Below are 144,179 nucleotides of genomic sequence, written 5' to 3' on the forward strand. Positions count from 1 at the left end.
CAGCATGGTGTGACCATCAGCAAGGATGTCTTTCTCCCTGCACCTTATCCTACCTTCAATGTTTTGGAGGTCCATGTTTGTCTTCTTCTGTATTTCATAGTTCTAATGGGGACTCTCCAGCTCTAAATACTGTTCTTTATCTCCAAAATTATATTTTTTTGGATGAAGATCAACAAATCAATTATGATGATGCATGTTAAACAACATGAAAAATATCTTAAGTCCAGGTTAAAAGAAGAGGCAGCAAAGTTCTATTTCAGGTAAAAGACCTTGCTATTGTCACAGAACCCAATATTCTTGTTACTATGCAGTGTACATAATGGAGAGAAAACCTGTGGGTTCTGATGATGACATTTTTTGCCAAGAAGAGAAATATATCCAAAGTGTAGAGCATGCTCTTGCGTATCGAATCAAGTGAGATATATAAACTCCGTATGCAGTTGATGAAGGTACATTGCTTTATAAGGGAAGTTGACGATAGAAAAGTTAAAGTCATCACGTTTATCATAGAGCTTGGTTATTACCATTAACGTCTTTTTAACGTAAAATATCCAAATATGAAACGGTTGTGTCAGTCTCTGTGATGTCAAATTTTCAAACAAGAAAAAAAAACTTGGAATATTTAAGAATTATCATATGATTTACAATTTCGATTGGTCCAATACTCAAGAGCATGTTCTATGTACGAACACTATCTAAAACGAGATAGGTTTTTGACGACAAACAAGTTGATAAACAAGAATATGAACATCCTCGTTTAAATTCATAATTTTTTTAATGTTCTATACTCAATTCAATGACCTTGTCAATGAAAACAGTCTATCAAATCAAATGCCAAGTGACGTTTTTCATACTCATTGTTATGCCATTATTTACAAACCGAAGGTGCTTGTTAGCTCTGCTCCAGACTATTGAAAACTGACTTCATGGAATTTTGTTTAATTTCAGATTACTAGATTTGATATTCATGAAGTCAGTTTCAATAGTCAATAGTTTGTTATGTCATGCCATGCATGTAACGATGGTATGTTGCTACATTGAATTATGTTTGTCATGGCAATTTTCATCTTGTTGGTTTGTTACACTTGGCATATTAGCTTAGTTTAAAAGTAACCGTTCAAGATAAATGAAATAAAATTCATATACTGGTGCATTTGGAGAGAGCTATTCAACTGTCCTTAATTTCTTTCTTGAACTCTTCGGTGGCCTTGACCTATCCATTTTCTGTTTTGTGTTAAGTGCAGTTCAGGAAATTTTTAAACAAAACTAAAAAAAACAAAAAAAAAACAACAACAACAACAACAAAAAAACAAAAAAAAAAAACAAAACAAATACATATTACAGAAAACTTTCAACTGTGTCTTAATCATTTTTTTTTTTCTGACATTGACACTCTGACCTTGAACTTAATATTCTTTGTTATATGTTAAGCCAGTTTAAAAGTTACTATTCCAGATATTTTTATCAAAGCTGAAAAAACACATTTGTTGAAAAAAAAACATTCCTACTTTCATTATATGTTATGGCTCCCCATTCTCCGTGTTATATTATAGTCCAGGCTTTTGATATCATTGACAGCAGCTTTTTCAATAAAAATGGAACTCAAAAATTTACTTACCTGGTCATTGGTCATGTGCAAAATTATTTTGTTAAAACACATTCTGATTGCACACACAAGGACTCTGAAGTTGACATCAAAAAGCTTCTTGAGTTTCTGATTAACAATATCTATGTGGTTTTTGGAGACCAGGTCTTCCAACACTCTATTGGAATTCCCATGGGTACCAATTGTGCTCCGTTATTAGCAGACTTATTTTGTATTCATATGAAGCAGAATTAGTGCAAAATTGTATTCATGAAAAGAAAGAAAAAACACAATCTGTGGCCTTCAACGCGAAATTTAGATATATCAATGATATTGTCAATTAACAATGGTAATTTCCATTCCTTTATCGATACCATGTATCCTGGTGAGCTTGAGATAAAATAAACCACAGAGTCTGACACATCTGTTTCATATTTGAATATTTTACTTGAAAAAGATGTTAATGGTAATCTAACAACCAAGCTCTTTAATAAACTTTAACTTTTCTATTGTCAACTTCCCTTACTTATGCAGCAGTATACCTTCATCACCTGCATAAGGAGTTTATATATCTCAGTCGATTCGATACACAAGAGCATGCTCTACATATGAATAATTTCCAAAAAGAGGTAAATTATTGACACACAAGTTGATGAAACAAAAATACCAACAGTCTTGTTTAAAGTCGTCATTTCTCAAATTCTATGGTCGATACAATGGCCTTGTCTGCAAATGCAATTTATCATTGAGTCAAATGTTGACTAAAGTTTTTCATACTAATTGTTAGTCCATTATTCTTACACTTAATTGACGAAGATTTTTCTGTTATTACCCAATCATGACGAGCACACGGCGGATGTGACCGATCGGCAGGGATGCTCACTCTTCCATGGCACCTGATCCCACATCCCACACCTAATTTGTATTGTTTTTTGGACTTTGATAATGAATACTGTTCATCATCTCCATATCCTTCATGGTATTTATATATCTTACCAAAGAAGTAAGATACTTTTCTTTTTCAATGCAATACCAATAAACCTTAAACAGAGTATTAATGTTCTTTGGATATATTTCTCTTCTTGGCAAAAAATGTCATCATCAGAACCCACAGGTTTTCTCTCCATTATGTACACTGCATAGTAACAGAGAAAACTGTGGGTTCTGACGATGGCAAAGTCTGCCTGAAATAGAACTTTGCTGCCTCTTCTTTAACCTGGACTTAAGATATTTTTCATGTTGTTTAACATGCATCATCATAATTGATTTGTTGATCTTCATCCAAAAAAATATAATTTTGGAGATAAAGAACAGTATTAGAGCTGAAGAGTCCATTAAACAATATAAAATAGGAGGAGAGCAAACATGGACCTCCAAAACATTGAAGGTAGGATAAGGTGCCAGGGAGAAAAGAGCATCCCTGCTGATCGGTCACACATGCTGTGTACTTAATTAACATTTAACATCAAAATAAAGCTATTTGTTTCACTCTATAACTGACAAGAGGGATTTTTTCTGAAAACTTTTGAACCTAGTACTATGATTTCTGGCTTTTGTGTGGTCATCATGGGTAGCAATATGATATTGCTACCCAAGATTTATTATGTACCATCATTAGCACTACATGTATATACATATTATATCTTTATGCCTCTTATGAGAAATATCACCTTAATATTAAGTAAAATGTATAACAAATCATTAAGGGGATCACCTAATATTAAACAATTTCAATACAGGATACATGTCCATAGGTACAAGTGTTATCCCCCTGAGACTGACTAGAAATTTGCATGCAGTGAATATATCAGAGTACATGTAAATATGTATAAATGAGTAAATCCTTGGAGGCGTCCAAACAATTGCGCCAATCCAATTAAGAAATGTATGAAAAGTTAGAAAAATACAAATTTTGACTAAAAATAGAATACAAAATAATACAAAACCAAAACCCCCAAAAAGGGTGGGTGGTGGGTTTTTAGCTCTACTGGTCAGAGACCAGAAGAGCTTATGCGATAGTAATGCGTCCGGCGTCCGTCCGTCTGTCCGTCTGTCTGTCTGTCTGTCTGTCTGTCCGTCTGTCTGTAAACAATTTTTCAAAATGCTACTCCTCCTACAGTTTTGGTCTAATTTCAATATAACTTGGCACACAAGTAGACTACACTAAGATACATAATTCTGTGTATCGGTTTTTGATTTCGATGAACGGTGTTGCCGTGGTTACTAAAAATAGAAATTTCTGTGAAATTCTTTCAAAATGCTACTCCTCCTACAGTTTTGGTCTGATTTCAGTATAACTTGGCACACAAGTGGACTACACTAAGATACATAATTCTGTTTATCGGTTTTTGATTTCGATGAACGATGTTGCCGTAGTTACTAAAAATAGAAATTTCTGTGAAATTCTTTCAAAATGCTACTCCTCCTACAGTTTTGGTCTGATTTCAGTATAATTTGGCACACAAGTAGAATACACTAAGATACATAATTCTGTGTATCGGTTTTTGATTTCGATGAACGGTGTTGCCGTGGTTACTAAAAATAGAAATTTCTGTGAAATTCTTTCAAAATGCTACTCCTCCTACAGTTTTGGTCTGATTTCAGTATAATTTGGCACACAAGTAGAATACACTAAGATACATAATTCTGTGTATCAAATTTTAATTTTGATGAACTGTGTTGCCGTGGTTACTAAAAATTGAAATGTCTGTAAAATTATTTCAAAATGCTACTCCTCCTACAGTTTTGGTCTGATTTCAATATAACTTGGCACACAAGTAGACTACACTAAGAATATAAAGAGACTTTATCAACGATCATTATTCTAGATATTGCTGTTTTAAAGTTTCAAATCCCAGCTGCTTAAGTACTCTTCTCTTCCTTTGCTATAAGTTCAAACCAGTAGAGCTTCAGTCTCGACAGAGACTTCTGGTTTTTTCCACTGCACTAACAGGCTGACAAAAATGGTGCAACGAAAAAAGATTTTGATTGGGTTAAAAATCTGTAATGATCTGACGGTGTAAAATTTAACAGATTTCTCATAGCGGCATAAATTGAATTATCTGTGACAATATTGTTTTAAATTTTTCATAGGAGATAAACATTTTGATTTACTTAAATAACATGTACACCCTCCCCCCAATCTCCTGGTTACATTGTTATTATTCTTCATTGTTGTATAATTCAGGTAAAAAGGGTTGAGCAATTCCCAGAAAAGGAGTCACCTGAGCTAAGAAAAACAAATGCAACAGGTGAAAGTTCATCAGATTCTGATCAGATTTCTGGAAAATTCATACTCAACATACTAAGCAGCAATGTTTTAGGACAGCATGGCAGAGAGTTGCTTTCAGAGCTGCGATCGTCTGCTTTTGCTCCAGCAATGGTTGTTGGGTGTATTTGTAAGGGCACAGAGGTATGTAACAAATAAACAAATTGCAATACATGCATTCATAGGCATTTTAAAATCACCTAGACAAAGTCCACTTACCAAATTAACATGGATGCATGATGGACATTTCAGACTTTCTATGGATTCTAAATCTGACCTATATTTTCCAAATGAGTGACCAGGGTAATGTCTTTTGAGTTATATATAATTTTCTGGCCTGTAATGGTTAAAGTAGTATTTAAGATGCATCTATTGTCATGGAAAATAATTACAAAAACATACAAATAAAATAGTCAGAATGCATGTATAACTTAAATCAGAGTTTGAGAAATTCGGTGGAATACGAAGAACCTGACAATTGAAATTATAAAGGTAATAAAAATCAACACACACACACACACACACACAAAATAGAGATCAAAACTGAAATAATAGCAAACCATTGGAACAGAAATATTGTATGTAGGAAAAAAATCAAACTTAAATTATTTAAAATGTCATTTTTAGTGAAGTTTTAGAGAGTTAAATGAAGATATCCTCATGATGAGGCAAACATTACTTGATATGAGATCATGTATTTTAAGAGTCAAAGTCAAAGTAAAATTGTACTGACAAAATCATAGCATAACATGCATAGAAATATCTGGAAATTACAAACCAAAATATAATACATTTGTTAACATTTCTTTTGGAATTTTATTAAGAAATATTCGATCATATCATCTCTTACATATTGAATTTTTAAATTGTAGATCATCTTTACGTTTATGGAAATGATGCAAAATCATTTGAACAAAATAGTTTACGATGGAAAATGTGAGGGTGAATCCAGTATAATTCGGTATACAAACCCTCTGAATTACTTACTGGTAGAAGATCGTAACAAATGCCTAGATCTCCTGCTCCTGCTTGGTTTTATACAGACGTCTGGGTATGAAGATCTATACCCAAAATAAAATTAAAAAAAAACGGCTTCATCTTGATACGAGGAGGTAATGCTTATTTTAGATTTAGTGGAGGTAATAACTAATAATCTAGATTCAGGGAAATACAATCCCTAGAAAGGAAGTAATACCTAATCTAGATTCAGGGAAATACAATCCTTAGAAAGGAAGTAATACCTAATCTAGATTCAGGGAAATACAATCCTTAGAACAAAGGAACTAATACCAAATCTAGATGAAGGGGAATACAATCCCTAGAACAAAAGAAGTAATACCTAATCTAGATGAAGGGAAGTGATACTTAATATAGATCAAGGGGCATAATACCTAATAGAGATGAAGGATATGAGACCTAATACAGAACAAGGGAAGTGATACTTAATGTAAATGAAGGGACATAATACCTAATACAGAACAAAGGAAGTAATGCCTAATCTAGATAAAGGGAAGTACAATCTTATCTAGAACAAAGGAAGTAATACCTGTTCTAGAACAAGGGAAGTAATATCTTACCTAGAACAAGGGAAGTAACACTTAATATTATAATTTCATGTAAATTAGTTGAATCTGATTGGTTTAGAAACATTTGTTAAAAAACACTATTACTTGCTGAATAATGAAGCCATGTCCTCCAGCGTAGCAACAGTCAACATTGCTTGACGACGGGTGATATTCCAAAAAATAGCGACTGCGCAGAATTTATGCATGCACGGTTCACTGTTATATGTATTTGTATAAAACATTCAGTATAATATAATGAATATTGCATGTAGTTGAGTGTAACATTGAAAATTTTCATCCCTCGAAAACCATTATCAACTGCTCCTCGGTTGACAATGGTTTTCTTGGGGTGAAAATTTTCAATGTTACACTCAACTACATGCAATATTTATATAATATTGATCAAGGGAAGTAATACCTAATCTAGAACAAGGGAAATAATATTTATTTTAGAACAAGGGAAATAATGCTTAATCAAGAACAAGGGCATGCTCCAGACAGCTCAGTATTACGTCGTTAAGCTACAACTCCATATCATTATTCGTAGGGACTGAAAGTAGTCCCGGAGAATTGACACTGTATGGAGTTTGGAATAAGGGAAGTAATACTTAATTTAGAACAAGGGAAGTAATACCTGTCTTAGATCAAGGGAAGTAATACCTTACCTAGATCAAATTGAAATAATGCCTGATCTAGATTATCAGCAGATGGCCTATCAAGATTAAGGAAAGTTATGCGTAATCTAGAAGGAAAGTAATCCCTATATTTATTAAAAGAAAGGAATCCCTAGTATAGTGTCTACATCAAAGGCAAATGATGTCAAATCTGAATTTAGGGAGTTAATGCCTAGTATAGATTAAATGCAACTGGTGTCTAATCTAGATCTAGGGAGTTAATGCCTAGTATAGATTAAAGGCAACTAATGACTTTTCTAGTTTTAAGGCCTTTGTTCTTTTAAGGGCAGCAATACTACCTTCTTCATTTACAATTTAAAGTGATTTCTTACCTATTTAATTATCATATAATTATCACATGTACACCTTTCAAAAATTACCAGACGAGTGTTTTTCTTTTATAATTGCTATTACCAATTTGTCTAAAATGATGATTTTCTTTTTTCTTTTTTTACATTGTTTTTTCTAAACTTTAAGATACGATATTTTTATACTGATTTGTCCATTGCCAACTGATTTGTTTTCATTTACCCAATCATACAATTGTGTACTTTTGTATTAATTAAATTTTGATCTTATTCAGTGTTCGTTACTTTCCAATCAGCAATTGTAAGATATCATATTGTTATTAAACTGTATTAACTATGTGAAACACATTTGTTGACCTTTTCGTCGCTTCATGTCACGTGTTGTCGTGTAGAACTTGTCATTTTTGTTACCCGATCATTTACCTTAACGTCCATATAATAAAAGCATGATATTTCGATTTATTTGGTTTCATAACGTCAACGAACTTTTTGGGGAAAAAAATCTTGTGTTTATGAAAGACATTGATTTGAGGTTAACCAGATTTCATCAACTTATCTGTTGTGTTTTTTAAAAATATTTTAATTTTTTCTTATCAACTTTGTATTAGTATTTGCTACTACTGTACCGCTTCTGTTTTTATTCTTTATTATATTTTTTTTAAATTGAATTCAATAATATTCTGTTGTTTTTCTCTCTGTCTGACTCCCTTACTTACATTTTGTACAAATCCATTAGATTTCTTTTGTATGATTAGAACCTCATTTATATGTGATTTGACATGATTTCTGAGTGTCAATTCCAAACGTTATTTTTTAGCATCTTCATACCGCGTTTTATTGCTGTCTAAAACTCTAAATAGGATTTGTCATCTTAATCATGAATAATAAGGAAACGGATTAGCATAAGTTTTTAAAATTTTGTACCAATTTTTTGTGTTTGTACTCCTTGCCTGTTTTTTCTGCTCGTCATTTTGAAATAAAATATGGTTTGAACTACAGGTAACTTATCTGTTCACGGTTTGTACCATCTGCGCTAGCCAAAGTTTTGATCCGAAATCTACTCTACATCTTGGATAGGAAATCCTTGGCTAGCAATGATGAGTATATACTCGGAAAGGAAGATGATATCTGGAAATGCTATATTTTCTTCAGAAACTAAGTACCTATACTTATATTGATTTTGTTATAAAATGATATGAAATCGTTTTTTTAAAATGATTTTTTCTTTATGTGAATAGGATTCATTCGAGTTAAATATTTTTAAACACTTTTCTTGATATGACAAGCATTCAACAAAACTCAAAGACAGAAAGATATTATGTTGCAAAATGATATAAGAATTTTTAAAAAATATTTAAAAAAACAACCTTGAAAGTGTTTTTAAAAAAAAATAAAATAATAACAGCAGTCTCGTGATCAAATCTATTAACACCCAAGCTAATATATTTTGTTCTCACACCTAGACACGTGTTTTGATTATCAGCAGACTTGTAATGCACAATCACGTGCGTTATTCCTGATGGTAGTCCCTGTTTATACTTTGGAATGGCTATTCCATGTTTTCTTAAAAAGGCCATACAATTTAATATGCTATTTGAATACATATATTTGAATATTTTTTTTATTTGTTACTGAATGTCCACAGAAAATTTTGCTCACCGTCCGAGTGAGTAATGCTGCGCCGTAATTTTATTACGACATAGTTAACTTGAGTTCAGTGAACTCTCTTTGTGGTTGTGGCCATTTTCAGACTATATCGATCTCCTTAGGTGTTAAAGGATTGGATATTTAAAAATTCCAAAGAAACATTTGGAGATAACGAACTCAAGATCAATAGTCCATTAAACAATACAAAGTAGGAGCAGAGCAAACACGGACCTCAAAAACATCAAAAAACTGATTCGATCAGGTGCCATGGAGAAATGAGCATCCCATGCCACCCGGTCCCACCCACCGCGTGCTCTTTGTCATGATCAGGAAATAACGTGAAATCTATCGTCGATTCAATGTATAAATAATGGCCTAACAATGAGTATATATGAAAAAGGTCTGTCATCATTTGACATAATTAAATATTTGCATTTCCAATAAATTTCCTCTATGATTCTTTACAAAATAAAATGCAGATTATTTTATCATGAACTACATTACATATGTACCACGAATACATCAATATCTCCATTGTTACGTCATAATACCGCACTTGAGGTAAAGAAAATATAGTGCACACTGCGTTGCTTTAAAATGACAGTTGAATGGCGTAAATTTATGGCAAGTCAACGAAAAATAACGCGCTTCATGAAATATGCCTGCGTGAAGCGTCATAGTTCATAACCTCATGAGTTTGTCAATTGAACAGTACGAGTGGAGAATAGTGCTCTAGTTAGCACAGAACATGCTGCTTTACAAGTCACGTGACGTAATTTATTATGAGGTAAGAAATATATGGTGAATTACAATACATGTATTCAGCATATCACAGCCCTTGGTTTCAACAGAGAGAGCGAGTGTAAGAACGAGCATTTTTCCTTCTTAAACCATGAACGCATGTTTGTCTATCAATCATGTAATACAAAATTTTAATGCCAATATACAAAAGACAAACGTGCTGACTATGTATAAAGGCAGTAAAAAAAAGGGGGCATCCGAATCATAGGCGTCGGCAAACCGGGGGGGGGGGGGGGAGCCCCCCCCCCCCATTTTTTTTTCCAAATATATACTTAGTATAGACATTGAACATATCTTCGGAGGTTTAGCCCCCCCCCCCCACACTTTCCACAGATATGTCTTAGTATAAGTTAAAAATGGGGAAAGTGGTCAATGTTTGGAAAAAAATTTTGGTACTGAAGTTTGAACCTACCTTACCCCCTCCCCATCCTTTGAAATAGGATTTTTATGTTTGGGAAATGGACATTTCCCTCCCCCCCCCTCCACGAAATAGGATTTTCATGTTTGGGAAATGGACATTTCCCCCGTTTTTTTTTTCTTTTTTTTTTTTGCTTGTCAGGTTTTTTTTAGGTACAACATTTTTTTTTTACATATAGCCCCCCTCCCCACTTTCAATTTGCTTCCGACGCCAATGCTAATTATCGTACAAAGATTGAATACATTGTGATGACGACCCCGCCTTAGAAAACGGATTGGCATTTCATAAATACATACGTATAGTATTTTCATTACATAAAGTTGTTGATAAGATGTTGATCAAAGCTGCCGTAGGAAGAAAAATCTCAGTTTTGAAAGTTTATTTTGACGCAAATTTGGCATGTCCTTAAGATCAGTCATCCTTTAATTTTGATTTGGGAAATGAAAGACTGACAATTACGTCATTGTTATCTAATTGCAAGGTGAAGTTGATATTTCTCTCAATTTTCTAATCTATGTCCCAGACATTGTTTACTCTCCTAAATACCAAATTTGGTGCGTATACATGAATGCAAACTGACGTATATACACTACAATTAAAAGTCGTTGTTTCCTTAATTATCAAATAAAAAAAAAAAATTCTTATCACGCAAATTAATATTTCTGATTTGAAGTCTAAAAATAAGAATGTTTTGCGATACTTTTTTAATATAAAAGTAAAAAAGACAACAAATTAGACAGTTTTGGTCAGTCTTTTTGGTTAATAAAACTAATGAAAATAAAAGCTAAGGATAATAACTCGACTCCAGTTGAAAATGAGATGGAACTTGAAGCACTGAGTTGATAGGGATGCAATTTCAGTTTAATGCTAGGTTAACTTTAAAACAACTTCATAAATTCTAGTTGCAGTAAACTATAGAATAGGACTATGATGAACAAATTTGCATGAGTGTTACATCTAAAGATGCACACTACCAGGTCTGCTTTGGAAGGGGCATGACCTACATTTTTCGGATGAGTAAACAGGTTAAAGTTTTGGTGCAGGTCTCATTTCCAAGTAACTGTGAGTCCTATAATGACCAAACCTGCATGGAAGATAAATCTAAGAATGCACACTTCCAGGCTTGCTTCGGATGCTGAGATCTGATTTACATTTTATGGATTAGTGAAAAGGTAAGTTTTTACCTCTACTGGTCGAAGAACAGAATAGCTTATGAGGAATTAAGGTGAAAGTTTATTTTGACGCAAATTTTGCATGTCCTTAAGAGCAGTCATCCTTTAATTTTGATTTGGGAAATGAAAGAAAGACTGACAATTACGTCATTGTTATCTAATTGTAAGGTGAAGTTGATATTTCTCTGTCAATTTTCTAATTTATGTCTCAGACATTGTTTATTCTCTTAAATACCAAATTTGTTGCGTATACTGTACATCTATATAAACTGACGTAATACAGATAAACTAAAAGTCGTCGTTTCCTTAATTATCAAAGAAAAAATATACTATTCTTAACACGCAATTTAATATTACTAATTTGAAGTCGAAAAATAAGAATGTTTTGCAATACTTTTTTTAAATTTAAAAGTAAAAAAAGACAACAAAACAAACAGTTTTGGTCAGTCTTTTTGGTTAATAAAACTAATGAAAATAACAGCTAAGGATAATAACTCGACTCCAGTTGAAAATGAATGGAACTTGAAGCACTGAGTTGATAGGGATGCAATATCAGTTTAATGCTAGGTTAACTTTGCAAACAACTTCATAAATTCTAGTTGCAGTAAACTATAGAATTGTTGCTAGGGCTATGATGATGACCAAACTTGCATGGGCGATACATACAAGACTTCCAGTAGAGAGAAAAAAAAGGTTCTTAATTATGATATTAAAAATATAAAATTTAATATAGGAAATACTAAAGCATCTTCGTTGACAAGGGATGTTTCTTCCTCTATAGCACCTGATCCAAGCAGTGGTGTTTTCGAGCTTATTTGCTCTGCTTCTGATTTATGTCTATGTTACATGTAGGAAGAAAAGGTAAAAATGTGCGATATGTACACATGTATATCAGCTGAGATAGAGGTCGAATTTTATTTTGTATTAAAATGTCATCAATATCAAGAACTATGAATTATCAAGAGTTATTATTTTAAAAAGATATCCGTGTTTTAATAATTACAGTTACTGAGTTCCACAAAAACTATCATGTTATCTCGATAATTTTCTGTATTTTTCTTATCAATTTAGAAATTATGTTTTAAAAAGTAAACAATATATTTGTTTGTTTGTACATGTATGTTGTTTAACATTCAAAAAATTTCAATCATATGTAAACGTCACCACTTAGAGAGCTGCAATATTTGTCCTCTTTTGTACTTGGCACTTAGGGCCATTGAGCAGTAAAGCATATTTTTCGTGTCAGCACCTACTGCGACAAAGGACCTCGATTGATTTTTCATCCGAATGACCGGTCTCCACTCCCCACAGTGAGATTCGAACCCACGACGTAACCACCTTGGGTTAACTTCTTACTTTTAAATTTCAAAGCTCTAACCATTGCTCCACGCGGGCGAAGTGTACAATAATCAAAGTACTCAGAAGTACAGAGAGCCGGGCTCATTTACAGAGTAGAATCATTATGAATTTCTTACATGAATCATATGTTTATATTGTATTAACAGATAAAAAAAAAAGAATATCAGATTTAAAATTCTTATGAAAAAAATCATTTTAAATCTATCAATATAAATGATAAGACACTGACAATGAGTTTCAGAATCAGAATTAATCTGGTACCGCAACTGAAAATAAACAAACAGGCCAGTCTGGTTCCCTCTCCTGCTTTTCTTCGTATGTGTAGAGAACTAAGACACATGTAACACTGATTATCTCCTTACACCAATGAACAATGTTCTTTGACTTAAGACTGAAGTTTTCAAAGGTACTAAATATGTTTATTTATTTAGATAAAACTTCGTTTATTTTTGTTGCTTTATTTAGCGTTTGTATTATCTCAAAAGCGGTTGAGAGTAAGAACTATATTTTTTACACGTAACTTTGAAATGGCGACTATGGGGTTAACATCCTGTCTTGAACAGGATCACATAAGCCGGTGTAAAGACGAATAATGACCCCCATCGAATAATGACCGGGGGTCATTTTTCGACAGCGAAAAATGACCCCCAGTCATTATTCGACGTAGAAAAATGACCCTTTTGCCCGTAGAAAAAGTGTCACTTCCCTAAAAATTTGCAGAAAACGTGAAGAAAAATGACCCCCGTAGAAAAATGACCCCCTGTAGATTAAAGGTAAAATTTTTAGGGGGCAAAAAAAAATTGGATAAAGCGCATATTGGCCAAAATGCTCACCTGAGCTTATTGGGAATAAACTGATGATATGTTGATCTCAAAACATTATACAATTATAGCTATATTTTAAGGTAAATGCAATGATTCAGAATCTAAAGGAGTAAAAGATTTATCAAGCCTTAAGGGTTAGGTAAACATTGTTCTTTGATGGTGGAAATCATCGAACTGACAGAAAAAATCAGCAGTATTATATATTATCATATCCTCCGCTTGAAAAGCGGGAGGGTATATAGTGATCGGGATGTCCGTCCGTCCGTCTGTTACGCTTTGAGGTATCCATCTCTTATCCGCAAATCCTCATATATAAAAAGATGTGTTTGTGACACACCTATGCCCCTGTATGGCAACATAGCGAAGATTAAACTTTTCTTAAATGCAATTTAAATATATTGTTACCCAAAGTGGGGTCTTCTCACAAGAAATACAACTGCAAAATAGGAAAGCCCTAGTACCACTTGTTCAAAAGTAATGGCTAAGGATAAGTTTTTGAAAGGTAGGTCAAACTCAAAGGTCAAAGTTGATGATTTCTTAAGAAAATGTTTAATGTAACAAGGATTATATATGTGAAGTATGAATACCCTAGCCCTTACCGTTCAAAAGTTATGGCCAAGGTAAAAAAAAAATCATAAGTACGGAAAACTCCAAGGTCAAGGTCAAAAGGTCAAAATTTTTAGTATCCAATGAAAGATAATGCCAAAAAACTACATATTTGAAGTATGAGAGTACTAGTATCTACCGTTTAAAAGTTATGGCAAAAGTAAAAATTTAGGTCTTGTCACAAGGAATATACATATTAAATATGAAAGTCATAGCTCCAATAAATGAAAAGTTATGGTAAAGGTTAAGGTTTTTGCGGACAAACAAACCGCCAGATAGACAGACGGACATACAGACGAACACGATAAAACTATATACCCCCGAATCTTCGATTACGGGGACATAAAAAGAAATGGTCTTCAATTGACTTTTCATATTAATAAACATTATAAAGAAGACGTTACAACAATGAACATGTTTGTTCTGATTTTCACATTAAATTCTCTGAAAAAATATACTCAGAACTGAGTAAAAGGGTAGAGTAAAACAAGAAATAAGGTAGAACCTATGTCGGAAAAGTCTTTGTCACAAGATTTTCAAACTTTTCAAAATGATAAATTAGTACTTGCTTATCAATCAGTTAAGATATCATGATATGTTCCCTTGTTTTTTAATCTAGAACAGGCTGTGAAACTTGGTATGGTATTAACATACTGCGACTTCACATTTTCAAATATTTTTAGGGGTACTTGTCATAAAGGGAATATGAAAAATCACAAAAATACTTCTTCAAACATCGTCGTTTATAAACTTTTTTAATTGAATAATATTAAACAATATTTTATCAAGAATAATTTCTTTTTTATTCAATTAACATAAAAGATAAGTCCACCATTAAAAAAATAGTCAAATGAACTCTATTATTTTTTAGTCAATTATTCACCCTATATATGTAAATAATTTTTAGAAGTCTTTATCACAATGTTTTCACTCTTCAGTATGATGAAGAACATAGCCAAATGATTACAAAAAATGATTAAAATATATACTTTTCCCCTCTAACTAATGAAAGATAGGCTATATACCGATACTCATATTCTTGACCTTTTTTGCACTTACACGTGATTTAATAATTAAATGACTGTTTGGGGTTACTTTCAGATTAAATAATTATCAGAAATTGTACTTTTACTTTAAAAAGATCATATTCAATAGAAAAATTGTAATCAAACACCAAGAATATGAATAGATAACAAATAATTGTTAAAAGGAATGCACATCATTTCATTATAGATATCACAAAAATGTACACACGATCAAACGATCTACAGCATCTTTGACTTAGACACATTTCATCAAGATGTTACACTATATAGCTGGCAACTAAAGATTTCTTACGATTTATGCATTCCTTCAAAATGGTTACATACCATTCAAATTATTACGATAGCTGTATGTACATTGTAATTTCATTACACTAGATAGTCTTGGGTTTGTCAACTTCAGGTCTAGATCTAGTAAATAAAAGGTGCCTACATATTTTCTCTTATTCCAGAAATATATTGCCATTAAGCATTATAAACCAAAAAATATATGAATTGAATTAAGATTATGTTGGCATGATTGAATTCTGTGAATTTCAAAATGCAGTATTTTCTACCATTTTTATTGAAGCTGTCAAGTACGGGAAAAAGTGGCATAGAATTAATTATGACGTCTTAATGGGTTAGCACAGGTTTAACACATTTACCAGTTATGATGTCATACGAAGTAGGTTCTACGTTAAAAGAAATGTAACATTTACATTTGCAAATGTTTTCCTTTATATAACACTACTGAAAGCAAGCGTTTTTATAACTGTATAAATACAGGTAGGGGGTCAAGAGGTCATAGATGTTCGTATGGATAAACGTTCGACGTAATTTCTCAGTGACGTCATAAAGGGTCGACGCGCGTTCAGTGGATTACATATACATGCCGTTGGGTTTGAAAAATAATGCATTTCACACGTTAAAAGTCACAATCAGGCAAATTTAAAATATGAATAAGTCACAAATGTAAATATAAGTAATAAGGTATCATTTTTTGAGTTTTACTGGGATGTAAAACGGGTTGGCACGTGAACAAATCTTTCATAAAGCCCTTCGGGCTTTATGGGATTTGATCACGTGACCAACCCGTTTTACATCTCAATAAAACTCAAAAAATGATACCTTATTTCTTAAATGAATACCGTGTGCTAAATCAAAAGTTTATGTCTACATGTATAGTTTTTGCATTAGAATGACTGTGTATTTTACACTAGCCCATAGCTTTACAGAGCATATTTTTAGGTCTTATACTTACCCCACCCCTTTTCTTATTTAGGAGAAAGTCGATATTGAACAAAAGCAAAAAAAAAACCACCCTACCTTTATTTTTCTATAAGAAGGAATTAAAAATAAGCTAAAAATAATATACAATTCTACTAATGTTTAACTGTTACTTTGCCACAATACTTTCAAGTATACCTCCACCAACATTTAAAGTATGCTTTAATCATGGCGAAGTAAATTATGATATGACAGTACTTGTGTGAAGGCTTAACTTCATTTCAATATTTTATCTATAGCCTCTTTCAGAATTATTGAAAGGTATAGTGTTTTATTTATATTTTTGTTTTTCATTTATTATTATTTTTTTTGGTGTGATTTAACGTAATGTTCTTTTTTTTTTTTTTGGGGGGGGGATAAAAATTTCCTCCTCTTCATTGTCAAATAGGATTTGCCAAACTTAAACAAACTGAAAGTTGAAATGACGGAAAATTTAATTTTTCCTATTTAAAAAGTATTTAAACCTGATTTTTGCATGGTTTTATTTCTAAAAACAAGCGGAATATCATTCTTTAAGCAAACATTATTAGGAGGAATATTAAAAAGAAATTTTATTTACTTGACAATTAAAGAATCTCTTTTCAAACACAATTTCAGCATTGAAAGACCACGTGAATCTCTTAATTATTTCATACGACTTTTTGTATTTTTCTGGCTACAGAAAATGGAAAAATTAGTTTCGCTGTAAAAAAGATATCAAAGAGTGTATATTTTGTATCACTTTAAAGGGGGTCATTTTTCAATGCGGGTCATTATTTTATAGGACTAACATATAAAATAATGACCCCCTAGGACCCTTTTTCTACAAAAAATGATTTTTTTCTACGGGAGGGGGTCATTTTTTGTCGTTGAAAAATGAGCCCCCGGTCATTATTTGATGGGGGTCATTCGTCTTTACACCGGCAATTGCTCTTTGAGCAATAAGCCCGGCTAAAAATGATGAAGCAGTATAAATGATATTGTTAGTATTTATAAAGAATTGGTAATGTATATTGTATAAATATATTTTACTTCTCCTATCATTTGAAAATCTTATGTTTACATATACATAGTTTGTTTACCTATGAGAAATAATATCTCTGGTTCAAAATGAGACAAACCCATCGTTATTTGTTTCGGAGTTATGTTGTTTTAATAAACTGATAAGATTGACTAGCTTCTCTTCTTTCAATGATGTAATTTGTACATATACGTACTTATTAAGAATGTTTGACTTTTGTGAAAATTCTTGAAACAATATTATACAAATAGATCTTCAAATTTTTCTTATTTTTGAGGTCACTAGTTATGAAGAAAATATGATCATGATCTCTTACACCTGTTGAATAACATAAACAACATGAATCGTAAACAGGGCAAGAACAAATACTCCAGTACTTCCGAAAAACAACAGAAGTGGGATCAAGTGCCTAAAAGGAGTAAGCACCCCCTGACGATCACACCCGATGTAAGCCCATTGTATTGATCAGGTAGATGTTAGTCCAATTTGTTGTAAAAGCAATTGCCTTACAAATGATATGAAAAAAAAGTAACATACGACAAAATTCTACACAATGGTGGGTTGTATTTACTAAAAGGATCATTATACTTAAAGAATAGTAGTATAAACGGGAATGTGACTTTAAACGCGGTTGTTAAAATCCTTGTTACATCAAATTTTTTTTAAAAATGTTTCAAACTTGAAGCATGCTCTAACCAATGAAATTAATTGGGGAACATCGCCATCAAATGCAAATGATATTGGTATTTCTATGTTGCCGATGGAAAAGTCATCCCGTCTGCAATGCAAGTTAGTTGGCAATTATCGTCTACAGTAAGCAAAAAACCAAACATGAAGTAGATGTGGCAGACACTGAAGTGTCTTGAATTAATCATAAATATTTAGTTGATATCTGGAAAAATATTGTTAATATTTGAAGAAAGATCAAAATTTCAAGGTAATGGGATTTCACTCACATTTTTCTTTGATTTAATATTGTTTTACATTCATAGGGGTTTTTCATTCTCATTTATTATATTATAAATTATACGCAATTTAACAAATCTGCTACTAGTATGTATTTTTAGGAAATGTAAATAAAAAACATCCATTATTTGTTTTTCTAATTGAAAATTTATCTGGGGATAAAAAGCTATAAATATCCAGAGTTCAGAAAAAAAGTATGTTTTCTATTCATATGTGAAAGATTATTTCTTCTATTTACGAATTTTTACATAATGCAAGAAGTGAAAATAGAATGTCGTACCTTTGCAAAATCTCACATATCACTTCTAATTTCTTAACATACTAACAATGAAATATATGGAACATTATTCAAGCTCAAAAGTCCATTAAACAATACAAAATTGGAGCAGAGAAAACAAAGACCTTCAAAACATCAGAGGTGGGATTAGGTGCCATGGAGGAGTGAACATCCCCGGTCACACATGCCTTTCTTGTCATGATCAGGGAAAAAAAAGAAATATCCTACGACAATTCAGTGTGTATGTAATGGTCTAACAATTAGTATGGAAAACGCCAGTCAGCATTTGACTTATATGATAAATGTATTTGCTGACAAGGTCATTGTATCAACCATAGAACTTACGAGATGATGACTTTAAACGAGACTGCTGAGATTCTTGTTTCAGCAACTTGTTTGTCAATAATTTACCTTGTTTTGGAAATTGTTCATAGCGTAGCACATGATCCGCATATCAAATCAACAGAGAGGTATGAACCCTGTATACAAGTGTGAAAAGTGAAACTCATCTCGTTTATCATAAAACTTTACTGTTAGATTACAATTACCGTCTTCTTCAAGAAAAATATCCGAATATGAAACGGATGTGTCAGACTCTGTGGTACTTTTTTTTTTTATTTCAAGCTAACCTGGATATATCGTATTGACATGAAAATGGAAATAATCATGTTAATTTAAAATACGTCGTCGATATATCTAAATACTAATATCGAGTTAAAGGCTAATATCGAGTTAAAGACCAAGTGCTTTTTTCTTTTCACGTACAAGATTTTGTACAAATTCTGCTTCACAAGAATATAAAAATAGGTCCGCAAATAATGGGGCGCAATTGATACCCTTGGGTACCAATGGATTTTTGGAAGACCTGGTCTGCAAAAACCGCATACATATTGTCAATCAGAAAGTCAAGCATCCTTTTAATATCATATTTTTGATGCCAACTTCAAAGTACTTTTGTGTACAATCAGAATGTTTTTTTAACAAAAAAATTTTGCAAATGACCAATGACAAGGTAATTTACGAGTTCCATATTTTTATTAACAAAGCATCTGTCAATGATATAAAAAAAAAACCATGACTTTAATTTATGTTGGGTAATGGATGTATATAAAATTGAAAAGTTGTAGGTTTTTAATATGATGTTGATTTTTTTGGTAAAATTTTGTTATTTAAAATTCACCAAAAGTTCCTTGGAATTTTTAGCATCCACGTCTGACTTACTAGTACATCACTTCTCGAATATGTTGTTGCTAACTGACAGTTCTCCCGAAGTTTCTCCTTCTTTTCTGTCAATATTTTAGTAAGGAGTAAAAAAGACTTAGTAGAACATTGGTATGAAAAGTTATAGGGGGTTCAATTCATCGTAAACTATTAATAGGTGTGCAAATGTTTTTTCTTTTTTAATTTATTTATTTCAATCAATCAATCTGTTTTAAGATTTCGGAGAACTTAAAATGCATTACAATTGATGAAAACGTTTTTAAAGCTTTATTTAACTGAAAACATTAAGCCGGTGTAAAGATTATTTTTACTTTACACTCATTTACGGTAGACTCCTAGAAATAAAATTATCCTTTGATTTCTTGTTTGCTATTCCCTGCTTTTAGGTGAAAACGTGGAATATATACCCGGTAAAGTATTCCATTGATTTTTTTATTGAATGCATTTCAAGTTTTTAGAAGCTTCGGTGCTCTGAATCAATTCATGAAAATAATATATAGAGAAGACAAAAAGTATTCAAGGTCAAAAGTCCATTCAGACAATACATATCAGGAGCAGAGCAAACACGGACCTCGGAAACATTAAAGGTGGGATAAGGCGTCATTGAGCATCCCCCGCCTGGTTTACCTTCACAATTCAATTTGTAAACAATGGCTTAACAACCAGTGTAAAAAAAACAGTCAGCCATCACCCGACCCAACGACTGACCGCATCCACCGACAAGTGCATAATATGTAATTTTTTGTTCAATTAAGTTTTAAATCATCTTTAATTGAAATGTTTGTTTAAAATACACCGTCACGCACGTTTGCTGAATGCCATCATCCTGCAAAAAAAAAAAATATCATTTCAAAAAAAGTAGGAGTAAAATGAAAACTACGTTAACTTATACGTCATGTATATGCATTTTAGCTTATCTTAACTGAAAGCTTAAGCTTTTCTGGACATCAATTGTTTGTTTAGTGATAAGAAATTTCAATTTGTTCAAAAAGGAATATTATTTTGCCTTTCATGTATAATGAACAGGAAAAGAAATAATGTTTTGTCCTGATAGTAATAAATACCACAATTTAGACCAACGGTCAACAGATATTGGTTTTAAAATATATCTATATAACAGATATATAAAATATATTGGTTATAATCTACCGGGGTATATCTAAAGAACACTCACTTTTAAGTGTGTAGTTGCAGAAACTGTAATGTCATGATTTTAAATTAGAGTCTAATACGTTAAACCATATAACATCTAATATTGAAAAGTAGAGAAATACACCCCAGTCATGCGCAGTTCAAATCTTGCGCCGTAAATAGCACAATATTTGCATTATATACAGGATTTGTAACGTTATGGTTTAACGTATTAGACTCTAATTTAAAATCATGACATTACAGTTTCTGCAACTACACACTTAGAAGTGACTGTTCTTTATTGTGGCAACTCCTGCCTTGACACGGAACTTCGGTTCTAAGATCTCATAAGAAAGACCCGCAAAATTCACTCCAATCGAGCGCTAGAATACAGAATAGCAATCGCGGCCAAGGTTCGAACACACGCCTTCGGCAATAAAATTTATCAATCAAACCAATCGTTTAATCATCAGCACAAAACAAAAACAAATAATTGACAGATATTCAATAATCGACAGTTATGCCTAATATTGACATGCTCTTGATTTCGTTAATGTATTTGCTACATTCTCTGCTTACTTCTGTCCCGCCCCGGAAATGATTTGTAAGATCACCTGAGTTGCTGTCGGTTTTCGTCCGTCGTTGTGCGTCGTGCGTGAACATTTGAACATTTTCAGCTTCTTCTCTGCAACCGTTCAACCAATTTCAACAAATTTTGGCATATAGCAAAAAAAATTGTGAATTTCATTGTCCCTGCCCCCTGGGACCTGACGGGTGGGACCAAAACGACTAATATTTATGCAATCTTTAAAAATCTTCTTGACTCCTGGACATCAAGAAGTCAAATTATTGGTATGAATGTAATAAGCATCGAGTCCTTTTGCCAAAATTGAGAAATTCATGGCCCCATGGTCAGGAGTTCTAATGCTAGGGCGGGGCTATATAGATTATAAAGTGAAAATGCATTAATTCTTTGAAAACAAACTAACTACATACATAGTTATAATGAGGAAGGTTGCCTTTTCTAAAATTGTGAATTTCATGGCCCCAGGGTTAGAGGTTCTGATGTTAGGGCGGGGCTCTATTGATATATTGTGAACATGCATTAAGGGCTATTCTTCAAGAATTGTGAATTTCAAGGCCCCTGGATCAGAGGTAGCCATAGAAGGCGTGGGTGAAAGTTTCTAATTATATACTGAATTAATTCTTTGAAAACTACTCCTTGATATTAATTAAACATGTATAATGAGAAAGGGTGCCTTTTCCTAAATAGTTAAATGTGTGGACCTAGGGTAAGGGGTTCTTGTGGGATAGGGCACTACTAATTATTGCTGAATATTACTGATTACTTAAAATGCATTTTTGTTCCCCTACTCTGCCTATGGGTATTAAGTAACTAAACCAAACTAAACATGCTAAATGTATAGTTATGATGAGCAATGGTGGCTCTTTCAAAATTGTGAATATCATGGCCTCTGATTTAAAACATGAACCAAATTCAATTATTGGAAAGATGTTGCATGATGCTCAGATGACCTACAATGTATAAGCCCCATGGCCCTCTTGTTTTCTTAAACCACGCTTATCGATGAACGTAGCGCTTTATGTAGAAAACAAGTATTTTTGCTATTTGTAGTTTAATCTCAGAGAAAGACATTAATAATGTAAATATAAGACAATAAAATATTCTTATGTATTTTATGGTATTATGAATCTGAGTAAAATATTTGAGCATGGTGCATCCGGTAACGTCACGCCTTTAAAGAGGATTACATGTACACCCATTCTCAATATAAGGGCACAAATGCCTCTCTGATTTTTTAAAAAATGAAGTTCAAGATAACAATTTTTCCATCAATTACCTTTGAAAGAAAGTATCCGAAGATTTTGTTTCCAGATTTTTTTCATCAAATATTAAAACATGGGTTAATGACAAGATGGTAAAGTACAGGGTGATTTTATTCAGAAATGTAGCTTGAAATGTACGTTACTCTTTCTTCAATGTCCAAAAAAATATGTAAAAAAAAATGTAGTCATTAAAATCACAATTGGAATATCTCATCTTAACACCAGCACATCCTACCAACTCTGTCAGCAACATATTTTCGCGGCATACGAACGTGCGTTTGATTTTTCCTTTCAAAAAACAAAGGTTACTTTTTGATCCAGATGTATAAAAACATTTTTTAAATATATGCTTTAAATTCTTCTCTCTGTTTAGTTAAGAGCGATCAGTTTGGAATCTTGTCATTTTTAATAGATACTGGAACCTAACATGTACATGTAGTAAAATTCTATTTTGTAGTTACTTCTTTTTTAACATATATCCATGCCGATTTAGAAAACTATGTAAATGTAACGTACATTTCAAGATATATTTCTGTTTAATAAAAAGCTTAAAATTCATCTAAAATTCATTTAAAAATTCATCGTTTTGTTTCAGTTTATTCCAAAAAAGATTCTCTATGTAATCACATTGCGTTATATGTCACAATCACCACTATAAAGACACGATTGCCTCAGAATATGAGTAGGTAACGTACATTTCAAGCTTGTAATAATATGTGAATTAGTAATAAGAAAATATTGAAAAAAGCAATTATTGACATAAAAATCATATCAATGAAGCGTTTTAAGGCAGTAATATAAGAAATCATAATGTAACAAACGAGGTTATTGTCATCAACTACATGACTGTCACGTCACTTCGGTAACGTTCATTTCATATATTATTGGGGAGTCCCCTCCACCTCAGTTCATTACCATTCTTTTGTGCTGTTTCGCTGAAATTGACACCGGTCGTAGCCTAGTTACTTCTAACTGTGTGCAAGGGTACAGACAAAAAAATATAAGAGTCAGATGTATTTTGCTATGATCTAACAAATGTTCGTGTTTTGTCATTGAAACTTAACATAAATCTATTCCGAATATATCCATCGACAGTCTTGTTAACAATTTCATTTAGTATGTTGCAACATCGTTTTTCAAAACACAAACATACGTGCTTTTCAGCAGATCTGGAAAAATATAACCCAAAATGCAATGATTCAAACAAAACTGAGTATACAGTATTTGAAATGTACGTGACCGTTTTGTGTTCTGGGTTTATTTGTTTTGTTTCTTTTTCTTTTTTTTTTTTTTTTTTTTTTTTTACCAATTATAAGCCTATGCATACCTTGTTTTAAATTATCAACAACAATTCAATTAATATTGACGAAAAGTCGCATATGAAAAGTAAACAAACTGCAAAAAGTTTGCCAAAGATGAATTTAAGACACTTAGAAATAAATTTTCTAGCATGTGGTAACAGTTAAAAACATTTACGAGGATTGGGGGTGCATTTAGATGGATTTATGTGGCCAGTTGTCAAATGGATTGTAACGATAATTTTGTTTCGCTCGTGTAAACGCAATTCATTGACTTAATTTAAAAAATTGTCAGTTAGAAATACATAAAATGTACGTTACCATACGTAACGTACATTTCAAATATAAAAATCAATTCTCTTCCACAAGCATATGTTAGACACGCAATATGTTGATACTATTTGAACCTGCATATCATAAGAAATGCATCATACAGGTTTCGTATTCAGAAATATATACCAGGTATCAAAATTATATTACATAATAATTGACCTTAATATATTTTTTTCCTCAGCAGAGACGTTTCTTTTCATTAATTTTGGGATTTAGCCGACCTCCAACCTTTGAAACTTTCCTTTGTGTACACATTCGAGTGTGTGAAAGTATCAGAATACATGAAAATTCGTGCGAGATTCACTTAATTCGAATTTCATGGTAACGTACATTTCAGTCACGTACATTTCAAATGATCACTTTTCATGTAAATAATAGTTTTTAATTGTGTTAAGCAAAACGTCTTTGCCAGTTTACAGGATACAAGGGGTTGCTTATTCAGAGTCGTCTCATATTTTCTACTTAATATGTATTCTTAATGGAAGAATATAGGTAACGTACATTTCTTTCTTATCTCTACGATTGAAAATGTCTTTGATTCCGTAAACATATTTATAAAAGTTGCTCAAGTTGTTTTATTTCATGTTACATTATCTAAGTAGGAGTAATTAATCCTTTGAAATTTCAAATTTAGCCCATCAATAAATAAAGGAGAACAAAACTATCAGGTGTATAATCTTTGTGTTTGTTTGTAATGTGGTTGAAATAGAATTAAGCGACAGGGACGTTGCACAATAAAAATTATTTATTATCACAAAGAAAATGTATTTATTGTTATGAAAAGAAATATATATGATACAAGGTTTAACTTATCAGAAAATTTTTACTTGAGAATCAAAACTATATATTACACAGAGGGGATTCAGAATAATATTTGCCTCGGCGACAGTAACGTACATTTCAAATAGGCTACTATATTTGAATTTGGAACTCCTTAAATACCCTTTCAGATCGATAATTATATGAATTCTTATTCATTGTTATATGACTATTTATAATGTTGATTTAAAAATTACATCAGTGGTATTTCTTTTAAATGAAAATGAGGCGACATTATTTGAGCCCTTATATTGAGAATGGGTGGTAGTATCGCTCGCGTGGCCTCTGCTTTAGAGTCGTGAAGTAAGGAGTTTATTCTCAAGTCTCGGGTTCGAATCCCACTGTAGGACGTGGAGACCGGTCCTTCGGACGAGACCGTATTCGATTTATCTCGTGTCGCAGTAGGTGTTGGCACGAAAAGATCCCCTACGCGCCGTGTATAGGAAAAAATTGCAGCTCTCCACTGGCGAATTGTGCTGTCTCAAGATGAGTGAAAAATTCTCGAGATGGACGCAAAACAACAAACAAACAAACAAATGAAGCGAATACTTGTTTAAAATATCTTTTTAGTTTACATTCAAATATAAAAATTTAGTAATTTAAGATCATACCCTTTACAAACAGAAGAGCAGCAGTAACGATTCCAAACAATAACAGTGTACTGCCATTGGTCAAGCGACATGAGGAAGCGCCATCTGACACGAGCACTCGATCAGTTTGCATGTACCACCCCGGATATGTTTGATCATCAGCGATCTCCGAATTGTCTCTAATCGAACCGGCATAGCTCTGGCTGAAGACCAGGCAAACCCCAAACAGCAAAAGCAGAACACGGCTGACCATCATCCTTTATAATTAATATATACAAATATTCACACATGTATTTTTTTAGTGAATGAAAAGAAGTAGTATTACCTTCATATTCAATTAAATACGACTGCTTGACGTCAGCAAATTCGAAATACAGTTTCCTTTTTGGACAAAAAAAAAAAAAAAAAATCAAAGATTTCATGGTTGTCACGGCGAGGAAAAACTTGTGACTTTCCTGAGAAGTTAGTTTTTTCTCATCAATCTGAAGTATAAAATTCCATACCTTGTCTTTTTTTCTTCGTCTTTTTATATGGTGAGTTTTATCTGTTATGCTCAAATACAAGAGATGACATGGATTTAAATTTGAAACATACTAGGTTTACTAATTTCATCATTATACATAATAATGGCTGAGCTTCCTAGCGATCGACCTACGACTTCATATCTAAATTCCAGAGAAAATGAATCCCTTAATGGGCCATCATTTCATTTATTGGATCCCATTTTGTATTCTCATCATAAAATTACCGAATTTGACATTTACGTAAATTTCAAATCTGTTTAGAGTTTAAAATCAAATGGCACTTAAAAGTTGTAATTACCGGTATATTTGATATTTTCCACTTTGGTGAATTGCATATACGAGTATATAGAATTATATTCCAGCTTGAAAAAGGCAGGGGTATATAGTGATGGGGGTGTTCGATCTTACGTCTTTCCATGCATTATATAATATACCTATGTCGTAAATCATGGGGCTACCCATCTTAACTAAACCTTAGAATCAAATTTTATGAGACTTTTATAGAATCTTTCTTACATATTTTCATTGTGCTCCTTCTATTTTACATTTCAATAGGAGAGATTTTTTGTGTTCAGTTACAACTGCAAATCATGGACTTGTTAAATTTACAATCACTCTGAAGTTGATATTAAAAAGATGCCAGAGTTTCTGATTGACAATATCTATGTAGTTTTTGGAGACAATGTCTGGGATTTATTGAAACTCTCATGGGTACCAATTGCGCGCCGTTATTGGCTGACCTGTTTTGTATTCACATGAAGCAGAATTTGTCCAAAATCTTATACGTGAAAAGAAGAAAACATTTGCGGTGACCTTCAACTCGACGACGTATTGTCAATTAACAATGGTCATTTCCATTCATTCATACGATATATCCCGATGAGCTTGTAATGAAAGATACCAAGTGCAAAGAGTCTAGCACATCTGTTTCACATATAGACATTTTACTTGAAAGGGGTGTTTATGGTTATCTGGCTGCCAAGCTTTGTGATTGAGTTTAACTTTTCAATCGTCAACTTCCCTTACTTATGCAACAATATACCTTCATCAACTTAATACGGGGTTTATATATCTCAGTTGGTTTGATTCGCAAGAGCACAATGAACATTTTTTAAAACGAGGTGAATTATGCTGAAACAAAAATATCAGCACTCTTGTCCATGGTCGACCTTGTTAGCAAATACAGTTGATCATTAAGTCAAACGTTGACTGACGATTTTCATACTAATTGTGAGGCCATTATATACAAACTGAATTGACGACGGAATTTCCCGTTATTTCCCGATCATGATATACTTGACGTTTTCAACTTTTTTCTTCATTCATATATAAATAAATATCCCATACTACAATGATAACATGTTATAATAATATGGTCATATATTTTTATAAACGAAAAGAAACAAAGAGAAAAGTATAAAAATGCTTGTGTATTAAATGTCGAACGGAACATCATAAAATTACAAATACGAGTGTCGGTCAAAAAGTAATGCAACATACATGTAGTTGATGATAATAAATGTAGAAGTGTCACTTATTGTTTCACAGTTCAAAAGTTTATTAAAGGGTTCCTAAACACAGAAAACCCCAGGATTTTTTTTTAATTGTTCCCGCAAAAGAAATTCACTTTTAAAGTAAGCATGGTCACTACACTGAGCTGAAAAGTTTATAAATGATCTCTGCCAAGAAAATGAAAATGAGAGTGTATGTGAAAAATGCGCTTTTTACACAAATCGCCGAAGAACTCGATAAAAATATGAATTTTATATGTGGTAAAAAAAAATCTGTAACGCTGTATAGTTTTCACAAAGATTCGATAATTAAAGAGGAAAAAAGGACAAACTGGTCGGTAAAAATTTGTGGAGACATAAGAAAAAATATTGATGCTGTTTTCCACATGATATATGAAAATGCTAGATTTGTACTTAAAGATATTGTTTAAACAAATTCGAAGATTTTGATAAACTTACATGATGGATGACAAAAGACATTTAGGTATATTGACGACGTATTGTCAATTAACAATGGTAATTTCCATTCTTATGTCGATACGATATATCCCGGTGAACTTGAAATAAAAGATACAACAGAGTCTGACTCATCTGTTTCATATTTGGATATTTTACTTGAAAAGACGTTAATGGTTATCTTACAACCAAGCTCCATGATTAATCTTGACTTTTATTTCATCGACTTCCCTTACCAATGCAGCAATATACCTTCATCACCTGCATATGGAGTTTATGTATCTCAGTTGATTCGATACGCAAGAGCATGCGCTACGTATGAACAGTTTCTAAAACGAGGTAAATTATTGACAAACAAATTGATGAAACAAGAATATCAGAAATCTCGTTTAAAATCATCATTTCGTAAGTTCTATGGTCGAAACAATGACCTTGTCAGCAAATACAATTTATCACTGAGTCAAATGCTGACTGACGTTTTTCGTACCAATTGTAAGTCCATTATTTATACACTGAATTGACGACGGATTTTTCCGTTATTTCCCGATCATGACAAGGAGCACACGGCGGGTGTGACTGGTCGACAGGGGATTCTCACTCCTCCATGGCACCTGATCCAAACTCTGATGTTTTGGAGGTCCGTGTCTGCTCTGCTCCTATTTTGTATTGTTTAATGGACTTTTGATCTTAAGGATTTTGAGATTTTGAGCGTAATTTGGTCAGGTCATTTATTTATAAAATTCTGCATCATTTTTAGTTCTAACATTAAATCTGAATTCTACAGTGCAAATTTAACTATAGTCAATGAAAAAACACCGATTGAATTCCATTCAAGTAGAATTAAGATAGGGACTATATTTTGTGGCGGAAGGTTTTTTAGACGAAAATGATCAGTCTTTCCATTTTGAACTACAACAGTACTGTTAAGTTTGGATTCCTATTTTTCCTTCCTGGTTGCACAAAAAGCTGTTTTTTGCAGTTAAATGTGTTATGCTGGTTCTGAAATATCTATTAAAATACTTCTTATGAATTCTATCAACAAAGTGTGACAAATATAGTAAATATATTCTGAAAATCCGGGAAAAAATTGAGCCAATTTTAACGTAAAATTGACACTTTTTTAATAATATCTAAAAATTTACATCATATACCCCCGCTTTTGATGTTCTTTTCTAAATATTCAAGATAAATATGGCCTATTTGCTTAAAATCAGAAAAAGTTTAAGACTTTAAAAAAAAAATTCTTGCTTATTAAATTTTCAAGCCAGAAAAATCACTTTTTATTAGTACAGAAAGGTCAAATAATTGATTATGCGAAGCAATTTAAAACTTTTTCTTAGTCACAATTTTTAAGTGTCTTTTTTAAAACAAACTTAGAGTTCATTTTGTTTCATGCTTAAATTGGATAAAAATATTGGAGGGAAAACGTCAAAAATATAATTTTTAATAAGATTTAAATTTTTAATTTTATTTATCAAATGTACTGTAGCGCCAAAAGAAGCGTATTGACCCCCATTTTTTGATTTTAATTTTAATTAAAAATATACTTGGCAAAAAAAGTTTAAGACTTTAAATATCAGGATCGAACGTCGTTAATACTGTTCGTTATCTCCATATGTTTCACAATATTAGATATAGCATGGGAAATTATATTCATCAGCGTCTTTGGGGCATCTGCTGAGGTTTTCTGTCCATTGGTAAAAAGACCTGAGGCATGTTTAACGGGTAAGGAATGCCTTGATGGATTGCAACTAGTAAGAATATGTATAACGTACTATTCTTACTATCAAATCACGTCTTGCAATATTTACTGAACGACCCTTGTAGCAGGAACCGTACTTTTTTAATTTCTACAGAAAATGAAATGATGATATTGGTATTTAAAATGATGCTATTCGAATCTTATTAAACTCTAGGAAAAACCTTTGCTTTATTTTACCGGATTAATATCTTAAATAAGGATTTGTTACCGAACACTCGTACATTGAAAAAAGGTGTACATTTATGATAATTTGTAATGATGAGCTTGGCGCATCCCTATATACATGCATTTATTGACAATGGAAAGTTTACACTTTCTTTAACAAATACTGTAATCACTGAAATGTTGAGCGTGGTCAGTGGACAATTCAGTATGTAAATGATGACAATAAGTATCAAAACCGTCAGTCGACATTTAACTTTATGACAGATTGATTTGCTGACGAAGTCATTGTATCGACCAAAGAACATGCAGTATGATTTGAAACGAAACTGTTTTATTAATGTTTAATCAACTTGTTTGTCAAGAGCTTGCATCGTTTTTGAAATTTCCTACGTAGATCATGATCTTGCAGGTCTTATACTGCTCACAATTTTTTTTTTCAACGACTTTTTTTAAAATGAGCGTTGTTAAAAATACTTCTGAACTTGCTATAAGATACTAGTATATAGAGAGTAAATAATTTATTCTTATAATTATTAACAAAGCTTCTCGAAATATTTACGATGTTTTCAATCTCACAATCGCTGGTCCAAATGGGGAACTAACTCGTGCAAACAGTCACGAGATGTCAGGGAAGGGGAGATCAACCTCACCGCTTTCTCTATCTAAAATTATATTTGTCATAATTCATTAGCAAACTCTCTTTAAAGGACAGTTGCCCTTCATTTTCTTTTTATTTCTTTTTGTCCTATTTTTCTATAATCGATTAATAAGTTCTGCAAGTTTAATTTTGGCATTTTTTTTCAATCATTTCTTTGTTTACTTTCTATATACTTATTAGTATTATTGGTTAAAAAAAAAATGTTACCCTTGATAAACAACAGAGCAAGAGTGATAGCTCTGAACATGTTGCTGTTCGAATTCGTGTTTGAGGAATATGCAGCGTTGCCTGACGACGCAACTCCAATGTCTTTGATTGTGTCTAAATTCCTTTCTGCGCGAATCGGGTCTTCATTATCATCCCTGGTCTCCTCCGCCTGGGTCTGAACGTAGACCACACAGAACAAAAACAGGAGGATCAAACCTTTAACGCCCACCATCCTAAAGTACATAAAGGTAAAGCACATATCATAGAAATAGTTTGAATTTCTTTTGAACATAATAGAAAAAAAGTAGTAGAAAAAAAGGGTTTTTTTTATTTTCTTAGAAAAACTGAGGATGATATCCACGGATGGATTCTAATGTATTTAGTATTAATTGGGATTTGGAAAAAAGTAACAAAACAAGATTGTTTTAGTAACAAGTTCAAAATAATTGAGTTTTACTGTAGTTACATGTATTATTCATCAGGATCCAATCTCATCTTTTTCGACTTGATTTAGACATTATAGATGTACACCTACTGCTGTGGGGCAACGAAAATCTTACAATTGAATTAAACACTGACATTTTTGCCGCTGTTCATAAATTTATAAATGAATCTTGTAGATTTAGCTAGATATATCATTGACTCTTATTTGTACACGTTTTTGCTATGATTTTCATGACAATTACTATGTGATTTTAAGGAGATGAACTAGTAAGTTGTTAGAACTTGTTTCTTATCCTTTTGCTGCTCAATAAAATATGTTCAAATCAATGCATTTAGTATTATTTGGGATTTGGAAAAAAAGTTACAAAACAAGATTATTTTACTAACCAGTTCGAAATAATTGAGTTTTACTGTAGTTACATGTATTATTCCTCAGGATCCAATCTCATCTAAAAAAAAATAAAAACACTCACTCTGTTATGTACGCTTGTCTGTATCCTATTTTATGACGACCTAGTTCATGAAAGATCCGTGTGTTGCATGAGAATCCCGTAACCTTTCGGACATTTTAGCAAAGAAATAAACAGGCAATTATCGATAAATACATGCATAATTACAAAATTTTAAAGGTCGCCCAGTTGCATTTCTGTAATGACCCATGGAGTTGGAGAACACATCTGTTTGATATACATAATTTATGTCTCTATCATATCTCCATCATTACAATATGTTAATGATAATATAATTACTGGAGACCAATAACTCTATTTAATGTGCTTTTATCCGGATGCCTATGTTACAGAATAAAGTCTAGTCTGGGTCTTCTGATGTCCTAAAAGGAAGATATATTGGTGAGAACACCAGTTTTATTTATGATTTAATGGTATACACAGAAGCTAAAAGTATACAAGGGTTGTTAATATTTTAGTTTTGGAATGAAACATATGGAGATAACAAACAGTGTTCAAGATCAAACGTCCATAAAACAATACAAAACAGGAGCAGAGCAAAGACGGACCTCCAAAACATCAGAGGTGGAATCGGGTACCATGGAGGGGTGAGCATCCCCTGCCGACTGATCACACCCGACGTGTGCTCCTTGTCATGATCGGGAAATAACGGAAAAATTCGTCGTCAATTCAGTGTATAAATAATAGACTAACAATAAGTATGGAAAACGTCAGTCAGCATTTGACTCAATGAATAAATTGTATTTGCTGACAAAGTCAATGTTAACCTCATACATTTTAATTTTATTGCGAGATAAAAAAAAAGTTGATATTTGTAATTACCATATCAAATTTTCTCTACATCATGATGAGACATAATATTCATTTCTGAAAAAGTAAGCAACGCTTCACACTTCAAACTATTTTACATCTGAATCTAATGCTTTTGTCATTGATGAAAATCAATATTTGGAATTTAAAAAAAAAAGTGGTGAAATTTGGAGCTGGGTGATATTCTCAACTTAAAGCAGATCTTTGATCAATACGCTCCAAAATATGATAGTTCGGAACGTAACAAGATCAGAAAAAAAATTAGTCATAATGAAAATGATATGGACCAGGCGTCATCCCCTGCAGGATAAACTCTGGATCCGCGCCTGAGGTAGACCATAACTTTAGACGGGCTGTGATTCAGGTTCAGTGGTGGTTTTAGTAATCAGTACTATCATTCACAAGTTAATACATTTTCTACACAAATAGATCTACACGATTTCAAAAATGAATTGGCGATGGAAAATATCTGCGAATCAAATAAATATAATAGTGTTGACAACTCAATCCGGAAATATTTTTTCTGTGTACCCGTCTCCTTGTTTCGCTAAAGAGTACTGACTTCCGATTAAAAAAACGTGGATTTGTCTCTAGAGACTGTCGGACTGACTCGACTGTCCAGTGTGACTGTGTCAGTGTGTGGGTGTCATGTCCTGTGTCCGAAGTTACTGACTAGACAAGAGGTTAAAATGAAAATTCAAGGTCCATTTTATTAATAACCATTACTAGTATGTCAAAATACCGCTTCTTACGTAATCTTTTATACAAAGTGAGAATATTAGATTCGATAACGTCAAAACTGAATGAGCCCAGGAGCTGTCAGCAAACTTTTTATCAAGGTACATGTGCGGTTGTGTTCCAGAAAAAAAAATAATAATCTCATGTTCTGCAGAACTGTAGCTCTCTGGTTCAGTGTTGTTAAATACTGTTAAAATACAGACAGACAAACCAGAGCAGGTCCAGTCCAAAGACTATTTCTACCTATGTAGCTATTAATAGCTACGTAGGTATGTAAACCTACCCAAAGTAGCTATTTTTACCTACTTTTGGTATTATCTACATTTTGTGGCCAAATGACTGAACGGCGCAACATGGTGAATGCCATAATTTTTGATACAGTCACACTAACGATGAATAAGACAATATTTTGACCAAAAAGTGATTATTTCCTGAATCAGAAATTTTACATTAGTTTCTATGCAAAATTGATAATATACGAAGTAATCATTTCTTGGCCAAATTTTTGTCATATCCATCATCAGTATGCCACTGTATCAAGAAATTCAGTGCTCACCATGTTGCGCCATTCCTGCGTTTGGCCACAAAATGCAAGTAAAGCAGAAAGTAGGTAAAAATAGCTACTTTGGGTAGGTTTATATAGCTACGTAGCTATTAATAGCTAGGTAGGTAGAAATAGTCTTTGGACTGGACCTGCAGAGAACTACATAAGTAACTGTAAACAATTAAAAGCCTCAGATTTATGGTACTGGTAAAATTTTGGTCACTTGCTTTTTATTATTTCTTGTATTATACTGTTTTGCATTCTGTTAATAATAATTAACAATTTTTAGTAAACTCCTTAATTTAGCTTAATTTTGTAACTGTGTATCATTCATACAAAGTTGTAAAAATCTCAAAACTACGAACTAACAAATCAAAGTACGCAGATGCCAGTACATTTATCTTAAAACTGTGAAATTTAATCACTGGTAAATGTATGTTGTACTTATAGATGTATTTATTGGGAAAAAACTCCTTTCACAAAAAATGCATCAGATGTTCAATATACATGTATTATAAGCCTATATTTAGACCTATAAAAGATAAAATAATCTGTGATGATGGAGATTGATGTTTATATCTTAAGAAAGGAGCTAAATTTATTATCTAAATCATTTCAGCGAAAATAGAATAAAATATGTTTATTCACCAATCAAGGGCCCTTAGGGGGGTATATACATGTACAATTGTTACAATGTGATTACAATTAGATAGTATGTATGAAGTATATATATTGTAATTATATGATAAATATTGATTTGAATTTACAGTTGGTTGTAGAAGACTTAGTACATTACCACAAGTAGGAGACACAATATTTTCTCTGTCATCTGGATATGGGAAGTGTGGTGTGGCAGTTATTAGAGTGTCAGGTCCGCAGGCCAAAGATTCCATCCATCAGATGTGCTCAGCGAGGAGTCTACCATCTCCCAGGAAAACTCAGCTCAGGAGGATAGTAGATCCAATGACGGGGGAACCAATCGACAGGGGACTAGTCATTTGGTTTCCTTGTAAGTTCAAACAGAATAATTGAGGTTATACATGTAGTAGCTAGATTACATTTTTGAAGGAGAAAGAAATCTAAAATGCACAAAAGTTAAGAAAAAATGATAAACAAGCAAGTAAAAAACAAATTAATACACTGTATAAAGCTTGAACTGCATTTTTCTTTATCATTTTTTTTTTATATAAAACAAGCATTCTATAAGTATTGCCCAATACTAATCCCCTACAGGTGATTGTAATTTGGTTCCCATTAAAAATTAAAATGCTGCCCATAATTCCGTCAAAATTCACTGAAGCGCAATGAAATGCAAACTCATTTAGGTAAAATCACATACCAAAAAATTCAGCTTAATATTAGCAAACGTCTAAAAAAAAATGTGGAAAAACCTTGAAAAGGAAAAGGTTGTAATTCTGTCAAAAGTTATTGAAGGGACAGATGACCAGCCAGACAGAGAAATGGGCAGACAGCTAGATACAAAACCTATAGTCCCCTCCAGTTTCACCAGAAAGGGACTATTATACAAAATGTTTTTCCGGTAGTAATGTAAGAGAGCACATTCTCTTTACAAATAATTTAGTCCCCTGTAGGTGAAAACGAAGGGGACTTTTAGTTTAATCTACATCTGTCCATCCATCTTTCTGTCTAGCTATCTGTCTGTTTCAGCACTTTAGTAATTTAAGATAGCACATTCTCTTGACAAAATGTTTAGTCCCCTACCAATGAAATCAGGGGGGACTAAAGGTTTCCTCTGCGATTGTCTGTCCTACTTGCTGTCTTTTTTTTTTGTCTGTTAATTCCCACTTGGTTTTCTGCATTTGTTTTTCTGAACACTTGCAGATATTGAGCTGATTTTTGGTTTGTGACTTTACTTTAATGTGTTAAAGATCAAGTTTGAATTCCATTCTGCTTGAATGATTTTTGATGGAAAAATGGCATTTTCAATTTTCAACGGAACCAGATTACACTTGCTGGTAGGGGACTAGTATTGCTATTGCATTACTCTCAGAAAATTTTTTTTTTGCTGTACATGGTTATGTCGTCATATCATATTTGGGTGCTGATTGAAAATAATTTTTTTTACTTTCAACCTTTATCATTATTAAATCATTTTAGCCCCAGAAAGTTTTACCGGAGAAGACTGTGTGGAGTTCCAAGTTCACGGAGGCTCAGCAGTCATTGCTGCTATGGTTACAAGTCTGGGGAATCTCTCAAAATACAGACCTGCAGAACCAGGAGAATTTACAAAAAGGTGAGTGATTGAGGAGAATGAGTGGACCTGTTACCAGTAGTTTTATTTTGCATTACAGTTAAAAAGAAAATACAGTTGAAATAAGCTATCGAACATACCGTATAAGTTGAAATTTTAGTGAGACACATATTTAGTGAGTTGTTCTTAAAGATTTGCATGGTGTTAAATTTTTAACAAGAAGTACTGTATACAGGGTTATTTTCGCTTTTTTGAACTTGTGAACAATTGCCCTGTTTTAAATTTGCCCAGTCATAGTTCTGTTTAAGAAATTATGAGGTGTAATTTGAATTCGCCCCGTTTAAAATTCGCCGATCAAGGAGAGGGGGAAAGGGACGAAAATAAAACGGGAGCGAAAATTTCCCTGTATACAAGTCAGTAATTTTAGCAATTTTAAAAGAAGCAATAAGAAACGAATTAACATTTGGTGATATTCAATTTTAGCGATCTCAGCACCCTCCTTAATAATGCCAAAATTAAAATTGCTTTAACATGATTTTAGGGCTTTTATGAATGGTAAGCTAGATCTTACTGAAGTGGAGGGTCTAGGGGATTTAATTCACGCTGAAACAGAGGCCCAAAGGAAGCAGGCTCTGAGACAGATGGAGGGGGACCTAGGAAAGCTGTACTCAGGATGGAGGGACAGGGTCATGAAAGTAGGCTGCCTGATTCTTAGTCACAGTCATTTACACAGATATTTCAGTTTTACATATCAATAGCTAGCCAAACATACAACATCGGCAGCCATTATGGGAACTAAATTATGGCCAACTACTGTAGATATTTTCTGTTAAATAATGGAATTTCAGTGTAAAGTTTCAATCAAGAATACATTAATACTGGGTTTGCTGCTTAAAAAATATTTTAGAATAGTCTTAATTGTTGCACCTTTAGAATGGAAAGTGAATAAAAAGTAACCTTGACCATACAATTGAAAATTCTCAAACCATGTGGTGATTTTGTAGGCTGCTGCCAATATTGAAGCCTTCATAGATTTTTCTGAGAGTGAGAGTCTGGAAGAGGATCTTCTTAGTGAGGGTAAGAGACATTAATCTCTGAAAAATCAGTATAACTTCTTGCAAAATACCATAAAACTAGTACAAAAATGTGCCAATCCTCTTAAAAGTACACAAGATATACACAAAAATATTACCTGATACACTTAATTGTATTGCGGTTAATCCTATTATATTAAGTATATTTTTTTTTCACAAAGAAAGTACAGAGTTGTGTAAAATTTAAAATCTAAGTTATAAGAATTTTTGTGAAAATGCCTAATTATTATTATTGCAGAAAAGATTCAGACAGTGATATAAAGTGTAACTTAGTACACAATGTACATGTTATTTATCATAGACTGCAGATAGTCACTGTTATCTATTTGATGAAGAGTGTTTTGTATATATACAGAATTTGATGTTAACATACAGTTTTTATATTTTGTACATGAAGTGACTGCTGAAGTAGACAGACTGAATGCTGAGATAAGTAATCATCTGAATGATCACCGCTGCGGGGAGAGACTCAGGAATGGGGTCCACGTCGTTATCGTGGGCAAACCTAATGTGGGCAAAAGCACTCTGCTCAACACCATCTGTAAGCTGACAGAAAATTTATAGTAATAGGGGGCTGTAAAGGTTTTGGTGAAGCTAAAAATAGGGGGAGCATCCCCTCTTTAACTATGAAATAAGATAAGTAACTTGCATTCAATGATTCACTCTCTCTTGAAATGAGTTAAAATTAGAAATCATAGCCACAAGTACCACATGAAGAATAAATAAGTGATGTACCAGTTCATGATTATTGATAAACTACATGTATGTGAAAATAAAACTCTTAGAATGAGGAATTTTTGCTGCAGCCATATACATGTGTACATGTATTTCATTTGATTTGTACTGGTATATCTCATGATACAATAATAGCTATTTTGTTATGTTTTTATCATGCCCCCCCCCCCCCCCCCCCCTCAAAGAAGGGAAGACATGTTGCTTTGCTGCTGTCTTTTGGTCGGTCGGACAGTCGGTTGGGATTGTCTGTTGGATTGTTTTGGGTACTATCAAGCAATTTTTGACAGAGTTATGCCCCTTCAACATAGAAAAATTCCAATTATTTGCAGTTTACGTTCATCTTCTTCGCAGAGGTTGGACATACTGAAATAAAATTTGGTATACAGATTTATCATAAAAATATCTAGGTCAGGTTTTGTTTTGGGTACAGTTGAGCAATTTTTAAGAGTAATGCCCCTTGGACTTAGAAAAAATCCAATTATTTGCACTTTAATACCATTTATTTTCTTCGCATGACTGTATGTCCAGGGGGAGGGGGCATAAGTGTTTCACAAACATCTCTTATCAACAATATAGTCATATACAAGTTTCAACAATCTGAAAACAACATTAAAAAGTTCTACTCTGATATACAAATATTTATTATAAATTGTATTTTAGGTCAGAGACCAGCTGCTATTGTGTCCCCTATCCCCGGGACAACTCGAGACGTGGTGGAGACCGCCCTTAATGTGGGGGGATACCCTGTCCTTCTGAGTGACACTGCGGGACTCCGAGACACGGAGGATGTTATAGAAAAGGAGGGGGTCAACAGAGCAATACAGAGGTACATGTATAGTGAGGATGTTATAGAAAAGGAGGGGGTCAACAGAGCAATACAGAGGTACATGTATAGTGAGGATGTTATTGAAAAGGAGGGGGTCAACAGAGCAATACAGAGGTACATGTATAGTGAGGATGTTATAGAAAAGGAGGGGGTCAACAGAGCAATACAGAGGTAGGAGGATGTTATAGAAAAGGAGGGGGTCAACAGAGCAATACAGAGGTACATGTATAGTGAGGATGTTATAGAAAAGGAGGGGGTCAACAGAGCAATACAGAGGTAGGAGGATGTTATAGAAAAGAAGGGTGTCAACAGAGCTGTACAGAGGTACATGTAGGAGGATGTTATAGGAAAGGAGGGGGTCAACAGAGCAATACAGAGGTACATGTATAGTGAGGATGTTATAGAAAAGGAGGGGGTCAACAGAGCAATACAGAGGTACAGGGAGGACTGGAGTAGGTCTATAGGCTTATTTCTATCTTAATACCTCACAGTATTATAAGTACCTACAGGAACAAATGTTTTGCATGAAACAACAGGTCCATGGACCATAATGTGCACCTGAGGTACTACATCCTTGCTGTTCTTTATCAGGAGATCCTCTCCCATATAATTTTATGTAAAACTTTGATCCCATATTGTGGCCCCACTGTTCTTGAGAAAAAGATTTCTTAAAGATTTTTTCTCGTTTACACTCCCAAATAAGGTCAAAGTTTCATTGACATTGTTTACACTTTTAGAAATGCCACTATAATAGAAGTACAGTCAATTCTCGAATTATCGCCATTCGATTCTTTGCCATTTTCGCAATACCGCCATGATTTCCCAAGAACGTTTTTCCTGCTATATAAAATTCTCTTTATAACGCCAAATTCGCATACCGCCATCCGCCACCCTGTTTTCACAACAAACGTCCATTTTTAAGTGTCAATTATCTCGATAATACCGCCACAGGTGTATGTGGTCAGTGAAGCGCGTCTAATTGGTTGACGCTATCCCTGTTGTAAAGCATGCAAAGCCAATCAAGGTACATGCAATTAAGTAAACAATGAATTTAACATGAACTGTTAGAATAATTTTGTTTTCTTTTTAATAAAATCATTTAGTCAAGGCTTCGCCACGAAAGCGGTCGTTGTAAAGTACGCCGATAACGATATTATTTTGATGATCTCTGTTTTTAAAAACAATGCAAGGTTGTTTAAAAAATAATTATAAGTCAGAAATTGTGAACGTTTCATTAACAATGATTTCATAAACAATGAATTTATTCAAGAACTTATTTTACGTACTTTAGGCAATATATCATGACGATCGACCCAGCATTTTTTTTTTCAATATCAGACGTGCAGATTTACATACATACACATATACTTATCTTAATTTCATAACTGAATACTTTGTTTTAGCGAAATTGTACATAAAAAAATTACTTGAAATATTTTCAAATTTAGAAATATGTTTATATATACATGTACATGTGATAATAAGAATAGAAACGCTAAATGGTATTTCTAAGAACGATAACTCTACGTCTTTTCTCCTAAAAGATGGAAAATTCAATTCATCGCCAAATTCGTTATACCGCCATGATTTCTAAATCACAAAAGGTGGCGGTTTATCGAGAATTAACTGTACCTGACTTGTAGAACAAGTTTACTCTGCCCTTTCGTAAATGTACAACTTTTTTATTGCTATTTTGTTTAACTCACATTATATTTTCTACCATACAGGAGTTTAAAGATCTATTAATGTTATTAATGCAATTATAAGTTGTACCTCTTTTCCCTTTTCTCCTCTTGAAATATGACAATTAAAACCAAAATTTCTCTCTTCTATTTTTGTCCACCTTTCACGCATGTCCATAAAAATTAAAAGGTTACTTGAGGTTACTGTTATCTTACAAGGCATTACAAAATCGCTAAAATTACTTCTGACTGAAATAAAAAAAATACCAATTTTAACAAATTGCCAAAATCGCTGAAAATTCTACTTATACTCTACAATTAATTGTAGCACATTATTTATTTGATGACTTATGTTTATGACATTAATTTTCAGTCAGTTATTCATTTTAATATCTTTTTTCTTACCCAGAGCAGAACAAGCGGATCTGAAGATTCTTGTTCTTGAGGCAGCAGATCTCTGTAAACTTTCCAAATCAACACCAATTCAGGATATTATAACAGACTATTTAAAAGATTTAGGACTTTTATCAGATTCATTGACAAAGTTCAAAAGCTGTTCTACAAATAACACATCTACAGATTTAAAGAGTGTCTCAAATAACAGCAAACTGCAGATTTATCAGGAATTCTCTCCCTTTGGTAGTGATGTATTATTGGTTTTGAACAAATGTGACTTGTTGCTGGATTCAGACCTGTCATCGTTAGAAGACTTTCTACAAAACAATGAACAGTTTGCAGTGTGCTTTATTTCATGTACATCAGGAAGGGGTGTGGAAGAATTCCTGAAAGTACTACAACAAAAATTAAGTATAATGTAAATATTTTAATTTGCTTTTTACAAAATTAGCTTTAGTGGCCATCTAATAATTTTCAAGAATTTATAGCTGAGCTGAAAGTTCAATAGCTCAAAAGAGCTTTTCTGCATGATCACTGATGTATGTCATATAGCTATCCCTCTGTCTATCCTCCCATTATTTTGTGAACTTTTCACATTTGAAACTTCTTTTCAAACCACTGGACCAATTTTTACCAAAAGTTGGCAAAAAAAGCAGTTTTACTTTTGAATTCATAAGAAAAAGTTTTTAAAATCTGGAAAGAATAAAGGTGGGTAAGACAACGATGAACACCAACTCTGAGAGAAGACATTATTCAGTTCTGAAAGTTATGAAGTTATATTTTTCAAAAAATGTATTGTCAATGGGAATTTTTCATGGGAATTAAATATCTCAAAATCTTCTCGAGAACATTTTGGCATGAGAACAAGGAATTTGGCCCCTGATTTATGGTGTCTCTTCAGGAGCGATGCAATAACTCATCATTTCAAACCTGTTGCCATCTCTTTTACTTAAATGATTATTGATTTTAATTCATAGAGTAAACAAAGGTCACAATATATGTTGATTTCCAAATTATATAATTTTTATTCAAATTTTCATCAATTTTATAAAACAATATGTTTCAGAAAACACAGAGCACAAGCTTGTCTACCTACCAAATTAAAATATTTAATGCACTAGTATCAGATACTTCTTGTGTATAAAAATTTCAGATAGGCAAGCTTGTGCATTATGTTTCCCGTGGTGAAAAGTATCTCAAATTGATGAAATTCCATCAGAAGTAAGGAAATCGGTAAAATGTTCAACTTTGGCACCATCGTGTGGCTTCCCTGTACTCTCTGAATCAAAATTATTGCTAGTTTTAAAACAAGTAACATTTAAAGTTCTTAACTGCACATTACAACAATTTTAACCTCGTTTTGATTTTTACATCAAAAGACAAATAACTAAATCACGGGGTCTGTAACTGCAACCTTATTTTTACTTGTAGGTGTGGAAATCCACGGTCAGGAAATCCCAGTCTGACACAGGCCAGGTATCGATTACACCTACAGAAGTGTCAAGGTCATCTCCATAACTACAAACATTACATGGATCTTGGTGATGTTGTATTAGCTGCCCAAAGTTTGAGGAAGGTTCTGTACGACATTGGAAAAATTACAGGAAAAATCACCTCAGAAGATATTCTAGATATTGTTTTTCAGGATTTTTGTATTGGGAAATAATGATTTTTATGTTGAAGCTAGTATACGCACATGTATTTTTTTAGGTCACCTGAGTAAACCATCGTACGCCGGTATTAAACTTTTGAACATTTTTAGCTTCTTCTGAGGAACCACTGAACCAATTTCAACCAAATATGGTATAAAGCATCTATGGATGAAGGGGAACAAAAATTTTGAATTTCATGGCCCCTGCCCCCCTGGGGGCCTGAGGGGTGGGGCCAAAACCACTAAAATTAATGCAGTCTTTAAAAATCTTCTTCTTTACTCCTGGACATCAAGCAGTCAAATTGTTTGCATGAATGTAATTAGCATTGAGTCCTCTTTCAAAATTGTGAAATTCATGGCCCTGGGTTTAGGGGCTCTAGTGCTAGGGCGGGGCTAAATAGATTATATAGTGAAAATGCATTATTTCTTTGAAAAACTTCTCTGCTCCTGGGCATTGAATAAACTAAGTAAGTACATAGTTATGATGAGCACAAGTGCCTCTTCCAAAATTGTGAATTTTATGGCCCCTGGGTCAGGGGTTCTGGTGCTAGGGTGGGGCTATATAAATTATATAGTGAAAATGCATTATTTCTTTGAAAATCTTCTTCTCTGCTCCTGGGTATTAAGTAAACTAGGTAAGTACATAGTTATGATGAGCAAGAGTGCCTCTTCCAAAATTGTGAATTTTATGGCACCAGGGTCAGGCGTTCTGGTGTTAGGGCGGGGCTTTATTGATCATATAGTGAAAATGCACTAATTCTTTGAAAATCTTCTTCTCTGCTCCTGGGTATTAAGCAAACTAGCTAAGTACATAGTTATGGTGAGCAAGAGTGCCTCTTCCAGCATTGTGAATTTTATGGCCCCGGGGTCAGGGGTTCTGGTGTTAGGGTGGGGCTCTTTTGATTATGTAGTGAAAATGCATTAATTCTTTGAAAATCTTCTCCTCTGCTCCTGGGTATTGAATAAACTAACTAAGTACATAGTTATGATGAGCAAGAGTGCCTCTTCCAAAATTGTGAAATTCATGGCCCCGGGGTCAGTGTTTCAGATGCTAGGGTGGGGCTCTAATGAAATACATTAATTCTTTCAAAATCTCCTTCTCAGCTCCTGGGTTTTAAATAAACTAACTTAGTATATAGTTATAATGCCTCAACCAAATTTGTGATTTTCATGGCCCCTGTGTCAGGGAATTTGCCGTTTGGTTTATAGGGGGGTGGGCTCTTTTGATTATATAGTGAAAATACATTAATTCTCTGAAAATTGTTTCCTTTGCACCTGGGTATTATGCTAATGATCCAAGTATATATAGTTATGATTAGCATGTCAGTGCCTCTTCCAAACTTATTAATTTCATGCCCCCTGGGTCAGGGGTGTCATGGGAGGGGTACATAGTCTGAAAATAAATTTATGCTTTGAAATCTGCTCTTTGGTATTTATCTACCGTTTATGATGAAATAAAATTTATGATAAAATTTCCAAAATTTTGAAATATGTGGCACCATGGTCAGTGGTACCTTTGGGGTGGGTTGCACAAATGGTTTTAAAGTGGAAATGCATTTTCTCTTTGTTATTCTGATCTACCTCTGGGTATTAAGTAAATAGAGTAAACATGCTTTATAGTTTATAATTATGATAAGCAATGGTGCCTCTTTTAAAATTGTGAATTTCATGACCTCTGGTTTAAAACACGAACCAAATTCAATTGTTGGAAAGTTGTTACATGATACTCAGGTGACCTATAAGGCCCGTGGGCCTCTTGTTTATTTTGCCATTTAATTAATACTGTTTGTATTTAAAAATGATCAAGTGCCAAAAATACATGTTTTATCATTTTTTTTTTAATATTCATGATTAAAACTGATTATAAAGAAGTTTTGTTTCACTTTTGACAATAAAACTCTATTCAAGAAGGATTTTGATATTAAGTTTGTTTTGCTGTCTGTCAGTCTATAAACTTTTCTCATTTTTTGACCTCCTCTAAAGGACCACTGGTTCTTGCCACAATTAAGGCATCCTTTGTTAAATTTAAGGGACCATTCAAGTCTGTGCAAATGAAGGACAGAGGCCTCTGAGAGATGTACATGTAATTAAAAATAAGTGAAATTTTGATGCCATTTTTCAAAAATTTTCTTCTAAGAACCATTGAGTCATTGGACATACTAAAATGAAATTTGGCATATGGATTTATCATAAGAATATCTTGGTCAAGTTCTGTTTGGTTACAATGGAACAATTTTGGACAGATCTATGCCCCTTGAACTAGGGAAACTTCCAATTATATGTAGTCATCATTCATTTTCTTCACAGAGGTTGCATATACACGGCTGAAATGTCATCGGACGGGTTTGACACACAAAAATGGAGGACAAATCATAGGCCGTAAGAAGTTGATATTTTTGCATTTATAAAGAATGAATATTAAATCAGTTCCTGTAAAGTATGCCAAAGAACGTCAACTACAATAGACAATGTACGTTTTGGTCGTGATAGTTATGTTCCAAACACTTCGACACAGTTTGAAAACAAGTGGAAAAAACTGGGATGTGGGGTACACATTTTTAAAATTCGACCAATTAACGCATGTCCAGATGTAATAGACATTTTATGTTATAATAATATTTTTTAAAAATCCTGATTTTTAAAATAGTTTATTATGCTTTAATTGTCCAAGAAAAAAGTATAAATCATTTTGTTTTCAGAAATGATGTAGGGCACACCAACACTAAAACGGATATGGGACACACAACAAGTTACTTTCAAATTGAAACATCTAGCATTCACATGTTAAAGTTTCCATTTAAATGACTGCCATTTGATAGTATATGAACAATAACCTGTACAACTCATCTTTGTAATACTCATCCAAATACTTGATTCCCTTGGTTTGCTTGTTATTGTTCATATACTATCAAATGGCAGTCATTTAAGTGGAAACTTTAAGATGTGAATGCTCGATGTTTCAATTTGAAAGTAACTTATTGTGTGTCCCATATCCGTTTTAGTGGTGTGACCTATCATTTCTGAAAACAAAATGATTTATACTTTTTTCTTGGATAATTAAAGCATAATTAACTATTTAAAAAATCAGGATTTTTAAAAAATATTAGTTCTAGTGTAAACGCGGATGTAAAATGCCCACATCTGAACAGTTGATTTTATTATGGCACTGTGTGTGTGGTGCTACACGAGCAAACGTACATTGTCTATTGTAGTTTTCGTTGGCATAAAAAATATTTAATAATTCTTTATAAATGCAAAAAATCAACTTCCATGCATTTGTCCTCCATTTTTGTGTGTCCTAATCCCATCCGATGACGTAGATTCTCCGCCGTGATATACTGAAATGTAATTTTGTTTGCATGCAGATTTATCATAGGCCTAAGAATATCTAGGTTTATTTAAGTTCTGTTTTGGGTATGATCGACTGAATTTGGTCAGAGTTATGCCCCTTTGACCACAGGCACTTGTTTCTGTAATAAATTTTTAACCTATAGTATAATAACACCTTTATGTTATAATTATACTGCTACAATGGTTTAAAAATTTATCAGAGAAACAATATTAAGTGCAGGAGGCTTGAACTTAGAAAACAGGAGGGGGTGGGGTACATGTTTCACAAACATCTAGCTCTTGCTAAATGCCCTCCATCTGTATTTCAGATGTTTTCACGTTATAAAGGGAAAATTTTCGGTAGGGATTATTTTCCAAGCTTTCAAACTAGAGAAAGGGAAAGGACAGGCCTTAAAACTCAGTAAAGAAAAGGTTCGCCAAGGGACCTATATACTAACTTACTTAATTAGTATATAGTTCCCTTCTGCTTTTGCTTCTGCCATGTAATGCCCACAATCAACTAGTTGATTATTATGGCATGTGTGTGGTGCACATGGAGTTTCCAAAAAATAAAAATTTAATAAAAAATCCCTGGTTCGTCCTCCATATATATTTTAGATGTCTTCATGAGATCATGGGAAATTCTAGAGCAGGGTTTGTTTTCCGTAATGTCATAGCATAAAAACTAGAGAAATGGACAGAATTTTTATTATATTATTTTAGGGTGGGGGGTGTTTCAAGTTTTATTATTTTATCCCCCCCCCCTTTTCGAAAAACACACACCATAACGATTTTGTGTCAAAGAATTATTTTGGGGAAAGATGAATTAAGAGATATATGTAAATAAAATGTGACCAAATGGAATCATAGTCTGTATCCGACGAAAAGGTAAACAAAGAATGCGACTTTGTACCGTTGAGAGTCGAATAAATCTATGAACGATCGCTTAATTGGGAACGCAGACGCAACTATTGTAAACAAACCAGCGTGTTTAGACAGTTCCCGTTTGGCTCATTGAAGCTGTACAGTTAAACACACAGACGGTTTGTTTTCATTGCCTCAAAATACACGATTGATTTATATTTCTGAAAAAGTTAAAAGCATGATTTTTTTTTTAATCATTAACACGAATGAATCATTTTCCATTGATGATTGACAGAAGATTCTAGACTAGGCCCTAATCTCTATATGAGTCAGTGTTTATACTTTCTCCTGGTTTCACATAGTATTTACTACCCTAGAAATGATCACATTTTGTCTAGGTTGACGGAAAAAAGATACAACATCAGCGTATTCCTGATACGTGAATGGTAGAGACGAGAGATGGCTAAAGTGATAACACAGGAGACCTTTGATGATGTCGTCAAGGAAAACATGACAGAGTTTGAGATGAGTGCTGATGAGGCGGTCAAAGATGCAGTGGAGCAGTTTCTGTCTCAGGTTTGTACTTTAAAAATGTTTGATGTCTTATCAGTTGACTTTTTATTTTAAATATGAAATAGATTTAATCAATTAATGGTACTGTAGGAAAAATGATTTATATTATGTCTGGTCTTTGGTTATGCTTGTAATACGTTGATCTGTATCTGTATATATATGATGTAGAATCCTAAAAGGCTTTTTTACAACGGTTGATCATATAATTTTCAGGGTGTAAATCTTATGAACATCATTCAGGATCCCACACTGTACGGTGCTGACGGTGAAAAGAAAGAGCTTCCTGTGATGTCAGTTCTGAACAACCTTAGTACCTCTCTAACACAAAACAATGAAGAAGAGATTATTAGTGATCTTGTCAAGCTGAAACTAGAGTGTGACAAAGATATAGCCGTGAGATGCATAGCGGGCAAGGACGGAGCCTATGATGTTCTTATTAAAACACTGGAAAACTACAAGAACAATGTAAATCTTCTGAAACAGACTCTGATTTCTCTGATTTCCTTGACTAATGGACAACCAGATTTATTAGATAACAAAGGAAAGGAACTCTTTTTAGAATTATTAGAGATGTATTCATCAAACCCTGAAATTTTAGAACCAGTTCTCTTGTTTGTTAGAAATAGCTGTATAAAGCATGAGGAGAATAGACAATCATATGTTAAGTTAGGTTTGATAGAAAAGTTAGCTTCGACCTTGAAGACTCAACGCAGTCATCCAACAATTGTCATGGCAACTTGCCAAGTGTTGCAGGTCCTGACATTTGATGATGACATCAGAGTTCCATTTGGTCAAGCACATGAACATGCCAAGATGATAGTCACAGAAGGGAATGCATTGAAAATCATTATAGATCTGTGTAAAGGTTAGTATTTTGAATATTTTCTTCTTATATTTGTGAAATTTACTGCCCTGGAAAATCTTTATCTACAAGCTAGGAGTAAATACCAACTAAACAAAATGCAGTTATTTTGATAGTGTTATCATGGTAATAGATGTAAATTTATGAATAGTATCAGGAGTATATTATTACTTGTTAATGGTCACATGGAAGATTGACTACTATTGAATTTTCATTATTTTATGTACATCTGTATTTTATAGGATGCGACATGATAATGTATTAGTAAATAAGACTTTTGTATGAAAACCTTGATGAAGGATTTATCTCAGATCTCCTTACACAGAGACTAAGATGGTAAACTGTATGATGAAGAGTCTAACATTGTAATCTGTGTGTTGTAGAGTTTACAGATAAGCCTGAAGTGATGAGTGAGCTGTTTGCTACGGTCAGTAAACTGGTGGTCCGGGACGAGTTCTGTCAGGCTGTGATGGACATGGGGGGCATTGACCTCATACTGTCTGCATTCCAGGCCAGCATCGCCAACAAGGTGGGTGTGGTCACTGTGGTGTCATTCAGCACACAGATAAGTCTTGTTTTGTTACAGAGTTAATTAGCCATAATCTGTCAGGTACAGGTAGCTTATAGCCTGGACAGTTATGTCATCAGCACAATTAATCTTGGTTTTTTTGAAAACTCATTTCAAACCATAATCATTAAATGATAGAACATTTATCTATAGCACTCATTTATACACGTATTCCCTCCAGTGAAGGTTCTAGAGTCTTCAAACATGTCTTTTGTAAACTTAAAAGCTGAACAATATTTAAAAGTAAAAAATGTTTTGTAGGAAATTGCCAAACAGGCATTGAGTGTAACAAAAGCCCTGGCAGGAAATGACAAAGTGAAAGAGACTGTGGTCCAGAATGGAGGGGTTGAGGTAATTCTAGGCGCCATGATGAAGCACCAGGCGAACCAGAAGATAGCGGAGCTAGGGACAGCCACAATAGCGGCTCTGGTACTAAGGAACCCCAGTAACTGTAAAAGAGTCATGGAGCTAAATGGGCATCAGGTTACATTACAGGCCATGAAAATCCACAGCCAGGACGCTAATGTACAGGTAAGGATTACTATAGGGATGGGTATAGCCAAAAATTTCGTATCGTGATATATCACGATTTTTTCCCACAATATCATGATAATATCATGATATTTTAAAAAGCAGTTTTTACAATGATTTTATATGAAATTTCATTATTTTTCAAATAAATATGCTAGAAAAACAAAATTTTACTTTCTTGAAATTTATATGTATATAAAATCAATTATGTTTGTTGGTAAGATGCCGTTCTTTTCACTTTTTACAACATATTTTATACTTTCTGTAATTGTAATTTGAAAGATCGAACAAATAAATGAATAATTTCTGGACTTTATAATATGTACATAAAGACCGGTATTTAGGTCTCCGTATCATGATACGTATCACGCAACAAAAAATCACGATAGATTTTTGGTTTTAGTTATACCGATAAAATCGCACATCCCTAGATTACACTGTTATATACAGTAAAACTTGTATAACCTGGATACTGCCGATTCCATAGAACGCTAATGTACAGGTAAGGAATACCCTGTTATATACAGTAAGACCTGTATAACTTGCTGATTCCATAGAAATTGGTCTGATTAGAGAACTTTCTGGGTTAGACAATAAGTTATTTAATTTACTAAAAGTTTATATTATACAAAGCAAGTTTTCTGAATATATAACATCCAGAATGGGCAAGTTTCAATTGTAATTTGTATTGGTCAGGTAGAGGAGTATTTGACGGTGACCAGATAGCTTAATAGTTTGTGTTGGCATTAGTATGAATGGTGGTCTAGTTTACATATTTTCCCTTTGTTAGATAGATTAAATAAGTAATAAATGATATAAACTGAGACTGCACTTTATGACAATCTCAACTGTTTTTGCAGAAGCAAAGTTGTATGGCCATCAGAAACTTAGTGTCCAGAACTCGGGAATACTGTGACAGTTTCCTGGAGCTGGGAGCGGAGTCTTTGATTCAGGAAGCCCAGAGGAATCACAAGTCCTGCCAGGACGAGGCCAAAGCCGCCCTGAGGGATCTAGGTTGTGAGGTCCATCTAGAGGAGAGGTGGAAAGGGGAGAAGCAGGGACTAGCCAAATAATATTGTGTCTGGACTATTAATTTTATATGACACATGGACTAGCAAAATAATGCTGTGTCTATATATTATTTTAAATTTCTGTTGATATATATTATATGTAAAAACTGGGACACACTATTTTCAGTAAACTTTGACAACTACCATTTATCTAGTTTCGTTTATAAAAGTAATGGGAATTATGTACCTTGTCCCAGTAGCTTAGTGCTATAGAGTACCACAGGAAGTCCAAAGATTCCCAGGCCCTCTGACAATTCTCTCTTCCATTGTACACTGTAAACCAGCTTTTATTTTAGTCATCTTTTATTTGTGATTCATCAGTTTGAAATAAAATCCACAATCTTATGATTAATTTTCGTGACTGAGGAACCATTCTGTACTTATACAAAGCAAAATAAATGCTTTGTGGCAATTAATATTCACGAGTTAAAATAGGTCGATAAAATTTGCAGATATTTCTTGCACGCAAATAAAAGTTGGTTTACAGTATTTAGACCAATGACAAAAGCCACAAGTGCTTAGAAGAGTCTCAGTCAATTTTCAGGATTGAAAACTTTAAGAATACAATATGTTCTTTGTAAAACACTAATGCCCGATAAGGCAGGTTATGACAAAAGTTAAATTTTTCAAAAATAGGTCAAACTTTAAGGTTAAGCTAGGTTAAAAGGTAGAAAATGTTAGTATCCAAACAAAGATCTTGTCACAAGGAATTAACCTTTTAAATTGAAAGCCCTAGTACAAATTGTTAAGAAGATATGAAAGGTTAAATCTATATATATATATATATATATATATATATATATATATATATATATATATATATATATAGATATGTTAAATAATTACACTTATGGAAAGGTCCTATAATGATGAACACACGTGAAATATTAGCAAACTGTTCAAAGATATTGCCAATAAATTTTGATACCAAGGTCAAGAGGTCAAATATTTTGATAATCAAAAAAAGTTCTTGTTACAAGAAAATTTACACATGTGAAATATGAAAGCCATTTTGCAGGCAGACGGAAAGGGCAAAAACTTGATACCGTCGAATCTTCAATTATGGGTGGATAAAGGGGGGGGGATATAACAGAGATTGGGTCTTTATCTGTATTTAAATCTATGAATTTTCATTGATCATCAAAAGAGTTTTAGTTTGCTAAATTGCAAATTTTTTGGTTATAGTTATATTGGTACCCTAATCAATTTTAAAATAATATTTTCAATGTGTTTATACATGTATAACACAGGTGACTATAGACTTTTTTTGTAACCTTTTTTTCATAAATAAAAAATTCCACATTAAAATAATATCAATATTATTATAGTATGGGGAATGATTTTATTTCTGAAAAGAAAGGTTAATAAAAACTCAATGCATTGCCTGTGGTGTTTTCTTCTATTTTTTAATATAAATATTTTACACTTAATTTTGGTTTTCTTTAAAAAAAAAAACTGATCATGGTTTGTAAGAGAATTTTACATTGCTAAAATTTGTTTAAAATACAAAGTTGGAAGTAATAAATACGAATAATGACGAGAAAATTTAATGTAGACTGGTCTGCTTGTCTGATAATCATATCTTCTTAAAACGAATGAATATACGTACGGTTTAACAAGGACAGTGTATACAGAGACTTCCGGTAATTTGTTTTGCTGAGGATTTCGAGTGTCATCAGCAGCTAGTTATTTATTTTGTGATTCATAAGAAACCTAGCTTAAAATGAGATGAAATTAAGTTGAAAAACTAATGATATCATCCACAGATTAACATAAACTGATCTACAGACGATTAAGTAGTAAGTATTTGCAAAAATTTGCTGTTCTTAACTTCAAAGGGGTCATTGAATGATGGATGGATGCCTTATTGTCATCCCGTGAGTCAGGCATCAACGATTACGGCATCGCATTAAAGAGAAATGTGAATGTGTGCTGCAGCAACAGAATCCACACACATTGTGACAATGGGCGAATTCCGTGAAGTTTCAACGCCTTTGTGGAAGTTGTCGTATAAATTTTAAAGAAGAAAAAGATGGATACTAGTACTAGTAGTAGACATTACAAGTGAATGTTCAGCTGTGTATTGAAAACATAGATATATGTCCCTTTCTTCACTCTTTGAATACATTTATGTATAGGTACATATATACCTATCAATATGTAAAGTGGGATTTGTAAAAGTTCTGCACAAAATCTAACTTCATAAGACTTATGGCAAATTATTGAAAGAATAGTTCCCTACACCACCACACTTTCTTTGCATGTTGTAATTGACCTAATTTTCCAGGGGTAGACAAATAGATTTTTTCAGTACTTGCCCTCGGACAGGTTACCATCGTAAAACAACTTGTCCTACCAAAAAATAACCGTTTTTAAAATACATAGAAGTGAAGCCTGTGTGTTGATATTAAATCACCTAATAAAATTTTAGATAAATTTAGATGAAAATGATTAATTTTAAGGGGTATTTTTCCTTAAAATTTTGCAATAAAATACATGTACACTTTTTAAAAAAGTAATGTTGTGTTTATTTAATGGAAAATGGTGATATATGTCCCATAAAACCTTCTTGAACAAAACAATACTCTGCTGTGTGAATACAATTTTAATACCATAGCATCTGTATTTACATATGAATTTAGTACATATATACGTCTATTCCCATACCACGTTTTTATGTAACTACATGTTTTACGACATATGCATATTTTCACAACACGTTAAGTTCTAGAGGAGCACAAAATCGGCTAATGTCAACATCAGTGAAAACAGGTGCTTTGCTGTAATTCATGATACTTTAAAAGCGATAACATAAAATATGTTTGAGTATTGTACATATATTTTTTTTGTTAATTGGAAAACAACTTGTCCGCGGGCAGGCACCTGCTATCAAATTACTTGCCCACCAACCAAAACTGGTTGTCCCGGGCGTTGGGCAGTGCTATTTGTCTAGCCCTAAATTTCTAGGTGAATTAATGTCCAGATTAAAGTTTTGGAAGCTGGTTCATCCCCAAGTAACCATAAGCCCTACGTGGACCAAACTTGCATATATATAGTGCATCTGCATCAAAGGATTGAATACCACACTCGCTTCAGATGCTGGATCTGACCTAGGTTTTGAGAAACCAGGTTAAAGTATTTACAGCAGTTACATTTCCAAATAAATATAAGCCCTACCTGGACCAAATTTGCATGGATGATAGGTCTAGGGATGTACACTTCCCCACCTGCTTCAGATGCTGGATATGACCTAGATTCTTTACATGAGTGAATTTTATCTATACTTTTACCAAGTAAGCATGATGGATAATGTATGTATGGATGGTATGGAATCCAGATATGGCCATATATTTCATCATTGCTTCATCACATTATTAAAGTTTGGGTTGATCATGTTGATAAATCATAGTGCGATGATGCACTAATTCAGTGATGTTGAAAAAGTTTGAATGAACAAGGTATTTCCACCTTCCCCAACCCCATATCTTAAAATGTGTATTGTGGGCATAAATGAATATTAGTATAGGGTTGTAAAATTGATCAATTTGTTGTAACCTGTTACTACTCTGTTTTTTTGATCAAGTACTTTAGTACCTAAGCATTGTTTAAGAAAAACATTAAGATAAATGTATCTGTTTTCATATTCATATGTTTTTTTTTTAAAACATATTTTTTTTTTTTTCAAATATCAAATATTTATATAAATATACTTAATTAATAAAGATGATGAACATTTAGTTGTGATTTCTATTGAACTTTAGAATAATTATAATCAATATCAATCATATTCATGTTCTCAACCTAGCAATTCACACTGGCATGTAAACATGGTAAACTTTTACCTGTAAACTATTAGGTAACTTTATATCACCAGATTGCATGTCTCACACTGACAGACTTTTGTTTTATGTATGAACTTAGAAAGTTCTAAAAAGTTGTTTTTCTGGTATTATTTTGAAGTCACTATGCTTAATGCAGGAACAGTTTAAAATGTTACTTGTATTTGTCCCATTTAAATTCATTCACCTTCATCATGATAAATGTGGCATAATGGGAGCTGAGGATCTCATTCTGTTAGCTCAATTCTAGTTTTTAATTGTGACTTTTTTTTTTGAAATCCATCATTTGCCTTGAAAATATTTGAGAATGTTTTTGTTCCAAGTGTAAATGGCAGTGTCAAAAATGATCTTGTTAGTATGTTATGATGAAGTGATTTTTAAGTAGCTGTCACAATGTACTTGATAACCCTTCTCCTCTCACCCTCAAGGAAGTTTCCATATTTCTAAAGAGACCTGACTTAGAGAGGAAACACATGATTTGGGCAATTATAAATTAAAACCGGTCTTTAAGTAGTTAATGTAAATATTATCTAATGTAAAGACTCCCTTGTCTTAGCATCATATGGAATAGGCTTTCATTAGCTCTAATATGATTTGAGAAAGATAAAAGAGGGAAGTTTCATTGACAACTACAATTTCCACATGTTGACACTTTAGGGAAGGAAAATAATTGTAAATCAATAAAGCATTCCCTACTATATGCAGTTTGATGTACATTTATTTGGTCCATTAAGACAGCTGGGATTAGATTTCTGATGGTACTGGCCTCTTTTTCAGGTTCTTCCTGAGATGTTTGTGATTGTGGAGAGCAGGTAGCAGGATGGAGAAGAAACAGGCCCTGCGGAGCTTTATAGACAGCACTGGGCTGGAACCAGACCTGGCCGCCAATATCTTATCTGGTACGAACCCCAAAATAAAAGTTTATCTCTCAGCTTACTCATACTTCTTTTTGATAGACTTGTTAATGTTCACACTCTCTTGTGTTAAATGCTTTAATTTGTCATATGTTATGTAATATGTTACTTAGGGGAAAGCATTGGAAAATACTCTTAGGTGCTTGTGATGATAAACGAGAATTTCTCTTTCGGTTCTTTATCAAATTAAGCTATTTGTGAATTAGCATGTACCAGGTATTTATGTTGTTTGAGAAAAGAAACACAGCGGGCTTTGATAAGAGACATGCTCAGCCTAAATTTTGTAATGTAATACATGTATCACACTTTAAAAATTGTTTGTTAGAAATTTCAGGTTTAAACTCAAAAGGATTAAAAAACAAGTAGATGCTTTTGAAAGCATGATGAAATTAACCAAATTAATCAATGATATGAAATAACTTCCACAGAATTTTTTTATGTCGGCTGTTTTGAACATTTCAGAAGTTGGCTGGGATGTTGGGCAGGGGATTCGGAGATTTGAGGATTACATCAGAATGGGGAGGATCAAGCCTGTCTACCCCCCTCCTCAAGTGTCCGCTGGGTGGATAGATGGTCCCTCCCAGAGACTGCCAGGGGGGACACTCAGATCGGGGGACAGGAAACCCACCCCAAACTTACCAGGTATGTTGTAAGCTAGAAGGCTGTGGTGAAATAATCAATACTACTTATACATTACACAGTGTTACATAAAATTAGGTTAAACATTGAATACTTTCTATTTAATTTAATTAATTAAAATTTTTTATCAGTTACTTACAGTGACTTTCTAATATCTAAAGTGATTGCAGAACATCAGCATGCTTTTGCTTTAAGTTTTAAGAAGTAAATTAACTTGATAAATTTGTTAAAAAAAAAAAAAAAAAAATACACAATTCAATACTTCAAATAAATTTTTGCTGTTCTTGGATATAATTATTTATCACCGATTCATATTTGGAATCCTTTAAGGTCTAAATATCCTCATTGTATGCTTTTCAGGTCATGTGTCTGGTACACAGTGGGCTGATCCATACGGAGAGGTGAGGAACCCCCCAGTAGAACGTATTATCCCAATAGAGAGGATGCCTGACAAAGGTAGGAGTCAAACAAACATAGCCCAATTTTATTTACCAGTCTTATTTTTCAGCTGAAATTTGTTCTTTTTAAACTGGATTATGGAGCAGAATTTGGTATATCCAATGATATACTGTCCTTTATAATGTCCACATATATTAAAATGGATATTTTGAAATGTCGTGTTTAGATCTGTTGAATTTCTCAAGTAAAGATGTTTTGTATTGACTTTGACCTTAAACTTTGAATTAAGAAATAATATGCAGTCTAATCTTTATTTATGATTTGATGTATTGTAGGGCACAGTGTGATGTTCCCTGTCAACTCTACACAGCCCCCAGTCCTACATCACTCTGTACTGAATCCTCGGATCTCTACTCCCCCAGCAGTGGCCCCTAAACCTCTGATTCATTCATGGTCAGCTGGCCCACCCCCCATCAGCACTAACCCCCCTGGACCTAAGTTAATGGACCCTCATCCCTCTGCCTCAACTCCTCAGCAACCACTAGTCAACATTAGGCCAACCACCCACCCTTCACAGGTAGCCAGTACCAAGTCAACAACTCAGCCAAAAATCAGTGACAAGTCAGTCACCCAGCCACAAGTTGTCAATAAGCCAGCTGCTTCCCAGCAGTTGGGGAATACCAAATTACAGAATACTGAAAACTCCAGACCCTTAGTCATGTCAGTTAGTGTTGGGGAACCAGTCAAGATCCCTACCACCACCACAGGCAAACACGTAACAACTTCATCAAACTCAAAGACTGTCGCACCATCACAACCAGTCACACCATCCCCCCATGTGACACAGCCAGCCACTAGATCCACAGCCACAAGTAGTCAGAGTACCCCCACAATGAATGAACTTTCCAAAAAGTCCTCAGCAGCAGACACAAAGGCTGTGACACCCTCTCCAACAGCCTGTAAGTGAAACACACTGGTTTGTTCAGAACATGATGATCTTAAAAAGTAAAAAAAAAAAATATGCCAAGTTGTCAGAAGAAATACCGGTAGTTCCTCAAAAACCTAAAAGGTCACTTTGGTCATTTTCACTGTTATAATTTTTGTATAGTATAAATTTTGCAAATTGTATCCATTTGTGCATTGCAATTTATGTGCATATTGTTGCATGGAGGTATGGTACCTAATTTTATTCACACTCCTTTGTTGTACTGAGATTCTATCTGTTTTACAGCCCCGCGGCCTCTGAAGCGAGGGTTCTCTAAGATCGTGGAGAATGAGTCACTGGTGGACCTGGCTAGGAAAGGTCTGATGGAGGATATATCCGAGGACAGCCACGACCACATGTACGTCCAAACGTTCGTCCTGCCAGACCTCACCGTCTTCTCCGCAGATTACCGTGCCTTCCTCGAGAAAGACCTGATCGAGACTTCAACCCTTGTGTCACTGGAACAAGCTGGTATAACACTATGTAACACTGGAACAAACATGTATAAAACATACAATACAGTTATAACAAGAATTTACTCTGGAAAAAGCTGAAATAAATCACATGAAATACAACACAATTTCTGTAATGCTTTTCTTACACTGTGTTACAAATGTACCTCCATACATGTAAATTTGCCTTGCAAATGTTTCTGACATTTACTGTCTTTTGCAGTTTAAAATAAATCTTTCATGGAGTTGTGTTTGCACATTAGTGTTACAAATTTTCTTCAGAATTGATTTTTCTGTTTTCAGGACGTCTGAATTGGTGGGCAGAAATGGGAATCTGTCAGCGATTGTTGCCTATGGCTACCTCAGGAGATGGAAACTGTCTTTTGCATGCTGCCTCATTAGGTGTGTAGAGAAATAATTCATTAAGATAGGAGACTAAAATTGGATAAAGCATACCTGTTAATTTTTAAATTATTGACATCATTCTTCTTAAAAACCACTTGGCAAGTTTCAACCATATTATCACAAAAGGGCACAAGCTAATCTTAGTGAAAGGAATCCCACTGATTAAGAACCTGTAAGGCACCTTGTAAACTACATGTTATGTGTGTTGTTTGATGTTGTCTACAATTTCTGTTGAACAGCAATGTGGGGAATCCACGATCGGCAGCTAATGCTGAGGAAGGAACTCTACGAGACCTTGACAAAAAAGCCGTACAGACACGCTTTATACAGGAGGTGGCGCTGGCAGCAGACGGTACAGAACGAAGAGGTGAGGGTCAGCTAATCTCGGCTGAATATAAACTCTACTAATTGATCTATTACTCGTCTAGTCGAGTTTTGAAGTATGTCCATGTTGTAAGAAGTGATATGTTTAAACATTACATTTCTGTTGGTTAGTATGAGTCTATTCCTCTTTGTCATACATACAGACATGCAATTTATATCTCTTGATCCAGTGATTAATGATTAATTATGTATTGTTTAATGTCCCTCTCGAGAATTTTTCACTCATATGGAGACGCCACCACTTGCCGGTGGAGAGCTGCAAATTTCGTCCTTTACTCGGCACTCAGGGCCATTGAGCAGGGAGAGATCTTTTACGTGCCAGCACCTACTGTGACACGGGACCTCGGTTTATACAATCTCATCCGAAGGACCCATCTCCACGTCCCACAGTGGGATTCGGACCCGCGACGTAAGGATCAACTACTTACTTCGCGACGCTAGAGCAGACGCTCAAACCACTGCGCCACGCGGGCGACTTCTTGATCCAGTGAAAATCAATGAACAATTTTTTTTGTATTTCTTATTTTGAATGCCAGTATAGTCTGCTTGCATTTGGAGACACAGATCATGATAGAAATTTAATTTATTCAATAAAATCATTTAAATAAAAAGATCTTTATAAAGTATATTTAAAATTATCCTGCAAGTTTTGTGTTTTCCCTTTCCTTTGTTGTAGGCTTTGTAAAAAAAACATCAAACTCATTGGATAATCTATCTCATCACAAAATAAGCTAATTCCTATACAAATGTGTATTATATGATTGACATTATCATGATATTTATCTCCTATTCACCATCATATTTATAACACAGCACTTCTGATTTGTCAGTAAGGAAAATAAAGTTAAGAAGGTAAGAGATTTAGAGGGAGACAACTCTATTAACAGACAAAATAGACAGAAATTTGTATTAACTGTAATCATCTGTAACTTCTGTAATAGTCTTAAACAACTATTGAAATTATCCTTATCTCCTGCTACTTGTGCATTTTGTTATATACATGTACACTGTAAACTCTGCACATTATATTCAGATCACTGGCTTCTCTCTAATTGAAATGAAGAATAAACTCATAAAAGTGGGATACATGAAAAAAAATACAGCATAAAAAAGGAAAATAGTCTTTTTCTTTTTCTGAAAAATTGTTATACAGCATTTGTTACATGTTTTAATTTGGCAGCATTTAAGATAAATTTATTAAACTTATTCAATTTTCTTTACATATGCTTGTAGCTTGTTAAATCTGTGTTTTTTTACACTCACCCGGTAGTGCACCACAAGTTAATGAAGTAGTTGTAAGAAAAGATTTTACATGCATAGTTAAATTTCATAAATGTTATCAAGTCTACAGTCTCTGTATCTAATTGTAGTATTAAAAACTATGATCCAAAATCATTATCCTAACATTTGTTATATTGGAAAACATTTGGATATGTTTTTTTTTTTTTTTTTTTTACAGAGCCTTTCAAATTTCTTTTATTTTTAGTGATAAGAATTGGTCAAATAGACATGACTTTGCTTACAAACAATTGGGTCTTCATGTAATCCCTTTTATTGCCTTGTTTTTCATGACCCCTGATTTCTCCAGTTCGTTTTCATGTTATGCCTACTGAATCTCTCTGTTAGGCTAATTGTATTCGGCGCGCTCGCGCAACAGATTTTGTTTATAAAATTTATCGCTTATACAGCATCGGGCTCGATATCCTCTACTAATCAAAATACTGATAGTTGTTGATTTCAATGACGGTTTCAATAAAAAAAATTTAATGTTTCACATTTTGTTCACAGCTTTTTCAAGTTATGTTCATTTATGCTCCATAAGGAACTTTGTTAGAATTAAATAAAAAAGAAAATGACCCGATTAAACAGAGTCAAAAAGGTAAGGTTTGTTTTGATCTCACTATAACCTTAGAATGATATGCCAAAAAGTATGACATTTTCTCTGTTCAATTTTTTTCCAATAAATTAATAAGGTATTTTCGGACCAAAAGTTTGTTTAAAAGGGCTAGAATATTTTTTAAACACTGATACCAATGTATGGCAGCTTACAAAGTCAGGTAATACTGGTTAAAAAAAGGAAAAAATGTATCTTTTGTTAAGAATCCTGTTTCGTAAAGGACTTCTTTCAATACAGACCACTTGGAATATTTTTTAAACACTGATACCAATGTATGGCAGCTTACAGTCATGAAAATCAAGTCTTTAAAAAGGAGTTTTAACTCTAGAGTCTAGGGTTATAAGGTAATACTGGTTAAAAAAAGGAAAAAATGTATCTTTTGTCCAAATACGAGAATCCTGTTTCGTAAATGGGGGATCGAACTTCTTTCAATATCAATTTTTGTTCTTCCAAACACTACCACTTAGTCTTCTTCGACTACACTGCAACGTGCCTGTTGAAAATGGGGGCTAAACCTATACATCAATGTTTAATATGATGTCTATCTTTGTACTTCCCCTCCCCGGTTCCCAGGTCTGTGTGTTAAAAAAAAAAATAAATTTATAAAAACCAAAGCACTCAATATTTTTAAGGTGTTTGGCTTCTGACATTAAAAATAATTGAAAATGATTTTTTTCTTTTTTAATTGTAAGAATAAACATAATAAATTATTTTAAGCCAGAAAAATGCATATGAATATGATTTAATTTTCAAGCTATAGGTGTTCCTGACAAAGGGAGGTAATTCTCTCATTTTAGTAAAGAAAAAGACCAAATTTGTGTCCAACATATTTAATATTTATTTTAAACTATGAAATGTTTTCAAATCATTCCAACCTTTTGCTATCTTTTAAAAGTAGTCATAGGGAATATAAATATTGATAAAATAATAATGATAATTGATAGAAGATAAAATTTAATTCTTATCAAAAAGCACACACCCTCATACAAAAAAATGCCTTTTTTTCCTTTCACAGGGCTTATAAAATGAGCTTGGAAAATAAATTAGAAATAATTAACAAGTATTTTTTTTCTATATATTTGTTACTTAGATGAAGTGCTTTCAAATGGTGTAAAAAATTGTATATCAATATGAGTTACTTTTAAAGATATTTTAACTTGAATTTCCTCTGACCCATTTTTCTCAAATTTTGACCAGAGGAAATTCGGATTGATTCTGTTTGCCTCTTCCATGATTTTGGGGGATTTTCTATTTGCCTAAATGAATAAGTGTATTGAAACTCAATCTTTTTCTTTAAAAGAAAAGGGACATTTCATTTTTTTGGGGACTATTTAAGACTTAGGGGAGGGTGGGGGGGGGGGGGTTAATATCTATTTTCATGCCCACTCACATTACCTGAGGATAATTCTTTAATAGTTTGACTAATCATGGCTTTGCCTGTTCTGAGTTGAGAGAATTTTACAGACATTTCAAATATTTTTCTATGCATACTTTGCTCCACTTGTGGGCCATCCATCCCCCAGGAATTATTGAATATAGGGTATGTAATGAAGCTAAATTTCACGTAAATGTCATCTTTTCTTCAGTGGTTCTTCAGAAGATTTTTGAATAATGCCACCAAAATTCTTAATTACCCCCCACTTCAAGAGGGCGAGACACTTCCTATGAACAAAGTTAAATCCCTTTAATTGAAATTGGGCCAGTTGGTCTTTCAAAGAAATAAAATATATCAAACTTTACACACCCTAGACAAAAGACCGATTGCCAGACAATCTTTGATCAGAAAAGCTCACTCGGGCTTCCGTGTCAGGTGAGCTAAAAACCACCACATAGTAATCATTTCACTATAAACGTTTCACAGCAAAATTCCAGTTATTGAAAATGAAGGGAATAAAAAAAAAGATTAAATGAATGTTTTGAACTACTAGTTGTACCAATAACAGCTAGTTTAATTTGCATCATGCAATGTAAATCTCTCTTGATTTCATTGTATCAAACAAAATGTTCTTTATTCAAGATGAAAAATGATCAACTATTTAACTTTATTCAGATCCATGTTCCTTGTGATAGAGATCTATCAAATTGTTACCTTTACAAGTAACATACAACATTTTTATATACTGTAAACATTAGATTTTTTGTGCCTTTGACAGAAAACTGCTGTTGCTATATCAAGAACATCGCTAACTTTATGACCTGCGTATTTATAAGTACACAATAAAAATTTTGCTAGAAATCAAACCTAGCCCGATTGTTGAAAAATAGATTACTGCCAAGTATAGGTCATACACAATATTAAACATTTACAGAATGTCCTTTCATATTCATTTGTGCATGTTTCAATTTAATATGCACATAGTCTTCTTCAATAAATATCAATGAACACCTTTTAATTTTTCATGTATGCTCAAAATATGGGTAATGAAAATAAATTGTTGTCAATTTCTAAATAAGGATTTATTTTGAATGGAAAGAAAATGTTTTGTTCAACTACAAACTACCTATAACAATAAACATTGAAAAAAACAATAGTACATGGCATAATTATACCCCTGCTCTGAAGCACAGGGTTTATACTGTTTTTCTTTCTACACTTGTGTGTCTTTCTGTCAGTAACAAATTTTTGTCCAATTTTTCTCAGCAATCACTCATCATGCTCAATTGCTCATCACAGATGCTTTAAGTTTTAGCACACTCTTTCTTTAGCCATGCCGTATGTTGGAATTGGTTTTAGACGAATCTGATGTCAAATTCCTGATTATCTGTGCATCTGTCTGTACCACAAATAGTAAATTTTTGTCACAGTTTTCTCCACAACTACTCATCACATTTGGAATTGGTTTTAGACGAATCTGATGTCAAATTCCTGATTATCTGTGCATCTGTCTGTACCACAAATAGTAAATTTTTGTCACAGTTTTCTCCACAACTACTCATCACAGTTGGAATTGGTTTTAGACGAATCTGATGTCAACTTCCTGTTTATCTGTGCATCTGTCTGTACCACAAATAATAAATTTTTGTCACAGTTTTCTCCACAACTACTCATCACATTTGGAATTGGTTTTAGACGAATCTGATGTCAAATTCCTGATTATCTGTGCATCTGTCTGTACCACAAATAGTAAATTTTTGTCACAGTTTTCTCCACAACTACTCATCACAGTTGGAATTGGTTTTAGACGAATCTGATGTCAACTTCCTGTTTATCTGTGCATCTGTCTGTACCACAAATAATAAATTTTTGTCACAGTTTTCTCCACAACTACTCATCACAGTTGGAATTGGTTTTAGACGAATCTGATGTCAACTTCCTGTTTATCTGTTTATCAAATTTTTGTGTTTTCTCCACAACTACTCATCACAGTTGGAATTGGTTTTGTCTGTACCACAAATAATAAATTTTTGTCACAGTTTTCTCCACAACTACTCATCACAGATGCTTGAAATTTTTTAGACATGAAATATGGTTGGATTCATTTTTGTACGAATCCATTGTCAATTAACTTTGTTTATTCCTGTCTGTCCATATTCACATCAGAGTGAGGGTATTACTAGTGAGCACTGGCTCACAGAAATCAAACAAACAAACAAACAAACAACCAAACAAACAATAACATAGTTACATACAAAGAACATCATACAACTGCGTTACTGCTCAGATCTGAGAAAATCTGCAACAGAATCAATGATTTTTCTAGATTTTGTCACACGCACACTGTTATCTGTTATCTCTGTCAGCACATCCTGTACTCCCTCCCTACCATTTCTGCGATAAGCCAGTTGTAAGTGTGATAAGGAGAGTCCACTGCTGGCAATCTTATTTCCCATTCCATTCGAAATCACCTTTTGGTCCAATAAAGGCTTTAGTGTGCTCATTAGACTTTTTGTTGTGTTCTTGTGATGGAATATGGCAAAGGCAGAGTTTGAAGTGAAAGATGCAGCAAGTTTGACTTCAGGGGAAGGTCCTGTATGGTCCAACAATCTCTTCAAGGCTAAGACATCCTGTAATGAGTCATGCGCACTGTATTTGTCTTGTAGAATTTCTTCGAAGAGGTGTAACTGTGAGTATGATGAAAGGTTTGGATGCGAAATTTTGAAAAGAGGTAAGGTATCAATGAAACCAATGACTGCAGATGAGAATGCCTCCAAAATGTTTAATTTACTCAAAATGTTGAACAGCACAGGAAGGTCAAACACTTTGGAGTTGTGTCCAACTAGAACAGCATCTGACTCCGATTTCTTCATGAAGTCGATAAACTGGATCAGTGCATCCTTAATGCTGACTGTCTCAACTTCCTCATCATTGTGGTACATTTTATTGTTGACTACTTTTATTCCAGTAATTTCTGTAGCTTTTGAGGACATTGGTTTTTCTGGAATGATGTATTTGTTGAAAACCTCATCATTTCTAACTGCAGACAACTGCACAATATGAGAATCCCTTGCTAAAAATAAAAAACAAATAATTTAATTTTGATTGTAACGCATCATTTGATTGGATAAAAAATTAATCTAAATTGTATAATCTGGTTTGCTTACGTCACAATGACTTACATCAAATTGTATCAATCCGCTTGACGTTACGTTTAAAATATGAACTATTTGAAGGCGTTATAAAGAGAAAATTTGTCTTGTTTTATATTCTTGATGATTGAAAATTAAATCATAAGGAGTGAATTAAATGGCAACCCAAATTATACTGCTACAACCTGGGTTGGAGCAGTTTACGCTTTTTTATAAACCGCTTTGAGGTTTAGAAAGCGTAAACTGCCCCAACCCAGGTAATACAGTATAATTTGGGTTGCTATTTAATTCATTCCTTAAGTAAATTCAAGTTTTTAAAATTAAAAGCATTAAAAAAAATACATACAAAAATTGATATATTGTAAATGTATTATATTTAGCATGTATGATATTTGGCAGAAATTGACTTTTGAATAAGTAAGCGTAGATTTGATTTAGCGCATTTCTTCATTTTCTTCTTTATGTGTATATGTGCAAGACATTTAGCGTTGTACTTGATTTAGCGGTTGCTGCGTTTCGCCAAATCCGCTATTAGAATACACAGCCAAATGTAATCCGTTTACAGTATGCATGATTTAAAAAATTTTGAAACATTATAATAATAGTAACCCTCTTCCCCAAGACTTAACTCCTTCAAAGATGCTTGAATTCTTTCAGAATATGCAATTTCTTTTTAATCAGTGTCCTCAGAAGGAAGGGTAAAGTTTTGAAAGATATAAAACATGCTCAACTACTTGTACCAATACCGGAATTATGCAAGAGTCTCCATTTCTATTCGTTTTCTATGATAACTCTAGTATTATTCCTTCAAAATGCATACAAAAGAAATACCGGAAGAGGGCCATAACCATCAGCATTGACTTAACATTTAAATCTAGGTTCTTACCGAGTCCAGTAGTTTCCAAATCAAAATAGATCTCTTCAGCATTTAACAGCTGACTTGAAGGGAGATGATCATACTTTGGAATTGTTTTTGGAGCTGGAATTTCAACGATGTCAGAGGCCTGCTGGAGATCACATCCTGTTAAATAACTGATGCCTTCCCTTGTTTCTTTTGTAGAAATACTTTGAATTCTGTAAAGAAGATGTATACTGTAAAACAAATGATTCTAAACTGAGGTCTTACAAAAGGCCTAGCAAAATAAACAATCACCTAATGTACAGCTAATAAATTAGGAGTTGTAAATAAATGAAAATCCTGAGCACATCGGCAAGGAAAGAGCACAAAGTAGACCAGAATAGAAAAGTTATGGTACATGTAATTTACTGAAGAGGGGGGGGGGCTTAAATTTTATCACTACTTAAGAATGCCTCCATATCAATACAGCATATAACTTTTTTAACATTTTGTTCGTATATATTACTTAGTAATAATTTGAATTTGATTCCCCACTGTTTCCCTCCCTACCACAAAGGATCAGGATTTAAACAAATTTAAATCTTCAATACATGAGGATGTTTACATTTCCATATGACTAAACATAGCTTCTCTTTTTTCAGGGGGGGGGGGGGATTTTTTTCCCTTTATTTTCCTATGTAAAACTTTGATCCACCATGTAAATTAATTCTACTTTACCTGAGGATGCTTCCATATTAATATCACCAATCATAGCTTTGCTATTCTTGAGAATTTTTAAAAAAAATATATTGTTGTAAAATGCAAAAAAAAACAATCTAGGATGATTTCATATCAATATCACTTATCATGGCTTTGCAGTCCTTGAGCAGGGTTGCAAATAACATTCAAACCTTAGGGGCCATGTGGGCCCCCAACCTCACAAATTTCACTAGCCCACATTGATTTTATGGGGCCCACATTTTTTTTTCACTTTGTAAAAAATCTTTTCATATAAAAAGATAAGAGAAAAATACTGTATGGCCATAGTATTTCATTATTTCTTTTAAAATTTTTCCTGCAGACTTTTACACTACTAAATGTATGAAATTCCATGTTATCATTCAATTCAATTTTGCTTCTTTTGATTTAAGATGTTTCAGGGCATGTATATAGGCTTAAAAAATATTTGATTCTTGTAACATTCCCAAATAACCAAAAGTCGGTATGTCGTTTTTTTTTTTCAAATAAAGGAGCCAAACATACCTGGACTGAATTAACCAGGTGTTATATTTACAGTGGACACCCAACATGGCTGCCTATAGCGGGGGTATTCTTGTTACAATAATGATTACTCTTTAAATTTAAGGTAAACGTTGACTAGATTGACATATTTTGTATCTCAAATAAAGCTCTGGAATCAGCTGAATGATCAAACACAGAAAAATCCGCCTGAAAACGAAAGTACATTGAATAGTTGAACCAAACTCGATCAGATTCTGGAAAATATCACTCGCCATGTTATCACCTGGTGAAAATTTACTCGCATTTTGGGCGAGTGCAACCCTGCTTGAGAAGATTTTTAAAGATTTCAAATTCTCTATATATTCCTGTGTAAAACTTTGATTGGCTATGTGGTCCCACCCTATCCCCCAGGGTCAAGATTTGAACAAACTTGAATCTACACTACCTGAAGATGATTCCATATGAGTTTCATCTTACCTGGCCCAGTGGATACTAACTTTGTAGCAAGTTTGGTTGAAATTGGCCTAGTTGTTCTTGAGAGGAAGATGAAAATGTGAAAAGTTAATGACAACAGATACATTTTTATCAGTAAAGCTCACTTGAGCTTTCCGCTAAGGTGAGCTAAAAAACTGGGTATGTAGGTAGGTAAAATTTTTATTTTAAGATTGCAGCAAAGCAATATGCCCTCCCTTCTTTGAAAAAAATATTTATCAAACCATGCTATTTATAACAAGCATACCGTAAATCTTTGGTGATTCAGAAAACAAATCTTAGTAACATGCAAGATATTAATTCCCACTTAAATTCATACTTATCATCATTCACTTGTTCTTGGTTTATTTTCATTTTTGAGGTTGACAAAAGGTTTTTTACACCTGACAAATGACAATCAAAGTATACTAGTACGTACTTCCTGGCTTTCAATTCTCTCCTTCTCCTTTTAAATTTCTGTGTCACTGAAATGGCCTTCTGTCGCTTTCTTTGTAAATCCCTCAGAATGCACTGTCGTCGAGTATAGTAGCCAGGAGAGAGGCCCAATTTCTTGTTAACCTTTAATAAGGATAAAAGAATCTATTATGTACAACTACAATGTACATACATATACAATACAATCTGCTTTTGATTAAAATTTGCAGAATTTTCAAATGTAAGAGATAACTTGAGTGGTTCAACTCAGATATGACACAATAAGCATGAAAAAATAAAAATTTACAAACCTTTACAAGATATCTGTGTCCAACATTTTTCTGGGCTACACATGCAGCAACTCTATATCTGAGGCTTGAAGAAGAGCTGTAATGATGGGTCTTTGGGGCTTTTGCAGACACCATTCTGTGAAAACTCTCATTCGACTGTGTGCTTCCTAAGCATGAAAGACGATCAGAATGACTTGCATATGAACTGAAGACTTCTTTCAGATCATCCTGAAGGAACCTATCTTTCAGGGGTTTTCCATGTGGAAGTGACTTGTACCTCAGGTTAGGGTTGTTAATGAAGTTGCACCACCTTGAGGAGCAGTGTTGGTGATCTCCAAATATGTGTAATGGAATTGATGAAAGGTCTTCTTTGATTTGAGAAGCATTTCCTTTTCCCTGTGCTATGGAGTAACTGAAGCATTTCTGAATGTACTTTATCACAGACAAAGTTAGAGATGAATGTTTTTTCTTCAAGGTAAACAAAGAGTTTGTAAACAGTTTCTTTAGATGATTTTTATCAGACAACTTCTTAATATCAGCATTGACATTAGCTTTCAGTCTTGCAATAGTGGTAGAGTCCTCATCTCCAATGATTCCATCAATGGTTATTCCTTTACTTTTCTGTAGATCTTGGACCATCTCAATAACCATATCTGCCTCCATGGCCTTTGAACTACCCTCCCAATTCTTTGAGCACTCATGGGCTGCTGGATTCTTGTTGGTTGATTCAGCTACACTGCATACTCTGCAATTCTTAGACCTCAGAGAGTATGACAATACTTTGTCGGAGAGAGGACCAACCATGGAACAATGACCTGAAAAATTACAAATTAGAAAAACTGTATAACTTATAGATGTATTCGTTGTTTTTATTAAAGCATTTTTCATGCATTTCTTAACTTAATAAAATGTATGTCTTAATACTTTGGCAAGGAAAATCAAACTCGATCACTGATGTTACATGTATGCATTTGGTAATAACCTTTAACCCCTTTAGTCAGCAATGAACCTGTGCGTCCAGTGCACTATAGCATAATTAGGTCAAATATTTATTTTTCATGAGGGGTGCTGTATAATTAATGCAAATCGTTCAACTTTAAAAAAGTAAACAGTTGCTATAAAACGTGTTTGCAGGATGCAATAGGGACCAAATTCCTACTTCTTTGAAGTTAGTGTTCTAAGTATTGACAATGCTTTGGTAAATAATGTTTCTAATAAGTGTCGTTAAAAATTGGTTGCGTGCCATAGAGCGATTAGCGAATACGCTAACTGTGTAAAATCACCTAATATTTTAATATTTTGATTTGACTCATTATGACTCTTAATGATTTTTCTCCTATATATATTCCCGTGTAAACATTATATCCTTTTTTGGCTCCATTATCCCACCTTGGGTCCATATTTCGAACAAAACTGAATATGCTTTACCTGCATGAGCAACATAACTATTCATGGCTGTTCTTTAGAAGAATATTTTACAATTTATATGGACAGTTGAACTTTGAGATATGTGTCTTTCTAAATTTATTGCATCTGTTTGCATACATATTTAATGGAATCAAGTCCTAAGCAAACTTAATGCATAGTTTATGTTGGGCACAAGCGGAAAGTAATCACTCTAATCATCAATATTTTTTTTTATTTTCCTAAAATTTGTCTACTGTAGAAGCATAAATTTTCGTGGGCATAAAATTTTGTTGTTTTGACATCAAAAATAATCTCGTCGTTGTTTTAAAACTAACCCTAGGTCTAAAAAAAATATGTTTGTTTCCTGTAACCCGACCGACCCATTCAAATTACCCCCCGGGTGAATTTTTTTTCTGACAAATGGCAAAACTTCGTTTGATCAATCAGCTGATTCCATTTATTAAAAAAAGAAAATTAGCTTGTAGCTTAACTTGAGACATAAAATATGTCAACCTAGTTTACATTTAAGTTTGATTAGTTATAAAGAGTAATCATTATTATAACAACAATTTCCCCCTACAACTTTCTGAAGATCGTTTTCTGCCGCTAGGCAGCCATTTTGGATGCCATGTTGGGTGTCCACTGTAAATATGACACCTGGTATATTGAGTCCAGGGATGTTTGACAATTCATAAGAAAAAAAAAATCCCGACCTACCGACCCTTAATTTTTTTGGAATGTTACAGGAAACAAACATATTTTTTTTAAAGCCCTATTCAATATATAGTCATATAAAATTTCGTGTGGGATTTAATTTTGTTGAATTTTGTTAACGGAATAAACAAAATTTAATCCCCCCGAATATTTGTGCTTTTACAGTATTTTTACCTGATAAACTATCATATGTCTTTCCGCTACCCCGTTTTTGCCATCCAGCATCTACAGCAACAACTAGTCCATTTTCGTTCATCTCTCTGAAAAATAGTTAAATAACAGACATCAGTTATTAACTGTGAACCTGTCTCCTTTAGAACACCCCCTAATGTGCATAACATTCTGCATATTTATCAACACAAATTATACTGTACATGACTAAACCTTATATTTATCAGTATATCAGATTCTATTAACTTGATCACTATCAATTATTATTAGGTATTCCCTATGATTTTCATTTGGGGATCAAAACTAAAACACGAGGCTCTTGGGGCTTGGGCCACAATACTCTAGGAAGTCACTGTCTCTGTCCAATCTAATTAAAATTATTTGTTAGATCCACTTGCATACTCGCTACACAAACATCTAACAACATCTCATTGAGGGTCACGTCAGAGGTCAAATTCTAATCAACCAATCAAATTGTCTCTTGCAAAATCATTGTTTATTTGTTGACGTAATTGAAGAAAATAAGTCTAGGGTTGTTCCGAATTTGAACTCTGAGTGACCCTCTATAGGATGTTGTTAGATGCTAGTGTAGCAATTATGCGAGCAGATCTAACATCTAATTTTGATTAGACTGTGTCTCTGTCACTCTTCAATTTTTTTTCTTCAATCAAATTTTCCTTTTTTAATTCATTCTAGGAATGAATTTAATAGCTACCCAAGTTATACTGTATATCCTGGGTTGTGCCGGTTTTGGCTTTCTATACAGCGAGGCTTTCATTTCAAAGCAGGTTACACTATTATAACTTGGATAACTATGAAGTTAATTCCTTATAATTTAATTCTCCATCAATAAGTAAAGAAAATAAGACAATTTTTCCTTCAAAAATGCATGCAATTAGTACATACATGTATCTTATATGTAAAATTAAATGGGTTGTTATGTTTGTGACATACATGTTAGTAATTGTGACTTAACCAACACAGGTTATACCATATGACCACTACACATGTATGCTGGACACCCATTGATCTGATCAGAAAAGCTCTATTGCGCCTTTGGCTCATTTGAGCTAAATAGTGAGATTTAAACTGAATTTATATTGTTTACACACTCATTCATCATTTCCAGTTCCTTCTGCAAAGCATCAGACATAGACTCTGCAGCAATATCTTCAACAGCTCTGCCTATCTCTTTCTGTCTTTTGTCCAGCATGGCATGGCTTACAGGTGGTATATTCAGCTCAGAAAGGAGACTGTTGACTTGCGTTGCACCAATACCAACATGTACAATTGCTGTAAATACAAATTCATAAATGTAAAAAAGAAATCAATCTAATCACTTTAAACAAGAAGCTTGTGAAATACAACACTCACCTTAGTCTCATTTATTTTCTCTCTTTATTACCAGAAATTAAAAATAGAACCCATACTTTTAACAAACTAAACCCCTAGGGGTAATGGCAACAAAACTTGAATTGATCTACATTAGGATGATTCAATATCAATATGATTAATACAGTAATAAGGCTTTGCTGTTCTACAGAGAATTTTTTCCATCTGAATAGTCAAGTGGTTTAGAGAACAAATCAAAAAAAGTCCCATTCTAACTTGTTATACCCTTTCTATGATGTGAATATAGGTTCTTTTGTGAATATACCTGTAGGCAGACACATGGATAAATAGGAAGCAGACATTGGATTTCTATAAAAGTGAATTCCATCATATGGCATATTGCCAAAACAAGGTGTGACTGTGTGGTAAAACACAAGAGTAAAACAGTATACCAGTACCCACTTCCCTCTCCTTTAAAGCATATTTTGAAAAGTTGACAGACAGATAAATGGAAAAAGATCAGAAAGCTGAAATGAGCCTCTGGCTTCAATAAGTTAAAAATAGCTTGCCTTCTCATCAAGTTTTTATTCTGAATTAAACATTATCAGGGGCGGATCCAGGAATTGAAGTTAGACGGGCAGGGTTCGACATTAACGTTAGTCCGTTAGTCTCAGACTAATAAGTCTCAGACTAATACATTTTCATTTGGACTAATAAAAGTTGTGGCGTATTAGTCCGAATGGACTAATAAAGTTTTCTGGGGGAAAAAATTACCGAAGTTCTCGACAACTTTCACTGGAAAACCCGTATGTATTTTTAGCTTTCTTGCATCTTGGCGGAAAGTTATGTAATTCTGAGTCAATTCGGCACTTAATTTTAGGACTCATTGGAATGAAATTAAACATTTTAGGGATTATGATTTATTAAGACTCATAAAGAAAGATGTCGGGCATTTGGATGTCGTAATCATTTATAGAGAATAATGAGATCGGGAACACGATCCTAGTTCCTGATCAGGCAATTTCAACAAATATTGGTATAAAACATTTCATGTAAACGCATGCTTTGTTTATTAAAAAAAAAGTATAAAAAGTACCTTGAAATGTAAATTCTATTGTTTAATTATATTTTTGACGGACTCATAAAATTGCCTGTGGACTAATAAAATTAAAGATGCACTAGTCCGGCTAGACCAACGCAGAAAAATGTTAGTGTCGAACCCTGGCGGGTTGGGCGCCAGATTCAGGCAGGGGGTCTGGGGGCCGCCTTGAGGCAAAGCCCTGGTGGGGGCCAAGGGGGCGAAGCCCCCCGAAGCTCTTGGATTCTAGAGGTTTTGTAGGGTAAAAATGAGGTCTACCGAGTAGACATCAGAAACATTTCCTCGACAAAACTATGTTTTATGCTAACTTTGACAATTTCAGGGGGGGTGCGCCCCCCCTTAAATCCGCCACTGATTATATCAATTTATAGATACATATACCTATTTACTGGCTATGAGGACAAAAGCAAGTTTATTGTCCCCCAAGACAGCAACAATTTCTCAAGGTGCATCCAAGTTGCTGTTGAGGGGGACAACAAACTTGCTTATATTGGAATAGACAGGTAAAACTCAATCAGGCTCTTGTGACTTGACAATAATAAATATACATGTAACTTATGTAGGGGATGTGTACGTTAAACTTCTTACCTGCTGATAGCTTTGTATTTACATCCCACACTCTTCCATGTTTTTTCCCCGTTTTTACATGGTTAATATGATTACACTTTGTATTGCTGCAACAGACCTGAAATGTTAATGTAAAATCAATGAATCCCTAATTACAGGTCACTGTTCTAAATTCATTCACCATTAATGAAATCAAATGCTTGGGAAAAAAGAATTTAAATATGCATTACTTCAAATTACTTCAAAGAAAAAAATGTAACATCTTTCAAAACTAAAAATATGGATATATGGAATACTGCCTGTTTTATATGGAGAAAAATTCAAGGAAAAACCTTTCAAGGTTGTTTTTATACAAACTGTGCAAAAATTGGTGAGTTCATACCTTTAACAAAGAAGCTAAACCATATGTCAACACAGAAATAGTGTGTGAAAGTTGTAATGGTAAGCCACATTTACAACATCCCCGCAAGCCCTCAGCTAACACTCCAAGTTCTACTACTCTCCTCCCCTCCTTCCAATCCTCAGATGTAGTCACTTCTTCCCCATCCACCACCTCCTCTCTTTCCAGTATATTCAAATTTGGCAATTCTATGAATAATGAATAAAAATTATCACCATTACACATTCTTTATTATCTACTGTAACACATCCTGACTAGTTGACTGTTTAGATACACTTACTAAATTCCAAGAACCAGTTTTCAAAATAATTCATAGTGCCGATATACAACATATTTTTCCATATACCGATATTTCTCAAGATATTCTGAAATCAATCTAAAATATGATCTCCTATTTGCTTGGGCCCCTGGTCATTCACATGTAAACAGACGGTGTATGAGGTGCAGCGAAGAGTTGCATAGCATTTGCAAGATCTTTCAACATTTTAAAGTTGATTTCTTACTCCAGATTGTAAGGTTAAGTAGTCTGTATTAATAAGTTAAAATCTGCATCAACAACTACACCGCCATTTTGATTATGAATGTAAAAGAAGCTATATGGTTGAACAATTTTTTCCCGTAATGCATTATCATGATTATATACCTTTCTATTTTCAAAACAATTAGACCGCTAACATTTTGTTTGTGACTTAGTAAGATCATATGATCCAATTAAAGAAAAATCATGTAAATCTCAAATTCAAATGAGCAAATATTCATTGAGTTTAGAATAGACTTTGGAGAAAATTTGTCCTGTCGTTCCCGCTTAACAAATAGTGTTGGGCCCATTGGCAAGCTGATGTCAATTAAAAAAATTTAGGTCAATTTCGGTATTGATTTCATAATATCTTAAGAAGTATAAGGAATTACGGAATGAAATTTGAAGGAATGAAGATTGTTTATATATGGATAGATATGGATAAAAAGTAAATTTGTAAAGCATTCAATTTAAAAGAGTTTTATTGGTGAAAGTAGGTACCCTATGAAAAGAGTTCCATACCTTTATTTTTTTTTTAACACCTCAATTTTTTTTCTAAGTGATCTAAAGGCCTGTGGGTCAAATGAGTATATCTTTCATCACGTGCAGTGTATTAAAATAAAATACAGCAATTATCTTTGATTAGTATTGTCATGTAAGGTAAGACATCAGCAAATGTAATTTTTTTTTTGTAACAGCTAGGCCTAGTATATATATATATATATTATTGAAATCCACATATAACATCATGTATAGTTAAATTTATTATTATCAAATATGATTCAAATTTCCATGTTGCACTTTGATTACAATAGGCCATGTGGTTTTCAATAAAATACCCCCCCCCCCCCCCAAAAAAAAAAATTATATTTTTAAAACTTTGTTGTCAATCAGATGAAAACTTGTTTTTATCAAAATATATCTTTGAAAATTCAATTATATACTTGATAAAAACAAGTTTTCAATGTCTTAGTTATGTCATGTTGTTTTTCAATGAAATATTGAGAAAAATTCAATATCTTCTCTTTTGGTGCACATCTTTAACTATTATAATTTTTTTTTAATAGCTACACGTAGTCATAGTTCAAAAAGTCTTTAGATTGGACCTGGTATATAAAATGAACATCAACAAATTCATGTACCTCCCTTTAATATATCTAATATTTCTAATAGACCTATGTGTAATCATGGTAATTTAGATGCAGATATGAAAACGAGTCTTTTGGATTACGTATTTTACATGTACAAACCGTGATCGTGATCAACGCTGACAGGGGTTGCACTGGCGGAGTAACTGTGGTCTGTAAGGATAGCTCCCCTAATCCATCGAGTCAATTGCCCTGCAGATACTTTATCATATCTCTCCTTCTGCTTTTTCGAGACGAACCCATGGCGTCTGTACTTTGGTTTCACCATCTCAACCAAAGTTACCGCGCAGACCTTGACTTCTCGTCTGCTTTTTGTTTACATTATCGTAATCCGGTTCACATCCGCGAAATGTAAAATGCTTATTATATGTTTGTTTTCTGGCATAAAAAATCGTCATTATGTTACTTTCTATGGATGATGATTATAATTATTTGTAGAAACTATTAATTCTCTGCCGTATTGAATTCTTTATTATAACGACATTCAGACCAATTTCCGGCAGTTCGAGTTGCGCGGTGAATTCAATTTCGTCAGAAGCGAAACACCTTAAATGCTATATATAGTTAAAATTTGAAGATATATATACGAGAGAGAGAGAGAGAGAGAGAGAGAGAGAGAGAAATCGAAAGTACCGTAGGCCAATTCGAAAATTAGGGTAAAAATCGGATTTGCACAAATTGTGGTAAGGCATGCATGGATCAAAGGAGATCCGGATTCCTTGAAAATTCAAATTTATTTAAACTGAAATAGTAAAATCACTAAAGCTATGCCTCGGACCTCTTTCCCTTGCGATTTGAGCCATCACCTCCTAGGGATTTTTTTTCTGGATCCACCTAACAAGGAAATACAGTTGGGCTCGGGATGTCAACTTGAATATAAGCGATAACGTTTAAATTATAAAGAAAATCGCTGTCTTTTGAGTGTTTTAATGCAGGGAGAAAATACTTTTGTGATATTGGGATGAGATGGACGCGCTGGCACGCCAACGCGCCAAATACAATTAGCCCTCTGTTAAAAGGGGATGGAATTCAAAGTATATTTGAAATTTAAAGTTGTATTAGTGCATTTTCAAAAAAAATAAGAGATTGAAACTATGGAATTTCTCTTCAATTTTTAGCTCACCTGAGCCGAAGGCTCAAGTGAGCTTTTCTGATCAAAATTTGTCCGTTGTCTGTCGTTGTTGTCGTCGTCGTTGTCGTCGTAGTCGTTGTCGTTGTCGTAAACTTTTCACATTTTCATCTTCTTCTCAAGAACCACTGGGTCAATTTCAACCAATCTTGCTACAAAGTATCCTTGGGTGAAGGGGATTCAAGTTTGTTCAAATGAAGGGCTTCGCCCTTTTCAAAAGGGAGATAATTATGAATTAGAGAAAAATTAATGGCATTTTAAAAAAATCTTCTTCTCAAGAACAACTGGGCCAGGAAAGATGAAACTCATATGGAATCATCCTCAGGTAGTGTAGATTCAAGTTTGTTCAAATCATGACCCCTGGGGCTAGGGTGGGGCCAAAATGGCCGACCAAAGTTTTACATAGGAATATATAGGAAAAATCTTTAAAAATCTTCTTCTCAAGAACCACTGGGCCAGGAAAGATGAAACTCATGTGGAATCATCCTCAGGTAGTGTAGATTCAAGTTTGTTCAAATCATGACCCCTTGGGGCTAGGGTGGGGCCAAAATGGCCGACCAAAGTTTTACATAGGAATATATAGGAAAAATCTTTAAAAATCTTCTTCTCAAGAACCACTGGGCCAGGAAAGATGAAGCTCATGTGGAATCATTCTCAGATAGTGTAGATTCAAGTTTGTTCAAATCATGACCCCCGGGGATAGGGTGGGGCCAAAATGGCCGACCAAAGTTTTACATAGAAATATATAGAACAAATCTTTAAAAATTTTCTCCTCAAGAACCACTGGGCCAGGAAAGATGAAACTCATGTGGAATTATCCTCAGGTAGTTTAGATTCAAGTTTGTTCAAATCATGACCCCTTGGGCTAGGGTGGGGCCAAAATGGCCGACCAAAGTTTTACATAGGAATATATAGGAAAAATCTTTAAAAATCTTCTTCTCAAGAACCACTGGGCCAGGAAAGATGAAATTCATGTGGAATCATCCTCAGGTAGTGTAGATTCAAGTTTGTTCAAATCAAGACCCCTTGGGGCTAGGATGGGGCCAAAATGGCCGACCAAAATTTTACATAGGGATATATAGGGAAACCTTATAAAATCTTTTCAGTTACTTCAAAGCCATGATTAGTGATTTTTTTCTATTGAAATTGAATCATCTTCAGGTAGTGTAGATTCTAATTTGTTCAAATCATGACCCCCTGGGGGTTAAAATTCAAGCCCCCCCCCCCCCCCCCCCCCCCCGTAAACTTTCAGTTCTGATCTGATATGTGCTTTTTATCTAGCCGATGTGCTCAGGTGAGCGCTGTGGCCCCTGGGCCTCTTGTTATTTAATCTGTAACAAAATTACTTAGGCCTAGAAAAAAAATATGTTTGTTTCCGCTTTCCGACCGACCCTAATTTATAGTGCCGACCCTGAATATTTTTTTAATGCTTTTGGCCCATGATGTGCAAGATTTCTTCCAGGGAATTATAGTCTCCAACTCTGCAAGCTTTTCAAGACAGAAAGAAGTTTGGATCACCTTTCTATTACAAGTTTTAACTCACAGAAATGCTTGAAAACACCATTTCTTTTGTCATTATTCATTAATGTTACTACTATACACGTTTTGATTAAAGAAGCAAAAAAAAAATAAAAAAATTTAAAAAAATTGCCTACCTACCTACCCTATATTTTTTCAGCCCGAAAGCGGAAACAAACATACATGTATTTTTTTACTAGGCCTTATTCAAACTAACAGCATCATATTAAAACTCCAGCTGAATGTGGGAAAGTAAAGAGACTTTCTGGATCTAGGCTCCGATCTAGGCTCTGATAATAAAGACAAAGGGTCAGGATTGTGTGATTAAATAACTTACATTATTTACTTTTCAGCTAATGATTTTAGACTAATTAATGTGCAATATTTTGTAGTCTAATTGGTAACAGATATAGACAAAATTTATCACCATATACGCAGAATTTTTTGTGAGGATTCTATTTTGGCATTATTAGCATTGGTTCTAAGAATGCTAAAATTGAGTATCGCTAACAATTTATTCCATATCGGTTGTTATTTCTATTTCCCTTGTCATTATAAAATTGCTAAAAATTACTTCTTACTAAATATATATATCAGTACTGATTTTCACCTCTCACTAAAATTTTCACTTTTTGGTATTTTGTAGGCTGGTCTGATATTCTCGGAGGAAGAGTGGCAGACAGAGTGGAATAGTGTACTGAAGTTGGCGTCCACAAAACCTCGGCTGTTACCGGGAATTCGGAGGAATAGCAGCTGTTGTGACAGCCCCATAACTAACTCTAGCGAGTACGTTACATCCAGGTTTCAGGTTCTGAAACCTGTCAGACATATTCTAAATATTTAGAAACTGAAGTATACAAATGAAATGTCTTGTATAGAAATATTCAATTTACATGTTATTTATGAAACAATGCATTATTTATGCCCTCCTTCGAAGAAGGGAGGGCATACTGCTTTGCTGCTGTCTGTCGGTCCATTTAGTTTCCATTCATTTTTTTCATAACGGTTGCACATACGGAAATGAAATTTGGTATACAGGTATATCAGATGAATATCGAGGTCAAGTTCTGTTTTGGATACGATGGCACCATAATTGACAGAGTTATGTCCCTTGGACTTGGAAAAAATCCAATTATTTGCAGTTTCTGTTCATTTTCTTTGGAGAGGTTGCACATTTTGAAATGGAATTTAATATACAAATTAGTCAGATGAATATCTAGGTCAAGTTCTGTTTTGGGTACAATCGCACCATAATTAAAAGAGTTATGCCCCTTGGACTTAGAAAAATTCCAGTTATTTGCAGTTTCCGATCATTTTCTTTTGAGAGGTTGCACATATTGAAATGGAATTTAATATACAAATTAGTCAGATGAATATCTAGATCAAGTTCTGTTTTGGGTATGATCAACCATTTTTAGCTCTACTGGTCAGAGACCAGAAGAGCTTATGCGATGGTAATGCGTCCGTCGTCCGTCCGTCTGTCTGTCCGTCTGTCTGTCTGTAAACAATTTTTCAAAATGCTACTCCTCCTACAGTTTTGGTCTGATTTCAATATAACTTGGCACACAAGTAGACTACACTAAGATACATAATTCTGTGTATCGGTTTTTGATTTCGATGAACGGTGTTGCCGTGGTTACTAAAAATAGAAATTTCTGTGAAATTCTTTCAAAATGCTACTCCTCCTACAGTTTTGGTCTGATTTCAATATAACTTGGCACACAAGTAGACTACACTAAGATACATAATTCTGTATATCGGTTTTTGATTTCGATGAACGGTGTTGCCGTGGTTACTAAAAATAGAAATTTCTGTGAAATTCTTTCAAAATGCTACTCCTCCTACAGTTTTGGTCTGATTTCAATATAACTTGGCACACAAGTAGACTACACTAAGATACATAATTCTGTGTATCGGTTTTTGATTTCGACGAATGGTGTTGCCGTGGTTACTAAAAATAGAAATTTCTGTTAAATACTCTCAAAATGCTACTCCTCCAACAGTTTTGGTCTGATTTCAATATAACTTGGCACACAAGTAGACTACACTAAGATACATAATTCTGTGTATCGGTTTTTGATTTCGATGAACGGTGTTGCCGTGGTTACTAAAAATAGAAATTTCTGTGAAATTCTTTCAAAATGCTACTCCTCCTACAGTTTTGGTTTGATTTCAATATAACTTGGCACACAAGTAGACTACACTAAGATACATAATTCTGTGTATCGGTTTTTGATTTCGATGAACGGTGTTGCCGTGGTTACTAAAAATAGAAATTTCTGTGAAATTCTTTCAAAATGCTACTCCTCCTACAGTTTTGTTCTGATTTCAATATAACTTGGCACACAAGTAGACTACACTAAAATACATAATTCTGTATATCGGTTTTTGATTTCGATGAACGGTGTTGCCGTGGTTACTAAACATAGAAATTTCTGTGAAATTCTTTCAAAATGCTACTCCTCCTACAGTTTTGGTCTGATTTCAATATAACTTGGCACACAAGTAGACTACACTAAGATACATAATTCTGTGTATCGGTTTTTGATTTCGATGAACGGTGTTGCCGTGGTTACTAAAAATAGAAATTTCTGTTAAATACTCTCAAAATGCTACTCCAAATAACAGTTTTAGTCTGGTTATAATATAATGTGGCATGCAAGTAGACTACACTAAGAACATAAAGAGACTTAATCAAGGATCATTATTCTATTTATTGCTGTTGAAAAGTTTCAATTTCTAACTGCTTAAGTACTTTTCTCTTCCTTTGCTATAAGTACAAACCAGTAGAGCTTCAGTCTCGACAGAGACTTCTGGTTGACAGAGTTATGCCCTTTTCAACTTAGAAAAATTCCAATTTGTGGGGGAGGGGGGCATAAGTGTTTTACAAACATCTCTTGTTCACGTACAATGTACCAATTGTAAATGGACTTCAGAATTTGAATTTACAAATATTATGTCTTGGGTCATTTAATTAGTATATTTCTTGGCAAAAACTTGATTAAATTTTATCATACACTTCTTGATCTGGCTACAGTATATGACCTTTAAGGATTTCTTATTTTACTTTGAGATTTAAAAATGTTTCATGTCTTACCTACCCCACAGATCAAAATGCCTTTTGTGATGTGAACCAGCAGGGTTTTAATTAATGCTTTGTCTTATAATATCTTTCCTTTCCAGTGATGAGAATTCACCTGTGATTTACGAGAGCTTGGAGGAGTTCCATGTGTTTGTGCTCTCTCACATCTTACAGCGTACAATAGTCATCGTGGCTGATACAATACTAAAGGACTCCATGGGGGAGGCTTTAGCCCCCATACCATTTGGAGGTACAGTGTAGAAAAAGATGTATTAAATACAGACACCACTCTTCAGTATATAAACTGTTTATAGATTGTTACTTTATTTTTATTTATTTTTTTTTTTTGGTAGAAACTGTTTTAAGGAATTAAATTTATAGGATCTGTATGTATGAAAAGTATCCATCCAATGTTACAGGGATTTATCTCCCCCTTGAATGTGATCCAAAGAGCTGTTACCAGTCTCCTCTGTTGCTGACTTATGATGCAGCACATTTCTCAGCATTAGTTCCTATGGAAACAGATGAAAAAGACAGTCTTCCAAGTGAGTTTTGAAGTTGTTTGTTTATTCTGGTGACATGTTACTTCATTTTCATCATTTAACTCTGCAATGACTCCATTTAGTGTGTGATTTTTTTAACTAACCTTTATCTATTTTCTAGTGACTGTTGAAAATTCTTTAGAAATGAACAGCTGTATTGGCAACAATGGTTTAATCTGTCAGCTTTACAGTCTATGCAAGCATCCTTTTATATAAGAAAAAAAGTTTTATTCAGAACTTAGTCCAGTGTGAATTAGATGACCTGACTTTATGATCTTTATTTCAGCTGCAATCCCATTGGTTGATCCCTCATTGAAGATACTCCCTGTACATTTCCTAGTGGACCCCGGGCCTTCATATAACTGGGAAACCAAAATCAGTGCACCAGAATCTCACAGCAAAATGGTGTACAGTGAGGAGGACAAGATAAACTTACTGAAATCTTACCTACAAATAGAGCGTCTTCCAGCCACTCATTTGGAGTACGATAGTGACTGTGACAGAAGGAGTGGAGGCTCCTATGAATCTGATGACAATACCAAGAAAAAAGATAAACAGGGCTCACAGCAAGGAGTCACCAAGCAGTTTGGGAGTTTGGGGAAAAGTATCAACAAAAAGATTAAAAAGAACTTTGGCAGTGTAGGAAAAGCCTTGAAGAGCATGGGACCAGAGCAGAAATTGAGTAAAAAAGGATCAGTGGGTAGTGGCTTAACACAGAGTACACGTGTACCCTTGACTATAGCAGCCATGGCTGAGCAGGAGCAGTCACTGGTTCTCTGTGCCAAGGTCTCCACAAAGCAGACCGACGTACACAAGGAAATGATAAAAAATTACATGCTGGATGCTCGGCATCAATTCCAGCAGGACAGACAGAAGATGCAGGCAAGAGGTGAGGAGATACGGAGGCGATCCATGGAGATGGATAGAAACAACGAATGTATAACTCCTGGCTGTAAGATGTATGGTAACTCTGAGACTCACTACATGTGTTCCAAGTGCTTTAATGACCACAAGCAGGAAGCTGAAATGCAGGAAAAGTACAAAGGTGGAGGTCATTTAAAGGGCAAGTCGGATGGTGTGGAAAGTTACGGGAAATCAAAATTTTATTTACCGACAGAGGAGGAAGATCCTAAGCCTAAAGCCAATAAAATAAATACCTCAACTTCTAATCCCGTCCACATGGCTCCCCAAAAGGTCAATCTTCCACCGGAGAGAACTCAGGCTGAGGTCAGGCCGCGCCCTCAGTCGTTCTCCCACGGCAACACGACAAAAACGGCTCCTGAGACAGATACGAGGGATATCCGCTCCTTGTCAAACCCGATCAGAGCCCGCACGCCGTCACCAGATTACGACAATGTTGACTATTCCTTCAGGCTTCGGGAGATTCCAGTCACTGTGACCAATCTCACCCCCTCCTCTCCCCAGCCCAACAGACGACCTGCCTCTGATATTGTCAAACCTGTAGGTCAACCCAAAGCTGCTAAACCATGCAAGACCTCTGGCTGTGGTTTTTATGGAAGCCCAGAACAAAATGATTACTGTTCTGCCTGTTATAAGAAAGTGAAGCAGAGACAGGAACAACAGCAGCTGACACGTGTCTGATACTTAGCCATTATTTATATCATAAGATACTCAAGGTAGGGTCCAGGTCTTAGATTTGATACTCAGAGTAGATTTGATATGTTAGATGCTGGAGTAAATGTTTAGAAGTTTGACATGCACTTTGGTAAGGATGTTAGATTAGATGATACATTTAGTGTTCAGATTTTTGATTTGATACTGGGATTGAATTTTTGAATTTAATTCTGAGTTGTTTTTTTTTCATGCAGTCATACAAATTGTATAGAATACTGAATATGGTATTTAGCTGGCTAATAATGACTAAAAGGACAATGACACAAAATCTGAAGTTTTTTTTTATCTTCAAACATTTTGGAAGAATTTCATAACTTACATATTACAACATTTCAGACTGATATATTAATATAAAAACCAGTTAAGAAACTTATTTTACCGGTATCTGAAAATTATCAAAACTATTAAAGAGTAAGACATTTGAATGTCATATGTTTTTTTCCCTTTTATGAATTAAATTTTTTCCTTAATATAACAATAAAATATGATTTAAAAAGTGCTAGTAAAATTTTTGTACAGTGTAATACATGTATATATTGTTGTCGGCAATCACATTTATTATATCTCTTTGAATTTCGCATCTTTTGTACTATGTACAATTATGTGTATATACATGTATATGTATTTTTCTGTGTGTTAATTATTATAGTTTTTTTTAATAGTGTTTGATTTTATATACATATTCTATATAATGGTTTTCATATCATTTCTTAATTTAGATATTCCGTGATACAATTGAAAAGAATATAGACTTGAAAATCTAGAAAGTGTAGATCACTGTAAGATTATACTGTAGAATTTTGTCCTTAGTACTTTCCAAAATATTTAGTTCAACAATATACACATGTACTTTATAGTTAATTAAAACTTTAAGTTATTAAAACACTTTTTTGCGATGTTGAAAACATTCCATTAGAAGTCATTTTTGCTATTTGGTCACAGTTTACAGATTACCGTATATGAATTTCTTCCCTTTTTAAAGCAGTTTAATTTTTAGTACAGATTCTGTTTACATTTACATGTCCAGTTAAACAATATTCCATTTTAATAAAAGGCAATGCCTGTGAAGTGTAAAACTGATGTACATGTATCTCTTTATGGATTTTTTTTTCCAAATAAGAATATGGCTTCTTTTGCTCAGAGCTGAGAGTTCAGATTCTTGCACCTATGCAGTTGTAATCTACTTTTTTTGACAACACAAGATTTATAGATTTATTTAAATATTCTCTTAATAAGTACAGTAATTTAGTACATTAAACATGTTAAATGGTACATGTATAGAAAACAAATTTAAGAAACCAATAAAGGAAGTTGACTGTAATGCTGTATACCAGAAAATGGTTACATGGGCCAAATGTCTCCTGCTAAGTAGACTGTAATTGGTCACAGACAAAATAAGGAGTGTTATTTTGTTAAGGATATGGGCATGTACTTACTTAACAACTCCAATTTGACAAACATTAGGTTATTACTGGGGACAAAATTTGCATTATGTTGCATTCTTGGACAATTGTTGTGACACACACCCCCAGACTTACAATGGGTGATATGATTATCACATCAAAAAATATTTTTTTCAAGGCCTATATTCTTCTTGGTGTTGTGTATTTTTATTATTTATGTTTTTGAATTGTTAAAGTTGTGATCATTTGCAAGGGAGTTTACTTTTGTCAAATTATCACATGTTTAGAATATACAAGACATGTATTTACTTTTTTAAATTTATGGCATTACTATGCAATTTCATGCACTTAATTATTTTTCTTTGCTTTAAGAATTCAAACTTTTATAAGTTATCTTACAGTTTTAATAATAGGATGTTCTTTATTATTATTATTTTTTTTTTGATAATGCTAGGTATAGTTACTGTTTTGGATAACTCAAAAATCGAATCTTTCAGGCCATTATTATTTTGTGATTTTTTTTTATTCTAAATTCATAAAGCAAGCCCTACTGTAAATCACGTTTCATTCGCGAGAACTTTATTTTCGCGTAAATACGCGAGACAATGAGCTCGCAAAAATTTCATTCTCTCGTTTAAAAGTATTCCTTATGATTATATAGAGTAAAAACAGCAATTCGTGAAAATTATGTCTAATAAAGAGTCATTGACTATCTCGCGAAAATAAGGTGTTGCGAAAATTTAGTGATCTACAGTATTTGAACATAAAACAAAGAAAATTGTGGCCTTATTTATTTCAGCCTGATTTTTGTACAAGCAGTCATATATATACATAAATAGATGCTTTACTTCAGTAATTTGGTTGTATAACTGAAAAAGTTTCTGAGAAACTCCATGCTTATTGCATTCCATTGGAAAATGAACATGTATGTTCCTTATCAGTATAGGTGACCATTTTGTTGACATTTGTACAAATAAAATGTTACCAGAAAATTTAAGATAAAGTTAAACTTTTTACATCTCCAACACCCATATCACAAATACAATTAATCTAGACAATTTAACTAGCCATAAATGTAAATTGTTAAAATTGTGGACTTGCTTTGCTTGCTGCAAAAAAAAAACGTTTTTATGTATCTACTGTAATATACTGCAAATCTGGAAATTTTTGCTGTAGATAAATTTTTAGCAGATTTGCAACTTCATTGCTTTCGCAAAAATATTTTTCTGAAAAATAAATTACCAATAAGAAAATGTAAACAAAGCAGTGGTCATTTGCAAAATTTTGAAACGTAAAAATTAATCAACAGCATTTTGACCCGAATTCGCAAAATAAAATGGATGTAAAAATTTCCAGATTTACAGTAGTCATTTGTCAGAGAGAGTTGATTCAGGTGAGCTCTGTGGCCCACATGCTTCTTCAGTTCAGCACTGTCTCCTTAATCTAGTCAGTGTAAACTTAATATTTTCAGACAATGTGAAATTTATTTTTTGTACCTTTTTTTAATAAAAAGAGACGGGGTACTATAAATATGAACATTTTCCTGTAGGGGTTACCTACATTTGTGTTATGTAATGAAGTACTCTATTGTAGTTTGATGACAAAATGACTAAGCACAATATATATTCTGAGTAATTTGATTCTCTGTTTATTTAATTGGTTTAATTTTATTATCTTGCTAGAGAAGCTGGATGGAGGAGAAGTTTTACCTCTCATTTAAGAGGAAAAAGGTATTCATGCAAACATCTGTATTGTCAGAATGATTTACCTTAAAATCTCCTTGATTCCTGTCATGCATTTTATAAACTTTTCCTTAAAATTTGTGTTTAAAACCTTTGAGACATCTAGTGAATACCTACAGACAGTCAAACAGCCAAACACATTTGTTTACAATACATATCTGTGAAATATTTGTGGTGCTTTTCCATAGCATAATATAATTGTGTTATTAAGATTTTCTTGTTACATTTTAATATGCACTGATTCAACATCTTAAATTTCAGACTAAAGATAAAAATTGCAGAGAAAGGGCATTGGAAGGCTTTAATATTAGTGAAGAATTTGTCTGGCTGTGTGATTATATTGTCAGTTTGGTTACGTTTACTGCAAAGAGTGAGCAGTTGTTTATTAGCATTATAGAATTTTTAATTTGCGAGTTGTAGGTTTAATAGGGTATTCTAGAGGATCAATCCCTTACTGAGAGATTGGACAGTTAGTCACCTCTTGTTGATTGCTAATGTGTTTAATTCACTGAGCCTGTGTTATGATTTTTTTGTTTGATATATGCAGTATGTATACTATTTATTGTTGAATTAGTTAGACATCACTGCTGATTATTATACCTATTATATTTATTGCAATAAAACTTTTAATGAAACAATTGTTCATTGCAGTGTATCTTTTTCTCTCAGGGGAGACCACTGTAATAATTGCTCATTTTCATATGTAAGAAATATTCCAAGAGTTACCCCTCTTATTGCACTGTTGCATGCATAGCAAATGCAAGTAGAATCCAACAAAAAGATGCACATGTACATGAACAGTGAACTTAAGTGACCCATTGAAGGCAGCTTACCCTGGCCACATAGGTGATTCCTTTAAGCCTTTTATACTGCATCGAAAAAGATTTATGTATACCAAGTGCTGTCGAATCTACCAGGGAATATTTTGCATGAGAACCTCTATTTTGACAGACATTTGTAAGTCACAGGGTTGGTGAAGCTACTTATTTTATAGGAAGATTAATACCTACACTCAATATCTTCACAGAAACTTGATATGTTGGTTCTCTTCAAGGTGTAATGAAGACTTTTGAGAGGGGACCAAGAAACCAATTGACCACTCAATACAAGTTTACATAGGAATATATAGGATAACCTTTTTCTCAAGAATAACAAAGCCCCATTAAGTCATATTGTTATGGAAGCAGCCCCAGGTTGTGTGGATTCAAATTTGTATAAATCATGAACCCAGTTGGTATGGAGAGGCCACAATTGGGGATCAAATTTTTACCAGTATTTTGATATGGAAGCATTCTTTGCCTGTTTAAAATTCAACCCACTCTCTTAGGTTAAGTGAGCAAAGTGGCAAATGTACCTATTGTTTGTTGTTGTTTTCGTAGTACGAGGAGATGAAGAAATAATGTTCTCCATGGTGTGTAAAATTTTAATTTAAATATACTATATAGGAAACATTGAACACGAGGTGCTATACTTTATATAATTTTATTGAGCTGTAACTTGGTGTAAAACAAAAAGGATGAAACATTAGGTGTCTTATCTATGACACACAGCTTTCTCTACTGAACACAGTCACATTTAGCTAAAACTAAACAATGGAGGAAATCTCCACGAGTTTAGGGACATATACGTACTATACTCATCATCTACAGAACTGTACAAAAACTAAACTATAATGTGGTAAGAAAGCGCTGGGAAAGTGTGAACAACACAAAAATATTTCAACAAACATAACATTAAAAATGTCAGAATTTTAATTGTTTTGAAATCGGTCACGCTTATGAATGCTCAATAATTTTTTCAGAGAATTCTACTCTTTGCTACAATTTATCAACTGAACAGTAAAAATCAAATGTCTCAAGAATGTTGCAAAATAGAGAACTATAATTATGCAAGTTATATTTAGATTTAATAAAGTAGGCACCAAAAAAAGATTGCTTGACAGGAAAACCCTCAAATAAATCAAAGGAATAAACATGAAAAATGCAAAAATACATGATTTAAAATACAAAAATGAATGATGATATAATAGAAACATTTCAAATTCCAAAGTAAAATACTCAAAGATAGGAGATAATAAAACATAGACTTGATACCAAATTGTCAGCAAAGGGTATTTGTGTATGCATGAGCTCTTGTGAAATACTTGTAAGGAGTTGTAACATGCAATTTATGATAATTAATGTTTCACCTAATGTACATTTAAAATTTAAATGGAAGTCAATTCAGAAAATTTTGCACATAAAAAATGCAGCTTCCTAATTCCAGTTTGATAGGAGTTATTTTTTTTTTAAGACAATACAACTTAAATATTCAGACATGTTGATTTTGCTTGAAGAGACCTATGCAAAAAAAAAAATTTGACATTACTGTCCACAATCTGATGAATCATTGGGTCTCCTTGTAAAAATAAAAATACCGCACATTAATTTTGATGCTTCACTCAATTTTCAAAAAGAATTTTCTGACAAGACTACCTTTGCGAAATTCGAAATTCTTAAATGCACTTAGGTTTATAGTAGAAAAAATTAAAGAAAAAGGTTTTTTCATTATAATTCAGTGACTATAATTCTTTACAACAATTTTAAGCTATACTAAGATTTTGATGCTTTACAATGCTTCATTCATTGCTCAACTTTTGAAAGGACGGGAATACAATATACAAGATGGAAAAATATTACACAAAAACAAAATACATGTACATTGTATACATATGAATTTATGTACAACTCGCAAACAATTCACTTGGCCATAACCCCTGAACATACTAGTAACCACTCATTCTTTTATTTTTTCATAAACTCACTAACTAATGGATTCTAATTTACAAAATGCACTGACAACACTTAATGCCTGAGTATTTGAACAGATATAGACTTTTACAACTGTTAACATTTGTGAATAAGTCAAGTATTATATAGTTAACATTACATTACACAATATTCAAAATTGTCAGTACATCTTTTTTTTTCTATATATCTTCATATCTATCAGAATAAAATATACAAATCTGCATAACTGACATAATTCATAAACACATGACAAATTTATGTAAATAAAAACAGTATTGAAAGATGAGTATGAATTAACAACCTATGAAGTTCACACTTGACATAAATGACTAATCATAGCACATTTAAATAATGATGAAATAATAATGGACCAAGTGCCGACTGTTCAATTTCTTTGGAATTCTCTGGAATTTGTATATCACATTATTCACAAAATAATTATCTATCTTACAAAAAATAGTCTATAAAACTATTTAGTCCTCTGATTTATGGTATATACAGTGTAAAGTGATTGGGATCAGAAATGGTTCCCGTTAGTCGATCAAAGACTCAATCCCCACATACGAGCCTGGACAGGACCTGGGGCCACTTGAAAGACCTTCAACGAATCCCGACGTAAAATCGTCTCCGTCACTCTCGTTCCGCGTCTCTATTGCACTGCCTGCTCGTTTTAAGTCTTTCTTTGTGCTTCCTCTGTATTTCTGCTCCTTTTTGATGTAACGTTCTGAACCATGGTTACTTTCTCCGTAGCTACTGCCACTCCCCCTACGTGTCAGCTTACTCCTTGGGACTTCTGGTTCGGGTGGAATGTCTTTAGTGTAGTCAGACAGTTTAGCTGTAACGTCAGCAAACAATGTCAAGTTGTGAGATTCTAGGAAGTCAGGGAGACTCTCAATCTGGGAAAATAATGGATTCACCGAGGTGCGTGATCTATGGTAAGACTTCATCAAATCCACCTCCACGCTATTGCACATGTCAAAGTCCTCCTCCGTGAACTCACGTGCACCCTCCATTTTCCAGGGCATGGTTTCATCTGACCACCGGACCAGGAATTTCAAGGCCAGCCCCACACACATATCAATGAGGGGGTTCTCTCTCTCTGGTTTGAAGTAGAATTGGTGAGCCGTGCTGTTGGTAATGATGTGATCGATATCCAAGAAGTCCCGGGCAGCCCATTTTATTCTCTGTCCCCAAGTTTCATCTTTCTCATAGTAGTGGATTTTGAAATCAAACTTGTCTGTAATATATAAAAAGAAAAAGAAATTTAAAAGGGTAAGAAAAATATCTCTCAGCCATAGTAATAAATTAGTTTTCTAAATTTTTTTTAATGATGCAAGAACAATCCAGAAATAATTTACGAATAACCTTATTAATAAGATTATACATTCTTTAGTTTGAAAATATAAAAACTACGTACAAAAAAGCAATTAGTGACAGTATATTTCAATTAAAAAACCACAAAAGCCTTGCAATTATATTTTTAGCTACACATTATCAAATAGAAGGACGGAAACATTAGTCTCTGGTGACATCTTTAGCTTTTATTAAATTAACAAATAATCCATGACGTCAAAGTCTGCAGCAGGATGAATTCATAATTTTAATATCAATTCCATCCTAACAAAAGAGTAAAACAGACAGTTGTCTCTGGCTTTATATGGCTATTTAGTTGGCTTCTTATGTATAAACTTGTCAGTAATTAGTTCTTGACTATATTTAATTGTCTCCTCATTTTTCATATTTGATTTAATATGCATTACAGTTAACAACGCATCATTCATTCTACGTCCTTAAAAAACAAGGGACCATTTTTTAATGTGCATGTGGTCTAGCAAGCACAGGCTTGCACTGTGGTTTCCAAATAAAACTTGAAGAAAAAAACTTAAACAGCAAGATAGCCGGTTCAAACTGGAAAAGGACCTTAAAGGAATACGTTGTGTTACTTGGCCTATACACCGATATGCACTATACATCTTACTTTGACAAGCCGTTTCCCTCTCGCTTATTAACATATTGCCTATATATAGTAGCGGTTATAAATTTAACTTCTGTCCGGTACAGGAAGTGTGCTAGGTGGTAAGAGACAACCTGTGTACCACTGACAGCTGATGTCTGATTAACACATACAGACGTCTTATTACGTTGTCTGTCTGTCAAACTCAGAATACATTTCCTTACTGATGATTCATCAAATTTAATTTCAGTCCTTCATCCAAAAGATCTCTGATGATGTCATCACATTTCATACTGCTATTCTGAATGTGGTAAGCAGTTTTAGGCTCTAATTGTCATTTGAGACATGAATGCAAATATGTGTAATATCACATTAAATTAATCTGACCCTCTGTATGCTAGGTTCTAATTTAATCCCAAAGGAATTTTAATGACATGTATGTTCATAGCTGCATCTTATTAGACTATTTACCTAATAAGTTCAAGCTCCTTTAGACAAGCTAAGAATGTGCACTATCACCAAGAACTAAAAGTTTGCCAGCTACATGTATTAATTTAAACATTTAAGGTGCAGTTGTACACTCACCTGCACTACGCCACCTGGTGGCACAGAGACAGTAAGGGCCACGACTCCCCACAACTAACAAGGCTAGCTTCAAATGCTGTTTCCCCTGTAAAACAAAAAAAAATGATTGAGTCAGATCTTTAAAATTCTCGAGAACAATGAAAAAATAACAGTTTTAGGGATGCAAAAATATTTCACTGTTGTGGTGTAAAACCCTGTTCATGCTATTGAATTTCAATAAGACAGAGGTCATTTGAGTGTTTGGAATTTAATCAAGTCATATTTATCAATGAATGTTAAGAAAAAATGGACGGAATGTTGTTGAGTCACTAAAACTAAACATACAAAGAGAGTAGGTAAGGTTGTTCCAAACAATCATTTGATATTAAACCAACATTCCACTATCATATATTACATTTTTTGGTTTATACTATACACAAATTAGTACATATTAAATATTTAAGTGTTTTGTTTATGTACTAGCTATAATTGTTTTAAATGTACACCATTATCTACTAAATTTATTCCAACTCCCCACTTTCCTTACAAAATCCACCCTTTTAATTATTTCATCATTTGTAAGATTTCACAGCATCTCCTGCAATGGGTATTGAAATGTTCCTGTCCCCCCCCCCCCTTCCCCCTTAATTTTTATGTTACATCATAAACCCGGTACAATGATAGAAGCCAGCATAGACAGTGTCTCAGTACAACTGACTTGCCCTTCATTTCTCCTTGTGAATATCAACCAGAATTAAATGTCCTTCAGTTGATTGTTCTCCCTTTACTATCACATATACTCCAAAGATTCCACAATAAGACGATGATTTATGATACCCAGTATCATTTTTTTCAGAGATATAAAACATTATTTTTATGATTTATTTAATACAGCGCACATCACTTTACTGATCTAGGACACTGAATCAGTACCATGGTACCAACTTATTAATGATAACTAATTAAAAGTTAATTTATCACAACTATTTCAAAGTCAAGAAGTTAATGACAAAAGTCATAAGGCCTAGAAAAAAAATATGTTTGTTTCCGCTTTCAGGCTGAAAAAATATAGGGTAGGTAGGTAGCCAATTTTTTTTTTTTTTGAAAAAAATTTTTTTGCTTCTTTAATCAAAACGTGTATAGAAGTAACATTAATGACAAAAGAAATGGTGTTTTCAAGCATTACTGTGACTTAACTTATAATAGAAAGGTGACCCAAACTTCTTTCTGTCTTGAAAAGCTTGCAAAGTTGGAGGCTATAATTCCCTGGTTGAAATCTTGCACATCATGGGACAAAAGCATTAAAAAAATATTTAGGGTTGGCACTATAAATTAGGGTCGGTCGGGAAAGCGGAAACAAACATAATTTTTTTCTAGGCCTAATTATATTTAAATTTTCCACTTGATTCAAACAAAAGACTACATACAGGTGCATGTAACAAAGCACTCAGCACGGGCAATTCCAACGAGCAAGTCCAGTTGTGTTAACCCCCAAGTCTATACTTATATTTAACGTTTAATAACCCTTTTAGATGACCCAGTGACTGCTTTAATAGAATGATCGAGTGAAACTCGCTTTAACTTAAATAAAAGCTAGAGAGATAATTTCACCTTTTCTAAATTACCACAGGCCATTTATTTAACATAAACTCAGGTATTCTTTTGATGGGAGGGATTTTCCACCTTTTGACCTTTCGATTATTGATTTGACCTTGTGATACAGGTAACAAGGTGCGGGCTTTTGTTCAAACTCATTAACATTTCTGCATATTTTTACCATAAATCTGAAATCAGAAAAGCATGATTGTGGAGTGATTTCAATCTACTGATGTTGACAGTGACATATACGTCAATATCGAGTTGATTTACACAACTTACGCAATATAGCTGTGTGTTAAAATCATAAAATATGTCTGTGGCTTTTTTTAAACATCAATGTACAATATAAATCATACAAGTTAAAATATAATGTTGATATATTTAGCAAGACTGACAACAGTCCTTTGTTTTATGACAGGGCAAATATAGTTTAATTAATTAACTGTATGATGCTTCTTCAGGTACAGAGAAAATATAGCTATATCGGTTGAAATTTTGTCATTATATTTAAATTCATTTGTTTTCCTATCTTCAATTATAAAATTAAAATATATATATATAATTTCTATATATGTATGAATATTCTTAGACTTGTATCAAATTATTAATGCACCAATACATTAACTTAGTTTATAGTGAAACCCAATTTGTAACATTCTATATCAGCTACAATCAACACGATATAGGAAATTTCCAGCCAATTGTCTGAAGAGATTAACATTTTTCATGCTTATGTTGTGCACGTTGATCATGTTTCTTACTCATCAATTAGCATTTATTAATTCCGTTCCACCACAGCCACGATTATTTCTTTACTCGAAATGTACGTTCTACAATCTCGATTTTAATAATTAAGCAAGCACTTAATCAATTATCCTCCACAACATTTTTGTAAAATGTCAGAATTAACAAATTTTGTCAATAAATTGCCATTTCTTCAGACTTCATAAAAATGATCAGTCAAAGGACTACACCCTGATTAAATATGTACATCGTAAGAATTTTCTAAAGTTCTACAAGAACTTGTCTACAAGATTCATGTATATACATTGATGCAAAATGTCAGTATTATTAAGTATCCTTTCAAAATTTTGTTTACCATTATCACTCCATTATTTGATGTAATTAAAACTGCTAGCATAAAATATTGCATCGTTACTGTAAGCAGAGATGAATGTCGGAAAAAAAAATTGTAATTGCGCATTACTTATTGTAATACTTGTTCAGAAACAAATCTACTGGGGGTGTAAACTTCATGCATTTACTATTAAATGTAAAATGTCAGCAACATTTCATGTCCTTGCCAAATCTTGTTTACCATAATCCTTTTGTTAATTAATATAATCAAAAGGTTAATTAAAATATAAGACCGTTCTTGTGAGATAAATGACAACATGAATATCTAATTTACTGGATGAACAACTTCTCAGTAACTCCGTCATCTATAAGAACATGAGGAGTGATGTTTGAATCCTTGATGTTAGCATGTGCTTAGCACATGTCTAGGTATTATAATATTATAACTGGTAATTACAGGTATGTGGCTGTGAGAGGAACGACCAGCTCTAGTGTCACTAAGTGACCAATGACCCTAACTGGACTCAGATTTACCTAGAGATTTCTGATCCAAGGGTAGATAACAACATCACTCAAGCTGTAAGCCCCGGGGCCCCTCTTAGTGATGTAACTCCCTATACATGATATATACTGGGATGCTTAGGTCAATAGTTTTACATCAACTCTTTTCTCCATTGCATACATACACTTAATAACCTTGAGTAAAGTTTAATATACTCCACAGTAAAAGACTGGGTTGGAACTATCCAGATATACTATCCAGATAAAAACATTTTCTTATGAAAAAAGTATTGCCTGTCTTTTTGTTTAATGTGTATGCCTAGATAATGGTAAATTACATCCATTCCTACCCGGGGGAGAAAATGGTCAATACATTAAACTTGGGTATCAATACATATAAGACCCTGGGCGTCAAAGTGAGTCACAGTCAGAGGACTTGACCTAAATAGCAATACAAGTACCTCAAGCCATTGGACAGGCCAAAGTTTTCAATAGTCCTACTTTGTTTGAGATATACAGGTTTGACTACACCATGCTACAGTATATCCCAGTTATAGCAAAGTTCTGGGTACACAATAGCCATTTTGACTATATATTCATATTATAACCTAGTTTAAATTGTATACCTTCTTACTTACATTATACTCCCTGTGTTCCACGACAGGAATCAAACAGGCGACCGGTTTATTGGAGCTGATCTGTCGCACCTGTATTCCTGACGGAATTTCCTGATTGGAGCAACACGGCCGGAATGACCAGCATTCTGTTACAGCTGTTCGTAAATAATTCACCAACCTGAAAAAAATTAAAATAGCTAATGTGACAAATGTGAACAAGTCATAATTTATTACAAGAGAGAAAAAAATTCCACTGTGCTTTTTTTAATTTTACCTCCAGGTTTTTAACAAGCTAATTTATGATAAGGAACTAAAAACTGTGATTTAACACAGAAGCTGCTATGCAAAACTTGCACAGTTTTTAAGTAATAATTTAATGTTGGACTACCTGTAGCTTTTATATTTTTTTCTGCACAAAATTTCTGAATCCCTAAATTATGAACATTTGGGGGGGGGGGGGGGGGGGGGGGGGGGGGGGGGGGGGGGGGGGGGGGGGGGGGGGAGACTTAGACTGACCTCTGACTGTTACAGATGTATCCCCGTGTCTTTCCAGAATCTTCTGATTTCTGCTTTGATGGAAAATTTTCAGTGCTGGATAGAATGTCAAACAAGGATAAGGAGGTTCTGAATGGCTTATCAGCATTGGAGGGGCGGAGCCACAGGGAGGGGTTGGCCTTGGACTCCCCCAACAACTCGCACCGAAGCTTCATTGTTAGGTGGTGACCGTACCCATCCACATCAAAATTGAGTCGGATATGCTGATTTATCACAGTATGTAAAGGAAGCCCAATTCCCACCCCATTGTTTTTTGCCATTACGATACACTCTGTGGCATTTCCTGCAGGGTTTGTAATCACTTCCTTGCTAAAGAATCCATGCTTTTTAGTGGTGTGCACAATGAGTCCCACATTAAGATTTACCCTGTCTCCCGGACAATAAGGAAAAGTGGCTATGGACCTTGACCCTGGTGCAGGTGGCCATGACCATTTCTTTCCATGCCGCACGAGTTGTTTCTCCAGTCTCTCGGTCTCGGTTTGGAAGTTGTCCTGGTAGGACAAAGACAGTTTTACGTCCAAAATTTTGACCCTCTTGGAGACCCTGTTTCTGAAGATTTCCAGTGATGTGATCCCAACAGACAACGTTTTGGAGGCCGCCTGCCTTAGAATGTCACTGTTCACCTGCTTCTCTAAAATACTGCTTGACTCCATCTTGGTGTCTTTGTTATCCTCGATGGCCATTTACGTATAATTTTGTCTGCTATGAAGGCGTTCTTGGATGTGTAATAACTGAAATGATATAAAAAGTATATATGAAAAAAATTGAAAGATTTATTCATCTAATTTGCATTTCTTGCAATTAAAAAATGCAGGAATCTTTCATTAGATTACAATTAAAAAAAACAACAACTTAAAACTGAAAACTACAGTTAACTGTTATTCAAATTAATAAATCAGATACTGACTCCAGTAAATGCTGATAAATCAATCATTATATTTAAATGACAGATTCTGATCCCTTCATCAGCAACCACCTCTTTAGCTGTTCCAACATGAACCGGTCAATAAGTCAAACGGTACAAACCTGACAAAGCTCTCACTTAACTATTCCAATCAATCAATATTCCTTTCAATGAAATCGGTAGAAATCTGAATCCCTGAGACAGAAGAAGAGACTGGGTCTCTGATCAGTTTGGAACTGTCACAGAGCAAGGCAGCTCTGCCAGGGTTAACCAACTGTCAAAATGTAAGCAGACGAACCATCACCCAAACGTCTGCTTACACCAGCACTTACAACCAAAAGGTGTCAGTCATTTGAATACACACTTTATATAATGAGCAGAGTATTTCCGGGACACCTCCGTCTATGTCATGTGACATGGAGCAGCTCTAGGGAATATCAACGGAGTTTTGTAATGAACACCTTCCAATTAAAATTTAGATGACCACTTGCTCCACTGACCACGGGCCTGAGTATATAATACTGACCTGTTCCTTTTGTTTGCTTGGAGCGGTCAGCTGTTGTGGAGAGAGATTAATCAAACAATGTCAGGGGCATTGGAAGAATGGTTCCTATTTTTCTTTCTTCTCTTGTCCAACATTTAAATCTATTGAAACATTTTAGCTTATATACACCAGGTATGTTTGCTGACACAGCACAAGAAAGTGACTTTGAATCCACTAAAAAGTCGCACTGAATAGAGCCACCTTAACACATTAGTCCACTAATGTTCCCTTCTAGCTCAACTCTTAGAATGCCCCGTGGAATCATCTGACTCTGTATTATAGTCTACAGCAGGTCTTGTTTGGATGGAGATCAAATAACACATGCACCTAAGTTAACACAATAGAGACCGAATCACGTGCTGGACCATGCTACATAAATATTTCACCACTTCTGACAATGTATAAGAAATGTTGCAAAAAAATATGAATTTTAATATCAAACTGGTTTTCATCTCCAAACCGTGAAAACAAACATGATTGTCTCTTAGTTTAACCTGTCTAACCTCTGTGGCTTTCTGAACAAGGTGATTAAAAAACACAAAAAAAAACATGAGTTTTCAGATTTACAATGGGCATCTTATCATTTATGCAAAACTAAGAGTACAAAACAGTTTACAGTTGTATCAAATGTTGTTTACACAGATAAACAAATCTCAGTAACTGACCTACCACTATCTATTACACACTGGTAGAGAACCCAGTTGACGTATATACATACATGTACACATTACGCATGCTTCCACTGAACAAATATTACTGATATATGTAATCAAAAGAGTTACATGTACCTCAACTTTGCATGTCTTACTATCATCAAATGATAAGAAATTGTGTCATAAGAACATTGAAAGAGCAATTCTTGCAGAAAATCTAAAACAGCAGGGAATATTACAAGATATCATTTAAGTCCAGTAACTGGCTAATTAATCAAGTAGTATTCCAGTCAGAAAGAAGTCCTGTCCAGTTGCAAAATTAGAACCTAAGCATGTAGAATACTAACCAAAATTAATAACTTAAATAATCCATGTTTTCTTTGCCAATGTTTTGTTTTGACAAATACGCACCATGAAGTGCAGAATCAGTGACCCGGATTATTTCTCTGAATGACGTGTTTATAAACACCCAGGGTGTTCTTTTTAAATGCACACTCCAGGCTGGGACGTGACACCTATCATTATTGTCTATTACATACTGTCAGACATTAAATCCAGCATCATTGTTATACTGTCTTAGTTAAGACTCCAAAAACTGATAAATGTATCTTCTTGCCTTTTTAGCCCAAAGATTTACACAAGAAAGAGGTACAGTGATCATCAAGTGAAGAGTTCATATGTTTACACATGATGTAATGAAATTGATTTCAGTGGTATAGTGTGTCCTTGATTTCTTTGAAATGCTTTGGTCTGATTATTTCGTCAATAGAAGAAACATACAGTCTGACAAACATAATGCACCAAATGCATTAGAAAATATATACGGTATTAATATAGACGATATATAAACATGATAAGTGACTTGAATGGAAGCTTAAAATTGGTGGATAAAACGAATGTAACATAGATTGTCGGTGTCTGTGAACTTTTTTAACAGCCCTCATAAGAATGGCATAAAAAATAAAGAAAAGAAACACAGGTGTCATTCTGCGATAATGTCCTACTGCTCATGGAGGTCATTGCATGGACCCTTATCCAATGGTTCAGTTATCCCAAGCTTTATTCTACCAGGTACTCTAATGACATTGGTCTGAACTCAGGTGCTTGAAGAGATCTTTTCATTTAAACTCTCCAAATAGAGATTATGTTTCAGTGAATTCGATACTTTTAAATCTGACTGGACTGACCACACAAAGGTTTGACCTTGACATTCAACACATTCAAACTAAAAGTACTTAAATAGCTATACAACGAACCAAGCTGTTCTGGCTGGTATACGGAATTTCTTATTCCATTTATTTAATAGACAAAATATGACACGGAGAATCTATAATCAAATTATTTATCAAGTCTCTTATACTGGAAGAACTGTGAACAATAGTATTGTTCTCCCGCCTCCAAGTCAATTTTCAAAAGTTAACATATTCGATGAATTTTTAATATTTTTTTATAGATAATTATATGGATTTTCATAAAACTTACTTATTTGGGAAAACAAAGAGAGATAACTCTAAAATTTTGGTAAAACTTGTGTTTTTCACTATCATGACTATATAGGAATCAACAGAAAACGGAAAACATTTTTAAAACATCTTTCCCCCCATGTCACAAAAATTCCTTTTTACAGGTAATATGGAATGTTATTTCACAAATTCATACCAAAGGTTTTTATGTGACACGGGAGGAACATATGTTTATTGACAAAAAATGATAAAAATGCTTATTTTCCATCAATTTCAAAGCGATAACTACTGAAACATTATATTTTATTGAAATATTTATGTTTTATTTGCCTAAAACATAAGAAAAGATATAAGGAACATTTAATCATATCCAAGAATATTTCAAAATATGGTGATGCTTGAAACTCCATTTCAATGGAAAATATCGTCTATCCTCCTTTTTCAGGAGCTGGAATTATGGATAATTTACTGTTTAGCGCTGGTATTAAGACAATATATCAATTACCATTGAACTGTTCTTTGTATTAAACAAAGATTTTATGACCAAATTGCTATTTATATTGAATTAAATGGTTCCAAAAATGTAGGCGGGAATCGAGAGTTAGCGTGCGTATTTCTTTAAAGACTCCATATCGTATTTGTCTTTGTAAAAGATCCCCTTCCCTTAAAATTATAAATTTAGTAATTTAAAGAACTTTTTTGAGGTAACAAATTAAGAATGAATTAATTGCTGTATCAGAGCTGATCATGGAAGGAAAAATCATTGGTGGGGTCCAGGAACCATTTTAAAGCCTTAACATGCTCAAGCATCTATGATTTAGATGCAAATTAATAGCATAGAGAGGAGCAATGAAATAAAAGTAATAGGTATAGAAATTATGACTTCATTTTAATAATGGAAAATGAATGTTGACAGCTATGGAAATTCAGAGTTTTCAAACTTCTGATGGAGAAAAAGACATTAAACTAGAGATTATTAAAAGATTTCGAATGCTGAAACCATAATATTCCTTCCACCAAAATCATTAGAGCTGACAACTCTGCTGTGTTCGAGTATCTGAAATTTTAATCACCCTGGTATGAGGAAAGGCATAAAACATCTGTACCGGTAATTACAAAAGAAGAACTATAATGAACTTTCATAAAATTCCGAGTTTCTAAGATTAGATAGAACTATAAATGCCTGATAAATGGTAATATATTCCACTTCTGTCAGTTAGCAGTACAGGTTGTAATATCCCCTGAGATTCCATCTTAGACAAATGACCTTTCTGTTAGGCCACATCTGAGAGACTGGGTCAGTGGAACAAATTCCTCCACACGGTTCTCCAGTGATCACTTCATGCTTATCAATATATTTAAAGTAACCAATCGAACTCTTCCGTCCTAATTAAATGTAATTTACAAAAAGCATACCCTAATAACCTGTCTCTGAGTTCTTTTCTGGAGTTTTACAATTTGGATAAATTTTTTTTCCCATCTGGTACACTTTACTATACCCCCTCCTACCAACCTGAAGTGTACTGAGAACGACTGAATTCACCTTTCTCAGATGTCCTTATTGACAAGATTATTTACTTAATCGGAGGAAGTTTTCTGATAAATTATTTATGAATTGTCAACTTGTACTTGTTTCATTTAGACTCAAGTGGAAGAAAATCTAATATAAAGTACTAGACAAAATGGTCATGCAGTTAAACTGCGATTGTGGTGTAATATTCCTTTATCCCAGAAATAAAATGCGAAATTTTATTCAACAAATGTGTTTTAAATTATCTCTGACCTTTGACATATGTGTAACATATTTACCTTACCTTATTAATAAACTTGCATATTAAGTAATACAAAGTTCTTTTATGGGAGGTTTAACCTTTTTAAAACATACAGTTAATGCTGTATTCCTACAGGCATACATCATTCACAAAACCGAGAAAAATTGACAGAACAGGAAAATTATATTCTTCAAAATAATATGCAGTAGGAAAAAAAATTAAAAAATGAGGAATATCACTTTAACTTAAACCATTTATAGATTTACATTTAACTAATTATTACGAAAATGCATGATTTCTTATTTTTGACATGACTAAAACATTCATGTACACATATCTCTGGCTGCTTGTTTTTAAATATAAGTGTATATAATATGTACATGTATTATATGATGCATCAGCATGCACCCTTAAATATTTCAATGTCCTCATCTGCCTTACGCTCTTTAAAAATTCTTGATCCTTCTGCTAGTCTAAAACATATGGAGTTAACTTTAATTTTTCAGGCAATTTAAACTTATCTTGATTTCCAGGAAAGGAACAGTCATAACTGTTTTATCTATGTACTGTTTTAAAGGTAAAATTTATGGAGCGATTTTAGTTAGGTTTGTAGACTAGCACAGATATGATAAGACACTGTTCCCATGATATGTTCACCTCAGTCACCTGTAGGACAAACTGATGATCGATGTATAATTTCATTTCAAGTGCTTCAATCATAATCAACAGGCATTTCAGAAAGAAAGAAAAAAAATCAGGAATACTTCAAGTCTTCATTTGGCATTGCAAAAACAATCAGATGTGTCTAGTAGTACATGAACTTCCAACATGTTCAATAATTAAAGATGTATATTAGAGGATATTCAAAATTAGCTCTTATACTAAATAACTAATGTCTATCAACTAAACTAGCTACTAGTAGAACTAGTGCTAAATAGATATTTTCCCATCTTGCAGTTCCTTTACACTAGTCTATCTATAGATACAGAACTTCATAAATCATAGTGCTGAAGTCTAGCTGTCGACTATTGCATTCTTCTGCTTATATACTGCATAAGATCAAATGCTTGACCAGTTGAAACCAGTTCCCTTCCGATGACGGATGGTCTAACACCTTAGTGACCAGTGGTGAACTCTCAACTGATGGACTGTCATCATACGCCATGAAGTTTGTCCACATCATTTAACAGATTGATAAAAAGCCTGGTAAGGGCCATTTATAGACTAAGACAGAAATGGAATTCACCTTAATCAGCCTGAAATTTTACTGGGAGAATACCCATATATAATTTTTTTTTATCCATAAGTTGAATTTTTTTATCAATAAACCTTAAACAGCAGGTTAATCTAAAAGTTAATCAATCAACAAGAAGAAGGACGACCATAACTCCAGACTGACTATTACAACATGTACAATGCAATTCCACCTTAGTAGTGGAACAAGAGAAAGAAGGTTGAACTATTGAGAAGTGACAATTAGAAATTCAATTTCATTCCAAATGATAATATTTTCATAACAATTTATGTACAGATATAAATACCACCTTTCAGTCAGTAACCCCTGAATTGATAAACAATCAGAAAAAATAAATCACTTCAAAAATTAAATTCCATCAACTCTGAAGCTTACCACAACTCTTAATAAAGCAATATATATCCCAGAGTCCTTAATTATAAATTCACTGCTAACTCATAAAAGACTGATACTAAATGTCTACAAGAGATAGCACCAAGCTTACCCCACAGACTGAGCATCATAAAACAATAATGATTACATAATGTTGTGTGAGTTATCTCCCCTCTTTGTCCTAGACTGGGTTAAGTGGATTGATCCAGATAAAAGATCAAGTAGATTAAGGCTTTATACTTATTCACTGAGGCAGACATATACAACCTGTACTTCTAGCTTGACATATACCCTGGTAATCAGACAAGTTCATTTAAAGGCTTACACATTATATAAGATGTAAAATATTATTTGAGACATGTACACTACACATGTAAGCTAAGCAAGTCTTGGGAGCAAAAATGGTACTAAAATGTGAAAAATTTTTTTTTTCTAAGATATTGGTTTTGTCGGTAATTTTTAGCTGAGAAAGAGCAAGATAAAATTTATAAGTTTGTTTGTGATGGATTCTTCTGTGTTTGACATGTTAAGGGTTGTCCTGCGCATTGAATGTTCTTCACATTATAACATACACATTCTGTTTGATACCCCCAGTATGTGATGTCATCAGGAGGTGTAAAACAATATTTATAATAATATACACAGAGTAGGCATTTAAGCAAACCAAGAATAACTCCTTTTAACTTTATATATATACATATATTCATATATATAGCATTTATGTGTACCGAGTTATAGATGGTTGCCTGTAGCCATGCCATCAACGTATGGAATTTACTTGGACCATTCTTCATGCTTTCCTGGTCAGTCTATGGTAATTCCTTATATACCTATCAAACAACAGGTGTGGACAACTGGTACACATACTGCTATTGTTAGCATGCACTTTCCTTGTTAACTTTATTACCAAGGGCAAAAACAAAGCTATAACTGAATGAATGCGCACACCGAGGTCTAGGGATAAGCATGCTGGTAAATAGGGACACAATGACGTTATATTTGGACAATATAATAGACATTTGGAGAGGTAAACATATATATAGTCCAAATTTGTCATGAAAAACAATTAACAAACTAACTGCTTGCCAGATGTACTGAACTGTCAAGAAGATCACATATATACAAATGTTTCATATGTTTAAGGTATGCATGCACAGTCAGCAGAAACTTGCACATATATTCTTTGTAACTTAAAATGTCAATTCATGTCATATAAGCCCCATGTTCTGCCTTTCTCCTTCAGAATCAAATAGGTCTATGAATCACTTGACTTACAATGAACTAATGTCTAGCTGTTGTCATGAAGAGTTCATGCAATTCAAACCAATGTAAGTCACTGCACATTCAATTTAGACCATCTTCACCACTGCTGGCACTGCATGTTCACATGTAGGATTTAATGTGAATATAAGTTTAACTCTAATTCATTTAACATACGTTCAATTACTTTGCATTAACTTTGATCAAGCATTAGGGAATTTAAGCTAATTCAAATGAAACTGATACGCATAATAAAATACCAAATCTTTTATTGTATATCAGCTCTGCATATGCAGTGGGAAACATAAATTCATTTGAAAAGCTAGAGAATCATCTGAGAGGAAAACCCAGTGTATTCCACACTAGAAATAATGTCATTATATCCTGAATTTTAGATTGCCAAGGAGTGCAAGAACCATTGGCGATTTGCTGTTAAAATGTCCAAAGATAATTAAAACAGTGGAAATGGCCTGTCAGTCAGTTTAACACTGAGCAAATATAATGGCCAGTTAAATTCTCTATGTAAAGGTCAGCCATAACCATCATATTGTTTTTCCATTCATTCTAAAACTAATTTCTACAACTGCAGATTTTTCAGCCATTGACAGTCGGGTATTTCATTTTGATCACCAGATTGATTCAAAAAGATATGTATGTTTCGATCCTTACAAATATAAACAAGAAATGGTGGAGAAGCACATTCCACCAAGTATACTTCTCATAGAGTATGGTATTTATTGGGAGGCTAACTCTTCAGTTTAGGAGCTAGACCTTAGAAGAATACAGACACCAATGAAACTGAGGAATTTAAAAAGAGAAGACAATCAAAGAATGAGACACAGAGATTCAGAGTAAACACGCTGGGTATGATACTGCATGTCCAGAGTAGAGAGCATTAGGTGGACTTAGGTCCGTGGCTTGAGAGAATGGGCATGTTAATGATTAACTGACATCTATTAATGAGTGTCTCGGATATAGACATGACTTTTAAATCAGAGAAAAAACTTTAAATAAAACAAAATGAAAAGGATAGGTATCGCTTGTGGCCTATATTTTTAAAAATAAACACCTTTAATTTGCAATCACTTGACTTCATGTAATTATGCTTGTTTATAATATTATTTCATAAATAATATGCATTTCAGAGTAAAATAGTTCTTTTTTTTCTTTTTTTAAAAAATAAATTCTATTTAAGGCCAAAATAAAATTATAGTTTGTTTGGAATTGCCGCCCGCCTCATTAAAATACCCCCCGCTCAAAAAATTTTATTGGCAAAATATTAACAATATTTTTTTTTTTCGTTTTATCGTCTTACATTGTGTAGTACAAGTTAGTTCGTTCGTCGAAATAGCTTTTTAAAGTCGGGTTTGAGCTCACAGTAATTTAACAACTTGGGTCAATAAAACGCTTACTTCATAGTATTTATGATATAGCAATTATAGGTGGCGATTTGACAAAATAAAAGCCGCCAATATGTCAGACTATGTTGTAAACATTCAAGCGTTGTGTTGAAGAGCAGAACATTTATGCATCTCTATCAAAATAAAAGGTGACTAAAAAATTAAATGAAATGATACATCGATACCTGGAAAGATCTATTATAATAGATTGCACATTGAACTTGATAAGTTAAGTCCGTCATGTTGAAAAAAATTGATCGTTCAGTACCCACTTAAAAAATTACATGGATCAGAAACGTTTTATCCCAAATACTAAAGGAAAAATGTTGTCTGTCAGTATGACGTCTTAGAAACGTAATGTTAAAACTGATGCATGGTGAAAACTCAAGAACATACCAAGCACCCCCTCCCGGTTTTCCACAAAACATCCCAACTATTCCTAAGAAATTTTGTGTGGTTCAAACTGTTTGCAAGCGTTGTCTTAACAAAGGGGTAAATTTCAAAGAGAAATACTACGAAATAGACTGATAAAAGTATTGTTTAATAAAGATTTCTCAAAATAAACTAGAAGTTTGATGCTGAAATTTAACTATTAATAAATTAACAGATCTTAACATCTAAATGAGATTAATATTCGAGTACCGTTCTGTGTATACCTTTTTTTTTTTTCAAAATCGGACCAAATAATATTAATTAAATAAAAGAAAGAGGATAATAAATGGAAATTACCACTGTTCATTGAGATTTTATTTTTTTATCATTTAGCTTCAATTTGTAAAAAAAAAAAAATAATAATATCCCTCCCTCCCTCCTGGGTCTGAAAACCCCCAGGCGGCAATTCCAAACAAACATTTTTTTAAGGGTGGCCTAATTCGGTCTCAAGCACAGTCAAATGTAGATCTACAGATCTAATCAACCAGTGACCAGTCTACACATTTTCTATCCTGCTTAAACTAAATGTGCTGCACATGTGATTGTTTCAATATACATTCATAACATTGTAATATTATCTAAAATAATCTATATCCACAGTCAGGTAACAATAAAACTTCTGTCTTCTTATAGTAATACCAGTTTGCAACAGAAGTTCAATGTATGACACTGTATGACAAAAACAGATACCCACTACCCAGGTATCGGCACACAATCAGGTAAACAATGTGTTCGTGTATTAAACACTTGCTGACAATGTTCTGATCTAACTTATAATGACATATTCTCTATTAACTTACTATTTTAACCATCTTTAGGATTTCTTTTCTTTAGTTTCTGTTTGCAGTCTCTCCGTATTTTCTCAATACAAACTTTAGTAATCACTTCCGGTGGCGCTTTTCAAAGTGTATTAACAATGAGTCACGTGGTGTAGGCGTACAGGTGCAGTAGGTGAAATACCTTCCACCTTGTTTCAATATTTGAATTTTCAATCAATACTTTTTTTTAATTGAGTAAAAAAAAATTATAATTTTACATCTTTGTTGAAAAACTTTGTTGGACCTTCATATTTTTAAATATTTTCAATATGACCTTTTTTTTGTTTGTTAAAAACTGTATCCTCTATAAATACGCAGATGGCAATACATGTACCCCAGCAAAATCTCACAAAACTTTACAAAATATTGCATAAATTCCTTACATGAGGACAGTTTATCTCTTATTAAATGGATTTCAAATAATAAAAATGAAGATAAATTCTGAAAAATTCCAAGCAATCGGTCAAAAACACAAGAATTATCAAATCTCTTTTAACTTGGAAAATGTGAAGATGAAGTTAAACTTTAAGGAATTCCTTTTAGGAATTACTATCGATTTTATATTAACTAAATTTTAATACTCATAATCTTAGAGATGCAGCTAATTTTACGGTGCAAACAGTGGGCAGTCACAAAATTTAATTTCCTGTACCTTTCCTGAATATCGTAAAATAAAGTACACAATTCCACGCCCTAGTGCTGATTCTGTAAATTCAAGTGCCTAAGATACCATAGGATTTTTCATAATTTGACTTGCATTTGAGCAACTTTAACCTTTTGCCATTAGCTAACATAAGGGAGGGGATCAGTATTTCACAACCACGTCTTATTTCTTCAACTTATTTTTAAAAGTATTGCTGTACATGTGTTTACCTTTATATATATCCACATGTATATAAAATTGTATTTCATTTGGAAAATTAAGGGGACTTGTGCTTAACACCGCTTACTTTCTTGGACCGTCAAACAGATCGATATGACAGAAAAAGAAAGGCAACTCTTGTACATGTGATGTGGAACTTAAAATAAGCTTTCGACAACATGGACAAGGTGCACTTGAAACACAGACTCCTGGCAAATAAGTGCTCCACCCCTTTCTGAGACTTTATCCATGATAATTTATCCAAAATTCATGTTTATCTACCTAATACTTAGAATTTTGATTTCTGATATATCATTTTCCGTTTTTATTGTACCCCACTTTCGCGAAAGCGAAGGGACATTAAATCACATTTGACTGTCAGTCTGTCCGTCGGACCGTCACAAAAACTTTAACCTTGGTCAAATCTTTTGAACGAGAAGAGAAAGGGCTTTCATATATTCATGTACATGTATATTACCTGTGGCAAGACCTTTCTAAATACATGTATACTATGATTATGACCTTTACCTTAATGTTTGACCTACTTTTTAAAAATGTTATATCTTCCTTATGACCTTTGATTTAGAAGAGATAGGGCTTTCATATTTAACATGTGCATTACTGTAGCAAGATATTTCCGAGCTTGCTATGATTTTTGACCCCATGACCTTAACCTTCCTGTTTGACCTACCCCCCCCCCCCCTCTTTGTGACACCTCGCGAATGATATATGATTAAGGCGAGCGACCAAGTTTTAGCGATATATCTATGCATGGCTACGTAGTGAAGTCTTTGTGGAATCAGTTTTCTAGACTTACTATAGAGAATGGATTGTTAATGCGCAAGTGGACTTTGCTTAGGCCAAACAAAGAGGTACATCAAGCTATCATACCTGATAATGAGCGCAGACGCGTCTTGGAAATGTGTCATGATAATCAGACATCGGGACACTTGGGGGTGAACAAAACGATAGCTAAGATACGACAGAGATATTACTGGCCGGGATTTCAAAAAGACGTCTATCAGTATGTTACAGGTTGTGACATGTGTACGAGACGTAAAAATCCAAACCCTAAACACAGGGCCCCAATGCAGATAACCGGATCAGGAATGCCAATGGAAAGAATTGCCACAGATATACTGTGTGAGCTACCTGAAACTGATAGAGGAAATCGACACATTTTAGTTGTGTCAGACTATTTCACCAAATGGACAGAGGCATTCGCTCTGCCAAATACGGAAGCTGAGACGATTGGACGCACTATGGTGGAACAGGTATTTGTCAGATTTGGTATCCCCTTCACCATTCATGCGGACCAAGATCGACAATATGAGAGCAGGCTCTTCCAAGAGATGTGTCGGTTACTTGGGATTAAAAAGACCCGAACAACACCCTATCACCCGAATTCAGACGGGATGGTGGAGCGCTTTAACCGCACATTGCTCTCTATGTTAAGCACTTACGTTCAGGAAAATCAACGTGACTGGGATTTGCATCTTCCATCTATACTTATGGCATATCGTTCTACAGAACATGACACCACTAATTTCTCGCCAAACATGCTAATGTTGGGACGAGAAGCGACTACCCCATTAGAGTTGATGTATGAAATGCCTCCAGATATTAAGGATATTCCACCAAGTCAGTGGGTTTGGGTGTTGCGTGAAAGATTAGAATCAGCTCATAATTTGGTCAGAGAAAACATGCAAGGTGAAATGCACCAAACTAGCATGGTCATCCTTTAGTCCCGGAGAAAGCGTTTATGTATTTTTCCCTACCAGAAAGAGCGGTTGTTCTCCGAAGTTAACATCGTTTTGGAGAGGGCCTTTCTTAATTGAAGACAAATTGTCAGATGTTTTATATAAGGTTGCATGCGGAACAAAAGGCAAAAGCACTATCATTCACTGTGATCGCTTGCGAAAGTGTAAGTCACAGATACTTCAAAGAGGGAATGATATCAGTAATTCCGAGAGTCAAAACAATGCAGATGATACTCAAGGGTGTCTTGTAGATTAGTATGATATTGCTGAAAACCCTAGTGGTTGTGCTTCAGATAGGCCAAGGCGCATTAGAAATGCACCCGCGTGGCACGACGACTTCATTGTTGAATACAAATTATAAGCTGTCAGTACAACTATAGATTAGTGTAGAGCAATTATGTGTTAAGTTTTTAAAATATTTTTATACTCAGGGTTTTGTTGTGATTTTGCAGATCATGGCAAACACCAAGACCACTAAAAGAAAAGAGGGTCACCTTTGTCCCATGTGTTCCCAGAGAATCGTTGAAGAATCAGAGTGGGAGAAACATGTACCTGAGTGTGGGAGGAAGCGCAGACAGAAACGGTTTGAATGCAGTCATTGTGACTATGCTACGAATAAGAAGAGCGACATGGTCAGACATTGTAAAACTCGACATGGATTCGCTCAGGTTGACAGCGAGAGTGATTGGGAGCAGTTGGATCCCGGGAATCTATCAGATATTGTTGGTGAAGCCACAGCGGCTGGGACTTCCCTTCCTTCTTCCGAAGTGACGCAGAGGAAACCAACGAGACCGACTCCTGTACACACTCCAAAAGTCAAGAGCTTATTGAGCAAGCGTTCTTTAATTCCTGTTGCTCCTGCAACATTCCAGCATCCCATGACGACTGTTAAAGAACATACAGCCCCTTCGGCAACAGTATCAGCGGCTTCGTCGATTGATGTCCAGGATTGTAGTGTCGAGGATTCCATCCATTCAGTTGGTGTCGACAAATGTACACAGACTCTTCCCTCAGAACAAATAACAGAGGTCACTCAGACTGAAGTGACCAAGAGAAGACGCCTGAATCGGTGTCAGGAAACATATCAAAAGGATGGAAAAACTGTTGTAGAGACCCATGAGGAAGAACTCTGGTTTTAGTGGTCAAAATTGTAGATATGGCAAATAACATTGTAAATTTAAGCAGATGGCTTAGTGTGTTCTTATGTTTATTGGACCTGTGCAAAGTCAGTCAAGAAGATTGTTGCACGGTGTAAATAATAATGAACATTTGTAATATTGTACGCCTTTAGTTTTTCTTTATTGAGGAATGCGAGACGCATTTCCTGGAGGCATGGGTAGTGAAGCAGAGATGAATCAAGATCAAATCATCCCTTCGTTTCTCGGTAGTTGCACTAACTTCCGGTTTCTTGGTTCCCTTAGGTTCTCCGCAGGTCATGTGACCTGTTGTAGGTATAAATACGGAGACAATCGGGTTGTTTTAGGTAGTCTGTCACTGACGGCTGTGTAGAAGACACCTTTACAGAAGAGGCAAACGTGGTAGGTACTGAAAGGGATACCTTATTAAGTCTTACGTGTCTGAAATAGACTTTCGAGACTTTGGTTGGTAATATATATTTATATATAGTACCTTCATACACTGGTTTGACTGAATTTAAGAAGCGGATGCGCTTTAGTCCTTGGAAGGCGCGTGCGCTCCCGAGAAACGAAGGGTATATATTGTACATATTTCTAATTTAAATTTGTGATTGAGAAAGTTGATTAATTCTTTAATTGTTCAGATAGAACAGCCGAATCCCATAAAAGAACCCGAAAACGTTACACTTTCATATTCCACAGTTGTGTTCCTTTTGAAAAAAGGTTTTCGTACTTTACATGTGTATTTTCTGTGACAAGACCTTTCAATGAGTATAAATATATTTGACCTTTTGATCTTGATCTTAAAGTTTTGCACACTTTCAAAAAACTTTAACCTTGGCCATACCTTTTGAACGGTAGGTACCAGGGCCTTCGTATTTCGCAGGTGTATTCCTTGTGAAAGCCCTTCTTTTGGTAGTTTGGATAACGGTAGAGCGTTTGCTTCGTCCGGAGGTCCGGGTTCGATTCTCGTTTGCGGCGCCGCGTCAAACATAAGACGTAAACAAAGGTAGTGACTGTTGTTCCTTCGCCAAGCGCTCGGCATTCGGGTGAAGCACAATATAGGGCGCATTTTAAAAACCACATTGTTATACATGATTTAAAATAATATTATTTTCTTTTTATGCATTTTATTATAATTTATTCATAGGAGTACTTATAAAGGACATGTGTGCAAAATTTAGTTGATCTAGCTTTAACAGATTTTAAGAAAATGCAAAAAATGCACCCCATTTTTCAGCGTTATGCGGTTGCAATTAATGATCATTATCAGAATTTAGAGATTTTATTACAAATTATTTTGGTGCTTGAATTTTCAGGATCGAATCAAAACTTTTGAAGATATGAAAGAAAATGTAATAGGGGTGCAATTTTAACTTAATTCTAACCCTCTGTTTATGCCAAATAAAAATAATACCCATATCATTTATTTTTTTCATATTTTTGTCTAAAATTACAGCATTAATGCTCTGTTACTTACAGAAAAAAAATTGGGTCATGTAAATCTAGACTTGTAATGAAATTTCATCATGCTTTAATGTTGAAAACTGAAATTTTACAAAAATCTGTAGTGTCCGTAACCACTAAAAGTCTGTGAAATTGGAAGGCTCTATAAATATATTATTTAAATTTTTAGATAGGCATTTAATATAGATACTAAGATGTGTTGTAATTTTCCTGATCATCACCACTGTTTCTCTGGTATTATCACAAATGTTGTTACGGACACTACAAAATCCTGTAGTGTCCGTAACCTGTATTTTAGTCAGTTTGAAACAGCACTAATGCTAGTTTATTTTCAAAGGTCACAGGTTTGTTGAACAATTTATTCAATGTACTTCATTTTTCTCCCTCATTTTGATAATGCAACTTATTTGGGAAACCCAGATTGCATCATTTCCATATACAAGAATATTGATGTTACATCACAATGATATTGGCAGATGCTATTGACATCCTTGGAATTAAGACAAATAATATGTCTTTATTTTTTGCATTGTTTAACCCTTTCTCTTCCGGCGCATTTTACGTGTTTTTGGAGGCCTTTTGACATGTCATTATTAAATTATTTCTAACTTTTTTATCCTAGGTGAAAGCTAGGCATAATGCATACCATTTTGAAGGGAATTTCATAGAGATGATATTTTATGACTATTTAGATGCTCAATCACTGACCTTATTAGTAAAAATTGAGGTCAAAGGTCAATTAAGTGCAAAATTCTATGGAATTTTTTGATAGTTTTTAATCTTCAAACTAAATATTAAGCATTATATATGTTGAAATAGGAAATTTGGGATATACCCACAAAAGAGCATTATACTGTAGTACATGAAACACATAAACTTTTTTTTTCAATTCTGCATATAACTACTTAAAATGGGTTGCTAAGCAACGCAGAATTCTTTAATTTTTGGGCAGAAATTTTCATTTTTTACTCAATCTAGATACATTTATGCAACCAAGCACATATTAAAGTTAGATGTGAGGTCATAGAATTACAAGGGATGAACAGTAGATAAATTGTCTTAAAGTTTGACCTCATTAGAACTATTTTTAGGAGGTCAAAGGTCAAATAAGTGCAAAAGTTTCATCAATTTTTTTCAACACTTTTCAATAGTCTTGCCATAATTTTACACAATGGATGCTGAAATGGAAAATTCTGAATATACTCGCAAGAAGGGATCAGAGCTGCAATATCCATGCATCATATTAGTTCAAATATCTGTTTAATGACCTTTCAGTGGTTGCTAAGCAACCACTTTTTAAAGTTTTTGGCTATATACATGTTTGTTATTTCACATTCTGGACACATTCTCGACCTTTTTTGTATATTTCATGATATTGTATGCAAGATATGGGCCATAAAGATGAAATAACATTTTTGTATTAAAAATTGACCTTGACTCTTGTTCTTAAGGGGGTCAAGGTCATATCAGTACAGAATTCTGCTTTAAATTGTAAGTAAATATCAATTTTGAAATGCTTCAATCATGGATAAAACATTTAATATTTAACGTGATAAAAATGGCAAACGACAAAATTTGCAAGCAAAGAATTCTGGTCTGCTTCTTACAAACCCCTAGCAAAACATGTATACAATCTTTTTGTTAAACAAAAAAATCCATTCTCTTGATGCCATTAAAAATAATCTTTATTTTCATGGATTTAATCTAACAAGAAAAAATAAACTAATTGATTTCATTACAAGATTTTTGTGGCATAACAGAGCTTAAGGGGTACAATAAAGACTTGACATGTTATCTTGGAGGTAAATAATAATAATACATAGCATTGGCAATATTTAATGCAAAACTGTTTAGTCAATAAGTTGAAAATGTGACGTTTATATCCAATTATTATATGATTGAATAATTTCAATCTCTCTGATTGGCTGAGACCCAACTATGTTAGAAAAATACTACGTTGTATTGACCTGCACGTGACGATCCAGGTGAATACAAGGATTTATTTCCTCTACATTGATCTAAAAATAGATCGGGAAATTCCAAATTGATACAAATTGTTTTGGAAAGCTACGTGTATTTAAGCGACTATGACTTTTTTTCATGTGAACCAAAAATAAGCAAATATATATTTTCGGGTGAGTGTGGTAAGGAGGGATGAAGGGACCGCACCCCCCCCCCCCCAACACTTTTACTGAACAGCAATTTTTACTTTTTGGCTGTCATTTTTCACTGATAATACTATACTCCTTCATTTCAAAATTTATCCTATAAAAAAGACTGACATTATATTTTTTCATGGCAACGAAAATTGATTTAAAAACAAAAACATTTCAGAATTGATATGACTGGAAAGGTTTATTTACATTTTAATTCTACTTCTCTCTTGTATTAGGCTAGGACTTGATTAAATGCAAACAAGTACTGAGCTGTATCATTTTATCAGTAAATCATATAATAAAACGATTATTGCTGTTTTTTCGGTCAATACAATGATTTAGCCATCTTCGAAGTACAATATTCACCTCGCCCTTCGGGCTCGGTGAATATTGTACTCCTCAGATGGCTAAATCATTGTATTGACCTCAAAACACAGCAATAATTGTATAATATACAAATCCAGAAATGTTGCAAGATGAATTCCAAGTCAGACTGAAATCTTCAACAAAATGTTGAAGAGCACTTTTACTTTGTGTCCACCATTCTTTTATCAACTGTCATTTCTCTGTAAGACTGGAGGAAATTCTTTGACTTGTCCAGGACATTATTATATGCTGTCAAGTACAAGTGATCAGCTTCTATCCTGTAAAAGATTTATATATTTTGAAACAGATACATGTCATTGTGTATATGAATTTACATTTATAAATAAAATTAAGAATGCTTAAATTACTACATTTATTTGATTTTCCTTTTAAAATTAATATTGTATTTGTTATGTGATTCAAGTAGTTAAATGATATTGCTAAGTCAAAGTATCAGGACTGATAATTCAACAACCTTGTAGTAAACCATCATGGTAAAATTACTGAACTAAAACAAATAGCATATATGGCAATCTGACTAAAGCCTCTGTTTACGCTACAGCAATATATGAAAAAATCTGGCAGTGGATGGAAGATCTAATTTTAATTAGATTAATTATATTGCTACGAAAGCCATGAAGGGACACATCAATGTTCAAAAAAGTAAAAAATGAGATCTTGAATTAGACAATCCAATCCCATGGATTACTAAATCGTTCCATCGATTTATAATTCGAGATCTCCAATTACACAATCCGATCTTAGGAATTACTTATTCGCCCACTTGATTCATAATTTATAAATTTTTAAAAATTCTATGTCCCTTCATGGCTTTCATAGATTGCATACCTGCATGGCTGCCAGGGTTGTAAAAAGAATGGAGACAATAGACTGCAATGTTACTTCAAGGCAAAATTCCTGGGGCAAGGCTGTTCATGAGCATGGGAGTGTTGATAAACCATCTAGTGATTTTGACCACCCATGTATATGATGTACGATAATTGGAAAGTGTCTGAAAAATTGAGAAAATGGAAATTTTAACCACATACTTTATGGAGATTGGAAATACAACAGCAGTCTATAAAAACAGCTTGTTCCATATCTCGGCATTCATTCAAATAGATATTATGTGTTTAAATAATGTGTTACTATGAATAATCAAGCATCAAAAGTAATGACTGGACACCAACAATGACGTAAAATATGTGGAAAATTATTATAATGAGTTACATAACCTATATTTCTTGTTTCTCTTGCTTCAGTTGTGTAGTTGCTTATTACAAAATATCTTAATGTGTTTCATGCAAGTAACTTTGCATTCAAAATGTTTAACATTGGGTAAGTATTTTGGTTACGGACACTACAAAAAAAATTTCGAAAAAAGAAAGCAACTGAAATTACACCAATTTCAGATAAAGTATTTTATAATTAACTGTTTGAAGAAAAACAGTCTGAGAATACTAGATAGAATGAAAAAAAAAAACATTAAAGAGACAAGCAAATTCAAGGAATTGTGGTCCCCCGCTTTCAGTGTCTTTGTGGGTGAGACGTCATTTTTTATGACATTTGTGCGTAATATGAACATCATATCATATGTCATTTATTTAGAAATCATCACTGAGCACCAAGCTCAAGGTCAAAGGGTGAAAGTTTTTGGTATTCAACGAAAGTTCTTCTCACAAGGATTACGTATGTAAAGTATGAAAGCCTTAGGCCTTACCATTCAAAAGTTATGGCCAAGGTTAAAGTTTTTTATGAGTACGAAAAATTTCCAAGGTCAAAAGGTCAAGTTTGTTGGTATCCAATGAAAGATCTTTTCACAAAGAATATATATGTGAAATATGAAAGTCCTAGTATCTACATGTGTACCATTCAAAAGTTATGGCCGCAGTAAAAGTTTGGAATTTTTGTGTAAAAAGGGGTCAAACTCCAAGTTCAAGGTCAATATGTCAAAATTGGTGGTACCCAAAGAAAAGTCGTGCCACAAAGAATACATATGTGGAAAATGAAAGTCCTAGCATCGGCAATTCAAAAGTTGTGACCAAGGTCAAAGTTCTTGAAAAAAGTCTTACTCAAAGGTCAAGGTCAAAGGTCATGTATTTAATGAAAGATCTTTTTACAAGGATTACATATGTGAAGTATGAAAGCCCTAGCCCTTACTGTTCAAAAGTTATGGTTAAGGTTAAAGTTTTTTTACAAGTATGGAAATCTCCATGGTCAAGGTCAAAAGGTCAAAGTTGTTGGTATCCAATGAAAGGTCTTGCAACAAAAAAAATATTTGTGAAATATGAAAGTCCTTGTCTCTACCATTCAAAAGATATGGCCAAAGTAAAAGTTAGGATTTTTTTGTGTAAAAGTGGGTCAAAGTCCAGGGTCAAGGTCAAAAGGTCAAATTTGGTGGTACTGAAAGAAAGGTCTTGTCACAAGGAATACACTTGTGAGATATGAGCTCATCTAAATCAAAAGTTATGGGCAAGGTTAAAGTTTTTGTGACGGACTGACAGACTGACGGACAGACGAATGAGATTTAATGTCCCCTCGCTTTCGCGAAAGCGGGGGACAATAAGTGAGCTTTATTCTTTAAGATTTGACTTTTCTACTGCCACATGACACCTGTAACAAGTGTATGAATTAAAATAGTCAAAGTATATTGATTATGGTATGCTTTTATCAGATGGAGTTGAGCTCTGACGAATAAAAAAATCAGGAGAAACTGAAACAAAAAAAAAATGCTGAATAGGATAGGAAATGGCGAGAAGAACAATAACTTGATCCTCAAGCCTGTGAAAATTTCAGCCATGTGTAGTGTCCTTAACCCTTAAATTTGATTGACTAACTTCGTTGATCAGTCTGACTTCATTTATCAGTGTATGAAAATAGAGAACTTTTATTCTGCACTGAAGTTATAAAGTTATAAGTTATATAGTTATAAATGTGAAAAGAGGGGGTTTCAAAATTTTCTAAATTGGATTTTTCTTTCCTGTTGGCATTAGTTCTACAATTAAATTGTTTTACTTGAAATAATATCTAATTTTCATGTACTTTGTATTTGATAATCATTTAAATCTGATTTCTAATAGTTCAGAAGTTTATGAAATGTTTTTTTTTCACACAACCAAAAGCCAATCTTAAATATTTGGATTTTGTAGTGTCCGTAACTAAATAAAAATATCAAATTATTTTAGAAAATTTATGAAAATAAAATTTCCTATTTTAATGGAAGTATTTTTGTTTCAACAAAGACATAAAAATGTTATTTATAAATGCTTCTTACTTTATTTAAATTGGTTTTAAAGAGTTTACATAAATTGAAATACTACCTTTTCAAACAATAATGTACGAAGTAAGAAATGTTTACATTTTAAAGTATTGCAACCTTTTCTAGTACAACTTTTGTCCACATTATGTATTTTTATACGTTGTTTGTTTGTAAGCCGTTGAAAAAATAAAGTTTATAAACAATTTTCAATATGTATTTTGAAGAAAACAAAACATGTAGTGTCCGTAACCTGTAAAAATGAGTTATAGTTATAATGTGAATTTCACAAAACCACTTATGTTTCAGATCCTTTAGATACCCTACTCTTTAGAAAAAATATTTTGGGACAAAATAAAGACATCAATTCTTAACCCCAAGTGCAAACTTACTGTTCCCTTTATTGTGTTTCACCCGATTAGAAGTGAAAGTCACGGGTATTTCGGATATGACCTTATAAACGTAGGTCCTGTGTCACGGTAGGCGTTGGCACGATAAAGAACCCTCACTACCAATTAGCCCAGAGTGCGGAGTATAGGTCTAAATTTGAAGCCCTTCACCGGCATACAGTGAAGTCTCTATATGAGTGAAAAATTCTCGAATGGGACGTTAAACAATATAAACAATCAATCAATCATTTGGATAACAACAATTTAATTTGACCTTTGGACCTTGGGGTTAAACTTCGCCTTTGAGAAACTTCAAACCTCTCCATAAGCTGCCATACGTGGGCATCAGTGTTTCACAATCACATCTTTTTTTTATGTGTTACTGCGTTTTTTAAAGACCGTTGAGATAAAATGAAGACTGGGACGTGTTACTGGATTCAGTATAGTGGAATGATCAATGTACTTGGGGTCAGTCACCCTCTAAAGACTCGCCAAACATCAAGTACATAAGAATTGTCCCAGGATGACACCGCTCTCCTGCCAGGAAACAGCGCGTGCAAATTCCAGGCAGTCAAGCGAGACATTTCCTGTTTCTGTACTTCTTATCCGGTGTGACAGTAGATAATGCATGCTAAGGTATTTGGCAAACACTAAAAATCTGGTTTTATAAACAATTTATCAATAATGTCTCAAAGCAGACTCCTATTTATGACTTAAAGGGCAATATTAATTGTCAGATGATTTTTGCAATTAATTTCAAAATAATCCAACTACAACAGAATCAGCAATATATCTCCGAAAGACAAATGTTCCGGAGCAGAACTCGGGGCAGATAGAGCTTGGAATCTTGTGTCGTGTCATTACTTCTTCATAAATGTCCCATAGTAGCCTTATCAAGAGATTCATCTGTTCATACTGAGAGGGAGAAAATCTTGTATTACTACGCGGTCATTGCCTGTATTTTCATATCCAGATCGTTTTCAAAAAATACTCTAGGTTACGCGATTAAACAGTTTTGAAGAAAATGCTTCTTGTCCATAAAAAGAATCTAAATTTATTGTAATATTGTATAATTACCTTTATCAGCTAAAGGGTCCATTAGCTAACAGATGTAATCATTATTACAGATATATAAGTGCAGATGACTTCGCCTTTAGCAGTGGTCTCTCCAAATTGGCTCTCAGTAATGTGTTGAAATCCGGTATTATTACGTTAAGGAACCATTTGTCTGTTCTCTTGTGGAATCAGACCGATCCCAGAAACCATATGTGGTGTATTACAAATTCTGTATGTAACTTACCTTAGAGAGGAATCCCTTTTCTGTTTGTAATTATTATGTACATAAAAAAGATATTGCTGGTTCGTTCTTGTTCTTTTTCTGTAAATTTATTAGCAGTGAAATACTGAGTAAGTTAGAAAAAAATGGTAACATTGACTTTGATGTTATACTGATTTTAATTAAGAATTTTTAACGCAACTCCTCCTCAACCCCTTAATGTTTATTGGAACTTTCACATACTGTCTTTGACATACATATGCGCCTTGTCATTATACTCATATGGAAGCAAGAGTATCATTTTGTGAGTTCAGTGCTCACACACCTCTATAGTTTTAAAGATAGGACAGTATTGCTAAACAAGGATCGGTAATGTCGTCATTAATTATCAAACAGACTCCGGACCGTTACATTTCCCCCTGGTGAAGTATCAGACAATCATTATAGAGACAATTAGTGTTTGGCCTTAAAGATATTATTGTACTTCTTAATATGAGTCAAACACCAGGCCCTCTTCACAAATAGACACCGGAAGCGATACATGATGTCGAACATGTCAAAAATATTCGTCATGAGAGGAAGTTTTCAAAAGAAACTAACTATCGGGAAATTCTTGTTAAGTGTTGAGTTCATATCTAGCAATTGTAATACTAACAATTCCTTAACTTCATCTACAGGATACCATAAATTACCTATAAAGGCGAATTAGATACTGGGTAAAATTATAAGGAGATTATAATCTGCAAAACGCTGTTTTTGTTCCTCATCTGATTCCAGGTGGGAAACTGAACTTTCCAAAACTTATTGCTTATATATAAGACACCACCAATTATCTTGCAAGTTGATTTGGCCACTGCATGCGTAATTATAAGAAGAGTGTTGGTGTTAATTAATAATATATCATTTTACTTCTCCTATTAAAACATATTAAAACCTTATTGCACATTTACAGGACATATAACCTATCATATTCCAAAGACTAATAAACGGATGGCCCAGGCCCCAGGATCATGAAACATCTTGGCCTAAATTGTAGAAGTCAAACAGTCCAAAAGAAAAATATTTATCAATATTGCGTAACCGAAATGCTGTAAACTGCAACAAATTTAGAATTTAGAGATTAAGTTAATAAATAAACATCTTACAAAAGCCTTATTAAGTCAAAGTCTGTTTCATGATTGGGGCCAAGATGATGTTCCACAATATATACAAACTTCCTATAAGCATGTGTGTATATAACAAAGAAAACAAGCTACCAAGATGCTATCATAAGACAATGAAACATATGGAGATAACGAACAGTATTCAAGATCAAACGATAAAACAATATATACAAAATAGGAACAGAGCAAACACGGACATCCAACATCAGAGAGGGATCAGGTGCCATGGAGGAGTAAGCATCCCCTGCCGACCGGTCACACCCGCCGCGTGCTCCTTGTCATGATCGGGAAATAACGGGAAAATCTGTTGTCAATTCAGTGTATAAATAATGGACTAACAAGTAGTATGAAAAACGTCAGTCAGCATTTGACTCAATGATAAATGTATTTCTGACAAGGGCATTGTATCGACCATGGAACGTATGAATGATGACTTTAAACGAGACTGCTGATATTCTTGTTTCATCAACTTGTTTCTCAATAATTTACCTCGTTTTAGACATTGTTCATCTCTTGTGTATCGAATCAACTGAGAAACATAAACTCCGTATGCAGGTGATGAAGGTATATTGCTGCATAATTAAGGGAAGTTAACGATAGAGAAGTTAAAGTAATCACGTTTATCATAAAGCTTGGTTGTTAGATTACCATTTACAGCTTTTCCAAGTAAAATATCCAAATATGAAACAGATTTGTCAGACTCTGTTGTATCTTTTATCTCGAGCTCACCAGGATATATCGTATCGACATATGAATGGAAATTACCGTTGTTAATTGACAATATGTCGTCGATATATCTAAATGTCGAGTTGAGGACCACAGCAAGTGTTTTCTGCTTTTCACGCATAAGATTTTGCACAAATTCTGCTTCATATGAAAACAATCAGAAAAAAGCATCTTTTTAAATGTCAATTTCAGAGTATACAATCAGAATGTCTTTTTTAACAAAATAATTTTGCAAATGATCAATGACAAGTTAAGTAAATTTTCGACGTCCATCTCTATTGAAAAAACAGCTGTCAATGATATCAAAAAGCATGGACTTTGATTAATTGTGGGGAATGGTTGTGTATAAAGTTGAAAAGTCTAAGTTTTTAAGCTGTTGATTTTGGTAAAATCTTGTGCTTTCAAATTGTCCAAAGGTTCCTTGGAATTTTTAAGTATCCACATCTGATTTACACCACTTCTTGAATATGTTGTTGCACAGTACTCTTGAAGTTTCTCCTTCACTATACTGTTAATATCTTAGTGAGGAGTAAGGGAAGAGGTGTGGTTGAACATCTACTGGAACCCGCTTTATATCTTTGTTTGTAAGGATTCTTATGAAGTTTTGGAATCCAATATGGAAATGGAAGTTCAAATTCATTTTGATTTTTTGGGATATTTGAAATATTCAAAACTGGTATATGACTTTGAAGAATTTCTTCCTTCTAAAGGAAACTATGTGTATAAGTTGGATTACCATTTGTAGAATTAAATCCAAGTTCCTCTAAAATACAATTTTTGTAATGAGCCTTACTAATCACAGATCCGAGCCTATATTCTGGTGTCGAGGAATCAAATATGGTCTTTTCTTGACCTTTTCAAGAAGACTATTTAAAAGTTCCAAAGGTACAGAGTAAAGTTTGGTGCGAATATGATGTGGACCTAACTGTTGATTTACATAAGGTAGTATTGAATCAAGAGACATCGTGATTATAAAGGTTTATGAAGGTAAGACCGATGACCATGAGTACGCTTACGCCTCTGTGTATGGTTAAAAAGTCCAATCACATAAATTGTTACACCGTGGACTGGAAAGATTTCCAACACGTCATTACATCCACATAGGGAAAGACTGTCCCTAGTTTTCTAATCCAAAATTCTTCTTGTTGTCTACGGAAAGGTGTACTCAGTGATGGACTGTTTGTATGGTGATAGATCTTTTCGAGAATTCTTTCATTGACAAAACAGAATGATCAGGTAAATTAAAATATTTGTATAAAAGATGCTGACCCCCATGATTTTTGAAATCGATTACTTATATTCTTTTATTAAGTGATATCTTGGTTTCACCAACATTAACAAGCCCACACAGATTACATTCTAGACAATAAAGAAGATTTGCAGTTCAGATTTTCCCAAGTTTTGGTATAGAAGCTTTGACCAGTTTTGTTTTAGTTATCAAACTGTCACAGGTTTTACAGTTTTTAAACAGAAGACATAGGATCCGAAAAGGAATCTTCAAATATATCTGTAATAGAAACCTTTCAATCTTTCAATTTTTTGTATGAGCTATTGGTTTTATACCAAAACTGGGAATCTGAAGACTGTACATATGACATACTGTATACAGGGTTATTTTCGCCCCGTGTTATTTTCGCCCTTTTGCACTTGCGAACAATTTTGCCCCGTTTTAAATTCGCCCAGTCATAGTTCTGTTTAAGAAATTATGCTGTGTAAATTAAATTCGCCCCGTTTTAAATTCGCCAAAAAAGAAGAGGGCGAAAGGGGCGAAAATAAAATGGGGCGAAAATTTCCCTGTATACAGTATATGTCTAATATCCCTGAGGATTATCCGAGGGGCACCGAATGAACTCCTTGAGTCTGCGTCCGTTACAGACCCCAAGGAGTGACGCCTCTTTTATACTGGGCGAAGCACCTGCCAGTATCATTTCGTTATTCTGTGTACTCATGAATAAATAGGTTGGTACCGAACGACAAGTATCCATGGGGACAGGCTGTTTACCAGCAGAGATACATGTTCGGTGGTTAAAATGAAATATATATGGAGATAACGAACAGTATTCAAGATTAAGAGTCCATATGCCGTTTGCTCCTTGTCATGATCGGTAAATAACGGGAAAAATACGTTGTCAATTCAGCGTATAAATAATGGACTTACAATCAGTATAAAAAACGCCAGCATTTTATAGTCACTCTCAAACAAGTGTGTTTACCTCTAAATGTACACTAGCTCCCTTGTATCTGGGTAGCGGAGAAGCCGAACAAGTCATTGGGTTTTGTAGAGCAAATGTTTTTTTTAGATCCCATATTGACACCTAAAGTAAAAACGAAAATATCAAAACCTTATTGCACATCCACAGGACACCGCAAATCGTCTTGCAAAAGCTGATTTGGCAACTATGTAAAATTATAAAGGAGCTTGGAATACGCGGGGATAACGAACAGAATTCAAGCACAAAAGTCCATTGAACATTACTAAATAGGACTGGAGCAAACACAGACCTCTAAAACATCAGAAGTGGTACATGTATTAGGTGACATCTTGAAGTGAGCATCCCCTCCCGACCGGTCATACTCTCCCTGTGCTCTTTGTCATGTTCGGGAAATTCAGGGTGTAGACAATGGCCTAACAATCAGTATGAAAAAAGTTAGTCAGCATTTGACTAAATGATAAATTGTGTTTGCTCAAGGTCAAATACAATACAAATAGAAGGTCATTGTATAGACCATAGAACTTTAGGAATCACTGTATACAAAGTGCTAATCGAAAATCTACTTGATTTGGATCACTAGCTATATTTGTTTGGGTCCTTCGAAGTTTCTGTCTGCACATTTAGACAAAAAATGTGCTTTTATATACGTTTTCTTACTGATAACAAAACTACTTCAAACAATATGAGACTTCTTCTTGGTATATTTAAAGATAATCATATTTTTGTTTAGTCTACCCCTCCATAAACATTGGAAGCACTCGTTTTTCACGCATCTAATGGTCATTTTTCGACTAATCATCCTCTGGAATGGACTGTTGACATTATTTCAATAAAACATTTATTGTAATGTTTAATATGAATCTTTATCAATCGTAAGCTATCAAATTCGACCACAAGGTCTTCTTTATAACCTGGCAATTTCAAATATGCACCTACCCAACTTTTCCAGAGCTATATTATGTTTGCGTAGAAAATATCCAGAAAGCTATCTTTGTTGTCATGACAGCTATACTTTTTTCGAGTATACATATAGCATTTAGGCCTGGTGCAATTAATAAAATAATTTATTGACGTTACTTTGTGTTTACAAGAGTACTGTACAATATTTTCTTCCCAAGACTCCTCTTACATTTCAACAATGCCCCAGTCCGTAGGAGGTTCTTGTGTCATATGCTCACCTTGAGCATTTTATGCTCAATCGGTGAGTGTGATACATATGTATTCATATAAATTTTAGAAAAAGTAGTGTGGCCTCTTGGTAAGTTACTTAAGAGAGTAAAAACACACAGGCACATGACGTTACTTATTTTTCTTTTAATAAAATAAATTATACCCCTATCTATAACATTTTGAACCTTTCGTGACAGTATCTTTTTTAATTTCTAATGGAAGCAACTGTAATGACGTTTTTAACGTTTTTCGTTAATTTATATGTTTAGTTCCATTTTTTCATTCCGGAATAAAGGATTTTTCTCAAGCATAATTTTTTTCGGGAAACGGGAGGGGGTTACATTGTTGTCCATAACACTAAAAGATCCCAACACAAAATTCCTATTTTATGGTTAGGGATGGGGTCGGCTTAATTGGTGGGCAAGCTACATTCTTCCATATATATTCTCATTTTTCTTATCAACTTACGACATTCATTCATCAATAAAAACATACCAAGTTAAGAATTTTCATGTTGCTTACCAATAAACATACATATAAACAAACAAACATATGAGATTCATATATTGTACTGAAAGGCATATTGATTGAAAATTGTTTTTAGACTTATTTAGTCGAAAATGGGCACGTTTATATTAAAAAAAAATTCAATTCAATTCACTTTATTGACAATTACCATGTCGGCATACAGTCATGAACATGAATAAAATTAAATGATTCTAGCTATAAAGATTTATTTTTGAATATGAACGGACCAGGTATTCTAGTAAATGCATTGTGTTTTTTAATGGCGTCTGAACCCATTCTATCTAAAAGTTGAATATTTCTGAAATGAAAAAAAAGTGAGGATAATGAGCATTAATTTATGTCGAAAAATATGCAAACAATACGAACATGTGGGCAGGGCATAAATACAGACCCCCCCCCCCGGAATACCAGAGATCCAGAGATTAGAACGGTACCTAGAGGAGTAAGCATCCCTTGTTGATCGGTCACACACGCTGTGAGCCCTATGTATTGATCAAGTGAATGGAACATTTCGTAATCAAATTTAGTATAAAAACAAAAGTCAAACTGTTGGGTGAGAGAAGTAAGCCCCCCCCCCAAAAAAAAAACGAACTAAGATAAATTAAGGTATAGGTTGAAAAACCTTATTTGTCTCAACAAATTCGTTTCTTTTTAATCAAACTGACACACAAACAACAAGAAGACACCGTAGCATATTGTGGTTAACGCATTCAGTCTTACGACTATCATGAGCTTTGGAAAAAATTCGATTAGTTTGTGAAGCCCTTTTTTCCGTTTTACATACCTTTAAAACATAAGTAAAAATATATTACGTGTATTTATCAATAACTTACTAAGTATTTAATGACATAAACTCGAGACAGTGTCTTTGGATTATACTCCCACTATATACGGCTTCATTCTTCAAGAATTATTCTACTCAAATAAATCATATCATTTCTGTATCAATCGTGACAAAACGCAAATCAAGTATCGCATAAACACCAGCAATGATAGCACATTTCATCAAATTCTATATTTATTTATATTCTGTTTCACTTCTTTCGACTGATAAATTTTCTCCTGTGATAATAAAAGCCAATACCTTTTTCAAAACTGTTTAAATCACGATAATTTTAACAAAAAACAATAAATCTTAATTTCATGCAAATCACAAAAAGGATCCGAAAAAAGTATAGCCATCGCAAAAATATGTTGCAAACATAGTATAGCATTCACTCAAAACAAGAATAGCCCAATAAAAAGCGTAATTTATAGAAATCAGATGATGTTTCGTGGGTGAATTGAGGCGAAAACTAAGATACACTAACTTTTACAACAGAATATAGTTTGAAAAAATTAAGAACAATTGAAATAATGCAAAATGAGCAAAAATCCCATTTTAACTTAGTAAATGAGAATGGTATCGAATTTCTAACTTGTTTCAACTTAAAAATTTTCTCAAATAAATTTACATTGATACTATAAAGGTTTAATAAATTTTCTAATTTCTTAAAGTTACTTTTACCCATATTTTGCCTGCAGAATTTTCTTTTTTACCCATAATGCATCAGAGTACCCAAAGCAATATAGCAAGTGACCCAAATCAAGTAGATTTTCGATTAGCACTTTGTATACAGTGGGAATTATTACTTTAAACGAGACTGCTAATAGTTTCGCTCCATTAACTTGTTTATCAATAGCTTAACTCGTTTAAGAATTGTTCATACGTAGAACATGCTCTTCCGTATCGAATCAACAGAGAGATATGAATTCCGTATGCATGTGACAAGGGTATATTGCTGCATAAGTAAGGGAAGTTGAAATTTAAAGTCATCTCGTTTATCATAACGCGTTGTAGTTAGATAATCACTTACGCCTTTTTCTGGTATCATATCTAAATATGAAACAAATGTCTCGGATATATCGTGTCGAAATAAGAATAGATATGACCGTTGTTCATTGACAATACGTATTGGATATATCCAAAAGTCGAGTTGAAGGCCACAGCAAGTGTGTTTTTTTTCTCTTCACGCAAAAGATTTTGAACAATTCTACTTCATGCGAATACAAAAATAGGTGTGCTTATGATTAATGGGGCGCAATTGGTACTAATGGGGATTCCAACAGATTTTTGGACGACCTGGTCTCCACATAGCTATTTTCAATCAGAAACTCGAGCAACTTTTTTATTGATATTAATTTCAGAGTATTTGTGTGAACAAATGTTTTTTTAAAAGAAAGAAATTTTGCAAATGACCAGTGACAAAGTAAGTAAATCTACGAGTTCCATTTTTATTAAAAAACAGCTTTTAATAGCCTTGGCTTTAACTTATCGTGGGAAACAGTTGTATATAAAGTTGAAAAGTGGAGAGTTTTCATGTTTTGATTGTGGTAAAATTTTGCGATTTCAACTGTTCCAAAAATTCCTTTGAATTTTGTAGTTTGAATTTTGAATTTTGTAGTATCCTCATCTGATTTATATTACTTCTCGAATACATTGTTGGACAGTACTCTTGAAGTTTCTCTTTCACCACTGTTATTATCTTAGTGAAGAGCCTTTTTTGTTTACAAAACGTTTATTTTGAACAATCATTTAGCCACAAGGATAAAAATGAAAACTGTTTAATCTTACGGCATACTGTACTCACTTAATTTTTGCGACACCTTATTTTCGAGAGATAGTCATTGACTCTTTATTAGTGAGACAAAATTTTCACGAATTGTGGTCATTGCTCTATATTATCTTACGGGGTACTATTAAACGCGAGAATGAAATTTTCGCGAGCTTATTGTCTCGCGTAATTACGCGAAAATAAAGTTCTCGCGAATAAAAAGTGATTTAAAGTATATGTATTCATATATACAGTATATATACATATATTGAGACCTTTAGGAAGAACATGTGACAAACGGACGCACTGAATTGTCTTCACTTTTTTTGTTTGTTTGTTTTTTTTTTTTTTTTTTTTTTTTTGTTTTTTTTGTTTTTGTTTGTTTGTTTTTTTTGCTTGCCTTGGACAAGACAAGATGCACTCAGCGATCTATAAGGGATCTTTACTCTTCCTTGGCACCTGATTCCACCTCTGATGTTTTAGAAGTCTGTGTTCTGCCTCCAATTTGTATTGTTTTAATTGGCTTTTGTGCTTGATTACTGTTCGTTATCTCTGTATCTCACTTAAGTTTTGTTAATATTGACTGATTTATCTATGTATAAAATATTTTAATATTTTGTATGTGATTTTTGTCTGCTGACCAATTTGAAAACAGAAAGTCACTTACTTTAACAGATTATGCTTTTAAATTAAAGCTACATTAAGTTATATCATAAAATGTATTTAAAGGAGGAAGACCTAAGGTTGTTTGGTGTTTATCTTGTATAATGGCTTACTTCTTATAAAGGGGTAGTGTTTAATACTTATTTGTCTTGGAGAATTCTTTTGATTATATAACAAAGTGAAAATTCCTTGAAGAGTGCGAGCCCTTGACATAAAACTGTTGTTAAAAGAGTTATCATAATTCTACAAGGAAACATGTGTAAAGCAATCTGCTATTTTTAGATTTATATACAGTTTGTAACTTGTAAAATGCTTTTGAAGTTGATTATATATGATATGAGTAATAGCAGCGCACATGTAGGTAAGGCTGATGTATGCGGAGAGCGAGCATAAAACAAAGTGAATTCCCCGCTCATTGTGTTCTCAGGTTTATAAACTCAGACGTATTTGTGTCAAATTCTTTTAGGAATTAGTAAAAATTGTATAGTATGCTTAAAATAAATTGACTTCTTTGCCAAGAATAACCATAAATCTAACCTTCGTAAGATGACCTTCCTTCCAACAGTGAATGTTTCGATTTACCTATAACATTTATAAGTTCTCTCTCCATCAGATGCATCTTAAAAAAGATTTAAATATTCATGTATATACTGAATTACTGAAATTACACGGACATTGTAAAATCTGTTGAATTAAATTGATAAAATTTTGAAAAATAGGACAGACATTTTTAAAATGTAAAAGAAAAAAAAGTAGGGAATTAACGGCGACACGAAACGTCTCTAACATATCGTTGTTGCGTGCATAAAAAAGTATAAATTCGCTCAGGAGAAATCGCCAATTGCAGAAAAAGTGTCTCGTAATGTGGAACACAAATACCTTTTTACACCTATAAATTGTGATTTCTGTAAATCATTTGGTAAATCAATTAAATCAGCTCATGTACTTTGTTTTCGAAAGAAATGCTCTTCAAAATTAGGTTTGCGCATGCATTTCCTTAAGTTAATGTGTGACAAAATACGAAGAGGTACTGTTTGATGTATCAATTAGTCTGCAGAAGTAAATGGGGGAAGGTTGTAATAAGAGACCTCCCTGACAAACAACAAGTGGCGCAAAAGTGGTGTTAAATAATGACTTATTTCAACCCAGACCCGACAATGAGTTTCAGACAGCCTTAAGCTTCTGTTTACTTCAATATTTTATGTCTAAATTTTATGTGTTTGTTTCATATGAAACTCACACAGACAAGCTCTAGATGTAATTTTCACCAAACTGTGAAACACTACAGAAGAGTTTGATGATATATCAATGTGCTCGATGCTCAAAAACCATTTTATCGTAAAAGCGTAAGCTTAAATTTGTCCATGTGAAACCACCTAACATTTCCATTTTTACCAGTTCATTTACATTCAGAGTGTTGAATAATTTTTTCTCACCCTGAAGTGTCATCAGAGTAGACCAATATTTATCAGGCTTAAGATTAGACTAAATATTCCCCAAGTCCAAAAAAATTGAAAAGTTAAAACAAAAGTTCAACTTGAAAAGCTAAAGTCTAAAAATATAAAGTGCCTAAATATTACAGAGCTTAGAGTTCTTGAATAAGAATAATAATCGAAATGATTATGATGTAATAATTTAACCATAAAGAAGGAATTATTGAAAATTTCAATGATTTTTAAATAGAAGAAATATGAGAATCCCCCCCTAAATAAAATTTGAAAAAGATTGAAAATCATTTTACTTGTGACAGGTCAGCAGTGGATGCTCACTCGTTCATAGCACCTGATCCCATATCTGATGTTGTAGAGGTCCGTGTTTGTTCTGCTCCAAATTATGTATTGTTTAATTGACTTCTGATCTTGAATACTGTTCGTCATCTCCATACATTTCATTTTAAATAAAATGATTATGATACCTTGATATTTTCACTTATGATTATTTTATCCTTCAAAATTACTTCAGTATAAATTTCACAAAGTTAAAAATTTTCAAATAAAATGTTTCAATTAAATTTTATAGGTTTACAAATCTAAACAATCTACAATGCTAGAAATTATTTTCTGCTGATCAAAAAAATAATGTTTCAAAATAACAAAAATCCCTTATTGTGGGTAGTCTTTATCTCCTATGATTTTATTTATCTTTTTTCCCATCTTGATTTTCTAGAGAGTACTAGAGTTGTCTCAAGTCCTTAACCTTTTCCATATGAAAACTAATTGACCTATTAAATACATACTATATGTGCATTTAGAAGCAAATTGACTTAGGTCGACTAACAGAATTAAGCCCAAAACATGCCAATATTTTTTCATTACTCCTACATATTTGACGATATGTTATAATGAACAAGAATTCATCTACCACTTTTAGTCTCATATCACCCAGGTCGTGAGTTCAGGGTCCACAACAGGGCTAAATTGATTGCATGGTTGAAAGTCTATATCTTGAAAATTTAATTGAAATCTTTTTCTCTTCTGAAAACCGATGGAATAACTATTCCCATGAACATACAGACACCCATACAGTAACCTTCGTACCTAATATTTTTTACATTCAGGTTCATTTGGTATATGATAAATCTTTGGGGTATAAGTATAATACTGTTGATGTGAATAATCATGAATGTTGTTAACTGCTAAAATTCATATCAGAAACAATATACGTTATTTTCTCGATACCATTCTTTGAAATTGTTCATGTTGATTAGAAAAAAAATTCTTCTTAAGATAATGGATATTAACTTGAAAATTGTTGTTTAGCTTGGTATCTGCAAATTTTCAATGTGTAAATGACGTCATTTACAATGCATTAAGTCTTTTATTTTCTGATGCTGTAATTATACTCTATATTCTACCCAAAAGTTATGCTCCTGTACTCTAGGCAGATGATACAATGTATATATTGCGAAATAAAAATTCACTCAAAATGAGTTAATCAAGCAATATGAATCAATAATAAAACCCTAACAATGAAATGCAGATGATACAATGTATATATTGCGAAATAAGAATCATTCAAAATGCGTTAATCAAGCAAATATTTTGGTGACTTCGATAGAGAATAATTGCTAAATAAATGAAGACGAATAACAGGAATAAATTGTTGAAATGTTTGAAATTATTACCTGGACTACAATAGTAGTTACCCAAGTTTTAATCATGCTTCACGAGACTTCATTAGCTCAATTGAGCTTTTCTGATTACAATTGTCTGAAGTCTGTCCGTCCGTTTGTCTGTCAGTCTAGCTGTCTGTCTGTCCGACTGTAAACTTCATATTTTCGACTTCTTCTCAAGAACCCCTATTTCAACCAAGCTTGCCACAAAGCATCCTTGGGTGAAGGGGATTCAAGTTTGTTCAAATGAAGGGTCACGCCCTCTTTCAAGGGGAGATAATTAAGAAATAGTGAAAATTTGTTGAAACGTTTTAAAAATCTTCTTCTCAAGAACAACTGGGTCAGGAAAGATGAAACTAATGTGGAAGCATCCTTTGGTGATGTAGATTCAAATTAGTTCAAATCATGACCCCGTGGGTAGGCTGGAGCCACAATGGACAATCAAAATTTAGATAGGAACATATAGAAAAAAAATCTTTAAAAATCTTCTTCTCAAGAACAACAAAGCCATGGTTGGTCATAATGGACGCATCCTCAGGTAGTGTAGATTTAAGTTTGTCCAAATCGTGACCCCACAGATAGAGTGGGACCACAATGGACAATTAAAGTTTTACAAAGTAATATATAGGAAACATCTTTAAAAATCTTCTTCTCAAGAACAAAAAAGCCATGATTGGCATATTTATATGGAAGCAACCACAGGAAGTGTAGATTCAAATTTTTACAAATTAAGACCCCAGCGGGTAGGATGGGGCTTCTTCTCAAGAACAACATAGACATGATTGGTCATATTTATATGGAAGCATCCTCAGGTAGTGTAGATTCAAATTTGTTCAAATCATGACCCCTGAGAGAATGGTGGGACTCACCTGAAATTTCAAACTTGTGGAGAAAATAGCCACAGTAAGTCAAAGAAATAGACATGTATAAACATCCTTTGTTAGTGTAGAATCAAGCTAAATAAAAGCATACCCCCTTAAAAGGAAGAAACTTTAGGAACCAATTATCCATTTAAGCTTTTCAATACTTGATTGCTTTTTCCTAGTCACAGTACTCAGTTGAGTAATGTGGCCCATGGGCCTTTTGTTCACGTTTCGTAGACATACATCAATAAGTGTGAAGGAATTAGGCTACAGACTTTTTTCACATTCAATATTCTTCATCCGCTTCCTTTGAAAGAAGACCATCAAATTTTGAAAAAGGTTTGGCAGTGAAATAGGAGATTATTTCTCAAAGAAGAATATGTTGCAGAAAATAGCATAGGGAACTAGAACTCCCAGAAAAATGTTTTTGGCAAGGCTTATTTGACTGAGTACGAAGACCCCGGTGTGAGATAAGTAGGTGATCCGTCATTCTACTTGTAAACACTTTTATTCTCGGTGTTTTTAAATCTGCATCACACTTTGTAATTGTTTAATTGAAATTCCCCCGGGGAGCCCTCTGAATCCGCCATAGAGAGGGCAGACCCATTAACAAGCACCAGGTTTCCCGCTGTGCCACGTGCGCGGGCAATTCTGCGAGAATTTAAATGTGGATTATTAAAACATAAATTTATGTCGGTTTCTTACTTTCTGTCTGTAATTGATATTTTTTGTCTGTTTATATGTCCCAACGACTAAGAGATGTTTGCTGTAAGTTTGATGGAGTCTTACCTAAAATTTTGATTTCATTGAGCAGTAATTCTAAGTAATTAGAGTATGAGGGATTGATGCTTTTAATAAAGAAATTATAGTCAAGTAGTACATCACCCCCACCCCCTTATAAAAATTATGATTGATTTTCACGATTTTTCGTAAAGTAGGATTTTAGTGTAAAGTGTTTATGAAAAAAGACGAAAATTATTGTGGTTATGGAATATTTTTCTCATGTTGAGCGGTGGAAAGATTAGATAGTATGGATAACAAGTACCCTTTCCGATTTCTGGCGATTTTTTAAAAATTATTAAATGTTACATTTTATTTTGTTATTTATCTGTTAAAAGCAACAAAGGTATCATTGCACTTCGTATCTAATGCTTCGCAGTGGGAATCTACACCAGGGAAGATTAATTTCGAATGTTTTTGATGAAGAAGAAGGTAGATTGTAAAGCAAACGTTTTGAGGCACTCTATTGTGAATAAGATTAAAATAAATCTGTATCACAAATAACCCCGACAGAGAAAGAATGGTAGCAGATTTCAAATGCATTAATTTAAAAAAAATATCTAAGTTTTCAGGTTCTAATTCAGAATGTACTCGATAATCTTTCTTTGATTTTGAAGGAATATTTGAACCAAAAACTCGGTTCAAAATAAATTTCTCCTGGTTTTTGCTCCTGGCAAATCTTTGTAATATTCCAAATTGCAGAATTTCTATTCAGAATAATTCCTTTGTTTATCCATGAACTCAAGTTTACAGAATTTATCTTGTTTATTTTTTTCCTTAGAGCTATGGGTGAAAAGTCGAAACAGAAACTCTGTTCCTTTTCTTCCTGTTCTAAAGCTCTGATTCACATTAAGAAACCCTACGAATATCCTTTGATGATAAATAATTATAGAACGAGTGAGATCAACACAATAAAATGGAAAAAAGTTAATCATGTGGTCGTTAAGTGAAAATTTTAAATGTGCCACGAACAATTTAACATTGCAATATACATATATTGCAAAAGTATGTTTTATAACCTTACAATGAAATATGTAGAGAAAAAAAGAACAGTATTCGAGCGTTAAACAATACAAATTTTGTAGAACTCAGACACCTTAAAACTTCAGAAGTGAAATCAGGTATCCACCGTGTGCTCATTGTCATGATCGAGAAATTACGAAAAAATTCGCGCACAATTCAGTGTGAAAATAACGGCCTAACAATTAGCATGAAAAAGTTCAGTCAGAATTTGATTTATAATGAAAAATTGTATTTGCTGACAAGGTCACTGTATCGACCATTGGACTTACAAAATGATGACTTTAAAACGAGACTACTGATATTCGTGATTCGGCAACTTGTTTTCAGAAATTGTTAATACGTAGAGCATGCTCTTGTGTATCGAATCAACTGTGAGATTGTAAATGATGACGATGAACAGATGAAGGTACATGTATATTGCTGCCTAAGTAAGGGAAGCTGACGATTAAAAAGTTAAAGTCATCATGTTCATCGTAAAGCTTTGTTGTTAGTACAATACAGTATCCATATATGACACAAAAGTTTCGGACTATATCTTCTATTTTAAACCATTTGTTGAGTGACAATGCGTCGTCGAAATAACTAAATATCGGATTAAGGGCAGGCACATCAAGTGTTTCTATGGCAAGCCCTTTTACTATTTATTCGTGAAATAAAAAAATCTTTCAATAACAGAGATATCTCTCTAGCATAGAGATATTTCTCCTTAGTTTATAGAGATATCTCTTTGACTAATAGATATACCTTTATACCTTTGAGAGATATCTCTTTTATAACAGTAAGATATCTCTTTTTCTTAGAGAGATATCTTTATAAGCTAGAGGGATATCTCTTCAAACGAGAGAGATATCTCTTTAACAAGGTTAAAAGAGATATCTATCTTAATTAGAGATCGAGATATCTCTTTAGATTTTCAAATAGAGATACTGTAGAAGCACAAGATTCTCTTTTAATAAAGATTTCTTTTTTTTTGATCCTTCAAAAATAAAATAATAAATCATCCCCTTTAAAACAAAAGCAAAGCAGGAAGTAGTCGGTCTGTAATAATTTCGCTAGCTGTTATATAAAATAGATCTTATATAGTAAATAAATAACAATAATAAATGCACTACATGTATATGGACAAAAATGCTATAAATCCATTCTTTGAAACAACAAATTATAAAAGTTTAATATTCAGGAAATGAAAGTAAGCATAAAATCTCACATGCAGTGAACCGAATTTTCTCAGCTTATGAAATAATCAACTATTAATAATTTGAAATCTAGACAACACTGAATTACTTGTCATGTTTAGTAAAGCTATAATGTAAAATATCATGAATATGTCGAAATTCAAAAGTACTTTAATGTACTTCAGTGAATAAAAAGCTTACTTCCGGTAATGGGAGAAGTCATATCAAATGGAATTTAAATAAAATATAATAATGAAGCGAGATAACTCTTTTTCCTTGAGAGATATATTATCCCTTTTAGACACTTTTAAAAGATATCTCTTTCACTTTGAGAGATATCACTTAAGATAAACTGAGAGATATCTCTTTTACTTTAATAGATATCTCTTTAACTTGGAAAGATATCTCCAAAAGTAAAAGAGATATCTCTCTAGGAGAGAGATATCTCTTTAACGTTCAGAGATATGTCTTTTCACGAAAGAGATATCTCTCTTATAAAAAGAGATATCTTTTAAAAGTGTCTAAAAGAGATATTTCTCTTATAAACTATATTTCTAAGAATAAGATATGTCTCTCTAAGTTTAAGAGATAACTCCCATAGAGATAACTCTTAAAAATGAGAGATATCTCTTTAAGATGGGATGTATCTCTATTTTTAAAAGATATCTCTCTAAAATGAAAGATATCTCTGTAATTGTAAGATAAAATTTATTTTTTTTTGAATCAATAGCAAAAGGGCTTGCCATAGTTTTCTTCATTTCATGCATAAGATTTCGAACAAAATTTGCTTCATATGAATACAAAAATAAGTCTCCCGATGTATCTTGATATCAAATTTATTCATTCACTTAAAGGAAAATAAATCGGATGCTGACTAACTTACCCAGTGCCTAAAAAGACTTTATTTGGAATACAAAGACAATCACTCAACTAACATAAAGACGCAATTTTCTTCCAATAACGAGGATTGCCCATCAAGCATCCGTTACAATTTAAACAATAAAAAAAATCCAAAATTAACCAATTAACGTCATTTTGATTGAAAAGTCTTTGCACTTTGTTCATGAAATTAACAGTGTGAGAAAGGTACATTAGGTTTTGTTAGCATAAAAACAAATGGAACTGTTACGTAACAGGTTTCCGAAAAAGACAATTTAGTATGAAAATCGTAATGTAATTACAGTGCAAAAATGGTCTACTTTCGATTGATATACTAGTTCATTTCATTTGTAGTCTCTCCATATAAATGGATGATAAAAACGTGTATCTGTAGCCAGAATTTAAGTGATTATATGTTTCGAAATCCAATCAACAAATCTAATTCAATCAAAGAAAACAAAATACTATTCAGTTGTGAATTTCAAAGCTATACATTTATTTCGATATATTGGACCCCTTCACATAACACGAAAAAGGCCAAGATAACGTACATTGAAAAATATAAAAAGAAATCCATTTAAAAAAAAACATGTGGAGAGTGCGTAAAACACGTCTAGAAATGTCAGAGGTTGGATAAGGTGCATTAGAGGAGTAAGCTTTTGCTGTTGACTGATCATACCTGTCGTGAGCCTCAATAAGTATCGATCAAGTACATGTAGAGGGAACATTCTGTTTTGAAATTCAGTATAAAAACAGGCGTAACAATTAGTTTGAAACATGTCTACCAAATTACGGCCCAGTGATAGGTTATACTTAGTATCTGAGAAGGTCATTATATCGACTATAGATTTTAAGAAATGCAGACTTCACACTAGGTTGTTAAATTTCTTGTAACATCAACTTATCTGTCAATAGTCTACTTCGGTTGAAAATATTTATCGTACTCTGCGTATTCTCTCTAGAATCGAATAAGCTGGGAGAAGTAAACACCGTATGCTTGTGATAGCGGGATATTACTGCACAAATAAAGAAAGATTTAAAAGTTTAAGTCATCTCATTTATTGTACAATTTAGTTTTTTAAAGATAAATTCTCGAATGTTACACAAAACAACATACAATCAGTGAATTATATAAAAAAAAGTCCATGCGCGGATCTAGAGAGGGGAAATGTCAGACGGTGCATAGAAGGAGACCCCCCCCCCCCCCCCCCCCCCTGGATTTACAAGGGTAAAAAATGTATATACTTAAGCAAGAAAAAAGTTTCCATGGACCCCCCTTGGAAAACAGTATAAAGACCCCCCCCCCCCCAACCCAGGTGAACGCGAATGGGTGTGAAATTGGTATGAAAATGGAAAAGATATGAGGCAGTAGAATTCCTTGTAACATCAACTTATCCCCCCCCCCCCCTCCCCACGAAATAGGTTTTTGACGTTTGGGCGAGTTTAGGTTTTTTTTCTTTTGCTTGACAAGAAATTTCTGGGATATTGGATTTTTTTTTGCAGGGGTGGACCCCCCCTTGGAAAAAAAATTCTACAATCAGTGAATGAAATAAAATAAAATCTATGTAAAAGGATGCCATCCCAAATTGCTGCATATTCAATGGATCTGGTTGTCTTCAGTAGTATAAAGCATATCATCCTCATTCCCTGCAATATCAAAATAAAAAAAACTTTTTATATTTTGTATATGTTTTTTTTTTTTTTTCAATGTTTTTAATCTTCCAGTAAGGTTTCATATATAAGATATGATAATAAATCCTGAAAAAAATGAAGCAAGTTTTAATTGTGATGAATATCCTTGAACTGACATGTAATGTACAATAGTTCACTGTAGGTACTTTTCTACAGACCCTCTATCTCACATAATCAGTGATGCAGAAAAAGAACGCAGTTCAAATTGAAACCCATTAATAGTCTATCATTTTATCTTTGCATATATTTCGAAACTGGGGTCCATTATGTTCGTATCAAGGCTTTGAAGAGCGCAACAATAACCACTGAGGTTTAGATACGCCTCGCTGTAAACTAACGATAAGATGTACAGCAATTCTACATTGGAAATAATTAGCTACATCTAGGTCCCTCTTTATCTCTTACAATGGTATCAGAGAAAATAATAAATCACAAAAATTTCATGAATATTATAAGAAAAGAATGTCATTTGATTATATCATGTTTTTGCCTTTCGAAACTAAAATATTGTTTACTATTTGAGCAACAGTAATCATAAGTTATCATTTTCAAAATTATTTTAGCTATGAAAATTATCGATAGAGGCAGTGCAGATCTCTGAAAAAAAGATGGGATCAGTTGCCATTCAGGAAAAAGCATCCCCTATCAAAAAGCAACACCCGCCGTCTGCTCCTATTTTGAATATTATGGGTTTTTGAGCTAGATTGAATACTGTTCGTTATCTCCATAAATTTCATGTTTTCTCCAGTACCGTCCGTCTCTCTTAATTCAGTAAAAGTCTTAATCAGATAAAGAGAAAAAATCTTCATTCGTTTTACAGAACAATATTGGCTTATAATTTGTCAATATTCTTCTTTACGACGGATCATATTAGCAACAAGGTCACTGTATCTACAAAACATGTTGAAATATTGACTTTAAAGGAGATTATTAACATCCTTGGAACATCAAGTTTTTTGTCGATAATGTCTGTCTCTTTTTATCAATTGTTTATTGTTTTTGTGTATCGGACTGAGTGGGAGAAAAACTTTTTATGCAGATGTCAAGGGTATATTCCCTTGTATATCAGAGTAGGCGACGATAGAAAAGTAAGTAATTTAAACGTTTTGGTGTCAGTTTGCAATCGATGTTGTTCTCAAGTAAAATGTTCAAATATCAAATAGCTCGACATACTCTAAAATTACACGCATCTTGCACCGCTGGTGACATTTTAAAAATTCACCACAAACATGTGGCTAAAATGATATATAAATACTACGGTTTTGGCCAAATAAATGCAAGCTAGGAGACAACACAAAAAAAACACACACACACACACACACCCTCACACACACAAAAAAAAACAAAAAAAAAACAACAACAACAACCCATGATTAGTTCTGTAATTGATACAACACTAAAAATAATTCAAGACTCGTTGGAATATATTTTTCGCGCTATTCTTATAACATACCTGATCATAGCTGTCCAGTAGATTTACTGTAACAGTTTCATAAGGGCTTTTGGTTAAAACTTTATTTTGCTAGAATCGGGAACTGATTTTCAATTCACAATTCATAAATACAGTAACATTTTCTAAGTCGTAATCATAGCTATATATATAGTAAAATTTACTGCAAAGTCAAAATTACAAAGACGGGGAAGAAAGTATTCTTTTTAGAGACGTAATAATTAAAGATAGAATTGTTAATTTAACCGCCAAGTATAACAATTTCTTTCCTATTCCGACAGAGACCTGAAAATGAAAGAATAATTTATTCAGGAAATTTACACAGTGTAGGTATTTGAAGATCATTGTTTGCACCCTTAATTTGATTAAACGTGGTGTCGGATAGAACCCGCACTAATGATGTTAAGCATTAATGTAATCTTTCTAAGCCAGGCTCAAATTATTAGGTAATTTTGGTGTCTTTCTGAGGTATTTCATTATTACTTTTGGGAGATAAAAATCTTCAACATGACAAAATTCCAGTTTTTATTCAAGAAATGCAATATACAATATTTAATTTCTTTAAGAAAAATTTCAATATGCCAAACCAAAAATTCTGGTCTTTTAAACCTTTCAGTTAATACAGAGTTGAGAGCCAGTAAATCATGCGTAATACAAAAATACATGTATGTGTACATATTTTTTTTTTGCTTCATACGCAAGAGCATGCTTTACGTATATACAATTTTAAAACGACGTAAATGATTGATAAACAAGTTGATGAAACAAGAATATCAAGTCTCGTGTAAAGTCATCATTTCGTAAATTATCTGGTCCATACAATGACCTTGTTAGCAAATACAAATGCTGACTGACGTTTTTCATACCAATTATTAGTCCACTATTTACACACTGAATTGACGACGGATTTTTTCGTTATTTCCTGATCATGACAAGGAGCACACGGCGGGTGTGACCGGTCGGCAGGGGATGCTAACTCCTCTATGGTACCTGATCCCACCTCTTATGTTTTGGAAGTCCGTGTTTGCTCTTCTCCTATTTTGTCTTATGGACTTCTGAGCTTGAATACTGTTCGTTATTTCCGTATATTTCATGCTTTTTCCCCAATACTCTCTGAATTCAGTTTAATGTGTTATAAGTAGTGAATTTTGTGGAAATAAATGCGTTATATAATTGTAGTTTTCTCAGAAAAAAGGTTATCCTAAACCTTATCTGAGAGAGAGAGAGAGAGAGGTTTTTCATGATCAAGATTCCGTCTGTTGATATCATTTTCCTATAAACGAGCAAGAATAACTTGAATTTATTTCTCAAGGGCAATTGTAATTGTTTTGGAGTCATGTAAATTGAATTTTGTAAAACCATAAACCAATTAAACATAAGCAGCATAGATTGACTGTTGTCATTTAGTCAGAATACAAATGATTGATGACAAAAAACTCAAGCCAAGCTATCTCGTTAAGATAAAGACGATATTGGTATACAAAAACTCTTGCAACGAAGTCCTTATTAAATTACATTATGCTTTTAAAAAATGAACTGCTACAAAAGTCGGTCAAATATATATACATATATTTTTCCCCCATAAAATGCAATTTCTTCCAGTAAAAAATGATTCAAAACGAAATACTTTATAAGTTCATCGACACTTTTCTCCAATCTTGAAAGGTTCTTTATAGCATCCAAGGGTTTTCGGTCCGCTCTGCTCCACTCAGTTTGTGTGGAGCGGAGCGGACCGAAAACCCTTGGCTTGCGAAGATGTGAAAGGTTAATTGAAGTTATTGATTACAAGAAACTTACTTAAAAATAACAAATCTGATACAAAACACTCAGTAAATATTTATAATCATGACAAAGGGAATGAATGGATGATAAGAAGTACACAGACTGAACACTTTTCTGGCGATAATCAAGTCTCCATGTTTACTGATATAATTGTGTTATAAGAACATAAATCAATATTGTGGGTAAAAAAAAAACTGAACTGAAATACCGTTAGAAGCTCTAACAAACTTTTATGAAGATTTTATAATGATTTTATTCTTCTTTGACACTGCATCTCTCTGTAATTATATTAGGCAAACAAATCTCAGTGGATTTGGCATACACGTGTTTCATGACACAACTTTAAGAAAAATATTTTATTCGTGCTGAAGAAAACTTTTCATTTCCAGCTTCAAAAAAGTTTATAGTACGTATACACATATTTAAGAACAAAGTGGGAATATGTTTATGAACATTCCCAAATTTATGATGCTAGAAATGGGAACATTATCATTGAGATTGATAAATAAAAATATTACATTTTATGGCTTCACATTTCACTCATTGAAGGAAAATAAAAGTGGTGCCAAGAGTATTTTGTTTTCAAATTACTAGTGCTTGATAAGTATTTTTGATGTGATAATATATATGATATGATTTTTGGGGCAACTGACAATGGTGAAAGTCTGTGTCAAATTGTCATTTATCAGTTTACACAGATATTAAAAGGAACATCATCAGTATGTGTCTATAATGATGATAAACAGTAATTTTGATTTTGAGGTCTTTGAAAAAAAGTTAAAATAAAGAACATTGATCAATCCCATTTCTAAGAAAGAGATAGTATTCTCTATCGGCAGGTACAACTCGCCGGAACCTTTTGTATTCTTCAGGTAAACGGAGTAATATGTTTTCAAAACTGATAAAAAAACTTGATATCAAGCATGCACTAAATATTACTCAACGATATATTTTTTTCTTAGAACGATTAAAGAATTTGCGAATTGCTTACATTAAAAGAGAATGAAGACAGCTCTGTAACGTTAACGTATTTTACAATAGCTGTCTTGGTTTAAAATTGATAGTACTCAAAACATGGATCAGATTAGATACGTAAACTCAATGTGCAGGCGATTAAAATAGGACATATTACTACATAGATACTGGAAGTATTTTTTAAAGCTTTGTGAATGACAATGCATTGAAATTTAAATTTATGATTGTGAAGATGAGGTGGTTATGTTGGATTTGCATATGTAAATCATGATTCATGTACGTTTCAGTTCAAGCAATTGAAGTAGTATGTTCAATGTTTTACAGTATTATTATATCATAAATTGAAAGTATCCTGCAAACAATTGAGGTGGCTTATTCATTATATTCCATGGCTTAAGTAAGTGTTTTCAGAGTACGAAAGAGGAGCGACACGTGCAAAGAAAACAAAAAGAATTCAACTCACAAATGTGGGAGAATCAAAAGCAATCCGGCTGGAAGGTAGAGTATAATCAAACACTCGGTGGATAAAATAATATCCGTTAGAATTCCGTGACAGCCCGCGGACTGTTAGTTTTTTACTAGATAAAATTTGGCTTGTGATGTTTATTGATGTTGACTTCACGAACTGAGTCGATCAGTGTAACTCGATAAGCGTATCATTTGACCAGCGGTGCCCCTTGCTTCGACAAGTAAAAACGCAATATCTCATAACTAAAGGATGGAATTTTAAAAGCATTGTTTATAAGTAAGTAAAATATAAGTTCTTGTTGATTGATTTTTAAATTCATTTTGTAATGTTTTTATTTTGATTCTAAAAATAGCATTATTGTCTGAAATTACATGGTACTTTCTTTGAATAAGAACAATAGCTTGCAATCTTTTTATAAAGAGATCTGTAAAATCAAGTATACTAGTAATTATCAAAGAAACAAAAATTATCAATCTATCTGAACAACTTTGGATTTCATTTCATTGGATTAAATAACTTGCATTTCGGGAATAAGCAAGAAATTGTACTTTTTGATACTAAAAACGACTAAGCAAGTCTAAGAGAGTAATGTTAATTTAAAAAAAAAAACAACTTTGGATTATCTATTGTTTAAGAATTATATTAAGCCTTGCAATTCTTGATTAAACAAACAATTACAAAAATCATAGGAAACCTATTCGAATATTGCAGGAATTCAGATGAATTGGTGTTTGATAGTAGTTACTTCTTTCATCGATCGTAATGGATGCCCAATGTAACGTTTAATCAAATTCTCCAAGTACTTCAAGGACTTACCATTACAAAACACTTCATAAACACGTCATAAACACACTTTGAATTATAGAAGTTTGCCATGAAACTAATATTATTTTTAAA

The 144,179-nt window shown here is 33.5% G+C and overlaps 7 protein-coding genes and 1 long non-coding RNA gene across 13 annotated transcripts in view; 5 read left to right on the forward strand and 3 right to left on the reverse strand.

Annotated features, from left to right (window-relative positions):
- Positions 1 to 20,753: 20,753 nt before the first annotated feature.
- LOC134269562 (uncharacterized) lies at positions 20,754 to 26,650 on the reverse strand. The gene is made up of 3 exons (XR_009992604.1): positions 26,526 to 26,650; positions 26,044 to 26,279; positions 20,754 to 20,829 (listed from the first exon to the last, which is right to left on the reverse strand). It is a non-coding gene; the product is annotated as an uncharacterized LOC134269562 (long non-coding RNA).
- Positions 26,651 to 33,638: 6,988 nt separating this feature from the next.
- On the forward strand, positions 33,639 to 42,987 carry LOC134269567 (tRNA modification GTPase GTPBP3, mitochondrial-like). Its single transcript, XM_062751769.1, has 9 exons — positions 33,639 to 33,868; positions 35,081 to 35,320; positions 36,430 to 36,565; positions 37,065 to 37,218; positions 37,528 to 37,600; positions 38,015 to 38,158; positions 39,013 to 39,178; positions 41,270 to 41,674; positions 42,688 to 42,987. Exons 1-9 carry the CDS (start codon positions 33,760 to 33,762, stop codon positions 42,920 to 42,922), a joined length of 1,662 nt encoding a protein of 553 aa, XP_062607753.1. The 5' UTR covers positions 33,639 to 33,759; the 3' UTR covers positions 42,923 to 42,987.
- A 4,188-nt stretch (positions 42,988 to 47,175) lies between these two features.
- Positions 47,176 to 50,826, forward strand: LOC134269563 (armadillo repeat-containing protein 6-like). Its single transcript, XM_062751764.1, has 6 exons — positions 47,176 to 47,280; positions 47,500 to 47,677; positions 47,888 to 48,539; positions 48,920 to 49,065; positions 49,366 to 49,635; positions 50,496 to 50,826. The coding sequence occupies exons 2-6, from the start codon at positions 47,561 to 47,563 to the stop codon at positions 50,706 to 50,708; spliced, it is 1,398 nt and encodes a 465-aa protein (XP_062607748.1). The 5' UTR covers positions 47,176 to 47,280; positions 47,500 to 47,560; the 3' UTR covers positions 50,709 to 50,826.
- A 1,468-nt stretch (positions 50,827 to 52,294) lies between these two features.
- On the forward strand, positions 52,295 to 84,088 carry LOC134269569 (OTU domain-containing protein 7B-like). 2 transcript variants are annotated; one of them, XM_062751770.1, is made up of 12 exons: positions 52,295 to 52,504; positions 55,322 to 55,443; positions 55,921 to 56,100; positions 56,458 to 56,553; positions 56,832 to 57,455; positions 57,728 to 57,952; positions 58,237 to 58,335; positions 58,578 to 58,705; positions 79,071 to 79,225; positions 81,608 to 81,756; positions 81,926 to 82,051; positions 82,335 to 84,088. In XM_062751770.1, the coding sequence occupies exons 2-12, from the start codon at positions 55,365 to 55,367 to the stop codon at positions 83,648 to 83,650; spliced, it is 3,177 nt and encodes a 1,058-aa protein (XP_062607754.1). In that variant the 5' UTR covers positions 52,295 to 52,504; positions 55,322 to 55,364; the 3' UTR covers positions 83,651 to 84,088. The 2 variants fall into 2 exon arrangements, with proteins under 2 accessions (XP_062607754.1, XP_062607755.1); XM_062751771.1 differs by having other exon boundaries at positions 52,296 to 52,504; positions 79,071 to 79,210; positions 82,335 to 84,087.
- Positions 64,271 to 74,456, reverse strand: LOC134269577 (uncharacterized). The gene is made up of 8 exons (XM_062751780.1): positions 74,095 to 74,456; positions 73,734 to 73,830; positions 71,827 to 72,007; positions 70,718 to 70,803; positions 68,444 to 69,237; positions 68,137 to 68,276; positions 66,033 to 66,220; positions 64,271 to 65,067 (listed from the first exon to the last, which is right to left on the reverse strand). The coding sequence occupies exons 1-8, from the start codon at positions 74,335 to 74,337 to the stop codon at positions 64,271 to 64,273; spliced, it is 2,526 nt and encodes an 841-aa protein (XP_062607764.1). The 5' UTR covers positions 74,338 to 74,456.
- A 4,206-nt stretch (positions 84,089 to 88,294) lies between the features above and the next one.
- LOC134269570 (uncharacterized) lies at positions 88,295 to 107,439 on the reverse strand. 4 transcript variants are annotated; one of them, XM_062751772.1, is made up of 5 exons: positions 107,340 to 107,439; positions 96,446 to 97,215; positions 95,951 to 96,107; positions 92,157 to 92,241; positions 88,295 to 90,854 (listed from the first exon to the last, which is right to left on the reverse strand). In XM_062751772.1, the coding sequence occupies exons 2-5, from the start codon at positions 97,165 to 97,167 to the stop codon at positions 90,151 to 90,153; spliced, it is 1,668 nt and encodes a 555-aa protein (XP_062607756.1). In that variant the 5' UTR covers positions 97,168 to 97,215; positions 107,340 to 107,439; the 3' UTR covers positions 88,295 to 90,150. The 4 variants fall into 4 exon arrangements, with proteins under 4 accessions (XP_062607756.1, XP_062607759.1, XP_062607760.1 ...); XM_062751775.1 differs by lacking the exon at positions 107,340 to 107,439 and adding an exon at positions 97,915 to 98,192; XM_062751776.1 differs by lacking the exon at positions 107,340 to 107,439 and adding an exon at positions 97,527 to 97,732.
- A 2,995-nt stretch (positions 107,440 to 110,434) lies between these two features.
- On the forward strand, positions 110,435 to 111,118 carry LOC134269566 (uncharacterized). The gene has a single exon (XM_062751768.1). It carries the CDS (start codon positions 110,435 to 110,437, stop codon positions 111,116 to 111,118), a length of 684 nt encoding a protein of 227 aa, XP_062607752.1.
- Positions 111,119 to 143,241: 32,123 nt separating this feature from the next.
- Positions 143,242 to 144,179, forward strand: part of LOC134269564 (neuropeptide receptor 15-like) — a 23,885-nt gene continuing 22,947 nt past the window's right edge. The window contains exon 1 of one of the 2 annotated variants that reach the window (XM_062751766.1): positions 143,242 to 143,311. The gene's annotated coding sequence lies outside the window, so the exon portion shown is untranslated. Of the gene's footprint in view, positions 143,312 to 143,475; positions 143,559 to 144,179 lie in introns of those variants that run through there. The other variant, XM_062751765.1, reaches the window with a different exon arrangement.

This window comes from Saccostrea cucullata, unplaced genomic scaffold, assembly GCF_032062105.1.
Source record: "Saccostrea cucullata isolate Sc308-1 unplaced genomic scaffold, CSIRO_AGI_Scuc_v1 ctg262, whole genome shotgun sequence".
NCBI lineage: Eukaryota > Metazoa > Mollusca > Bivalvia > Ostreida > Ostreidae > Saccostrea > Saccostrea cuccullata.

What these genes read in the sequence shown, in the direction of transcription:
- LOC134269567 (XM_062751769.1), top strand. Translation starts at nt 33,760, where the DNA reads ATGTCAAAATACCGCTTCTTACGTAATCTTTTATACAAAGTGAGAATA. An exon ending in CCAGGAGAATTTACAAAAAG is followed by an intron (nt 36,566 to 37,064) that starts GTGAGTGATTGA and finishes ACATGATTTTAG; the next exon opens with GGCTTTTATGAATGGTAAGC. An exon ending in AGAGGATCTTCTTAGTGAGG is followed by an intron (nt 37,601 to 38,014) that starts GTAAGAGACATT and finishes TTGTACATGAAG; the next exon opens with TGACTGCTGAAGTAGACAGA.
- LOC134269563 (XM_062751764.1), top strand. Translation starts at nt 47,561, where the DNA reads ATGGCTAAAGTGATAACACAGGAGACCTTTGATGATGTCGTCAAGGAA. An exon ending in TGGAGCAGTTTCTGTCTCAG is followed by an intron (nt 47,678 to 47,887) that starts GTTTGTACTTTA and finishes TATAATTTTCAG; the next exon opens with GGTGTAAATCTTATGAACAT. An exon ending in GCCAGGACGCTAATGTACAG is followed by an intron (nt 49,636 to 50,495) that starts GTAAGGATTACT and finishes CTGTTTTTGCAG; the next exon opens with AAGCAAAGTTGTATGGCCAT.
- LOC134269569 (XM_062751770.1), top strand. Translation starts at nt 55,365, where the DNA reads ATGGAGAAGAAACAGGCCCTGCGGAGCTTTATAGACAGCACTGGGCTG. An exon ending in TGTGTCACTGGAACAAGCTG is followed by an intron (nt 57,953 to 58,236) that starts GTATAACACTAT and finishes TTCTGTTTTCAG; the next exon opens with GACGTCTGAATTGGTGGGCA. An exon ending in TTTGCATGCTGCCTCATTAG is followed by an intron (nt 58,336 to 58,577) that starts GTGTGTAGAGAA and finishes TCTGTTGAACAG; the next exon opens with CAATGTGGGGAATCCACGAT.
- LOC134269577 (XM_062751780.1), bottom strand. Translation starts at nt 74,337, where the DNA reads ATGTGTAATGGTGATAATTTTTATTCATTATTCATAGAATTGCCAAAT. An exon ending in GTTTAGCTTCTTTGTTAAAG is followed by an intron (nt 73,831 to 74,094) that starts GTATGAACTCAC and finishes TTAACATTTCAG; the next exon opens with GTCTGTTGCAGCAATACAAA. An exon ending in GACACAGATATCTTGTAAAG is followed by an intron (nt 68,277 to 68,443) that starts GTTTGTAAATTT and finishes TCCTTATTAAAG; the next exon opens with GTTAACAAGAAATTGGGCCT.
- LOC134269570 (XM_062751772.1), bottom strand. Translation starts at nt 97,167, where the DNA reads ATGGCCATCGAGGATAACAAAGACACCAAGATGGAGTCAAGCAGTATT. An exon ending in TACATCTGTAACAGTCAGAG is followed by an intron (nt 96,108 to 96,445) that starts GTCAGTCTAAGT and finishes AATTTTTTTCAG; the next exon opens with GTTGGTGAATTATTTACGAA. An exon ending in TGGAACACAGGGAGTATAAT is followed by an intron (nt 92,242 to 95,950) that starts GTAAGTAAGAAG and finishes TTTGTTTTACAG; the next exon opens with GGGAAACAGCATTTGAAGCT.
- LOC134269566 (XM_062751768.1), top strand. Translation starts at nt 110,435, where the DNA reads ATGGCAAACACCAAGACCACTAAAAGAAAAGAGGGTCACCTTTGTCCC.